The sequence below is a fragment of the Girardinichthys multiradiatus genome, chromosome 19 (genome assembly GCF_021462225.1).
Source record: "Girardinichthys multiradiatus isolate DD_20200921_A chromosome 19, DD_fGirMul_XY1, whole genome shotgun sequence".
Taxonomy (NCBI): domain Eukaryota; kingdom Metazoa; phylum Chordata; class Actinopteri; order Cyprinodontiformes; family Goodeidae; genus Girardinichthys; species Girardinichthys multiradiatus.
The window spans coordinates 38,438,818-38,560,713 of record NC_061811.1 but is presented as its reverse complement, the minus strand read 5'-3'; the positions used below and the strand labels follow the sequence as shown (position 1 = coordinate 38,560,713).

The window sequence follows — 121,896 nt, the reverse complement described above, 5'->3', positions numbered from 1 at the left end:
GCAGACACATCTCTAGAACAACTGTTAAGAGGAGACTGTGTGAATCAGGCCTTCATGGTAAAATAGCTGCTAGGAAACCACTGCTGAGGACAGGCAACAAGCAGAAGAGACTTGTTTGGACTAAAGAACACAAGGAATGGACATTAGACCAGTGGAAATCTGTGCTTTGGTCTGATGAGTCCAAGTTTGAGATCTTTGGTTCCAACCACCGTGTCTTTGTGCAGCGCAGAAGAGGTGAACGGATGGACTCTACATGCCTGGTTCCCACCGTGAAGCATGGAGGAGGAGGTGTGATGGTGTGGGGGTGCTTTGCTGGTGACACTGTTGGGGATTTATTCAAAATTGAAGGCATACTGAACCAGCATGGCTACCACAGCATCTTGGAGCGGCATGCTATTCCATCCGGTTTACGTTTAGTTGGACCATCATTTATTTTTCAACAGGACAATGACCCCAAACACACCTCCAGGCTGTGTAAGGGCTATTTGACCAAGAAGGAGAGTGATGGGGTGCTGCGCCAGATGACCTGGCCTCCACAGTCACCGGACCTGAACCCAATTGAGATGGTTTGCGGTGAGCTGGACTGCAGAGTGAAGGTAAAAGGGCTAACAAGTGCTAAGCATCTCTGGGAACTCCTTCAAGACAGTTGGAAAACCATTTCAGGTGACTACCTCTTGAAGCTCATCAATAGAATGCCAAGAGTGTGCGGAGCAGTAATCAAAGCAAAAGGTGGCTACTTTGAAGAAACTAAAATATAAGACATATTTTCAGTTGTTTCAAACTTTTTTGTTCAGTATATAATTCCACATGTGTTAATTCATAGTTTTGATGCATTCAGTGTGAAGCTACAATATTCATAGTCATGAAGGGAAAAGTCTACAGTTAGAATATAACTACTGTAAAGACTATTATTGGGTGCCAATTAAACCCTGTTCTTGTGTAAACACAAACCAGTAAGAAAAGATGACCGGATAAAGGTCCGGATGCAGAGTTATGTGACACATTGCTGTGATGGCATGATGTTGGCCAGTAGGTGTCAGTACAAATCAGTCTAGAAGTGCATGAAGCGACATTTGCGTCCATTAGGGGCAGTGTAGCACTTGGTAGTTTGCAGAGTGCTGGAAACTCAGTAGACAAAGAAAATGTGGGCAAAAAGGCGGAAGCTAAAACTAGCGTTTCCGTGACAACAACAGATGCATTGACTACAGAGTTGTTCCACTTTATACACTTCAGCTGTTTTGGTAGAACATTTTCATATTCTGTCGTTCTCTGAATTTAAGTTCAGTCCACTGACTTGTTTCTGTCCAGCAGCTTCTCGAAGCAGAAGGTTCCGAAGCGGGAAATTTGAAATGTGGTCGCTGAGACCAAACTTGCTTTGACAGTAAAACTAATTCATTAAGGCGAAATAGCTGAGGTGCTGCCTGCATGTTGTCTCCGACTCCTTCAGACCCAACTGCTCTCAGTCCGGGTCGGTCATCCTGCTCCTCGGACACCGGGGATATTTTAATCCGCTCCACCCGCATCGTTCTCCCGGACGGCAGGCAGGAAGCTGCTGAGATAATCCAACCCGTTCAAATAACAGTCCAAAAGCTGCGGGACCCTCAGCCCGTCCAGCCCAATCGGATCAAGGAAAAACAGAGGCTACAGAAAGCCAGGCATAAACCGGAGGTTGTTGACCCAAAGCGGACAGCAGCGGATTCCCAAATCGGTAAGAAATCAACAGACTCGGAACCAGTCTGGCTCTGATCTCATTTTTAACTTTATGATGTCAATAATTTTATTGGAAACATTTCAATCTTGCATTCCCTGGTGGAAACAGAGGCTGGGGACTCGGGGTTAGACTCTTTCATCACCCAGGATGGTCACCGAGGTGGTTAAAAAGCTCTGTGGTGGCAAGGCTTCGGGGGTGGATGAGATCCGCCCTTAGTACTGTCCGGGCCACCGAGCCCTGCTGGCGGTCAGACGCCTCGGAGCCCCTCCGGTCCTTTGGAACCCCGGAAACAGTCACCTCTCTATCTAAAGACTCTTAAAGGAACGACTCTCAACCAGTTTCTAACGTTTAGCTCTTTTTAATGTAAGTTAAGGCAGAGGAATGATTACAGAGATCAGCGCTGAGGCTCCCGTCTCAGATCGTCGCCGTCTGTTAGAGGATGACGAAGAGCCTCGATAGAAAGTCACATGTAGTTTTATATCTGGTTCTCCAATGCAATGGATGTTCCCTCCCTCAGTGCTTATCAGTAGACTGTGTCACCATTGTGGTGTCTATCTGGTAGGTTGTGTAGTAGCGGGTGTCCATCCTTAATCTAAGTGTGCTGCTGTTTTCTAATCAACCCAGTTATACCAGCTGCTCCACTATCAAACCCAGTGCCCCAGCTTCATGTCATTTATGACAAACCCTGGGCGATTTATCCTTGTACTGTATGTCTATGAGCTTCTTATTCTATTGTAACAGAAGGGAAACATTAGAACTTATACTTTACTTCACTATGGAAAAACAGCTATAAGCATATTAATAAAGGTTATTCCTAACAGTACCTCTAGTCTCTGGATATTGTGGGGCTGTCATGGTTGACACGCGTGGCGGTTGGGGACAGTGCCTCTGGACTGGCATACTGGAGTGGTGGTCCCCCTACATAAGAAGGGTGACTGGAGGGTGTGTTCCAACTACAGGGGGATCACACTCCTCAGCCTCCCTGGTAAGGCCTACGCCAGGGTATTGGAGAGGAGAATTCGGCCGATAGTCGAACCTCAGCTTCAGGAGGAGCAGTGTGGTTTTCGTCCCGGCCGTGGAACACTGGACCAGCTCTATACCCTCTACAGGGTACTCGCCGGTTCACATGTGTTTTGTGGACCTGGAGAAAGCATTCGACTGTGTCCCTCGTGATGCTCTGTGGGGGTTGCTCCAGGAGTATGGAATCGGGGGCCCTTTATTAGGGGCCATCCGGTCTCTGTACGAGCGGAGCAGGAGTTTGGTCCGCATTGCCGGCACTAAGTCAGACCTGTTCCCGGTGCATGTTGGACTCCGGCAGGGCTGCCCTTTGTCACCGGTCCTGTTCATAACTTTTATGGACAGGATTTCTAGACGCAGCCAAGGGCCGGAGGGGGTCTGGTATGGGGACCAGTGGATTTCGTCTCTTCTTTTTGCAGATGACGTGGTCCTGCTGGCCCCCTCTAGCCAAAACCTACAGCATGCACTCTGGCGGTTCGCAGCCGAGTGTGAAGTGGCCGGGATGAAGATCAGCTCCTTCAAGTCCGAGGCCATGGTTCTCGACTGGGAAAGGGTGGCTTGTCCTCTTCAGGTTGGAGGAGAGTTCCTGCCTCGAGTGGAGAAGTTCAAGTATCTTGGGGTATTGTTCACGAGTGAGGGAAGAATGGAGCGGGAGATCGACAACTGGATCGGTGCGCGTGCCGCAGTAATGGAGGCGCTGTGCCAGCAGTCAAAGCAGATGTTTCAGAAAGTTGTTGCTGACACCAGACTGGACCAGCTTTTTTAATACAGTCTTGTTGAGATGAAAATAAGGCTTTTTTCCAGGTTTCTGGGTACAATACTCCTTATTTGGGGTCTATGTGTGATGTAAACTTTAAGCAGAAAGACAAACATATTTTTTGATCATTTGTATATTTATGGCAACTCATCATTAACGCAACATTGGACAAAAACATCTTGATTGTCCCCAAGACCTTTGTTTGTATTTTGTGACAAGACAAAAGTGTACCTTTTTTAAGGTGTGTGTCCCATTAAATCTGGTCTAAACCAAACACAGCATTTCAGTTTAGCTCCTTTGGGTCCAGGAAGCTTGCTATATTTGACCAACCACAAGTTCTGCTCTGTAGGAGAAAATCCTGAAAGAGAATCAGTTTATGACCTCAAGCTCCTGCAGCAGCCATAACAATTGATCCAGAACAGACAAAGTAGGGAGGTAAAGCAAAGCTAAAATAAATCAGTAAAGGGTGAATACAAATCACAACACTGTAAATTATTACTTCTTGACATTGAAAGAGAAGCCTAATGGACATTGTTTTCAAAAGACCTTTGGAATGTTGTAAAGACACTGGTCAAATGCCCACAGGAAGTGTCTCTGAGAAAATGGTGACATGTTACTTACAGGACCCCTGCTTCCATCATCCTCCTCAGGTCAGGAGCTTCAGACGTCATGCTACAAGGGTGGAGGACGGGGAGTTGTGCTGGGAGCTCTGAGACAACGGTAAGAAGACGACTCATGCTGAAAATCAGTTTATATACTGAGCTTTGCAAAACCCCATCAAAGAAACTTTAGAACTCTCTTTTGCTTTATTTGTGAGGGTTTTTCCTTTGTGATAAATGCATTGTAGTGACAGCCCAATGTTACAGTTTGGTCATTTTTATGATGTAAGGCTGGTGATCGCAGATTTATCTCCCATCTGTCCCTCTGCTCAGTTGTCAGATCACCCACCACAAGAGGGAGGTCAGCGTACAGCTGCTGGAACCAAGGCTGCCTCCAAACACCTCAAACCATCAGAACACCCCTGATCTGAGAGCTGATGCTGCAGCGGGTGTCTCGGAGGGTCAGACAGAAGTGTCATCTGGTTGTCTGGGAGACATCAGCAAAACAGCAGCTGCTGCTGCAGCTGCTGCTGTTGCTGCAACTGCCCCTCTCATCAAGGTAGTTACCTGGGCTGCATGGAAAACATGAAAACTACTTTTTATCACTGATCACTATAATTATTTCGATCATCCCACATTTTTCCAAATCTTGTCTTTCTATTTGGTCACTAAGGTCTCTATCAGGTGTATGCATAAAATACAGTGACAATCCAACTGACCAAGTATATTATTGGTGAGCAGAGTTTGAATGCAAGGCGTCTGGAATAATATAGTCTACTAAATATTGCACCGAAGCAATCCTTTGTATTTGGGATTTTACAAACACTGAAATTGATGGCTATGGTGATGGAATATAGTATGCAGCTCTGGTAGTTAATGTTAAATTGACTCCAGTTGACAAAAAGAACATCTCAATATGATACTGATTATTCAATGTATTTTAGAATCTTCTCACTTAAATAATGAAATAAAAATGAAAGCAACAAAAGCAAAATTAAACCCTAAAACACAAACATTGATTTAACATGCTCTGTTTTAGCTTCTCTCTTAACCATTGATATAAGAGCGCAGACTAAACCACTTTTCTTCCCTGTTTTCCAGGGATGTAGGACTTTTATTTCCATGCCAACAGTCCTAGGGTAACTAGGGTAGAAGCCAAACACATAAACACATCATACAGATAAAGCTTGACTGGTCATTTCCATCTCATTTGACAACTTTTCCCTCCTCTTAAATTTGACTCCTAATAGTTTGCACTGATGAGGTGAGATTTGAAGTTCTCCTCTGTATACGTCCAGCTTAGTCACATCACATTAGATAGACTCTATTACCATTATCTGTTTTAAACTTTGTGGTTTTCAGAGAGGAGAAGATTTCTGAAAGGATAAGAACTGACCGGAAGCAGAGGTCCATGTCTGAGACAAACTAAAATATTAAAAGCATGTACTGAGAAGTGTTGATTAATTTCAAAGGTTTGCTGAGTTCTAGTAGAAAACGAAAAGCAACAAGATAAAAGGGAAGATAGTTTCATACAAGGTTTCATTAAAATCCAATTAAAATGACCATAACTCCTTATATGATCATGAATCATTTTTTAGACCCTGCCATCCTTATATAGTGGGAAGAACAAGTATTTGATACACTGGTGATTGTGCAGGTTTTCCCACTTGCAAAGCACGTAGAAGTCTTTCATTTTTATCATAGGTTCTCTTCAACTGTGAGTGATGGAATGGCTCACAAGTTGCTTTGTACAACTGTTTGGGCCTTTCTTAATCAGAGTTTGGATGCTGTGTGACAGATTGACCAGATCTTCATGTATTGCTGTTCAGTATTTCCAAAAATGTCTACTTTGGTCAGTCTAAACAACATAGTTCCAGTGTCAAACTGCTTGTCATTTGACATAGACAGAAGAGGCTTTCTCTTGGTAACACTTTCATACAAATTCCACTTGTTCAGACTGTTTCTAATTGTCCTGTCAGGAATGTTAACCCCTAACCTGCTAACTGAGGTCTGTAGAGTCTGAGATGGAGCTCTTGGGTGTTTTGTCATTCTTGGAGCTCTGACATTTAGCTGGGTTGTCCACACCTGGGAAGACTGGCAGCTGTCTGAAATGTTTTCCATTTCTTAATCATTTTTAACCCTTCAGAGAGATGGACTGAAAATAGTTAAGAGTTGGTCTTAAAATCTTTCCCAGATTGATGGTCAGCAACATATTATTGAAGGCTGCTGATGTGTTTCCTCCTTGGAACTGTATTTACACATTCACTATATTACCAAAAGTGTTTTTCTGTCTACTTTTACATGTACATAAACTTTATTGACTTCCTATTCCTAATCTTTAAGGTCCAATTTGTTGATAGACCCGTGGGTCTATCCGTGTGTAAACCTGTTGTAGGAGTGTGTTCATAATTAGATGAGAATACCAGAACTGCAGCCTCCACTAATTCATCCCAGAGGTGTTCAGGAAGGTTGAGGTCAGGACTGTGCAGGCCAGTCTAGTTCCACAACAAACTTTATACACCTGCAGCCATGGCAGTGATTGGAACACTGAAATTCCTTGATTTGGGAATATAGTGTCCCTGTATGTTTGAGTTCAGTAAAGTGCCAAAATTCCTGCTTTCCTACAGATGATCACCTCCGATCAGTTAAACAGCACACTTAATTGGCAGCGCCTGGTCTTTATCTCTATATACAACCATGTAAAAAAAAAATCAGGTCATCCCATTAAATTTTCAGTTCTTTATTAAGGAGTATTTACTTATGGAAGTCTAGTCTTTATTTATCTTTGTAAAGAAAGTGAATACATTTTACTTAAAGAACGAAATAATCTTTGGTTTGCTTATTAAAAAGAAGATATAAACAAATTATGTTTTCTACGTGAGGAAAAAGTTAGGACACCCTACCCCTTAATATTTAGTTCCACCCCCTTTGACTGAAATACCTACAGTGAGAGATTTTTTTTGTTGCCGTCTCTCAGCTCTGACATCAGTCTGAGTAACTAACTCCTCACTTTGAGATGTGAGATGTCTGAGGGATTTCCTGCATGTTCAGCCGTTTAAAGTCCCTTTACAGCATCTCATTGGGATGAGCCAGACTGAGCATGTTGCTAGTTCTTCTGAACCCCCTCCTCTCATGTCCCATACAGTGTAACGGCTGATTTCAGATTCTTTAGAGAACCTCCTTAAATCCATTTCCAGACTCAGAAGCTGCTACAATCTTCTTTCTAAAGGCCTCAGACAGATCTTTGGATCTCACCATGGTGTTCACACTCCCTTCAACAGTCAGGAGTATTAAGCTAAATGTCTGAAGATCAAACAGGACAAACCTTCTTCAGAATGCTGAATAATACGTCTTTGTGTAATGTTAGCCAGTTTAATTAGAAAAAAACCTAATTTATTCCTCAACAAAAAATGTATTTTATAGTTTTTTTTCCTTCAGTCTTTATTGTTTGTTTATATTAATTCAATCTTTTAGTATTGGTAAAATTTACATTTAATATCCACATGTTCAGATATGTTATAAAAGCATACAGGCTGTTGCAGTTTCTTTGAATGTTTTTTTTTTTTGTCTGATTTTTTTTGGGGGTTATTGGGTGTGGACTCTGGGGATGGGTAATGTCACATTATTTATGGAATACCTGGAAATAATACCTCATAATAATTCATTTTTCTTTGATAATAATAATTAATTCATGTTTGCAAACCCCAAAAACTGATGGTGTAGTGGGAACAGTTGCTCTTAAAAGTTGTACACCAACTATCTGTTCTTTACAAGCATGAATAAAGGATTTGTTCATGTTTTGAAACATGATTGGAATGTTATGTTCTGTTCTGGAGCACCATTCTCCTGCTATTGGTGGAGTAATTAGCCTATTTAAGGATGGCTACGTTTTATTTTAGAGTAATATACTGGTGTTTGTGAGACACTAGGCTGTGCTGGAATATAGCCTAGAACTGTGGTGAATTGCAGTGTCTTTCATTGTTACTTCATCTACACCACTCACAAAACGTTAGGGATATTCGGCTTTCGGGTGAAATTTCACGATGAACCTATAATACACAATAACCTTTACAGGTGATCTTAATGTGACCTTCTATAAGCCTTTGAATGTACATGTCCAACTGTTCAATGTTTCAGTACTTTTTGTACAACTTCCTGTTCTCCAACAAGGAGCTTAATGTCAAAGTTCACAGCAAGTGTTTGATCCATGAAATCGACCAATAAACATCCTGGTTCAGAGGTGATATTTAAACAGTCCTCCTCATCATGATGTTCACTTCCTGACTTCATGAGACCAAGACATGCTTCAAACAGGATGTTCTCAGACAGAAATGGCCACTGAGCTTAGAGGGTCACATAGTGTCATCAACAGGTTGGCAGAGAGACTGGAAGAGTCACAGAAAGGGATGGAAGTAGAAATCCTTTAGCCACATCATACACTTAAGACCGCTTCATTGTGAACATTTCCCTGTGGAATCAAATGATGAACGGCACTCGACTACAGGCACATTTAAGGGAGGTGAGAGACACCTAAGTGTCATTTCAGACCATTAGAAATAATTTACATGAGAGTGGTCTGCGTACTCGACAACCTGCAAGGGTCATCATGCTGCACGGACCAGGGAGCATTTACGCTGGACGAGGGACCAGAGGGCCTCAGCTCTGTTGTCTGATGAAAGCTGATTCACGTTGAGCGGAAATGGTGGCTGCCAACGATGTTGGAGACATCAAAGAGAGCTCTATGCATCTGCCACTGTTACCACCCGGCCAGCCTTTGGTGGTGGTGGTGTTACAGTGTGGGCAGGTGTGTCTAGTCAATACAGAACAGCCCTACACTGAGTGACTGGTACAGTGACAAGCCCATTAATCCAGTCACTGTGGCCCTGCATAAACAACACCGGCCTCATTTCTTCATGGACAACAATACTCCAGCTCTTCAAGGTAGCATCATTAGGAAACAGCTGCTGGAGACTGGGGTTCCTGGAATGGAGTGACCTGCTCTTTCTCCAGACCTGAACCCCATAGAAAACCTATGAGATCAGCTGAGTCTCCGTCTAGAGGCTCGTAACTCTGTATCTCAGAACCTCAATGACTTGACGGGCCGTCCTTCAAGAACAGTGAGATACCATGACTCAGCAGACAATAAGTCGACTTGTGAACAGCATGATACGTTATTGTCAAGCTGGCATTGATACTCAAGTTCACATGACACGTTATTGAGACATTGACATTTTTTGTAGTGGTCTACCCACCATTGTTGTTGGGTTTTGTTTCAATATATAGTTTGAGATGAGGAAATTACCAATGAAAGCTTCTACTTAAATGTCTTGCTTCTATTATATATCACTGTAGCGTGAACTTTTTATGTCTTTCATAAATTTCGCCCATTAGCCAAATATATTATTATAAATACCAGAGAATATAGGGAAAAATTATGAAGTCTGCACATCTCCAAGGGGTTTTAACATTTTGTTAAACCAATAAAGACGCAGGCTTAAAGGGGTCATATGCTTTAAAATCCCTCCATTTCACACTTAAATCATTAGGATGTGGTCTATATAAAGTAGAGCTGCAATGCTTTGGTCTGAACTCCTTGTTATTCTCTTTTCCCTGTCCTGAGGTGCGTCTGGGAGCAACTTGTTTTGGTGCCGTCTCTTTAAATGTTACTGAGGCACTTCACAGCCCACCCCTCTTCAGGTCAAAGAGAATTACACTTTAACCGTTAGGATATTTTTGTAGTTTGATAACAATTACCTAGCTGCACAGAAACAAGACCAAAATGGCAGAAAACAATAAAATAATGATGTAATAATAATGTTCAAAACACTCAATCTGGCTCTGTCCTTAAGGAGCTAAAAGTAGTACACAGCACTAAGCAGAAGGGACCATGCTACTGCTATCAGTAGAATGGTCAACAATGGCCAGGACGTCATATTAACACACAATAAATTCATGTCTAAAATAAAATTTGCTGTCATTTTATTTATTTGCTATTTGTTTCCATAGACAGAAGGAAGTGACCCCTTAATCAGCTGTAGTCGTTCAGCAAAACCTTCTTGATACTGGTGGAAGTTGCTGAAGAACTCATCCTTGAAGTTGTGGAATAGGAATTTCTCCACTGATGTGGGAACATTTACATGAAAAATAAAATTTAATCAGGTATTTTGAGGTTCTGATTCTGGGGGACGGTGCAATGAACTTTGTGGGTTAAGACACCCGACAACCGAACCGAACGTATCCTCTTTTAGCGTAGGTATACTTGAGCTTGGACTACAAAATCATAGCGAGAAATAAATATGGCAATACGCGACATTGTTCAGCCAGAAGTCCAGGACCTTATTTAGCTGTTCCGGAGCAAATTCTGTGACGTAACAGTTGGAAAAACTTAACAGATGATAGAGAAGACTGAACGGACTGAAAGATATGACCCAAACAGAATATAAAGATATCTGCATCACCTGGAGAGACTAAAATTTACTTTTCTGCTCTCCTACAGACTCCGGGTTACACAACAAAATCTAGTAAAAGGCTACAAAAGTGGATTTTGAATATGTGGATATGTCCCCTTTAATTGTCATGTTGTTCATCTGAAGTTATTTCTATCTTATTCTACTAGGACTAGATAATCACATTATTTTGTGATATGTTAAACCTTAGAATTGAAAGAGGCTTGATTATATTTTATCACAACTCTCCGTCCTGAAGAACACGTGTTCATACCTGTTTTTGTTTCTTTGTGTGTTTCTGTGTTAAGGCCCAATCAGACATAGAAGCTCGAATGTCTCAGTTATCTGACGGCATCCAGAAGATGCTGCATACCAACAGGTACACAAACTGTACAACCTCAAATTTCAGTGTGGGATTATATTTGATAAACTAACACAAAGAAGGGCATAATTGTGATGTAGAAGGAGAATGATACATGGTTTTAAAGGAAGACATCTACTCTGACCAGCTTCCCTTTCCCAGATTTGGAAAAGCATCCCCAGAGCAAGATGCTTTCACCATGTTTCACCATGAGGGTGCTATGCTCAGGGTGATGTGGTAAACTACAGAGGAGGCTTCTTATGGTATTTCAGCATAAGTTTACTTTTTGCAACTCTTCCATGAAGGCCATATTTGTGGAGGGCAAGTCTAATAGCTTCTATCTGAGCGGTGGATCTCTGCAGCTTCTCCAGAGTTTCCATGGGCCTTTGTCTGTCGGCTGATTAATGTTCTCCTTGCCCAGCCTGTCAGCTTAGGTGGACATCCATCGCTTGGTCAGTCTGCAGTTGGTCCATCCTCTCTCCATGTTCAGATGGTGGATTGAACAAGGCTCTGTGAGACGTTTAAAGCTTGTTATATTCTAACCTAACCCTGCTTTAAACTTCTCCACAACTTTCTCCTTGACCTGTCTGCTGTGTTCCTTGGTCTTCATGATGCTCTTTGTTCTCTAATGTTCTCTAACAAACCTCTAAGGCCAGAAAGAAAACAGTTGATATAAACTCAGATTAAATTACGCACAGGTGGACTCTGGTTACTAGTAGGTGACATTTAAAGGCAATTGGTTGCACTCTTATTTAGGGATATCAGAGAAAGGGGGTCTAAATAGATATGCTGATTTTTATTTTTATGAAAGCTTCAAAAATCATATCTCCTTTGCCTTCTATTTCACAGTCATTCCATACTCTGTGTTGGTTTATCACATAACATTCCAATAAAATATATTATTATAGAAGGTTTTAACCCAACAAAATGTGAAAAGTTAAAGGGTTTGAATACTTTTGCGATGCACTGTATGTGTGCTGATAAATCCTGTTAACTGTTTTGTGTTTAGCTACAAGTTGTAAGTAGGTGTAACAAGAACAGCTGAAAACCCCTGAATAAATACAGGTTAGGTAAAGCAGAAAAGGGAATGAGGGTTGTCATTATATTTTATTAACATTTAGTAACTGCGTTTTGCCTGAAGAGGGCAGTAAAATAGCTTAACACAAAAAAGATATTTCTGTTGTTGCCTGAACAACAATGAAGTCATTTTTTTACAGGTTTTAACATTTGTTTGAAAAATAATTGAATAGAAAAAGTAATAAATCACTCAAATGTTAAAGATAAATTCTTGTCTCTTGGATCATAAGTGGTGGATTGTTTTGTGAACAAGCTGCTATGTTTTCACTTTTACTGAAGCAAACTGGTTGTGACACTTTTGTGACCTGACTGTCTGCTTTGATATAAGGGAGGGTGACAGCAGGGGGCAGGGCCTGAGTCAACAAACACTGCATCACCTGGAGACACTGCAGAGTCAGCAGCTGCAGCTGCAGGTAAATTCACTCACCTGCTCAGATGCTGCTGCATCCTTCCTACAGCCTCTGACTGATTATTGTTTCTCCTCTCGTTCAATCAGAGCCAGCTGCTGGAGTCAGCTATCAAAATAGTGAGGGGTCATGATTCAGTAACTTCAGACTCAAAAGCTGCAGGTCAGTCAGCCCAACCACACATCTAATAGCAGAAAGCTACTGATACACACAATCACACCCAAAAACTTCATCTCATTCATATTTGTGTGTTGAACTTTCTCCAACCATAGCTAGGTTTATAGCTGTTTCTGGTTTCCATTTTCATGATGACAATAAGAAAGAGTGAATGAAAATAGGTAAAACTTGCACTCACAGTTTTATGTTAATTTGAAGTGTTTCTCTCACTTAGAAAGGTAGGATGTGCATTAAAAGCTTACAAAAGCTTCAAAAATGGTGCCTGAACTGGGAAAGATTTTAGATTTTAGAATAGTGTGTGTTATTAGGCTTTCTGGTCTGAACCTAAATTACTTCAATAGAGCATTGACAACCAGGAGGTCATAGAAAACCCCTAAAGCTCTGCAGACCTCACTCCCTCAGTTAAGGTCATAGTTCATGATTCAACAACAAGAAAGGGTGACTGGGCAGAAATAGCCTCCATGGGAGAGCTCCAAGGCTAAACCAATGTTGAGCGAAAAGAACGCAAAGTCCATCTCGCATTTACTAAAATCCATGTTGATGATCTCGTTGGACTTCTGGGAAAATATTCTGTAGAATATTCTTTTTGGCAGGTGTTAGTCCCATTACATCTAGCGTAAAACTAGCACAGCATTTCAGGAAGAGAGCGCTATACTGCCTGTCAAATGTGGTGGTGGTAGTGTGATGGTTTGGTGCTGTTTTGCAGTTTGAAAACCTTGCCGACTTGCTTTTATTAATGGATTGGTGAATTCTGATCTCTAGTGGAAAATCCTGACAAAGACCCTGCACCCATCAGTTTGTTACCTTCAGCTCAAGCACAATTAGGCTACGAAGCAGGGCAATGATCCATAGCATGCCAGCAAGTCCACTTCTGATTTGGTTAAGAGAAAAGGTTTTGGAGTGGCCTAGTCAAAGTCCAACTAAGATTCTGTAGTGGCCTCAAACAGTTTCTTCATACTCAAAAATCCTCCATTATGGCTGAATTAAAACATTTCTATAGATACTTAAGCAAGCCATGGAATGAATACTGGATATTGAATGAAACCATGGATATAGTTCAGGAGAGACAAACCATGCTCAACAGTGCATGAATCTTACAAATACATTTTTATTGTTTTAATTACCTTTACTCCAAATCTGACATATGTCTCTGAACATTAAAAGGACAAAAACAAAATCAAACCAAACAAAAAGCAAAAAACGTAATGTTATGCATATAACTTCTCTTCCCTGAAGGAGAGTAACAAAGTACAACAAATGAGTATGGGATATCATGCCCTGCGTGTCCTGGCTGAAGCCACCTCTAATCACGCCTCCTAGGCAAATGATGTGATGACGACAGGTGACAGGCCCTGCCTGCACTATATACCTGTCCTTCATTGCCATCATTATTCAGTTCGATAGCCGCTATTCACTGAGCCCAGCTGAGCAGCGGGGCAGCCATGTGTTGTACTTCGTTACTCTCCTTCAGGGAACAGAAGTTATATGCATAACTTTACGTTCCCTTTCAGTCGATTCACTCAGTACAATACGAGTATGGAACATATATAAACGCCCCGCAGAACAGCCATCAAACCTGGGTCATGCACTGCATACTAGTGCAGCACTTCAGACCCAGCAGAAAGAAATGAGTGAGCCACAGAAGGGGTTGTCACATCCAAACGATAAAACTTGTGTGCGGCGAAGACCAGCTGGCTGCACCACAAATGTCACTCATAGGTACCCCTCTAAATAGAGCCCAGGAGGTTGTTACGCCCCTGGTGGAGTGAGCCCTCACACCATGGGGCATTTGTAGACACCTGCTGCTGTAAGCTAGAGAAATAGCCTCCACAATCCAGTGGGAGAGCCTTTGTCTGGACATAGCTTTCCCCCTTGCTGGGTTAGCAATACACACAAACAGTTGATCAAACAACCTCACAGCCTGTGTACGGTCAATGTAACTGCGCAGTGGACGTAAAGGGCACAGGAAGCGTAACCTCCTTTGTTCCTCAGATGCAAAAGGAGGTTGACAAAAACTAGAAAGCTCCATAGTCATGGAGCTATCGTCCAAAGGTATAACCTTAGGAAGATAAGCTGCATTAAGTCGCAAGGTGACATTGGAACCATCAGGTGAAAAGTGTATGCAGGTGGGATTTACAGACAAAGCATGGAGGTCCCTAACCCGCTTTGCAGTTGTCAGAGCAAGGAGCAGAGCAACCTTATATGAAAGGAACTTCATATCCACTGACTCCAAAGGTTCAAATGGAGGGTCACAAAGAGCTTCTAGTACCAATGTGGAATCCCAGGAAGGAAAACTGGGTTTTAATCACAGGTCTGAGTCTACGAACCCCCTTTAAGAAGCGTACAGCCAGAGGATAAGCATCTGGTGTGACTCGATTAAAACCAATATGGCAGGCAGAAACCCTAACTTAAGTAGACCTTTATTGTGGAAAAGGAAAGACCGTCATCCAGCAGTTCCTGCAAAAACATTAAAACGTCTACCACTGAGTGCTGAAATGGAACAATGTGCTTGTCCTCACACAACTGCTCAAAAGCTTGCCATTTGTAAGGGTATAAGCCTCTAGTGGGGGATGCTCTTGCATTCTGGATTGTTGCCACCACAGCAGGGGGGAGGCCTTTGGCTAATAAGCTGGACCTCTCCGCAGGTAGGCATGCAGCTTCCACAGCTCCGGGTGTGGATAAAATTTCTCCCCCCCCCTGCCTGAGTGAGGAGATCACGGCACACAGGGAGTTCCCAGGGCTAGGCTGCCAGCAGGCTGATTATATCGGCCTACCAGTCGGGTGCTACCAAAATTAGGGACAGACCCTGTTTGCGGACCGTCTCCAGTACAAGTAGTTGCATTTAGTAGCTCCAGGAAGTTTATGTGTAGTTTGGATAGAACTGGTGTCCAAACCCCCCTCACCGCCATGCCATCGCACAGCCCGCTCAGGGAGTCATCCGTGGATACCACCTTGCAAAAGGTTACTCTCCCTATTGGCGAACCTCAGCACAACTGGTTCCTGCCAAGGGTGGAGAGCCAACATACATGCAGTGGTTGTCGTTAGCTTACTGCTGCGGTGACCCCATGCACCCAACCGGTGAGAGCGGGTCCACCGCTGGACCCGGCTCATCTTCAGTTGACCAGACAGTGCAGCTGTCGCCTGCTCTCTGGAACTGTCTATTAAAGCCCAGTCGTCCAGATAAGTTAAAATGCGGGCGCCTATTTCTCTCAGAGGTGCTAGCGCTGCCTCCGCACATTTTGTAAAGGTGCGATGCACTAGAGACAGACCAAAAGGCAGTACGAGGTAAGCCCTGCCCTCGAAGGGGAATCTCAGAAACTGCCTGTGGTCCGTCCGGGTGTATCGCTACGTGAAAGTAAGCGTCTGTCAGGTCGATCGTTGCGAACCAATCACCCGGGCTGATAGCACTCAGAAGCTGCATGAGTGTTAACATTTTGAACTTGTATGTTCAAAGGTATTTGTTCAGAACTCTCAAGTCCAGGATTGGACGAAGCCCTCCCTTTTTCGGAACAACGATATAACGGCTGTACCAACCTCTGTTCGTCTCCGTACGAATAGCTCCTTTTGCCAACAGCGTATTTATTTCCTCTCTCAGAACCTCTGCTGCTTTGGCCATTACTGCCGTGTTTACCACACCAATAAAACGGGGTGGTTTCTGGCGAAACTGTATCTGTAACCCATAGTAACGGGTCCTCTTCACCCAAGGTTGGAGTGCGCATGCGTGCCATCTGTGGAGACGTAGAAAAATATTCAATGCACCCAAACTGGGGGTTTTTAGTGCAAATGTGTTTGTGGGGAAATTGTGCTTGGGAGACTGTCGTGGGGAAATGGAAATGCAGCGCTTCTTGGGACTGGGATCCCAAACAACACCAGCAAAACATCTTTTGGACGGCAGCTGCCGAAAACTGGCAAACATGTCTCCCTTCTGCTGAGACCCCTGGATCTTGAGTCCCACAGCTACGAGACTGTCTTCTTCTTCCGGGACGTCGAGTCCCTCTGGAGCCCCGGAGGAGGACCTCTGCTCCAGGCCGTCTTTCGGAGAGCTTGGCTGTGGTTCTGTGGCTGTGCCGTCTCAGGGCTCAAGTTCACTAGATGCATCAGCCTCTGGGGGTGGTGGTACAGCCGGTTTGCGAGTGCCCGAGCTGAATTTGGGTCTCACATCACGTCTGGGGGTGATACAGTGCAGCCCTTCAATCTGCTTTTTTCTCAGCTCGAATTTTGTATGTATGGCGTCGAGAGTTGGCCCAAACAACCCGTCGGCAACCACCGGTTCATCCAGGTAGACTGCTCTGTCCCTACCCGGGACGTCAGAGAGCGTCAGCCACAGGTGCCTTTGTGCAACCACTGTTGACGCCATCCCTCTGCCCAGGGAGAGCGCTGCACAGCGGGATACACGGAGGATGTTGTCAGCGGTAATCCTCACCTCATTCAAGAATGGCATCAGAGGGCTCTCCAGCTGTGTTTGGATTCCAAGCTCCACCAAGTGCATAGCTTTGAATGTCTGCTGAATGGTAATGGATCTCAGGGAACGAGCAGTGGTCGCTTGAGCTCTGTTTTTTTCCAGTTGAGCAGCGGAGAACCTACAGTGCTTGGACAGAAGCGATGTTGGACCACCCACACTGTGATTTTGGGATGGGGCCAGATACACTGCCAAAGACGGTTCCATAGGCAGAATATTCACCATTCCGGCTTTTTCGGCGCCTTTCAAGTCCAGATACTGTCCATAACCCGACACCGTGACGTGGGTGGACAGTGACATTTTCCACGAAGACGTCAACTCCAAAACAAAGTCTGGGAACATTGATAGACAGTGCTTGACTGCGGCCGGCTCCGAGGGGAGATAAAACCTGGCGTATTGCGATGGCTTCTCCGCAGGAGGTGGGGAGGGCGATTCCACGTCCAGGGTATTAGTTGCACGACGGTAAAGGAAGAAAAAAGATGTGTCGCCTGGGTCTGCTAGCGCAGGAGCGGCAGCCTGACCCGGCGGCAGAGACTCTGCCATGAGGAGAGTCGGACAGGCCATGAACGTCCAAACTGATGTCCAGCACGTCCTCCCTAAAGGGGCTCTAGTTGAAGCTGAGACCGGGCACCTTCATTATCCCATAAAGATACTGCATATGATCTGCCCAGCTGGAAGCGGGGACTCCGACCGAAAAGCCGTCCTCGGACGAAACCAGGTTTCCCGACTCGAAGAGTAGTGGATCTCGCTGTGAGACAGCAACCTCTCCCAGCACCTTTTTCGAGGAATTTAACCTGTCTCTCCAGGGTCGAGCGACGAAGCTGGCGAGAGAACGCACATGCTTCGGGCTACACCAACACTCTGCGAGCCTGACCAATCAAGAGACAAACGTAACAAGCCTCATGCTGGTCCTTTTCATGAAGCCGCATCCCTGTAGACAGGGATGAATAGACGACTTCTGCTTTGCTTGTGTTGGCTTTGTGCTCATCCCGAACCACGAAAGCCAGACTGAACTGCTTGAAATTAGCGCTTCGCAGGCAGACACGCTTACCAGCAGGTAGCAGTGACTAACTCCAACAAAAGCAACTAATTCCAAGTAACCTTTCTGAAAAAAACACAGAGCTAACCGACAGCAGCTAGTTAGCCTGACTCAAAGAGGTGCTCTCAACAAGGTGAAGAGCGTAAGAACTGAGTAATGACAGCGATGGCAGACAGGTATATAGTGAAGGCGTGGCCTATCACCTGTCGTCATCACGTCATTTGCCTAGGAGGTGTGATTAGAGGTGGCTTCAGCCAGGACATGCAGAGCGTGATATCCCATACTCATGTGTTGTACTGAGTGAATCCACGGAAAGACAACTAATACTTTATGTGTATATAGTCATGTTTCTGGTCAGAAAGGCCTCTTCCTCCAGTGTCTTTTCTGTATCAGATGAATCTTTCCACGTAGTCCATACAAAACTATGCTTCGTCTGTGTGGTCTTAAAAGACGCAATCAGCAAGTGGCATAAGTGTTTCCCTTCCTTCAGCTGTGATGATATTTATGATGCAGCAAAATACAGAAGTTCATGTGTTTGTTGAGGCATTTTCAACAAATCCAGCAAAGGATAGAGATCGTGTTGCTTCAGGAGGTTGTTGGTAATATTGAGCTATTTAGAAATTGAATGCATACCCTGCACCAAGGCAAGGCCTAATTAAAAAAAATGTTTACTACGTTTATTTTACTGGATCTGTCTGGAAAAGCTGGGATATTGAAGACAAAAATGACAGAATGGGAGGAATGTCTTTTGCATTTACAGTTATCCACAAAAATGTTGTCTTCTGTCCTCCACCAGCCAAAGTGTGGGACCAGAAGCCAAGCTCATCAGGAACTGGAGGGACTGCTATAACACCTGCTGTCATCCAGAGGGATGCAGTCACCATGGAAACATGGCACCGTGACTTCAGGCCAGAGCAAACCAGGTAAAATTGGATGAGCTTGCAGGAGGGTATCTTGTTTCTTTTGCGGCAATGTAAAAAAATGTCTTCAGTTCAATTTCACGTGGATGACAGCAGATCATCTAGGAGTTATAGAGAGGCAGTTTCCTGCAGCTGGAAAACAGCCAGACTCGATGAAGAAAAAAACAAAGAAGCACTGGTGGATAGTTGGACATCCCCACCACCAAGACTAAAGGGATGGTTAACAGTTCCCAGAGCCAGTGTTGACTCTAAGCAAGCTTTGTATATGAAGTCTTCTTCTTTGTGGCTGCGTGGACTTTTTTTTTGGTGCCTCAAATGTTCCAAACATCCATGTTGGGTTCAATGGCCGTTCTGATATGACTATAGATGTCGTAATAAAGGAATTCTGGGTTCTTCATGTATTTGGATTTCTAAACTGTTGATGACGTTTCCTGCCCTCCATCCTCCTCCTCCTCTGCTTCATCTGTTTATGTAGATCGGATAGTCCTTCACTGCTGGTTTTACCTTCCATACATAGAATACATGTGGCTGCCTCTGTGCTGGCTATAAGGTTGGGATAGGCAATTATGGTATTGTTTACTATTATCTGCAAAAAGATGTTCGTGATAAGATTTTAGATTTATTGTGACTATGAAAAACTCTAACTAACAATGTTTGGACCCCCCAAAACATACAGCATGGTTGAAATAGTTACATTTGGTCTTTGAACTATTGTTTTTTATTGTTAGTTCAATGAGAGCAATAACTACAAATATACATATTAAAATATGATTGGTGCTGATTAACTGTATAAAACTGAAGTAATTTAAATGTTAATGCAGAACATTTATTTTTAGAACTGTATTGTGCTAATGAGGCTTTGACTGTATGTAGTGACATGTATTACCAAATACACTATAAAGATAGTTTATATAGGTTTCATCAATTTTATTGTTATAGGAATAAACATCACAAAATGTTGTGATAAGTGCAAAAGCTGTTTGGCCCATCTCTACTCAAAGGTATATTTAGTATATTCAACTGAAAAAGACTTTGTTAATCCCAAAGGGAAATTAAATGTTGTTGTTGCTCATATTATGCAGGTTTCTTCAAAGAGCCGTTGTAGATGCTGATGGCTGTGGGCAGAAAGGATCTCCTGTAACGGTCTGTCTTACAGCAGATCTGGAGAAGCCTCTGACTGAAGACACTCTGTTGTTGTAGGACAGCCTCGTGAAGAGGATGCTCAGGGTTTCCATAATGTTCTTCATTTTATGAAACATCCTCCTTTGCACAATGATCTCCAGAAGTTCTAGAGGAGTCCCGAAAACAGAGCCAACCTTCTTTATCAGCTTGTTGAGCTTTTTTAAGTCCCTTGCAGAAGAGATCACACTCTCCACAACAGACTTATAGAAGATATGCAGCATCTTGCTGCAAACACTGCATGACCTACGCTTCCTCAAGAAGTAGTCTGTCTGTCTTCTAGACGGCTTCACAGTTGCATCTCCACTCTAGTCTGTTGTCCAGGTGAACAACAAGATATTTCTACTCCTCCACCACCTCCACTTCTTCTCCCATGATAGAAATAGTTTTTGACTTATTCCTGTTTCTCTTTAAATCTACAATCATCTCCTTTGTTTTAGTCACGTTCAAAATGAGATGATTGTTTCCACACCATGCCACAAAATGGTCCACCACCTTCCTGTACTCAGCTTCTTGTCCATCTCTGATCCACCCCACGACTGCAGAATCATCCGAGTATTTCTGCAGATGACAGGAGTCTGTCTTGTACTGGAAGTCTGAGGTGCACAGAGTAAAAAGGAATGGTGAGAGTACAGTCCACTGTGGTTCTCCTGTGCTGCTGACTACCTGGTTAGACTCATAACCCTTCAGTCTCACAAACTGTGGTCTGTTTGTCAGGTAGTCTTTGATCCAGGAGATTGTTGAGGCCTCCACTTGAGTCTTCTGGAGTTTCTGGCAAAGCAAATCAGGTTGAATTGTGTTAAATGAACCGGAGAAATCAAAGAACATGATCCTCACAGTGCTGCTGGCTTTGTCCAGATGACAGTGGGTTTGTTGAAGCAGGTCTATAATGGCATCTTTACCTCCCAACTCCCCAGCGATAAGCAAACAGCGGGGGGTCCTGATAGTTGCTTGTTTTCTTACTCAGGTGGGCCAACAAGGACCAGGACCTTCATGATCTGGAATGTCCAGGCAACAGGTCTCTAGTCGTTAGGGACTGATGGGTGAGCTTTTTCGGTACCAGAACAGGACAGGAGGTCTTGTCAAGGTACCTCTGGTACATGGAACTTCCTCATGGGTCATGTTGAAATTTAAGAGGTGCTGAAGAATCCCAATCAGCTGTTCCACAAGACCTCTGGGCCTGAAAATGTTTCAGCTGCCTCTTCTTCTAACTTCCTAGAGACAGATAGGCAGGAGGGGGGTGATGGGAGCACCAGCATCCCATGATTTGGTTGAAGACAGTCATGGATGATGCTGCTGCCCAAACACTGAGATGGAACATAAAACATTTGAGATCAGTTTGTTGGCTGACAGTGTCTTTTGTTGAACAGTTGAACTTGTTGAACAGTTCCTTCGGGTCACTGTTGATCCAGGGTTTGTTTTTTGGGAGGCATCTTGCTGTTCTGGTGAAGATAGTGATGTCCACACAGACGTTTATACATTCAGTCAGACAATGGCATTGATGTCATCCCCATGAGGCTCTCAAGAGTACATTCCAGTGTGTGGCCCCAAAACAACCCCACACAGCTGCTTCAGCTTCCCGTGACCATCTTTTCATGGTTCTGTCACAGATTGTCTTTGAACAAGAAGTTTATACACTGAGCAGAGAAAAACTAGATTATGATCGGATTTGCCAGAAGGTCTTGAAACTGAGGTATGTGCATCCTTTGCATTTCCATCAAACAAATCCAACGTTGGAATTGTGGCATGTATGGTTAGAAAGCTGGACAGAGAGATGTTGGGGTCGGGAATATGATCCTCTAGTAATGTATCAGTGAAACGAATGATACTGGCTTATTTATACACTGGTTGGGACCCTGTCAGTGCTTGAAGTTCATCCATTTTATTTACCAGAATCTTTATGACCAGTGATAGAGATGGTTTAAATGTATTCCTCCTCTCTCTTTGCTTTGCTCCTGCTCTGCTTCCATGGTGCCTCCTCTTATACTCATCTGGGATTTGGGTCACAGTTACAGAAATATTATTTCCAGCTACACAGTATTCAATACCAGAAGCATTGTTTGAACCAGGAAAACTAAGAAGAAAACTGCAGGTGAGAAATTCCAACAATCTGCCACATTGTACAGTGCTATTCTAGAATTCTAATGCCAGTGCTGTAATTTGCAACCCCAGGGGGTATTAATGGGACATTACTGGAATATTTGGATTTGACAGAGCTCATTGTCTTTGAGATAATGTGTAAGCAGTTTCTGCAACAAATCGAAAGACACACTTAACAAGAAACGACACAAGAAACAAAACCCATCATTATCATCTGTTAATATATGGAAAGTGCATATTCAGGCATTGTAGACAGAACCATAAATAGTCATGCCTAGATATAAACCTGTTCATTTAAGGCTTTTAGTTTGACCCAACAATGATGTAGATTTAGGGGAGAGTATCTGCTTACAAAGCATCATGATGTATGAACTGAACCCAGTTCTGCTTGTATGTGTGTGTTAGTTGATTAGCATATTTATTTGTATAGAGTGAGAGTTGGGGTGAACCCAGGCTTCAGCCCATGATGTTCAGCAGATTCCTCCGTCTTTCTTTGTAGCCAGCAGGCTCGTTTCTAGGGCAACACGGAGGGTACCAATCACAGGGATGCCTGTTGTGTGTGTGTGCGTGCGTGCGTGTGTGTGGGGGAAGAGCTGGCAGAGAGGAAACACAACCTTCCTGTAGTTGTGATGTCCTCAGATTGCATCACCAATATTAACATCAGATCACAATCTGGTCTGCTGACAAAAAAGAAAACACATTTTATTCCTTAAACAGTGATTCAAAAATAGCTCATTAAAAGTGTTCAATTTATTACTTCCACACTGTGATTTCAGAAAATGCAAAGGACTCAAACAACACACTGTGTGAACTAAATATGATCAAATCTTGATAGTAACCCCTGTCACACATACATGGTGGAAGATGCTAAAATGCATGACTTGTTGCTGTAGCAGCATCACATCAGACTGATCAGCCGGAGGTATCAGAGCAACAGTGAGTGGACACGTTTTATGTCTAAATGCACTTTTTCTAGTGTCACACTTATGATGTGCTCCTGGCTGGACAAGAGGAGATAACTCACACTGCATGATCAAAACTGTGTTTTTTACAATTTACTACAGCGAATTAAAGGTTTTGTCTAAGAGGGCTGATAATTACACGGTGTGAACTCTGCTTAGGCCCTCAAAGAACAATACAAATCGGAAGTGGCCAGGAAAACCCAATTAGTCTGTTTTCCGTTCTGCAGATGGAGTGCAGTAAAACTGCCTAGCAACACTAAAACATCTGCAGCACCCCTGGTATAACCACCATCAACTTTAAAGTGCTGTCTAGTTATAAAACGGTCACAGTTTTAATATTGCTGCTGAACTGATTGATAGATTTAGAAGGTCTGTACAACATGTTCAGCTAATATTTAAATATTACAACATCTTCCCCTAACTAACCTTTTGTAGCTAGATATTGTGTCTTTTTTCTCCATGGCAGTTTTGTCTACATACACATACATGTGCAGTTTTGTTTTGTTTTTTTTCCTCGCCATCTTGTTTTATTGTAATTTGTTTGTCCCAACCCTCTGTGTTTTGATACCAGCTCTTGCAAAGAGGAATCCCGTCATCCAGGTGGCGTGGCTGGGAGGTTGCAGAGGGGCGGGGTGTTGCAAACCAAATTCCTAAGCCTCCCTGAGAGGATGCGGGAAGAAACGCACAACACCCCCACCTTCTCTGCTGCAACATCGCAAGGGAGGAACAATAACCTGAGAGGAGAGGAGACACCGCAGTCTGTCCTCATTCATTCTTTGTAGGTTTTTGCGGAGCAGCAGGAGGTGTAAGCAGCTCTGTGGAGAAGGCAGGGAGGGAGGCCGACAGAGGGAAGATGTCCTCCCCGCAGGTCTCCTCATCCCGCAGACAGTCGTGCTATTTGTGCGACCTGCCCCGCATGCCCTGGGCCATGATATGGGACTTCACCGAGCCCGTGTGTCGGGGCTGCGTCAACTACGAGGGCGCGGACCGGATCGAGTTCGTCATCGAGACGGCCCGCCATCTGAAGCGGGCTCAGGGCTTCCAGGACAGCCGGTCCTCTGCAGGCGGACTGCCGGCGCAGCAGCAGTCCGCTGCAGCGAAGAGCCAGTCGGTTTTACTGAGTGGGAAGGAACCTCTGGGACAGCTAAACCACTACACGGCGGACGGACAGGGAAAGTCTCAGCAGCCCGGTTTGGACCGATACACTCAGGTAGCGGATAGCCGGGCTCGGTTTGACTACTCAGTGCACAGCAGTAGCAGTAGGCCGCCCAATGGATTCGGTGGGCTGAACGGCTTTAAAGCAGACGACGGACCCCCTGAGCTGAACCGACAAAGTCCAAACTCCCGGAGCAAAAGCAACGGTGGCCTGGTCTCCGTACCGGCCCAGATGACTGTACCTCCAAACCTCATGCCTCAGACTGGAATGAACGGACCGACCTCGCATACCTTGGCGGGCAGACCCCCTACCAGCTCCATGGTGGTCGCCTCTTTGCCGGGCCAGGTGGGGCACTCCGAACTGAGTGGAAAGCGACCCGCCTCCGTGTCAAGCACAGACCAGGAGCGGGAGATGAAAGACAAGCAGCGGAACGCGGACGCTCTGGCTGAGCTAAGCGAGAGCCTCCGGAGCCGACAGGAAGAGTGGGCAAGTAAGCCCAAAGCTGTGCGGGAAACACTGGTCCTCCTCTCCGGGTGCACACCGTTTGATGTCCGCTTCAAAAAGGACCATGGTCTGGTCGGTAGAGTGTTCGCTTTCGACGCTGTTTCCAAAACCGGTATGGACTACGAGCTTAAGATCTTTATTGAGTACCCGTGTGGCTCCGGGAATGTGTTCTCCAGCGCCTCGGGGGTCGCTAAGCAGATGTATCAGGACTGCATGAAGGACTTCGGCAGAGGTCTGTCTTCTGGGTTTAAGTATCTGGAGTACGAGAAGAAGCATGGATCCGGGGACTGGCGCCTACTCGGGGACTTATTACCGGAATCCTTGCGGTTTTTTAAAGATGCTGTGGGCGAGGACATGCTACCACATCCTTACATTGACGGCAGCTACCCGCTGCTGCCAACATCACTTGTGCTTCCAGGTCGAGCTTCGGGTTCTGGCAGCGGGGGCAGCACTCCCAGGGCCGCGGCGAGGAAGAGGAAAGCCTCCCCGGAGCCGGACTCTGCTGAGGGCAGTGTGAAGTTGACAGAGGAGCAACAAAGGCAGCAGTGGATCAACAGCCAAGCTGAAGCTCTTAAACTCTCGATGGCTGTGGGCTCGTTTGCTGGGCCACCACCACCGCTGACCCCGGGACATCCCAGTGTCCCGTCCGGCCGCACCACACCCCCAGATGCTGCGGCACCTCAGAACAGGCAGTCCCCGATGGCCGCGCTCTTGTCAGTGGCCGACACGCTCGGGAACGCGTACTCACCCAGTAAGGACAGAGACTCGGTTCACTCAACCACTTCCTCATCTAGACACAATAGCAGCAGTCCAGTGTCTCCCCCCTCCGTATCCGGCCAGAGGCGCCTCTCGTCACGCAACGGAGAAACCGGGCTGTCCGCACCGTCGCAGTCCACCGGTGCCATGGACCAGGTGCCGTCTCAGAGCGTGCCCGATTCACCGATGGCCAACAGCGGACCTCTGTGCTGCACTATCTGCCACGAACGCTTAGAGGACACCCATTTTGTTCAATGTCCCTCCGTCCCCAACCACAAGTTCTGCTTCCCGTGCTCCAGAGAGAGCATTAAGGCCCAGGGGGCGTCTGGGGAGGTGTACTGTCCCAGCGGGGACAAATGTCCCTTGTTGGGCTCCAACGTGCCCTGGGCTTTCATGCAGGGGGAGATAGCTACCATCCTGGCTGGTGATGTGAAGGTTAAGAAGGAAAGGGACCCCTAAGGAGATTGAGGGGTCCCTTAATGTCAACCTTTTTGCGAGACAAAAACAAAGAAAAAAAAGAAACACATATCATGACCACACAGTGGTTCTGCTGCTGAGCCTCAAAACCCCTTTTCTATGTGATTGGTGGAAGATCGTATATAAAAAAAAATCAGATTGCCCCTAATTCTTAGATCAAAACATTTTAAGTTGTTTAATGCAGTTGCATCTCTGACAGTTTTATTAGATGGCATAATAATTAGTTTTGCTATCATAATTAAAATAACTTTGTAGGGTGGAATCGTTGTTTGAATGATACCTGTGTGTTATTGTGTTATTTATGTCACATTTTGTTCTACTGAATCTGATGAAAGGAAAGAAAATTCATCAGGTATTTAAACATAAATAAATAGTGGTTAAAACACTGCATACCAATGAATGAAAGTGCATTAATTATTTTTATCATGTCATATAGAACATTTGGAGAACACCTGATTTATTGGTCTTAAATACACTGAACAGATTTCCTGTTTTAAATGTGGTGTTTGTACTTTTTATGCAGTGAAGGACCTATAAAAGCTTCAACTACTTTGTATACTTGTTAATAACGTATATAAAGAGTGCTTGGATGTTTAGAATACAGTATTAAAAATAAAGGTGGAATTTGATAGTGAAGACAGCTGAGTTCCTGTTAGTATTTCTTTCCAGTTGGTGTTGCTGTTATCCTGCAGCACTTTTCTGGAGAAGAAAAGCTCTTATATATTCTTCTCTTGTCCTGAAATATGCAGAGCTGCTCCAACTTACTGGCTGATGATGTGTTGACTGTAACTGCGAGAGATTTTAAATTAATCGACCTCTGTTTACAGCCATCTGTGGTGGAAGAGGAAGTCAATTCTTCATTCAAAGGAATAATTTAGAGTTCTAAGCTGTTTAAGTTCTGTAGCGCAATTAAAGACCACCCCAACACCTGTGGATCAGAACCAGATTTTTTTTAAAACAGTTTGTTGCTGCTGTATGTGTGTGGTTTACTCTCCTTTGAGCCAGGTCTCTCAGGCTTTATTTGTTAAATATCTGTAAATGTTACAAACGTCCCCAGTACTTTGAAGGGATTATAATTATGATCACAGTGTAAATGCTGTGAAATGATCACAAGTTTATGGCTGAACGTCAAGATATAATCCCGAATGCAGCTATCTATCTTCTTCCTGTCTCCAAAGTCAACATCGACAAAATCCTTTTATGGTCTCCACAGCGTTTTTTGTGACTCTTCATAAGGTGTTAAGCGTAGTTGCTGTGAAAGAATTGGTTATAGTTTTATTTGCCAGAAATCATCCATTTTAAGTCAAGTTTATTTATATAGTGCTTTTCAGCACTCAAGGCGCTGTACATGAGGAAAAACATTACAATGATACAGAAAATCAAACACAGAAAAACAAATCAAATGACACTAATAATCCTTGGGAGTTTACTGGTAAGAGCTGGTTCTAATCCAATCTTTCTAATAGAGGTAATTAGCTCATTAAGTCCTCTGTGGTAAGGAATTCATCCGGTGCTAGAAGAAAAATGATAATATTAATCCTTGAGGTTGCTGGTATGAGGCAGTTGTGGTCCCATCATTCACATAAGCTGGGTCACTGGTATAAAACAGTTTTAGTCCAAACTTTTAAAATACTAATAATTGGCTGTCACTGGTATGATATAGTTGTAATACAATCCTTTTAAGAAATCTAAAATTTTAATTACCTGGTGGAGGACGCCCTATCCTACTTTTTCATGCAGAGCAAGAACTGGACTGACACTGCTACAGTGAGAGGGGATACAGTTGCTGTGGGAGGGGTTATTGCTGTCAATGACCATGTTTTGGACCCATCAGTGGGAAAAAATAATTCTGGAAAAAATGTTCTGGGTCTTATAATGCAAATACACCTTAAAATCCTTAAAGCTCTATGAAGATTTTTCTTTTTGACATTAAGTTTACTAGCTGCAGCTTTATTGTAGAAGAATTAAGGAAAGCATTTTTATATTCAAGGATTAAAAACCACTAATTAAATCAAAATGCAAATGGTTACTCTCCATCTAGTATTAATGTAAAAAAGGAGTTGAGAGCATATTTAAAACATCTTGTGCTGAATTTCTAAATGAAGCTAGTTTATTTTAATATGACAACTTTTGATTTATTTTGTCTATTCACCAGATCTGGATCTTCAAGACCAGAGATTAATTAGCCTACAAAACACGTATTGTCATACTTTGTGACCTTAAATAAAAGCTAAAACATTTTGTTGGTTAATTTTATGATACATGAAGTAAAACCCCAGGTAATTTTTAAAGACTGTGTGTGAAGATTAAGGAGGAGGGGACCTTCTTAACTTAAAAATATAAGTTCAAGTAAAACTTACATTTTTTACAAATGTAAGTTTTACTTACACTTTTATCCAAAACAGCTATTCAAAGTAAGGATTATTTAGTAACAAATATGAAAGGAGGTTATCGCAGATTCAGAATGTCATTTAAAAAATCAAGCGTGTATTTTGTACTTCATCTAACTACAGTCCAGTATGTAACTAAAAAGGTTAGTGTATAAATGATGGAAACATGAACGAGAGGTGCTGTCTATAAACGTTATGATTTCATTGAACTTTATTCCTGCTGTTTGATCATTTTTAGTGTGGTTTCAGTTCTAAAGCACCTTTGTACATTTGGGAATCTATTCTGTATTATTGACTGTGTTTTTTGTTCTGCCCTTAACTGTAGTGACACATGATGAAACTAACACATTTGATATTGTAATGTGCCTTGGGGCTGAGTGAGTTCTAATAAATTCCATTAGAGTAAACTTTTCATTGAAATGCAGCTTTTCTGTTTGATGTAGCATTCTTCAGAAATGAGATCATTCCTTCTGCATGCCATCAGTTAGTATTTAGGTTTAGGAACTAGGTATGGACTGGTAGATTCTCACTGTGATGACCTTTAGTTAAAATGCCGCGGTTTTATGATATCGATTAAATAAAAATATCTTATTGCTCTTTTTAAAACATGAAAAACAAGTTATTCCTACCGCTGCTAAAATAATTTGACATACTTATTACTGCAGTTAATGTTATTATAACTTTGTTTTGATTTGTATATTTAGACTTGAGCAAAACTGCAGCATAGACAACAGTTTTCATGTGCTTAGGCTACTGTGCAGAACATTCACGCTCCTCTGCTCTTTATAAATGAACACCAGTACAACAAACTGATAGCTTGGTAATTAGTCTGGCTGCTGTGAAGGCCAGCATGCAGTCAGCTTTATAAGAGACAAAACACTTGTTGCTTTAAAACTGAAGTTCATCAATAGAGTGTGTCACTTCTTTTATATGGAATACTTTTTTTAGCCAGCTGACTGGCAGTGTAGAGCCACAGGTAATGGACTACTACAGGGCTGGGACTTTGATTTATCGTGTTTTCCAATATCAAAAAGATAATAGTCGCTGTATCTGTGTTTGAATAGTGCACATTAAGGTGTGTTTGTGTTGTCTGTTCATTGAGCAGATAGTAGCCACGGCAGACTCCGTTCTTCCTCTGCCCCAAAACAACTGAATAAAAAGATAATTATATAACTTGAATTAAATGAGGTGTTTAACAATAACGTTACATTTCATCTTGCATGTAAAGTTTCCATCTGCCTCAGAAGCAGGAAGTCAGTTCTCAGAATGGCATCACATCCAACTTGGCAGTGTTCCATTTGCAAGCTGGAAAACCAGTGGGATTTAAGAATGGATGTGTTCAGTGACCATTCTGTTCACAATTATCAATTCAAGATTCATTATTTTATGTATTAAAATCCTAAAGGACAATTTTTGTATGTAGGTGTTAAATCATATTATTATTTCACCACACTGTTCCGTCATAAAGCCACAAAAATAAGCCCCTGTCTGTGTCTCTGGTTGTTCATAAATCACCATTCAAGCTGATAATCTCCCACACCCATATGAGCTTTTATAAATCGAGGAACCAAAGCAGGATGGGAGCAGAACTCAACCGGGTCAGTATAATGCATTATGCCTCAAATTTATATTGGACACCTACAGTTTTAATGGACTGAACACACCGGTGGCCTTTAAAGTTTTGTTCTATTTTCAGTCAACACAGCTATTGAAGAAAGTACCGTTTGCTAAAGTCCAGAGATCTGTTCTCTCTTGGCATATTTACGAGTTGACCTCCACCCCCCTAGGAAAACACACAGAGATGGTGAGAAGGAATCCACAGTGCCATGAAAAAGTATTTGACCCTAACTGATTTCTGTCTGTTTTTGCTTCTTTCGTCACACTTGTTGTGATGAATGTTTCAGATGAAAAAAAGACTACCTGACAAAGATAACCTGGGTAAATACAATCTGCATTTCTTGCATGATGATCTTATGTATTAGGGGTACAAAGAATAAAAACCATACTTGGCTCTATGTGAAAAGTAATTGCTCCCTCTACCTAATAATTGGGTAGGCCACCTTTGGCAACTACAACCATCAAAGGTTTTGGATAGCAGGCAGAAAGTCTTTTGACCCACTGTTCCTTGCAGAATTGTTTTAATTCAGGCACACTGGAGGGTGTTCAAGCAATAAAGGGCTGTTTAAGGTCAGGAAACCGCATCTCATATGGATTTTAGTCCAGCCTTTGACTAGGTCACCCTTTCTGTTGTTTTTGTGGGCTTTCAGAGGTGGACCTGCTGGTTTTCTTTGGATCATTCTTTTCCTTTATAAACTGATGGCTGGACATAGCACTTCAGGATTTCCTTGGGTGGAGAGTTGAATTCATGATTTCATAAATTACGGCAAGTCAACCAGGTCCTGAAGACCACCAGACTACCACTAGCATTAAATCAAGATGATTTTTGAATGTTCTTTTGTGTCATAGGTCTGTGTTATTTTTGTTCCGTTGGGGGTTTTGGCCTTCACTTTATGTCTTAGAGATCTTTTAGCCTACTTCATGTTCTCAGGTTGTATTTAGGTAATTTTCTTTATGTTACTGGTCTAGCATTAAGCAGAACAGGGTGTATGATTAACCAAAAATCAGGTGAATCACAGTTAATTCAATATCATATAACAAAGGGGACGATTCTTTTTTATATAAGGCCAAGTTGGTCTGGATATGTTCCTTTCCCTTAAAAAAATAAAAGCATCATTTTTCAAACTGTGTTTCATGTTTACTCTGGTTATCTTTGTCTGATACTATAATTTGTATAATTTATAACACTGGTTTAAAAAAAAGCAAAATCAGCAAAAAAATAAGAGAGCTAATACTTTTTCATGCATATCAGGGCTATTGATTTAATGAAGTAGAAGTATAATTAACTTGTTTATTATTGGAACCCTCACTACATTCACTTCATGTCACAGCAACACTGGATTCTGAGTTGGGTTTGTTAAAGAAGGTGGGGTCCAGTTGAGCCTCCTGACCCCAATTAATAAGGTCAGAAGGTTAATAATTTCTGTTAATATAAAAATGTCCTGAGTGCTATTAAAGAGAGCCCGATTACCACCAGTGGTACACCTACCACAGTTAGAGAACCGTGGTTCTATGATCATTTTGTTAGAAGGGATCTAACATGGCAGAAAAATCAGTGTTATGAAAAATCTTTTGTATGAAATGAGATCAAAAAGCTGCAGACAAGCTATGCAATGGTCTCTGTTAAATGGCATTTATCTGGTATTCTATATTTAACAAAAATGTTTTATCCTGCTTGTGTTGTAAGGATGTATAAGGTAATGTAAAAAATATTATTTGTTCCTGCAACACAGAACAGAAGTATCCATACAGACAGGCTTTAGAAGGATTCTTCCCCAGAATATGAAAGCATTTTGCACACAACTCAGTGTGCTGCACATTTGCATGCATGCTATGAGCTAAAGCACTGAGCCAAGGGCACCTTAACTATCAGTTGCTACACACAGTTCAGGTGAATTGTTGTTCAGAAAGAAAGATCCGCAATGCAGCTTGAAGCAGCACAGCCTGGACTGCTGCTGTTATTCTTACAGGATTACTTCTATACTGTATTACAGTATTACTGATCCTATTGCAGTTCTCTGCTATCAAACATCCAGCCTCCTCAGGACTGTGGTAGTCATGATGCATAGAAGACAGAATATCAAAATCTCGCTTCATTTCTGCTGCCATGTGATTGGTTGATGAGGTGTCTAATGTGTTGGTTTTCAGTTTGCTGGCTCAGCTGTTCTGTAGCACAAAGACTCCACACTGCACTTTCTTTCTGTCTGGATTTATATTTAGCCTCTTTGAGACCTGCTGACATCCTGTAGCCTGATATCAGTTGAACACGTTTGCTTTGTAAGCCTTCTCAATTTAGTGAAGATAGTTGGACCTATGAACAAAGTCTGAGGAAACCTAGACACATGATTGCAATGTATTGAAACAGCAAATTCAAATGGTATGGTTTTCTGATGCAAATTGATAGTGCACTTAAATTGGCCTTATTCAACCAGGAGAGAATGGCAGGATAGTGTTTTAACATATGATAGAAACTTTGACATTTTGAAGTTTATTTATCGCTAATGGAAATGGTTGGGAGTTGATTACAGGAGAACTCAATTCAAAGATAGTTTCTTACTTCCAATAAGAGATTAAATGTTGTTGTAACTCAAACTATTAAAGTTCCTTTTTCATGTGCAGATAGGAGCAGAAACAAGGAAGTGGAGACAGAGCTTTAGGATATAGTGCTACTATAATCTGTCTCTTTTCCTGACTGTACATCACTGCAGTTTTCACCCCTCCTCCTCCTCTGTTGCGGTGGAGGAAGATGTGGTTGCCATGGTTACAACTTCCTGACTGCAAATGTAATTTATTCAGGAATGTGCTGCAGAAAAAGGGAGGCAGAAAGTGTGTTGTGCATAATGTGAGCTGAACTGAATTATTGCTCTTAAAGCAGTGAAGTTGGCAGTCATTGGTGCCAGTAGGGCTACTTAATTCCTGGATGAGTCTAAGGCGTTGGGGTGATTCTACCTCTTAGACTCGTCTTTTTGCACCATTTACCGAGCATTCCCCCCCCCCACTGGGTGTCTTTACCTAGAGATAGAGACTTAACTGTGTCCCCTCCCCCACTCACATTGTGAACACATTCCCCTGAATGTTTATAACTAACAAATGAGGCATTTGTGAAATTGACCTTTTGTCCTTCATGTGCATCGCTCCAGTATACAAGAGTTTTGCCTGTTCTGCTGGTTGTTTTTTCCTCCTATATGCACACACTATGTAGACAAACAAAAGTAGGAACATATATCATGCATTTTAAATAAAGATATCCCCCCCCTGAAAAAAAGTTACTTGAAAACTAGCTTTTTATTTTCAAGTTGTATTTTCAAGACTGGGGAGGAAATTGTAGTTGTTTGCATTTTGTGCTTGTGCATCATAACCAGTCACTCTCATGACCCCTGATGGCAAAGGCAAAAATGCTTTCAGTTTTTAACATGGCAGGATAAAAGATCCTGAGGGTTATTTTACAAAAAGGTCAAGTGGTGGATTCAAAAAATTGTAATGTGTGACATAAAACGTGTTACATAATTATCTCTAAAACTGTTAGCTGCAGAGACTGACTCTCCTCTCCTGGATGTTCTTTGAGTCATTCTAAATTATGTGAGTTTTGAAAAAAATCACCAACTTATACTTATTAGCAACAGTGTTGCATAAAATGCAAAACCTATTTTCGTTAACTCCTCCTTAGGGTCAAGGCCAATCAAAGCGAAACTGGGCCTGATGAGACTGTGGACATAATCGATAAAATGATATAGAATGGATTTCAAAATTATTTTTAATGATAAATATAATGATGAATGATATATGATAAATATATATGAGGTAATTTTATGACAAACTATGTATTTTTAAGCTATTTTTCAAATCGTCCAGGTACTGTAAAATGATGATTGACCATTTTTTGTGGACGAAGCACTAAATCCAGGCACTAGAAAAAACACCCATATTGTTCCTTCTACAGTCATGGTCATCTGAAAATAGTTTGGACATTTTATAATGAAATATAGATTTTTAAGTATTTTTTGTTAAATCAAGTCATAATTGGCTATTCTGATAAGAAAGAGACTTGTCAAAAATGTTGTCCATGGGAAAATTGCAAGGCCAAGCCATTGTTTACCAAAAGAACACAACAGCTCATGTCACATCTGCCTAAAAAAGTCAACTCGATAAACCCCAAAAAGGTTTGCATTGTATCCTGTTACATCTGGCATAAAATGACACAACCTTTCAGAAAAAGAACCTTCCCACAAATGCTACCTTGAGAGGATAGCTGGACAACATTCTATCTCCGATCTTCCCATTGACTTCACATGACTTGGGTTGTCCAATGGTTAAGAGCTTTGCCTGTGGTTCTAGTGGTTGGTGGCTCAAATCTCACAATTGACTGTTTTTTTTTTATTATTATTTTGTGATTTTCTCACACAAATGTTGACTTATAAGACTATACTGTGTATTAAATTTTAAAGGTTGCATCAGCATTAATCCACTCGCATTTAAAAAAAGCTGTTTTTATTTGTGTTTTTTTCTCACACAAGTGTTGTGGTTTGCTTCACATTACATATGATCAATCACAGAGTAGTAGAACTGCAGCAGAACACAGCTGTCAGTGTTTTGTCTGAAGCTTGCAATGTAAATGGGGAAGAAGAAAGGGGCCAGGACAGGGTCCCTGAGGATCACCCATGCTACTTTTTCACAAACTATGGCAGGTCAGTGAGGTAGTTCAGGATCTATTCTGACAGCTGATGGTCCATTCCAGAGCTCTTTAGGACAGTGGTGGCTTTGTGCTAGGGGATTGCATGAGTTCAAATGGATTTCAGATGGTTGGGATTGGAGATTAATCCAAGGTGTGAAGGACTATACATGAGATGATTTTCTAGGTGTCAGAGGGTTGGGGTGCAGTTGCATGGAGGGATGATTGGGTGCTTGTACAATCCCATTGAAAGGCAGATTTAGGTCCACTTCAGCTCCCCGACAGCCTGAGTGTGAGTTGTTTTAAAGCCAGAGATGGTGTTTAGGCTGGTTCACACCCCACTGGTGTTCTGCTCCTGCACCTGGTGTTCCATCCTCCTCCTCTAGCTGGCTTTCCTTTGCCCTGATTGTCCTTAGCTCTTTCTGAACCATCCTCAGGTCCACCTTATTTCCCTAATCTAAAGCCTCTCTTCTTCTTCTGCAGGAGAGATTTAGTATCAGGGGAAATCCATGGTTTGTTGTGTCGTAGAATCATGGTTTTTTGGCCCTCTTTCCGTCTTGTGCACCACCGGGTCCATTTCTCTCCAGTTCCGAGACCCAACCAGTAAAACCAGCAAAGTATTTACCTTGTGAAATAATGAGAAATGGTTAAGTATAATATCAAGATTTAATGCCAAATGATCAGTGTACAGAGTATACAATTGAACAGATACAGAGTGACATTCACCTTCGGTACCGGGCCCCACTCAGCCCATCTTAGGGATGAACCGAGAGGAGCAAAGAATGGAGCGTGAGTCCTGCTTTTATCTATGCCTGTTCTTAACCCTCCTAAAGGGTGTCATCCTCTTGTATTAGTTTATCTTTGACTATGTGTTGTGTCTTATGTGATATCAACAGTTAAGTTGTGTAAACTGTAGTAGTGAGCGGTGCGGCAGATAAGCAACAAGGGCAGATATATTTAATTAGGGCTGCAAAGAGATGATTAGAAACGGCCACAGAATCATACATCCATAACAGTTGTTTGAGAAGCACCATATGTACCTGGAGGGAACAGTTTTCTCAAAGCAGAAGTTTATGAAATCTGTTATTCAGTTTATGATTCCGTTGATCTAGTCCCCATGTGAGTCACAAAGCTCTAACCATGCTGTTGAAGCAGTCCCTGAGAGCTTCCTCGCTTTTTGCCGTCCACCTAAGGCACACGTGACACCATAGATTGCCTGTGTGCATCTGGTTTGCACACAGTCTGAAGATGGATAAAGTTGTGGTTAGCTTTTCCAATGTGAGGGAGGGGAATGCATAATATGCTTCCTTGTTGTTGTCACAAAAAGTTTCAGTATTTTATTGTCTCTGGTCGGGCAGTTGACATTTTGGGTTTATGTGAGCATAGCAGATGAGGGAGACACGTGGTTGAAATCTCCAAAGATGAGTAACAGCAAGTTGTAACATGACCCTATGGAAAAATGCATTTATATTAAATGGTCATTGCTGGGCTTCCTAGCAAGCCCAGCAACGGGCTTGCTGGGCTTGTTATGAACGGGCGTGGAACCCGTTCATGACTGCTTGCAGTTCCAGTTTAGTTTTAATTTTGGTAAGTGAGTCAACTTATTGAATGAACAATGGATCTAGACCACGTTCTGGAATTTGGAAGCCAATTCCAGCGTTGTATTTTCAGATTTGTGAAACCTACTGATAATACAGTTCAAGATTAATAGTTTTTACTCAAAATTTTTAAAATAATTGTTTTAGGCAGGATTTGTTAAAGTAGCAGGAACTTTATGTAATATTAAACTGTCCTGGCCATAATTACATAGTTAGATGTATTGATAAACATGTAATGTTTTATTTATTTTTTTAGCTGGAGCAGGGTTTTCTTTGTCCACGTGGATAGTGCTGGAAATCTACAAGCCTTGTTTCCTCAAGAAGGAAACTGTTACACAGTCTTGTTTTAGATTTGATGGAGCTTTGTTTCTTGCCCACGTCAGGAGATTATACTACATATCCTCAACCTTTTAATGCAACACAATCTTGCCAAAACAACTTTTTGTGAAGCTTCTTCAAATCAGTCTCAGGAAGGTTAATGCAGAAATGGGCAGAGGGGTAACATGAAGGGAGGGAGCATGAGATGTCAGGATTTCCCTTTGTGAACAGTGACCGCTGTCCTCCACCAGTTGTGTTGCTTAGCAACAGCAGAAGCAGACTGTCTTCAGCAGCTGTTTGGGATCATTTTGAGCAGCTCTGTGACAAAGTAGAAGGTTGGAGCGGCAGCCATTTTATCCCCACTCATCTTACAGATGCAAGCACACATTCAACTGTTCCCGTTTGGGCACACTACACTCACACAATGCATTCAGACTCTTACCTGAAACTATTACTAATATGTAACATCGTCTGCGTATGGACGAAAACCGCATTGAGAGGTTTGTTAATAGATGAATATGACAAATGTTTTAGCTTAGCATTTTGTGGAGAAGCTCTTGTCCATAAAATGTGACACTCAACCCATAGGTGTCAGCCAGCTGCAATTTGAATCATAACTCTTCTGACACAACCCTCACACCCCCTGTTGTCATTGTGACATCTGTCTGACTTATTCAGAAATACAACATAATCCTGTGCCTCAAACCAAGTCCTTACCCAAAACATCCCAAAGAAACATTGCTCTGGACTGCAAGAAATCTAGCGGATGCAGACTTGAGTATCATATCTTTTTAACAAGTATTTCAGGCTTAAAGTCACCAATTTATGCTAATATTTAAACTTTGATATTTGACAGCAGAAAATGGTAGCTTGATAATTTAAAATATAAATAGTCACTTTGAACAATCTGGTACTATGTTAAACATAAATGATTGTATTTTTTCCAACTTTCTCCCTGTCATCACAATATGAAGGGTGGCGGTCAAGGTCTGTCAAAGGCTGAAAACAGGAATTTTTAATAACTATTGTACATTCACTTTAATACAGTTTTATTTAAATAGCACCAATTCACAACACGTCATCTCAAGGCACTTTACAAAGTCAATTCGATCGAATCATACAGATTTCAAGACAGGTACACAGATTCCAATTAATCCTAACTATCAAACAGTGCAGTCAGATTTAGTTTATTATTCAAATTGATTAAAAAAATTTTCTATCTAAGGAAACCCAGCAGATTGCATCGCGTCAGTGACTTGCAGCATTCACTCCTCCTGGATGAGCATGTCAATGTTATTCTCTGTAAATAATGGAACCATAATCTTAAAGTGAAAAGAACATAATTTCACCATAAAGCAGCCAGAACCTGGTGTCTGAGAGAGAAGGCAAAATAATAATAAAAAGAGTTTTCCAAGAGCCAAGGAGCTTCGGAAAGGCCTGGAAATGGCAGGTATGTTTAGGGAGGATGAATATAGAAATGTTCTGGGACATTCTTGATGAGAATCTGAGTGTGGATTTCCAGGCAAGACAATAGTTCAAAACGCACAGCTAAGAATTGGTTTCAGAGAAAGAAAGTAAAACTGCCACCATGGTCCAGTCAGTTACCTGTGTTGTGTCTAACTGAACATCTGCAAAAATAACTGAAGATCACAGTGCATCAGAAGGACCCCCAGAACCTTCAAGATTTAACAAACGTTTGTGTGGATGAATGGGTCAAAATCAAACCTGAGCAATGCATTTGGTTAGTTTCTCAATACATAAGATGTCTTGAAGTTACCAATTACCAAAAAAGGCTATTCCACAAACGATTTAATACATTTCTGTTTATTCAATTCGTATTCTGTGTCATTTTATTTTTTACATATAACTTCATTTGTGGACTAATGTGCTTTTTATTCTATCAATGTGTAAATTAATTAGTTGTTTTCAACATCTGGTGTATATTTTATGTCACTGACCCCATTTAAACCTAGAAATATTCAAGCCTAGAAAAACACTGACGTGTCCAAAACTTATTTTACCAGCGGTATATCCTTTGTATGCAGAATGTCAATTCATGTTGCTTGAAACATTACAGCCTTCAAACTGTTCCATCCAAACAGCCTTTTGGGATTGTGGTATTGCACTTATTAATATTTTGATGAAGACCATAATTAAATATGTGTGCAGCTCTGCTAACTAGAAATGCTAACTTCCTTTTTTCCTTAGGTTCCTTGGGATGAATCTGTTTTGAATTGGCAACATTTTAATTAATCTACTAATGAATTTGTTGGGTTTCTTTAAGAAAACAGTTTTACCTTCAGTCTGTGCTGTGACGAAAGTATGACTTAAGGGGCTCCCTAAATGTACAATATAGGATTAGTGTGTGTAGCAGTTTCTCTTACTTGTGCTTATTTTGTGGGTCATTTCTTTGCTCCAGGGACAACCTGTATCTCCAGGACCCCGTGACTGATCCTAGGAGTCACACCTTCCACCTTCAGTCTTTGGCAAACCAAACTCAGGAAGCGGCGAGGAGAGCCAGTGATATGCTAAAGCAGATGGAGTGTCTGAAGACAGACATAAAGATGCTGCTGACTGTGAGTAGTCGATATAACTCTACTTGCAAGATTGTAGAAATAGGTAAAATCCAACAGTGCCAGTCAGCTGATGTAAATGAATCTGTGAAATTACATTCAGAATTCATGAAATCTTTGAGAATTGGCAGATTTATAAGACTCAGTTCAGGTAAAGGGACACATTTTGCCAGTGTTAAGTGTATGAACTGCTTTCTTTCATTTGGCAGCAAAAAGATGCTCCAGAATTCACCTTGCCTGCTCCAGACTGCCTCCAGATCCAACAAAACCAGCCTGAGAGCCAATCCAAGCCAAAGCAAGATCAGGTTCAGTTCCATGAAAAGCAGCTGCTCCTGTCAAACTCTGATCAAAGTCCAAACAATCTTCAACAAACTGATTCCCAAAACACCAACCCCCAATTTCAGTCTTTCCACGTTCAACGCGAAGAGTCACATAAGAACATGGGTCGACACCTGCAGTCCCAACATAATCAGCCTCATTCCCAGAATCTGAGGCCCATTCAAACACCATCCCAAACTGGGCCCTTATTAATCCAAGACAGCCTCTGTCAGGAAGTCCATAGTCAATCTAGTCAGAGGCATCAAGTCTATTCCCATCAATCTCTTTCTTCACTGTTCCAAAAGAAGCCTGATGGTCCCTCTATGCTGGAAGAGGCGGGTCAAGTTCTCCGTCAGGCTCGGAGACGGAAAAAAGTTCTGGAGGACAACCTGGAAGCTCTGCTAAAAGCCAAGACTGGAGAAATACTACACTGCCAGCTGGAAGCCCTGGCTGCTAACAGGTGATGCAGGTTAATGCTAAACATGGCCAAACAGCAGCTCGGTTGTAAATGTAAGCACACACACATTCCCACTAGGGAAATCGGCTGTTTTGTATAGGTAGACTTTATAATTCTGAACAGATCCATACCTGCTAAATTCATGCTGGTGGTGTTAGTCACTGGTGCTTATCTCTAGGTGTCAATAGATGAGAGTACATCAGACAGGCCATCACTCCATGGCAGGGCCAGAAGACAAACTGGACCAACAACCCCAGTCTTTCCTAAGTGCAGCATAAAGAAGCTAAATAACCTAAAGTATAGGCTGATGATAGTTAAGGTTATGGAAAAAATCCTGCTTGTTTTTACTATAGGAATGATGTTATAAACTGCGTTATGATAGTAAGACATGACAAAGATAGTTTTTAAAAAGAGAGGATTGTTGCTTGTTGCTCTTTTTCCACATTTTATTTTGCAGCTACGTTTGACCAGCTCTGTGATTCTGATCCTAAAGTTAGTAGCAGGAAGGTGGCGGCAGTGAGAAATGTCCCTGAGGGTCTGCAGAAGTTTATGTTCACATGCATACATTTTCTTTTCTTAAGCGGAAACCCATTAAAGAAACTTGTAACACAGTTGTTCAGTTTTGGGTATAATCCTCTTTAACAAATACAGCTCTTTACAATGATTTTATTTCAACCTAATCATTAAAAAATCTAAAACTATTAAGTTTTAGATTCCTGTTTTTGGGGTTGGTTCATTGTTGCCTCTTTAGTTCACCTGTTGTTAATTTCATTACATTAAAACCATCGACACTGATTAACAACCCCCTGCTACTACTGAACTGACCACATCAATATTCCACTAGTTTAACTGACTTGAAAATATACTTTAATTAAACAGTTTTCTTTTATTTATTTTTTCAGCATTGTTGTTTCTGTTGTTCAAATAGTAGGGACGGACAATATTAGCTTAAAATTTTGGCATGTTATCTTTTGGTATTTTTTGTGATAAATTCAATCATATTTTTAAATATATATATATATATATATATATATATATATATATATATATATATATTATTGTTCTCATTGAATCTGTAGTAAAAAACAAAAGTTTAAACAACAAATGTAACTATTGACTGTTTCTTCAATTAATTCATCTTTTCACCATAAATCAAAACTGTTTTGATCATTTTTTTGCCGATAGCAATGAACAATATGATAATGACCCATCCCTGTCAAGTAGATCTGTAATCAGTCTTAATAAAATGATGCAGCTAAGGTCAAGTAACTTAACATGTATGTAGGTTCAGGCTTGTGTGTTTGTACAAGAAATAAACTGCATCTGAACTGTGATGTGTCAGAGAATCCAACATACCTGCTGCAAGCTCCTTTAAGGGTTGACATTTCAAGGTTTGCTTCTGTCCTCTGCAGAGAGGTAACTGAAGGTGTGCGGATAAAGAAGACGGTTGATGCCTGGATCAGTGCTTTAACCAGAGATGTTCAGGTTAGTGCCGAGCATGTCTTAAAACATTTGGAAAACTGGGATCAATCCTGATCTGTATAATTTATGTCTTGTTGTGTTTCTCTTTTTCTTCTTAAATGTTTTGGTTTACAGAGCCTCATAAAAGTATTCACACCACTTGAAATTTTGCTACATTTTTCACCGTGCAACCACAAATGTCATTTTATTGGGTGTTTACATGTGAAAATGTGAAAACCATGCATAATTTTTTTTTTCAGGATCATCCTCGCCCTCTTCATGGTGAGATGCCTCCAGTAGATGCCATTCAGTGCAAAGCAGCAAATGCAATGAAGTCACAAGCAAGGGCTTCAGGTAGAGGGAAGCCAATGACCCTGCCCAAAGGAATCAGTAATAAGCCAGGAATGGGAAGAGGAAGCAGAGGCCAAATTGCTGGACACAGAGCGGTCATACCTGATTCTGCTAACAGTGATTCATTTGTTTTGTCTGTGAAATACAATTGTTTAATTCATCGTTGATTTGTGTATGTCTGCAGCAGGCAGAGCCTGTTGGAGTGTCAGGTAACCTGATGGGCAGCCAGCAGGATGACGTGGATGGAGAACTTTATCTGACTCGTCTGTACGGCAAACTCCCTTATGAAGGTCTGAGACGAACCCTGAAGAAGAGTCCATATCCTCGTTTCAGCTCTCCTGCATCCCCTCTTGGCAGGAAGCCATGCCCGCGACTAGTAGAAAGCATCAGAGGTCAGGAAAAAAGATTCAATCACTAATGTTCAGCTGTGGAGCCTGTTACCTTTTCTGGTTGACCTTTGATCTGTGTCTCCCGTCAGGTGTGAAGCTGAAATCCTGTAAGACTCAGACCAGTTTGACTCCTTTCCTCAATTTGTCAGCTGGACAACCTTCCAAACGAAACGTCTTTGACTCCTCCCACCTAGACTTACATGAGTCTGATCAGTTTACTGTGACTTGTGCAGAGAGCTCCACTGGTGCCACAGCCATCCCACTGCGTCAGTAAACTAATGAACATCTTCACTCTGACTACAGTTATTATTCACGATCTTCATGATCTTCATCAGGATTTTATTTTTTGTACAAACACAAATTTTATTGTTAAAGGATCCTATAAATCCTGAAGCTGAGCAGAAGAGAGTTGAGGGGCATAAGTGCTGATATATTTAAAAACTTAATGCTTTCAAGCTTCCTACACAGTCAGAAGATTATGGAGTTTGATCTGAGTATTTTTCTCATCTGGATAAGAACGAACAAAGAAAATAGAAAAATGTTTTATTGGCTGTCAATCAATCCATTCAAATCAGCTACCTTAAGATGAGGGACATCCAGCCAGCCAAGTGTTGTATTTAAAGCCTGACTTTAGTAGAAATATCTGCATAAATTGATATTGAACGTTTATCATTAAAATTTGAAATGAATTAACTTTGGCAGACCTCTGCTAATTAGAGTCTAAAAAAATATGTCATATGGTCATGAGAAATGTGTAAGAAGGTTTTAGAATATGTCCAACAATAGTTGTCAATTGGCAGCTCCGCTTTTTTCTCTTCAGTAACCTCTAGTAGCATTTTATGCATGCAATCAGCAGCAGCTTCTTAATTGCTGTCCACGTCACTGTTTTGTCTTCCATCATCAGATCTGCACTTTCAGGAAGACATGTTTTGTCCTCTGTAGCAGTTAAATCAGCTGAGGGAGGATGCTGTTTTTGGTCATTTTTTTCAAATCTTTATTTGAGGTGCAGGAAGAGTGGATCACTCTCATCTGTTTCCTCCTTTGCCAGGATTTTCTGCTGCATTAGTCTCATGCTCTGATAGTGGCTCGGTAGCTACAGCCATAGAGATTCCGTCACATAGATTGTACAACACAGACAAGAATCTCAGCATGTCTCAGCGATAAGTTAGCAGATCTGCTCTATTGGGAAGAGGAATTATGCAAGCAAGTTTTTTTGTCTCTAGGAACTTAGACCTTTCCTTCATGTTTTATGGAGTGTGGTAACTAGCTTTACGGGACAGTAAAGCCTCCAAGTGTGTAAAAAAAAGATTGGCTGCTACGAAATTATTTGAAGTACTCCTAATGCAAAGATGACCAGAACCGAAGTGTGTTATTGAATACTGGTACACAGCGTTTAAACAACTGTTGCTCCACCTGGAGACTCATAAGCATGATATATTGACCAATATACTACATATAAGGCGCTCTCACAATGGATTTTCACACTCTGGCTTAAAGCAAAACTAGAACATCAGAATATCTACAGGTCCTTCTCAAAATATTAGCATATTGTGATAAAGTTCATTATTTTCCATAATGTCATGATGAAAATTTAACATTCATATATTTTAGATTCATTGCACACTAACTGAAATATTTCAGGTCTTTTATTGTCTTAATACGGATGATTTTGGCATACAGCTCATGAAAACCCAAAATTTCTATCTCACAAAATTAGCATATTTCATCCGACCAATAAAAGAAAAGTGTTTTTAATACAAAAAACGTCAACCTTCTAATAATCATGTACAGTTATGCACTCAATACTTGGTCGGGAATCCTTTGGCAGAAATGACTGCTTCAATGCAGCGTGGCATGGAGGCAATCAGCCTGTGGCACTGCTGAGGTCTTATGGAGGCCCAGGATGCTTCGATAGCGGCCTTTAGCTCATCCAGAGTGTTGGGTCTTGAGTCTCTCAACGTTCTCTTCACAATATCCCACAGATTCTCTATGGGGTTCAGGTCAGGAGAGTTGGCAGGCCAATTGAGCACAGTGATACCATGGTCAGTAAACCATTTACCATTGGTTTTGGCACTGTGAGCAGGTGCCAGGTTGTGCTGAAAAATGAAATCTTCATCTCCATAAAGCTTTTCAGCAGATGGAAGCATGAAGTGCTCCAAAATCTCCTGATAGCTAGCTGCATTGACCCTGCCCTTGAAATAAAACACAGTGGACCAACACCAGCAACTGACACGGCACCCCAGACCATCACTGACTGTGGGTACTTGACACTGGACTTCTGGCATTTTGGCATTTCCTTCTCCCCAGTCTTCCTCCAGACTCTGGCACCTTGATTTCCGAATGACATGCAGAATTTGCTTTCATCCGAAAAAAGTACTTTGGACCACTGAGCAACAGTCCAGTGCTGCTTCTCTGTAGCCCAGGTCAGGCGCTTCTGCTGCTGTTTCTGGTTCAAAAGTGGCTTGACCTGGGGAATGCGGCACCTGTAGCCCATTTCCTGCACACGCCTGTGCACGGTGGCTCTGGATGTTTCTACTCCAGACTCAGTCCACTGCTTCTGCAGGTCCCCCAAGGTCTGGAATCAGCCCTTCTCCACAATCTTCCTCAGGGTCCGGTCACCTCTTCTCGTTGTGCAGCGTTTTCTGCCACACGCTCAGTTGTTGTTTTCTCTTGGTTTCTCACATTGTTTCCAGCGTTGCTTCAGTTCATTGAGGTAAGCAGATATTTAATCTACTAACTGAGGCTTGGAAAGTCTGAGATGGAGCTCCAGTTCTCAAAAACATCACTTTAGGGTGAATTAGCTGTGACATTTAGTCTCCGGCCATTTGGATGGGTGTGAAATCTGATATATTCTGCAGTCATTTTATAAAAGAGACATTTCATACTGCTAATATTAATGAGATGTAATAAATAGATAGAAATAATGAAAATAGTTTTTAAAATTGAATCAACGTTTAACTCGGACGAGAACATAAGAAATGATGAAAGATCGAAGTGTGTACATATAAAATGAATAACCTATGTTTGTTTGCTTTTGCAGGTCTTCCCAGGATGGACTGCCCCTCCAGGCGTGAGCATGCTCAGGAAAGGCCATCAGCACTTCCTACTCCTCTCTCAGTGAGCGAGGGGAATATGACCGACAGAGCCGACAATCAACAGGTGAACTGCATTGCAATTGTGCTCATATTGCTCACGTTGACTTCTGTAAGCAACATAAATTTATCCAGGTTTAAACGTTCACTTCAGTGCTGGCTGAAGATCTGTGTAAAATATTAAAAATCATTCCTTATATTCACAAGCCAAGATTTTAAAAGCTAAAGTGTTGTGGCAGAGGCTTTTATCTGACCCATTCTGTAAATAACAACTGACTGAAGAGATTCTTACTCTTTGCTCATTATTTTTATTGTCATGGTTTACATTAACTAAATTGAACATGTGTTTGGTGTGTATATATATATATTTATATATATATATATATATATATATATATATATATATATATATATATATATATATATATATATATATATATATATATATATATATATATATATATATATATATATATATATGGCCTTTCCTTAAATATACAATCACACACACATATTCTAGTGGGTCTATTTCGAGTAGGAATGCCATTTTTGTAGGTCATATTACAGGATCTTAATTGGATTTAGGTCTACACTTAAGCTAGGCCACTCTGAAACTACATTTAGTCTTTTTTTTTGGGAGTCATGGGATCCAGACCAGTGAAGTTCTTCCACACAAAACTCACATATTAATGTTTTCATGGATGAGTGAGCACTGGTGCACAGTCATGATGAAACAGGAAGTGACCATCCCCAAATTGTTTGCACGGTTGGGAGCATAAAATTTTCCAAAATGTTTTGGTCTGCCTTAAGTTAAAGGTCTCTTTAACTGGAACTAAGGGGCCAAGCCCAACTCCTTGAAAACAGCCCAATACCATAATTGCCTTCGTACCAAACATCGCGCTTGACACGATTTACTCTGCAGACGGTTGTGACCTTCGCTCACCTCACACAGGTTTTCACTGAGCTCCTGAAAATGACCTGTTCTTTTAACGAAGTTTGTAGAACCGGTCTGCACGCCTACATGGTGTTAATTGATTGTTTTTGACCTTTAAAACAGGCTTCCTTCCATTATTAAGCAGATATTTTATAGTTGAAATGTGCACACCCTGCATGCCTGTTATCACGCCTATAAGTAGTGGTTTATTGCTGGCTGTTCCAGATGGTGGGCAGTGGTTTCTCTGCTTTTGAAATAAAGCTTCTAATCTGAAGATGTTATGAAAAATGCTTAGTTATTTGTGTTTTTTTGTTTTTACAGTGTTTGTGTCTGGGTTTATCAGCCGTTCTGGGACATACATCAGTAATTCATCAATAACTCTATTTAATCCTGCTTGAGCAATAGTTATCCTTGACCATTTCTTGATTATTTCTGATCAAAAATGTCTGTTGGTAATTTTAGGATCAGACTCTTTTTTTTAGCTGTGGGGGGTCGCAGGGGTGTTTTTTGTTGTTAGCTGTGGTGGGTCACAGGGGTGTTTTTTGTTGTTTACAGAAGCAGCAGCTGGTTACAGAAAAACCTCCATCTTCTTCATCATGCATCATCAAGATCATAGCAGCAGAGTCCCCAAGAGAGAAAGAGGACGAAGAAAACACCTTCCCTGGAAATAACTTTCTTTCTGTCACTGATGTTCACCAGGTAACCACCTCTCCTTCCTGACAGTTTTAGTGAATCAGCAGCACCTCCTGCTGGACACATACAGATTAGCACTGAGGAGCATATGTTGGAGAATTTTGGTTGCGGTTTAATCACTGTGAGAAAGCTTTTCCTCTGTTCTGTACTGATAACTTGTTAGGAGGATAAAAGTGATGTGGGAGAGGAGGCCGTGGTGTTAGAGGGAGGCCCGTCACCAGCTCCAGTGCAGTACCACAGTCCAGCCTTTCCACCCAAAGCCCCCTCCTCCCGCTGTGTTGAAACTGTGACTCCTGTGGTGACCCGCAGCCAGCCGCAAGACATCCTGGAGAACCGGCTGGTGGAATGGTGAGACCAAGTCTGGAGTTTACTCAAACAAGTGCTGATCTGTCTGATTCTGTTCCTGTTGGTTCTGTTTAGGGTGGAGCAGCAGCTGATGTCCAGGATAATTGCGGATATGTATCGCCCACTCACGTCTGACCCTGCCCAGAATGACACCACTGACCAATCAGAGCTTGAGGAACGGAGCCTTTCTTCAGATGATGGTAGGTTGGACAGACTCCTTTTATACTGTCTTCTTTTCTTTCTGTCTCCTCCCTAACTTCTGATGAACTTCTTATCTTCATCTTGTCTCCGTCTTGTGTCTGCAGTGGAAGCAGTAGGAAGCGGAGGTCTGCAGCTCTTTGTTGACTCCAGCGTCTCTGTGGACTCAGCATTAATTAGGCAGCTGGTTAACGAGGTTCTGATCGAAACTGTGGCCCAGATTCTTTGCCGGACGAATGCATTAAATACAGCTCCAGAACCAGGACTGGACGAACCAAAATCAGAACCCACTGAAGATGAGGAGGTACAAATAAACTCCTCAGCTCTCTGTCGCACTGTAAGCTTCTGTTTTACTTCCCTATGTTTTGTAATTCTGCACCAGGAAAATATGGCATCATTGGTTCCCACACCAGTCCCAACACCACTGGCCAGTGTGCCCCAGCTCAGCAGAGAGACCACACCAGCCGCCACTCCACCTCCATCTAAACCATCCAGCCCAGTTACCCGGGAATGTCCTCAGCCAATCACAGCACCAGGTCTACCAGCAGGAGACTTTAAGAGTAGTTTTGAACTGAAATAAAACCAAATGTAGTTGACAATTGTTTAGATACATACAAGGAGACATGTTTGTTGGTCCCCTAGTGAAAATGTCTAAAAAGCCTTAAAAACCATTAAACGTATATTGCTGTAGCAAAATCTCACACTAAAAGATCCAATATTTAATTCCAGTGAACATGTTCAGGGTAATAAAAAAAAATCTCACAATAACAAATTCCTGATTTTAACAAAATAAGCAATGGAACAATTAATGGTACCCCAACTGTTTTGTACAACAACAGGACAGCGCTTAGTCTGTTGGAGCAAACAGAGAAAGATCTTTGACCATTTTTGCAGAATGTCTCTAGGTTAGAGAGATGATAGTGTCCTGGGTGCTCTCTGATGCTTTTTTCTCTTCAGCTCAGGTTTTCTACAGAGTTTAGATCTGGTCACTGAGATGGCCATCGAAGAAGTTCATTTAGTGTCCAGTGAATCCTTTTTGTGTTCATTTGGCCTCATCTCTTAGATTATTATTTTGCCATCTCACAAAATGACATCCCGTTTTCCCTTTATTGCTAGAGGCCACCTGATTTTCCTTAAATGTCCTGGTAGGTAAGAGTTCATGATGCCTTGCACTCTATGAAGGTTCCCGGGGCCATTAGAAGAGAAACAGGCCCACGGCTTCACAGATCCTCCACCAACCATCACAGTGGGCCTGAGATGTTTTTCCACAAATTTATTCTTTGTTTTACAGCAGACCCACCTGGACTGTTTGTTGATGAAAATCTTAATCTCAGTCTCATTTGACAAAAGTTCGGTTCCAGTTCAAGTCCTTGAAGAGTTTAACAGACTCTACATATTTATGTTTATTTATGCAGATGGCATCTAATGGTTGTTAGGGAGTCCTGGTGAGAACTTTGGAGAAATAGATTCTAAAGGATACCAATAACTTTTTCTACCGGTAATTTTGTTACAGATAAATTTAATTTTAACATGCCTTTTCCCCAATGAGTTAATGTGCTCAATTTAATGGTTGAATTTTTAGTCTATAAAGTAGTTTTAAAGCTTTTTACATCTTCACCTGCGTTTTGTCGGAGTTGATGTTTCATCAAATCTTGACTTCTGCTGTGTTTTAAATTATAATCAGATTTCAATCCAAGTTACATATAAAAGTTATAATGAAACCTGATTACAAATTTGTTGTAATCTCTTTAAGATCTCTTTATTATCCAATACAGTCTGATCATGCCCTGATAACAGCATTTTTATCTCTTTATAATCCATTTATACTTGCATTATAATAGGATTCTGGTCTGGGTTGATTACAACCATGTCTGATATCAATATTATAATGTCTCTTTATCTAATAATATATTTTCTTCCCCCTGCAACCCCAGAACTTGTTGCTACACCGACCACCACACCAGAACCCCATCTTCCTGAAGAAAGCCCCTCTGCTGCTCATCAAACCCCACCCCCACCCATATGTGGGAACCCTGAACTTCCACTGGATGAGGAAAGATCAGTGGAACAGCTGGAGTCACAGAAACAGCATCTGTATGCACACAGGAGTCTAGATGGAAGTGTTTCAGATCACACGGCTCATTAAACTCATTAAACACTAACTACTTTTCTCTATCAGGGTGGTGTCTGTACAAGAGGAGGAGCTTCCTGTCTGCCGCCCAGTCCCTGCTCCGGCTCAATCTCAGCCTTCTCTGACTGATCCCAGTCCTGCTCTATCTCCCAGACTTTCAGAAACCTGTAGCTCCAGCAGCAGCAAAAGCTCCAGCAGCAGCACTGTAACAGCAGAGACTGAAGCTGCGCTGAAACACATCTCAGAGGGAGAGCTGCTCATCAGTATCAACCAGCTGGCCCCTCTGACAGGTATGATCAGCTGCATCACTCTTTCTTTTCTGCAACTTATTCCAGAACCTCATCTCACAATCCAGGTCTATCATCATTTTTCCAAAAACAAACAGCAAATATTTACACTTTTTGTAACCATCAACAATGCTTCTGGCATGGTTCTGGCTGGATATTTGACCACTCTTCATAGATTGTAGTTGGTTTTCTGGCACAGATCCAGCCTTTAAACATAGTCCTTTACATTTTTTATCAGGCTTGGTAAAGGCCATTCACGAAGGCTTCCAGCACCAGTTTTTATGTTTCTTTAAGATCATTGTCCTGCTGGACAATTGTGTCACCAAGTAGCAACAACCTGACCCACACTGTTACTGTCACAATGAGCAACCCAGAAACCACCAAGGCCCCAACCGATCATTAGCTGGAAGCTGTTGGGACACTGGAACAGAGAAGTTTTGCTCAAATATCAACATGCTCATGTATGCCTGAAGCTAGCAGTTGTCCACATGGACAAACCAAATTCCTTCTGGAGACAATAACATGAAGAATATATGGAGGAGTCACTGTAAGGCTTCCAAAAAACCTAAGAACACTGGTCCAACTGTCCAACATGGTCAGTTGGACCAGTGGACAGTCTGTTTTACTGCCAGTAGCTAATGGTGCATTGCACATAATCTGTGGAATGATGAAGGATAGGGATAGCCTTCTTCAACTATATATACAGGTCCTTCTCAAAATATTAGCATATTGTGATAAAGTTCATTATTTTCCATAATGTCATGATGAAAATGTTACATTCATATATTTTAGATTCATTGCACACTAACTGAAATATTTCAGGTCTTTTATTGTCTTAATACGGATGATTTTGGCATACAGCTCATGAAAACCCAAAATTCCTATCTCACAAAATTAGCATATTTCATCCGACCAATAAAAGAAAAGTGTTTTTAATACAAAAAACGTCAACCTTCAAATAATCATGTACAATTATGCACTCAATACTTGGTCGGGAATCCTTTTGCAGAAATGACTGCTTCAATGCGGCGTGGCATGGAGGCAATCAGCCTGTGGCACTGCTGAGGTCTTATGGAGGCCCAGGATGCTTCGATAGCGGCCTTTAGCTCATCCAGAGTGTTGGGTCTTGAGTCTCTCAATGTTCTCTTCACAATATCCCACAGATTCTCTATGGGGTTCAGGTCAGGAAAGTTGGCAGGCCAATTGAGCACAGTGTTACCATGATCAGTAAACCATTTACCAGTGGTTTTGGCACTGTGAGCAGGTGCCAGGTCGTGCTGAAAAATGAAATCTTCATCTCCTTAAAGCTTTTCAGCAGATGGAAGCATGAAGTGCTCCAAAATCTCCTGATAGCTAGCTGCATTGACCCTGCCCTTGATAAAACACAATGGACCAACACCAGCAGATGACACAGCACCCCAGACCATCACTGACTGTGGGTACTTGACACTGGACTTCTGGCAATTTGGCATTTCCTTCTCCCCAGTCTTCCTCCAGACTCTGGCACCTTGATTTCTGAATGACATGCAGAATTTGCTTTCATCCGAAAAAAGTACTTTGGACCACTGAGCAACAGTCCAGTGCTGCTTCTCTGTAGCCCAGGTCAGGCGCTTCTGCTGCTGTTTCTGGTTCAAAAGTGGCTTGACCTGGGGAATGCGGCACCTGTAGCCCATTTCCTGCACACGCCTGTGCACGGTGGCTCTGGATGTTTCTACTCCAGACTCAGTCCACTGCTTCCGCAGGTCCCCCAAGGTCTGGAATCGGCCCTTCTCCACAATCTTCCTCAGGGTCCGGTCACCTCTTCTCGTTGTGCAGCGTTTTCTGCAACACTTTTTCCTTCCCACAAACTTCCCACTGAGGTGCCTTGATACAGCACTCTGGGAACAGCCTATTCGTTCAGAAATTTCTTTCTGTGTCTTACCCTCTTGCTTGAGGGTGTCAATAGTGGCCTTCTGGACAGCAGTCAAGTCGGCAGTCTTACCCATGATTGGGGTTTTGAGTGATGAACCAGGCTGTGAGTTTTAAAGGCCTCAGGAATCTTTTGCAGGTGTTTAGAGTTAACTCGTTGATTCAGATGATTAGGTTCATAGCTCGTTTAGAGACCCTTTTAATGATATGCTAATTTTGTGAGATAGGAATTTTGGGTTTTCATGAGCTGTATGCCAAAATCATCCATATTAAGACAATAAAAGACCTGAAATATTTCAGTTAGTGTGCAATGAATCTAAAATATATGAATGTTAAATTTTCATCATTACATTATGGAAAATAATGAACTTTATCACAATATGCTAATATTTTGAGAAGGACCTGTATATGGGGCTATGTTTAAAGGTTGGCTATTAAGCTCTGCCTCTTCTGATCTGCAAATGGGTCAACTATCCAGCCAGATTTAGGCCAAACATTTGTTGAAGGCTACAGCAGGTGTTTAGTCTCTCTGCAACTTGCTGAGGGATATTTAACCAAATATTACTTGTGTATAAACTAGAGTAAATGTTAAATGTGTTTCATAAAGCCAGTATGGGGGACTGTTAGATGAAGTGAGTTCTTCATCTAACACTGGAGTTGTGTTTCCTCAGTGGTGTAATTGTGATGTGTCTGTTTATGTTTCAGAAGAGGAGGGTGTGTGTAGCTTCTCCAGCTCTCTACAAGAGGTGGAAGACATGGTAAGTAATCAATGCTAGGACTGTGGGATCCCTTCCTACTCTGCACTCTCACTGAACAACATGTTTATTTTCTTCCGTTTACCTCTGTCCTCCATGAGTTGCTGGGTTTTCACTATCAGCACTAAGACAACAAAGGGAATGCTTTTTATATTTAGCAAATGTATTAAGGATGCCTTTTTGACGCTCAAATTGCGTTCGGTCTGAACGCACCGGTGCACTTCTGCATTCATTTACAGTAACAGTGTATGTGATCCATGTAACTGGGGCATGGCGTAGCTGTAGAGCGTGTGATACGTATAAGGAGGCTTCAGTCCTTGACTCAGAGGTCCCAGGTTCGAGTCCTGACCCTGGAGACCTGTACTGCATGTTTCCTCCTCTCTCTACCCTGCTTTTTGTCTATTTACTTTCTAAAAAATAACAAAAATAAAGGCCACTAATACCTTGGGGGGAAAAAAAAACTGGGTCCATCCCACCATCCAGCCATTAGTAGAACCACCTTTTGCAGCAGTAACTCTCTGCAGCCATTTTCTGTCTGACTTTATCAATCTCTTACCCTATTGGAGAAATTTTGGCCCACTCCCCTTTCCAACGTGGCTTCAGCTTATTGAGATCTGCAGACCTCTAGTTATGCACAACTTTCTTAAGGTCCCCTCACAATGTTCCCATTCTTTCCTTTTTCAGCTATTCTTTTGTAGATTTCTGTTGATGGCTCAGTTGGATCCATCTTCAGACAGCTGGCCTCACATTTGACCTTAGAATACTTATACAGAGGAGTTCATGGTCGGGTCAATGTCCTCAAGGTGTCTATGGGTGCAGAACAGGCTCAAATCACCAGCCTTCCACCACCGTGATGAAGAAGTTGTTATGAAGTATCTGTGCTGATACGCTGTTTGGTTTTCCCCAAACATGACGCTATGCATGATTAAAAATCTCTGACATTGTCTCATCTGTCTGATGGACAGTAGGGCTGCAGGTATGTAATTGCCATACTACTGCTTAATGTTCCTATGATGATATCGATAATGATTAACACATATTTTACAATACAATTTTCTTTTTTTCTGTATCATAATTTATCCACTATTTGTTGTGGCTTAAGTATCTCAGTCGCTGCAAATCTGCATAAAGTGTGGGCATAGAGGGTCTTAAAGGTCAGCCAAAAAGATTATTTACATGCATGACACCTGAAAATTATATCCTACTAAACATTTTAACCAAGCAGTCTTTTAGCCATTGTGATATAGCACACATTAATACAGCGTTAACAATTGTGATTCAACATATTATACAGTACAGCTCTAATGGACAGTGTTCTTTGCGTTCATTCAGATGTAACATTGCAAACATTTGTCATGCTGCTGTATTCTTTTTAGAGAGACACGTCTTTGAGACTTTTCCAAACAAGCTATACTTGTTTGGTTTTTTCTAGCTGTTCTGTTATGAACCTTAACATTTAACCTGTAGAGTCTGACGTGGATCTCCTGGGTTTTATGGTAATTTCTCTGAGCTTCATGCTCTGACCTTGCTGCGACGCTCTGAATTAGCTTCGACGTCCACTTCTAAGAAGACTAACAGCTGTCTGAGATGTTTCCCGCTTGGGAATAATATTTCTAATGGACTCATTTGGTAGTGGATTTAACCAGATAACAGTGTGGAATCGATTCTCAACTCAACCATTTTCACTCAGATGTGTTCTAAACAATTTCCTGATTCAGTGTTTTTGAACCGGACCGGAAAAGGGTGGCTTGTCCTCTTCAGGTTGGAGCGGAGTTCCTGCCTCGAGTGGAGAAGTTCAAGTATCTTGGGGTCTTGTTCATGAGTGAGGGAAGAATGGAGCGGGAGATCGACAGACAGCTCGTTGCGGCTGCCGCAGTAATGGGGGTGCTGTGCCGGCCCGTTGTGGTGAAGAGAGAGCCTAGCCGAAAAGCGAAGCTCTTGATTTACTGGTCGGTCTACGTTCCTACCCTCACCTATGGCCATGAACTTTGGGTCATGACCGAAAGAACGAGATCCCGGATACAAGCGGCTGAAATGAGCTTCCTCCGTAGGGTGGCTGGGCACTCCCTTAGAGATAGGGTGAGGAGCAGAGCCGCTGCTCCTCCACATCGAGAGGAGCCAGTTGAGGTGGCTCGGGCATCTATACCGGATGCCTCCTGGACGCCTTCCTCGGGAGGAGGCCCAGGGTACGGCCCAGGACACGCTGGAGGGACTATGTCTCTCGGCTGGCCTGGGAACGCCTTGGGCTCCCCTCGGAGGAGCTGGAGGAGGTGTCTGGGGAGAGGAACGTCTGGGCGTCTCTGCTGAGTCTGCTGCCCCTGTGACCCAGTCCTGGATAAAGCGGAAGTCGACGAGTACGAGTATGAGCAGTTTTTTTGAAAGCACAGTGGTCTGGAATAGTTGCTGTTGACTTTTTCCTGGCTTGGTAGCTATTATTAACTATTATTATTATTATTAACAGGTCATGCAAAACGTTTGAGCACACCAGATATGTGTTGTAGGAGCCTCTGTTTTTACTTGTGCAGACCTATATGTTGTGTTTCAGTGGGTCAGTACTATTCTACAGATGTTTGGAATTCTGGATGTGCTACATTTAGGGGCTCATTTAAAAAATGTTTCAGACTCTATAGCCCCTTTTCCATTACCTGTAGAAAGCCCAGGGCGCGTTTGATACAAATTTACTCAGATAATTTCACTTTCTTGGGGCTTTACTTTCACGGGTAAATGGTCCTACTCTGGACATGGTCTTTTCAGCTTTACCCAGGATTTGTTAAAGTGGCAGGGTTATGTACAGCGAGGCTTGGAACCAGCAGCTGCTGTAATGGCAGAGGTTACTATACAAATGAATTGTTTTTATAACTTTGATTTGTCGCAAAAAGTGGTTTTAATATGTTTTTAAGCAAGAAAGTAGGCTATGAAAACATAATCTGTGCAGTCAGTTCATCCAGAATGAGCCTACTTTGAAATGGTTTTTCGGGGCAGCGGAGCGCCACTTACGAGCTGGTCTGGCTGCCCCGAAGCTAAGCTAAACTAAACTAAGCTAAGTGGACAGTTCGACCGGAACTTCCCCACTATCCACTGCCTTATCTGGCACTCTGGGATTTCCCGCTACCTGTTATCTGTTGTGGCGACTGAAAAGTGAATATAAAGCGTTTAGTAGGTATGAGGTGAATAACTGTAAGTACTAGAAAATAAAATGTATTGTTCGCCAGAAATTTGTGACATTTTAAGTTATTGTAGACATTAAGTGTAAACTATTTCTCCTCAGCTTTGTAAGACAAATATTTTAATGCAGTGCTGATGATCAGAGCAATTTAACTTTTTCATGTACATAAAACATACACATTTCCCTAAGACTGTCTTTTCATGTATACCTAACTTAGTGGTGTATGAAATCTTTAATATTTTAAATTTTTCATAGTTTTATGTGGACAGCTTGGCAGTAGGAGAGACCATAGTTCCAGGTTTAGGTGCAGAAGCTGAGTGATCCTCCCATCATCTGCTCTACTCTCTATGCATCTTCTACTTAAAATAACTATTTCCCTATGATTAGACAGTCAAGGTATCAATTCCCTGTAATTCTGAACTGATTATGAGTTTTTTTAATCATAATAAGTAATTTTGTTTTTACTACAAACAGGTTCTGTAGTTATTGGATATCATTTTACCTGATAATCAAAGAAAAATAAGTGTGTTAAACAGTGTTTAGTAGTTAATGTAAATGAATAATGCTGTTGTAAATCAGCAACTCTGATCGATTCTGGCCAGATGCAGGTTGGTAAAGAATTAAATGTAAAGTAATAATTTGAAGGGGACATATCATGCAAAATCCAATTTTATAGCCCTTACATACATTTTGTTGTGTATTTGGAGTCTGTAAGAGAACAGAAAAGTTGAAATTTAGTCTCTCCAGGTGCTGCAGATATCTTCATATTCTGTTTGGGTCATATCTTTCAGTCTGTTCAGTTTTCTCTATCATCTGTTACATTTTTTCAACTGTTACGTCACAGTATTTGCTGCAGAACAGCTAAATAAGGTCACGGACTTCCTGCTGATTAATTTTGCGTAATCGCCATATTTATTTATCGCTGCGATTTTGTAGTCTAAGCTAAAGTTAGGTAGATTGTTGGGTGTTTTAACCCACACAATTCATTACACTCTCCCAGCATCAGAACCTCTTCAAAGTGTATGGTTACATTTTATTTTTCATGTAAATGTTCCCACATCAGTGGGGAAATTCCTATTCCACAACTTCAAGGATGAGTTCTTCAGCAACCTCCACCAGTATCAAGATGGATTTGCTGAACAACTTCAGCTGATTAAGGGGTCACTTCCTTCTGTCTCTTGAAGCAACGAACACAACAAGGCGGTATGCATAAAAAATGCTAAAATGACAACAAACTTTATTTTAGACATAAATTTATTGTGTGTTGATATGACGTCCTGACCATTGTTGACCATTCTACTGATAGCAGTAGCATGGTCCCTTCTGCTTAGTGCCATGTGCTGCTTCAGGCACATTAGGAATATTATTATTACATGAACAATTTTGAATTGTTTTTGCCATTTTTGTCTTGTTTCAGCAGAGCTAGATAATTCTTATCAAACCACAAAAATGGCCGAATGGGTCAAAGTGGAGCGTTCTATGACCTGAAGAGGGGTGAGGTGTGAAGTGCCTACGTAACATTTAAAGAGATGGCACCAAAACAAGTTGCTCTCAGACGCACCTCAGGACAGGTAAAAGAGGAGCCTGTGGAGCTACAATAACAAGGAGTTCAGACCAAAGCATTGCAGCTCTACTTTATATAGACCACATCCTAATGATTTAAGTGTGAAAAGGAGGGATTTAAATGCATGATATGACCCCTTTAAACTGTTCCTGCTTATGCATCCAGTGCAAATTAAGAATAATGAAAGGAATTATTAAACTGTATAACTCTAAAGCTGCTCATCATCTGTTATTTATGAGTTGACACAAAAAATGATTTATTAACTGTTAAACGGAGTAAAGGAGGGATGTCATCTGCTGGAATGAAGGGGTATTGCAGTCTTCTTCACAACTTCCCTGTACGTCAAATGGTCCGTGGCAATGGAAACAGAACGTATGAGATTCCCCAGGAATGCTATTACCCGGGTAAAACAAATCCTCGGGCTTCCGGTGGAAAAGGGGCTTATGTGTAAACCAGATAGAATAGTGTGTTCAAAGTTCTGGTGATAAGTTGCTTCAGTTCTAGACCAAGACGGTCTGACCTTTTCCAAAGTTCAAATATCTTCCAAATAAAGCCCTAATAAATGTGGACAGCATACTTAAACCTATCTATGAGTGCTTCTGTAGAGTTAGGAAGATTGGTTTCATTTAAGATAATTTACTTTTCTTAAGCTGTTCAGATTAAAGTAATTAAAAACCAGTTTGATTGTGCATATTTTGTCCCACCATGTCCCTCCTGCAGGCCTTTGACTCCTCTGCTGTGGAACACGTTGGAGGTCGTAACCTTCTGCTGACCCTGTTGACCAAGATGGAGCTAGGAGCTACTCACGGAGGACAGAGGCCACAGCCTGAGGTGTGTTGATTACTTCCCTCTAGTGACATTGGCTTTAAAACTAAGGTCAAAGAGATGTAGACTGACTATAAAGTATGATGCTCAACTTAAATAAATTGTCATGAAACATTTATTACAACACCTTGAACTTTGTCCTTTGGTACCCCTGCATAACCTGAGCTGCTGCCCTCGGTTCTCACACACCAACAGACTAAGAGACAGTTTTTACACCAGTGCAGTTACTCTAATCAGTGCCTCGGTTCCTTGAATTGGGCCATGTGCTATATATAAAGTGCAATTTGTTGCTGTTTTACGGCTGCACCAATTATGTAATATTTATTTTATTCGGTACGTAGTTTTTGATGCAGCATTTCTCTATACACATTACATGGGCCAGTCGAAAAATTTCATTGTACTAATGCATATTGTATGTTGCTACGATGACAGAAATTATTTATTTTATTTTGTATTGTTTGATATTCTAAAACTAAAAAGAAAATCAAACCATATTACATTTTTTTATCTGTTGCTAGCTACTAAAAATAGAAAAATTAATTAATTAATTAGTGATTATGCTGCATTTTATGGCTGTGACCAGGAAGTAAGTGAAGGCTGTTAAACAGAAACACTCTAACCTTTGACCCGCTGTGAATTTAGGGCTCCTGGGGGAGGGAGGAGATGGAGGACGAGGTGAGCGTGGGGGAAGTGAGAGACTATGGGCATACAAAACCTCAAAACCAGACCACAAATCCAGGTCAATGGGACCAAACCTCCGCCTGTGGACAGATCAGCCAGCCTGCAGGTACAAGTGTCTGTATAGTATGTATGGGCTGTTAAGGGAATAATTGAGATGAAATGCATGATATACATAGAGCTGCAGATGAGATGTGTTTTTGTCATCCAACATATAACAGGTGAAAATATGAGGAGACATAACAGCAATGTGATTATTTTACTAACATATATGAACATTTGGATATTTAATATTAATTTTTAAAATACTGAGAAAATAAAGTAAAATGAGTAAATAATTGAAACTGAGGAAAATATATTTTATTTTTTCTATAAAATGTAATAGAAAAACATCTTCTGGTGAGAAATAAATTAGGACACCCCCACTTAAAATGGCCAAAATTGCACACCGTTATGTCACGTTGGGTAAACATGATGAGAACATAATTACTCTGCATTTAGAAGGAAGTTTGTTCTGTTTAAACCTCAGACATGTAGTTTGATGCTTCTGACTGTTGAAGTGAGAGTGAACACCATGGTGTGATCCAAAGATCTCTCTGAAGCCTTCAGGTTTGTAGATTGTAGCAGCTTCTGAGTCTGGAAAAGGATTTCAGGAGGTCCCTAAAGAACCTGAAATTAGCTGGTCCACTGTATGGTAAATAGTCTACAAGTGGAGTACATTCAGAACAACTGGCAACATGCCCATGTCTGTCTGACCTAGCAAGTTCACCATGAAAGCAGACTGCAAGATGTTAAAAGAAGTCTCCAAAAGCCCTAAAATGTCATGGGACTTACAGTAGGCTCAGGTGTCTTAAATTAAATTATTTGGACACCAGAGCAGAGGACAGGTATGACATAACCAAACACAGCATTCCAGGAAAAAAACGTGACACCACCTGTGAAGCATGGAGGTGGAAGTTTCATGGTTTGGAATGCTTTGCTGCAGCAGGACCTGACCAACTCACCATCATAGAATCTGCCATGAATTCTACTGGGTATCAGTGGGAGCTTGAGAAAAATGTGAGATCATCTTTAAAAAAATAAAAACTGAAGCAGATCTGGACCTTGCAACACGGATTGAGATGCTGTGAGGGGACCTGAAACAAACTGAACACACAAGAAACCCCTCAAACTTCTCACAGCTGAAAGTGAGGAGTGGGACAAACTGTTCTCAAACGGATGTCAGAGATGGTAAATGAAGATAAGAAGCATCTCACTGAATGCATTTTAGCCAAAGGGGATAACACTTTTGTTGCCATGTTTTTTTAATGAGTAAACTAAGTTAATACCTAATTTACCAGCAATTAAATCACTGCCTACTTCAGAGAGGAGAAAACAGATGAGATGCAAATATGTGAAATTTTTTTGAAAGACAGATATTATTATTATTATTATTATTATTATTATTATTATTATACAGGGGTTGGACAATGAAACTGAAACACCTGTCATTTTAGTGTGGGAGGTTTCATGGCTAAATTGGACCAGCCTGGTAGCCAGTCCTCATTGATTGCTCATTGCACCAGTAAGAGCCGAGTGTGAAGGTTCAATTAGCAGGGTAAGAGCACAGTTTTGCTCAAAATATTGAAATGCACACAACATTATGGGTGACATACCAGAGTTCAAAAGAGGACAAATTGTTGGTGCACGTCTTGCTGGCGCATCTGTGACCAAGACAGCAAGTCTTTGTGATGTATCAAGAGCCACAGTATCCAGGGTAATGTCAGCATACCACCAAGATGGACGAACCACATCCAACAGGATTAACTGTGGACGCAAGAGGAAGCTGTCTGAAAGGGATGTTCGGGTGCTAACCCAGATTGTATCCAAAAAACATAAAACCAGGGCTGCCCAAATCACGGCAGAATTAAATGTGCACCTCAACTCTCCTGTTTCCACCAGAACTGTCCGTCGGAAGCTCCACAGGGTCAATATACTATGCTATAGCCAAACCTTTGGTCACTCATGCCAATGCCAAACGTCGGTTTCAACGGTGCAAGGCGCGCAAATCTTGGGCTGTGGACAATGGGAAACATGTATTGTTCTCTGATGAGTCCACCTTTACTGTTTTCCACACATCCGGGAGAGTTACGGTGCGGAGAAACCCCAAAGAAGCGTTCCACCCAGACTGTTGCATGCCCAGAGTGAAGCATGGGGGTGGATCAGTGATGGTTTGGGCTGCCATATCATGGCATTCCCTTGGCCCAATACTTGTGCTAGATGGGGGGTCACTGCCAAGGACTACCGAACCATTCTTGAGGACCATGTGCATCCAATGGTTCAAACATTGTATCCTGAAGGCGGTGCCGTGTATCAGGATGACAATGCACCAATACACACAGCAAGACTGGTGAAAGATTGGTTTGATGAACATGAAAGTGAAGTTGAACATCTCCCATGGCCTGCACAGTCACCAGATCTAAATATTATTGAGCCACTTTGGGGTGTTTTGGAGGAGCGAATCAGGAAACGTTTTCCTCCACCAGTATCACGTAGTGACCTGGCCACTATCCTGCAAGAAGAATGGCTTAAAATCCCTCTGACCACTGTGCAGGACTTGTATATGTCATTCCCAAGACGAATTGACGCTGTATTGGCCGCAAAAGGAGGCCCTACACCATACTAATAAATTATTGTGGTCTAAAACCAGGGGTTTCAGTTTCATTGTCCAACCCCTGTATGTGTTATATATATGATAATATATACATTATTATCTGGACTGGCAGACTGGGGTGGTGGTCCCCCTTCATCTGAAGGGTGACCAGAGGTGTGTTCCAACTACAGGGGTATCACACTCCTCAGCCTCCCTGGTAAGGCCTACGCCAGGGTATTGGAGAGGAGAGTCCGGCCGATAGTCGAACCTTGGCTTCAGGAGGAGCAGTGTGGTTTTTGTCCCAGCCAAAGAACACTGGACCAGCTCTATACCCTCTACAGGGTGCTCGAGGGTTCATGGGAGTTTGGCCAAGCGGTCCACATGTGTTTTGTGGACCTGGAGAAGGCATTCGACTGTGTCCCTCGTGATGCCCTGTGGGGTGTGCTCCAGGAGTATGGAGTTGGGGGCCCTTTATTAGGGACCATCCGGTCTCTGTACAAGCGGAGCAGGAGTTTGGTCCGCATTGCCGGCACTAAGTCGGACCTGTTCCCGGTGCATGTTGGACTCTGGCAGGACTGCCCTTTGTCAACGGTCCTGTTCATAACTTTTATGGACATGATTTCTAGGCGCAGCCAAGGGCCGGAGGGGGTCTGTTTTGGGGACCAGTGGATTTCGTCTCTTCTTTTACAGATGACGTGGTCCTGCTGGCCCCCTCTAGCCAAGACCTACAGCATGCACTGGGGCGGTTTGCAGCCGAGTGTGAAACGGCTGGGATGAAGATCAGCTCCTCCAAGTCCGAGGCCATGGTTCTCGACCGGGAAAGGGTGGCTTGTCCTCTTCAGGTTGGAGGGGAGTTCCTGCCTCGAGTGGAGAAGTTCAAGTATCTTGGGGTATTGTTCACGAGTGAGGGAACAATGGAGCAGGAGAAACTTGCAAGTCAGCCCTACTTGTGCTAAATCTTATTTAACTTTAGTAAAACCATAACATGGCAGCCCTGAGTTTCTCTTTAAGAACTGAATTTTGTTCTGACCTGTAACATCTGTACCAGAGTTCAGCATCCTATTGCATAGTAAGTATAGTAAGTAATAAAGACAGCACTACAGAGAGAGTGGTCAGAGTTACGCACCTCTATTTCACTTTGACTAAGAACAATCCTAAGAAAAGTGTCACTACAACTGATGCCTTTGTAGCCTGAAACCGAAGCTGAATACTTTAATGTTTGGTCCAGTTATGAGTTAAAGGTTACAAGCTAATACTAATTGCTACTCACTATTACAGGCTTACTGTTGTGTAGGAGAAATGTGGAGAATAAGCTTTTAGTTGTTTCAGATGTGACTCTTTAGGAGTCACTGAAAATGTTGCACATCGGCATAGGTCTCCAAAAAAATCCATGTTTTCTGCAGGAAGATAAGAATGAAAGAAGAGCTGTCTGAAAAATAAATTTTGTTGTGTCTGAGCTGCATCTTTAGCCTTTCTGGTTGTCATGGAAGCATGTCTGATCCCACACCTACCAGCTTAGCACTTCTGCCGTTTTCTACCAGCATTATTCTGTAGGTAGTCAGAAAGCTGTGTGTGTGTGTGTGTGTGTGTGTGTGTGAGTGTGTGTGTGTGTGTGTGTGTGTGTGTGTGTGTGTGTGTGTGTGTGTGTGTGTGTGTGTGTGTTTTCTCAGAGAGGTTATTTTATCCACGTGTTGGCCCTTCATGTTGTGAGGACTCCAAGCTGCTAGTTGTGAAGCAGTTTTTGAAACATTCTGTGCAACCTGCATATCTGTTGCATACAGGTTATGCAGAAATAAATACTAACCATATTAGTATCTATATGAAATAAAGGTAAAAAGACACCCGGATTTTAAAGAATCTGTGCAGATGTGTGTGGTTCTGTCAGCGGCTGTGCTGTGCAGCGCACACTGAGCTCTGTGTTTTAGAAGTTTGACCTTCACTGTCTGCACACTGTATCCTTTCACAGCCCAACTCAGAGAGTTTTCATTCAGCCATGGAGCCTGTGAAAGGCCTGTCTTCATTTTCTAGGTTCCCACTACTGCTTCCAACTCAAAACATGCATTCCCTGTCCCCAAATACAGAGCCCACCCAGCTAGCCCTTCAGAATCATAATTCCATACAGCGGTTTGTTAAAAACCGCTAGGTAAACTCTTCTCCATCCTTTGGCTGGAAGGATTTAACCGAACCTCTGCTGCTTCTCCCACTGCTCACCAGCCAGAAAAGGAACAGGACTGCTGCTCTCATCTTTTCAGATGAGAGCAGCTGAGCTTTTCAGTGCTAACAAAGACGGATCACGTTCTGACACAAGTTGTCTGGAGACTTCTCTTGAGTAACAAATGTTTTTGTGGAGTCCGCCAGTAAGACCACAACTCAGTGTTGTGATTATGAATCTGAGAATATTATTTAATATTTTATCAAATAATATTTTGGTTTCGTCAAGGGTTGTCCTGTGAATACCAGCCCAGTAAGGCGATGGTATTAGGACAAAATAGAAAGGTGTGAGACGAGCTCTGACATTATTGAACAGCATAAACTCTGCACATATATGGAATGAATTCGCACAATTTCTTAAAATACAAGAATTTATTAACAAAAATAAGTCAACTCATAGTCAAACATATTTCAATCAACAAACTCTTTACTATGCTAAAATAATCCAACCAAACTACCAAGCAGAATTAAAGAATAGGGAAGACTAATGGGCTATGTACAATATAAACAAGTTGATTAAAGATGATTGAAAATCATGACCAAAAAGAGTGATGCAATATTACCATGCAATGTTTATGTTTGAGAACCAAGGATTATCTTGAATCTGGAAGTTAAGTTAGTCTTCGAACCAACTTGGGTAATAATCAGCAAACGTTTAGACAACCACTCACAATGCAAGATCAGATAAAATATGATTTTAATAAAGCAATGTTTTAAGAATGATCTGCTGAATAAAACCAACCTTCTGGATGACCATTTCTCAACGGTGTCTCATTAGCTGCCTTTATTTATTAAAATAATATTTAAAGAAATATTATTAAGGAAATGGTAAAATATTTAAGGGAATATTTTGGAAAAGAGCCAAATCTTTCTGGAGAAATGGGGCTTAATGGTGTTTACTTAGTTATCAAATTTAGTAAAATGATGTTTAGGGACTATTATTTACTAGCTTGAAAACTAACAACCTTTCTGTTAAATATTATTTGGCAGCAAGCACATGTTCTTACCGGTTAGCGTTGAGCTAACAAAAGAAGCTGATAGCTTAGCACCAGATTCAAACACACACCTTTAAAATACCATCAATAAAAGGGTTAAAATGCATAAGCGCGGACGACACGTTATGGCCAATCTTCTTTGTTTAAAATCACCCTTTGAATAAAGTTTGTCTTAACTTTAAAAACACACACATGATCGTATGACACTCTCGGATCCAGTTGAAGAGTTATGTCTGTTTGCCAGCAAAGAGACATTAGCGTGCTGTGCCTCCCCTATCCTGATGATCACCGGTGTGGAAGAGATCGGACCATTGGAAATGGGATGCATTTATACAGCCAGTGGCATCATGGGAAGTCCGCTGCAAGTCATATCACAGCATGTTAACCAGATTTGAGTCCATACTTTAACTAGACCACTTCAAAACCTTAATATCTTTTCTTTTAAGCCATTCAGAGGTGGACTTGCTAATGGGTTCTGATTCAGAACCCTTGTGAGCTTAGGCTTAAAGTAACAAACTGCTGACCAGGCATTCATCTTCAGTTTTCTGCTAGAGAGCAGAATTAATGGTTCCATCAACTGCACCAAGTTGTCCAGGTTGTGAAGCAGCAGAGCAACCCCCAACCATCACAATACCACCACCAATTAATTAACATAATTGCTTTTGGGCTACCACCTTGACAACTCTCCACCTTTAGTGAAAGTGCTCAGTTTGTAGTCAGTAAAGATGCTTTTTTTTCTCAGACGTTGGACAACGGGACAAACAGAATACGCAGGGTGGAGCCAGGAAGACAGATGTTTATCTGCCCACCTTCAGAACCCAGGAGGACAGAAGCAAGGAGGACAACGAGGAGATCGGGGGGTCAGTGAATGCAGACACAGACTCGTCCACCAATGATGTCTTCTGACCAAAGATTCTGATGATTCCGTTTTTTTAACTTCATGTTAGTTGGATGTATTCCCGGCGACCTTTGAACTTTGTAAATTTCAGTGGTTAACTGTTTGACTGTTCCTTAAAATGTCCTCCACATGTTTATTCAGATTAAAATTGACAAATTTTACTTCTAATACACATCTTGTTGTCTTTCCCTTTATTTACAAAGTGGTCATTAAGTAAAAATATGGTTTCAGTTTAAAGAAACTCCTGCACAAAGAGCAACAGCTGACATTTGTTCTCAGAGTGAATCAAATCTAAAGCTTGGATTGTCCCAGAGAGAAGCTCTTAGCTTCATCCACAGCTTATGTCAAAGGAACCATTTTAAAACCTGCTTATTGATAAAAGAATCAATAAAACCAAGCATCACATTATGGTCATGTTTCATGGCTGTGCTGTGTATCTCAAAATGCTTAAAGGAGAAAAATACAACAAAACCATGTACATAATTATAATACTAGGATTTGGACAAGAAGCTGATGAGCAGGGAGCGAATAATGTTTTTTTGGGGTTTTTTTTATTCTTTTTGCGGCACTAGAGGGCTTTCTTTTTAATTTTTTCGACAGTAGGTAGACAGGAAAGTGGGCAAACAGAGGGGGAGAACTTGGGCAAAGGTTGCTGGGTCTGGGACTCAAACCCGGGACAGCTGCATCGTGTACTATAGCCTCTGCACATGGTCACGTGCTCATTGTTAAGCATCAGGTGACAGAGCGATATCCTGATCATCCTGAGGAGAAATCATTTAATCCAAGAATACACAGTATGAGATAGCTATTGATCACACAGTTGATTGGTTCCCTGAGGTCTTGTGTGTCTGTGCAGAGATCGATGTTCTCAGAAACGGGGATTAAACTGCAGCTTAAATGAAGCCATAGAGGATGAACTGATCTCAGGCCTGAGGACAACATACAAAGCTCTGCACATGTTCAGAGAAACTGAAAACGGAAGCTCAGACACAGGCATGAGTCAGTTCTGACGGTAAGTGCAGAGAACAAAAAAGTCTCAGAAGCTAACTGAAGATATATTTTGTCAGGGTGTTTTTCTAACACACTGAGCTAGGACTCCAAAGGTGTGGGTGGAAAAACTAAACTTATAATCACAGCTTCCATATTAGCAGCCAGGTGTAACCTTTTCTCAGATTAACTGATCGTCTGCAAATGCAAGAATTTTCATAAAAGCAAGGATTATGAGGGTTTGTTTGGAGCATATCATGTACTTTTTATGAAACTACAGCTTAATGTTCAAGCTGCTCTTCCTACCAGATGTTCTGGAGAAAGTAATTACTGCTATTGCATAAAAAAGAAAAAATGTTTTGATTATTCCACACTTAAATTACGGCACATTGTAATTTGCTTGTCAAAGTGAGAAACACCTTAAATATAGTTATTGTAGACTTAGTAGGTCCCTTCAGTATTGTCAGCAACTGTATCTTCTTTCATTGCTCAGAGGCATGGATTGGTGTTACAGACGCCACTCACAATTTCTTGTAGTCAACCTGCTAAACTTTTCTTATTTCTTATCACTTGTGATAAACCTCAGGGATAAGACCTTGGTCACTATTAATTCTCTATGCATTCCCTTTGCTGTCGGTATCATACTGGCATGGTGGGAAAACAATCATCTAATTTTGAATGTGACTAAAACTAAGGAGATGATTGTAGATTTTAAGAAACATGGGAATAGGTCAAAAACTATTTCCATCATGGGAGAAGAGGTGGAGGTGGTGGAGGAGTAGAAATACCTCGATGTTCACCTGGACAACTGACTGGAGAGGAGATGCAACTGTGAAGCCGTCTACAAGAAGGGACAGAGCAGACTGTACTTCTTGAGGAAGCTTAGGTCCTTCAGTGTTTGCAGCAAGATGCTGCATATCTTCTATAAGTCTGTTGTGGAGACTGATCTCTTTCTTCTCCATCATCTGCTGGGGAAGCTGCATCAGAGCCAGGGACTTAAAAAAGCTCAACAAGCTGATAAAGAAGGCTGGCTCTGTTCTGGGAATTCCTCTGGAACCTCTGGAGATCATTGTGGAAAGACCGATTCTTCATAAAATGAAGAACATTATGGAGAACCCTGAGCATCCTCTTCATGAGACTGTCCTACAACAACAGAGTGTCTTCAGTCAGAGGCTTCTACAGATCTGCCGTAAGACAGACCGCTACAGGATATCCTTCCTGCCCACAGCCATCAGTATCTACAATGGCTCTTTGAAGAAACCTTCATAATGAGCTACAACATTTAATTTCCCTTTGGGATTAATAAAGTATTTTTCAATTGAATTGAATTCAATAGTGTGCTTTACAATTGTTAGGCCTGAACATACTCAAAATTAAATGGACATAAAATTTCAGATCACAGCAGCTTGCCTAATCTAAACAGAGCTTGATTTCTGCCAAAGTAGAAACCCCAGAGATTCAAGGAAACTGCAAGACATGGTGGAGAAATGTAAGAGAAATAACTGAATGAACAAAGCACATCAGAACACACAAGGAAGCTAAACACAAAAGAATGAACTAATATGCAAAACGCCAAACAATGAGCAGAGATAAATTAACTGAAAAGGCAAGACCTTAAGAACATAATTAAAAAAAAACTACACACACAAAAGAAAATCAAAACCCAAACACTTCTAGATCATGACAGCGTAGAAACACAGGAGAGACTTAGAGCAGAGGGGACTTGATGCATAGGCAAGCCAGGAACAAACTAACCAAGGAGATCAGGGCAGCTAGAAGAACCTACAGCAAGTAGCTAAAAAAACAGCTTCTCAGCTAATGATCCAGCAGCAGTTTGGAATGGTCTGAAAAACATCACTGTCTACAGGAGCCCACCCCACTACCCAGAGCAGAATTCTTATCTGACAGACTAACTTACCAGCTTTTACTGCAAGTTTGAAAAGCAGCTCTTCACACCTTCCACCAATAAACGCCAGCACCATGCACTTACCACCTATCTCTCCTCAGACCCTCTACCTGGACTCGTGATCTCAGAGGAAGATGTAAATAGGCTCTTCAGTGTCAGAAGACCAGGAAAGATCCAGCATCTGACAATGCCCCCCCTTCATGCCTGTGAAACTACGCTGACCACATGGCTCCCATCTTCACTTAGATCTTCAACAAGTCTCTGGGGCTGTGTGAGCTTCCCTCCTGCTTCAAGCATTCCACCATCGTCCTGTTCCCCAAGAAAGGCTCCATCACGGGGTTAAATGACTACAGACCCTGTTGCCCTGACCTCTGTGGTCCTGAAATACAACTGGTATACGACTGCAGGTTCCTTACAGGTTGGCAGATGATGCAGTTGATTCAGGACTACACTTCATTCTGCACCACATTGACCACCCAAGGATGTATGCCAGGATCCTGTTTGTGGACTTCAGCTACTCTAACATTACCCCCAACATCCTCCACCAGACGCTCACCCAGCTCACAGAGCTGGCCACCACCTGTCAGTGGTTTACCAGCTTTCTGACTGACCAGTGGCAGCAGGTGAGACTTGGGAATATTATCTCCCACACAGGAGGTCAGGAGACAGGATGTGGATTGGCTGGTCCACTGGTGCAGTTAGAACTACTCAGAGCTTAACCCACTCAAATCAGTGGAGATGATGATGGACTTCCGGAGAACTTCACACTCCCTCCCTCACCATCCTTAACAACACAGTATTTACTGTGGATCACTTCCGGTTCCTATGAAACACCTTTTTCAGGATCTTAGATGGTCCTCACACTTAGATACTGCTCAGAGGAAGGCCCAGCAGAGACTGTTCTTCCTGTGGCAACTCAAGAAGTACAACCTTCCACAGGAGCTGATGGTCATCTTCTACATTGCCATCATTCAGTCTGTCCTGTGCTCATTCATCACTGTGTGGTTTGACTCATCAACAAAGCAGAACACGTCCACACTATAACAAACAATCAGGTCTGCAGAGAGGATCATCAGGGCTGACCTTGTCTCCATCCAGGACTTGTACAGGTCAAGGGTCAGGAAAAGGGCAGCGAACACCTCTGCAGACCCCACACATCCTGGACACAAACCGTTTAGACTTTTACCCTCTGGTGGCGCTACAGAGCGCTAATGGCCAAAACCAGCCGCCACAGCGACAGTTTCTTCCCCCAGGCCGTCTCTGTAATGAACACTTGACGGTCAGAGTGCCCAGATGAATACCAAGCATATTTGTACTAAATCGACCATATCTTTCACTTTTGTAAAAACACTGTACATATACATGGTTAAATTGTTTTTATTTTATTTCCCTTTGTAAATATTTAAAATGTTCTTATTGAGGGCAAAATGGAACCAACGTCAAATAGCTTGATTGTGTGCACAAACTTGGCAAATAAAGTTGATTCTGATTTTGAAAATGTTTTAGGTGACTTATTGAGGTTTTATGTTTTACAGGGAACAAATTGTGTTTTAACAGGTAGACTTTGGAGAGCAGTGGAAGATAATGCACTTTTAAACATGGACAAATACATTATTTCGTTCTTTTTTAACAAACCTTTATTGAGATTTAGAAGAACCGAACATGGCATACATCAACTGCGGCCAAGGAGCCGATCCTGGCAACAGTTGAGAAAATAAGAGGAAAACAGAAAAGTAACCTACAGAACATTTATATTAATTACATTTTTACAACTTTCACATGCATGTTTTATATAAAAGAATAAATATTTTATATTTTACTGTACAGTTTTGGAGAAATACACAACTTAAAGTACCTCAAAATGCTCATCTAATAAATGCTTCTCTCCCACTTGCAGGAATTTATTTCTCCAAAATCATGAGAGGTGACAACACACTCTCTTCAGATTATATCAGAGGGTCATCTATACTGTAACCAGAATAAATATTTCATAATTTTACTGTACAGTTTTGAAGAAATACCTTGTCAAAGTACCTCAAAATGCTCAACCATTATATGCATTTGTCCCACTTTCAGGAATCTATTTTTCCAAAACCATGAGAGGTGACAACACAATCTGTTTAGATTATGTTAGAGGGTCATCTACACTATGACCAGAATTAGTATTTCATTATTTTACTGTAGATTTCTAGAGAAATACACAACTACCCCAACAAAGTACCACAAATGCTTCTTTTTGGTGAGGTCGATGAGGTCCAACATCTGACGAAATTAATTCCTGAAAGTGGGACAAATGCATTTAATGGTTGAGCATTTTGAGGTACTTTGACAAGGTATTTCTCCAAAACTGTACAGTAAAATTATGAAATATTTATTCTGGTTATAGTGTAGATGATCCTCTAATATAATCTAAAGAGAGTGTATTGTCACCTCTCATGGTTTTGGATAAATAAATTCCTCAAAGCAAGGCAAAAGCATATACTGGTTGAGCATTCGAGTTGTGTATATCTCCAAAACTGTACAGTAAAATTATGAAATATTTATTCTGGTTATAGTATAGGTGACTCTTTAATATAATCTGAAGAGATTGTGTTGTCGTCTCTCATGGTTTTGGAGAAATAAATTCCTGAAAGTGGGAACAAAAGCATATCCTGAATAGGCGTTTTGAGGTGGTTTGATCCGTTAATTCTCCAAAACTGTACAGTAAAATATTAAATATTTATTCTTTTACATAAAACATGTATGTGAAGGTTGTAAAAATGTAATTAATATAAATGTTCTGTAGGTTACTTTTCTGTTTTCCTCTTATTTTCTCAACCATTGCCAGGATCTGGTCCTTTCTGCTCCATTACCGTAATGCACCTTGTATGCACGAAGCTAATTTTTAAGAGAGAGCTGGTGTCGGCTGACGTCACCGCGTATTTCTGACTGTGCTCACTTGACCGCAGTCAAGTCAGGCTGAGACACGAAAGAGAACAAAAAAAGATAGCATAATAATGCAACTTGAGTATACCATGCCTTAAAAATGCCAGGGGTTTATAACAAAAGCAAAATAAAATACATCAGGTTTAGAAGAAAAAAAATTAACTTTTTAAAGAGATGAACTGGAAGCTACAACTGAAAGCCAACTTCAGCTTCGCCGCTTCCTTCTGGGACAAAAGAGAGCGAACTGGTGAGTCACGTGGTGCAGAAGCGAACTGTCAAATGAGCGCAATTTGATTGGCTAAAAGCCGCTCGACTCTTCTTGAATTTTATTGGCAGGTGGCATGGCATCCAATGTAAAGGTACATTATCAGCCGCCGAGTCTAGTGCTGATTGCTTTGGCTTGAGTCACCACAGCCTCAACACATTTGCGGGTGAATTTCTGCATTTGAATTTTTTCAGGCGATTTCTTGTAGGTTAAATTTTTAATGGCAAATTTTAAGTACAAAAAAAACACATACATAATTGAACAGCATAAAAATTCAGCATGATAAATACAATGTCTAAAAATGTCTAATTCTAATGAGACAATTTTTACTTCCATAGACTACGTCCAATGACTGGGCAGCATAAACTAATCTTGATATTCCCTCAGCCTTTGAAAGCACATTATTTCGTTCAGAGAAAAGCAGTTTTATGCTGCTGACGTCAGTCTTCTGGGCGTGTCAGAGTGTGAAGGGGCGAGGTTGGGTGGCTTCCATCAGACATCAGGGGTCACTGTGTGCAGAGCTGCAGGAGAAGCCTCTGCAGGCGGGATGTGATCCTTCCCTCTGTGGTTTATCCAGATTTTTCCACCCAAGGGTAAAAGGATCCACTAGGACAGCAGTCTGATCCCGCTGTCCTGTTAAATCACTAGATGGTCCGGGCTGTCTCTTGGTCTGATTGGATTTATGCATCGAGTTCACCCAGCCAGGTGAGTGTCAGTGGGTATTCCCACACACCACCGATGCTACGGAGAGCAGACAGAGCTACAGCCGGAGGACATGCCGTTGTTCGCAGCCTCTAGGCGGGACGGAGACGGCCGGTGCGGCCGACACAGAGCACCGTTGGATGGGGAACGGCTGCGCTCCGTTCGGGAGCGGCTGGAACTCATCGTGTCGGTGCTCGCAGAGCTGGAGTACCTGCGGCGTCGACAGGAACTGCTGGTCCTGAGCGCACTGAAGGAGGAGGCGAGGGAGATGCGGAGCGCTGCTCAACTGAACTGTGAGGAGAACATCCTGGTGCTGAGGAAACAACTGGTAAGTAACCATGATCTGCTGAGCCCCATCAGGACAGCCCTGTATGGAGATGGACTGCTTTTCATCTGCACTTTAACTGTAATAATCAGATTAATAATAAATAACTAATATTCAATTGTAACAGAAAATCACCTTGTGGTTTGTGCTCTAAACTTTTCAGTGTTGATTTCCGATATTTCAGGACTCCAGAGGGTATATTTGTGTCTTATTAAAGCATGCTTGACTTCTTTTTTTCTAATTACTGAACTGATATTTTTCATTGGTTCTGTGTTTGCATGTAAGATTTTGAATCTTGTGTTTTTTTACATTGTTCCAGACTTAAACCGCTTCTCTTTGCACTAGTGCATTTTTCTAATGATTAAAGGTCAAAAGGAAGAACGGTTTCGGAGATCATTGTTCACATTCAGTCATGTTGACTTAGGACATAAGGTGAGGCCTTGCTCTGCAGCAAGAAGGTCCTTGGTTCAAATCCCAGTTGGGGCTTCTTTGCATGGAGTTTGCAAGTTTTCCTTGTGTTTAGTTGGTTACTCTAAACTGACCATAGGTGTGTGTGTGTGTGTATGTGTATGGTCCTCTGTCCTGTATGTCTTTATATTGCCCTGATTGCCAACCTGTCCATGTGTACCCTGCCTATCACCCAGTGATCACTGGAGATAGGCACAGTACTCCCCACCCATTATCATGTAATGGTAATTGGTTAAAAAGAAAGTTTATCTTCCCAAACATATAGGGGTTGGACAATGAAACTGAAACACCTGGTTTTAGACCACAATAATTTATTAGTATGGTTTAGGGCCTCCTTTTGCGGCCAATACAGCGTCAATTCGTCTTGAGAATGACATATACAAGTCCTGCACAGTGGTCAGAGGGATTTTAAGCCATTCTTCTTGCAGGATAGTGGCCAGGTCACTACATGATACTGGTGGAGGAAAACGTTTCCTGACTCGCTCCTCCAAAACACCCCAAAGTGGCTCAATAATATTTAGATGTGGTGACTGTGCAGGCCATGGGAGATGTTCAACTTCACTTTCATGTTCATCAAACAAATATTTCACCAGTCTTGCTGTGTGTATTGGTGCATTGTCATCCTGATACACGGCACCACCTTCAGGATACAATGTTTGAACCATTGGATGCACATGGTCCTCAAGAATGGTTCAGTAGTCCTTGGCAGTGACGCGCCCATCTAGCGCAAGTATTGGGCCAAGGGAATGCCATGATATGGCAGCCCAAACCATCACTGATCCACCCCCATGCATCACTCTGGGCATGCAACAGTCTGGGTGGTACGCCTCTTTGGGGCTTCTCCACAGCGTAACTCTCCCGGATGTGTGGAAAACAGTAAAGGTGGACTCCACAGAGAACAATACATGTTTCCCATTGTCCACAGCCCAAGATTTGCGCGCCTTGCACCGTTGAAACCGACGTTTGGCATTGGCATGAGTGACCAAAGGTTTGGCTATAACAGCCCGCCGTGTATATTGACCCTGTGGAGCTTCCGACGGACAGTTCTGGTGGAAACAGGAGAGTTGAGGTGCACATTTAATTCTGCCGTGATTTGGGCAGCCCTGGTTTTATGTTTTTTGGATACAATCTGGGTAAGCACCCGAACATCCCTTTCAGACAGCTTCCTCTTGCGTCCACAGTTAATCCTGTTGGATGTGGTTCGTCCTTCTTGGTGGTATGCTGACATTACCCTGGATACCGTGGCTCTTGATACATCACAAAGACTTGCTGTCTTGGTCACAGATGCGCCAGCAAGATGTGCACCAACAATTTGTCCTCTTTTGAACTCTGGTATGTCACCCATAATGTTGTGTGCATTTCAATATTTTGAGCAAAACTGTGCTCTTACCCTGCTAATTGAACCTTCACACTCTGCTCTTACTGGTGCAATGTGTAATCAATGAAGACGGGCTACCAGGCTGGTCCAATTTAGCCATGAAACCTCCCACACTAAAATGACAGGTGTTTCAGTTTCATTGTCCAACCCCTGTAAGTAAAGAAAGTAAAAGTTTATTTATATAGCACCTTTCACAGACATTAAAGGTCACAAGGTGCTTTACGGAAGTGCACAATCATACATTAAGATAAAACAATAAAAGCACAAAAAATTTAATAAAAACCATCACTAAGAGGGTAGTGGTAAATATAATAGTCACATGCCTATAGTAGCATAACTACAGCCGACGCATTGGAACTGTTTAAAAGATTTGCAAAAGAGATAGGTTTTAAGTTTGCTCTTAAAAACGTCCACAGAATCAAGAGAACGTAACGAGAGTGGGAGATCGTTCCAAAGCTTTGGCCCAACGGCCTGGAAGGAACGATCTCCTCTAGTCTTAAAACGGGTGTAAGGGACCTTAAGAAGATTCTGATCCAATGACCTTATCCTTCGAGAATTATATACGGACACAACAGGGCTCTAATGTATAGGGGAGCCTGACCATGGAGAGCTTTAAAAATTAGAACCAGGATTTTGAAGTTAAAGCGAAAAACCACTGGAAGCCAATGGAGAGATTTTAAAATTGGGGTAATATGAGTCCTTCTGTTGTGCGAGTCAGCACCCTAGCCGCCGCATTTTGGACCTGCTGCAGACGAGACAGCTCCTTTTTGTTAAGACAAGAAAAAAGGCTATTACAATAGTCTAAACGAGAAAACACAAAAGCATGAATGATCAGCTCAAGATCATCTTTGGAAACAAATCTTAGTTTCGAAATATTCCTGAGCTAGAAAAAACAGTTCCTAGTGAGCTGCTTTGAATGATGCTCAAGTGACATCTCTCTATCAAAAATCACGCCCAGATTTCTTAGGCTTCTTAGTCAAACGTAACACTCTGATTAGATGTTTCAACAAACTGTCATCTGTCTCCTAACGATCACAAAATGAATGTTTCCATGGTCTAGAGCAACAGACACACTTCACAGCAGAGTTTTGTAATGATGGCATTTTAAGGTATATTTGATAGTACTACACTACTCATCATGAACTGTAACATTTATCGCACTATATGAGGTGTGTCGAGTCTGAGATTGACCTGTTGGGTTTTCTGTAATTTCTTCGAGCATTGCACAGTCTGACCTTGGATGATTTCACTGGGTCATCCACTCTTGGAGAGATTGGCAACCATCTAATATGTGAAAGGATGAACTTCAGAAATGGCCTTAAAATTCTACCCAGGTTGATGGATGGGAACAGCGGCTACTCTGAGATAATTACTGATGTATTTCTTCCTGCCGTTGTGTTGCTTCATCCCCAAATGCCCCCAGAATAACAAACAAAAACCCGTCCTTTTGCAAATGTACTCCCAGCTGCTGATGACCAGTTAATCATTGTTCTACCTCAATGCTAAATTTTTGTCCAGCCTTATTATGAAATCAGAATCCTTAATATTTTATCTTTCCTGCACTTTTCATCATATTGTGTCCTACAGATCCAACTTTATTAGATACCATTTAGGATGCTTGCATGTACAGACCTATTCAGTAAATTACAATGTTATTTGATGTTGTTTATGTGTTTATGTTTATTTATTTTAGTAACGCCATCATTAGCAAAACCCACTATATAGGCTAATTCCACACAGACTGTTGTTTTCAAGCCTTTTTTCTGGTAATTATGATGATTTTCTGCTTCCAGCTAACGAAAACATGACATTTAAGATTATAATATTACATCAGATCCAATTAAAGCATTTTTATTACTGAAATGTGGGCTTAATGAAAGGTATGTTTTAATACCTGCTTAAAGGGTTGTTATATTTAAATGTTGAGCCTCATTGGAATGCAGATTCAAATTTTTCAGTAATATTGTACATTGGCTCTGAACGGTCTTTATAGCATTTGACAGACGTTGGGACGATTTGACTTGATGCTGCACTTCATTAATAACTTGACTGCATAATTGACCATCGGCCGGGTGTTCGTTAAGACGTGCACAACACAACAACATGCCCACTCTGCAGTGTTAGAGTTTATGAGCTATTTTGCTAGAAAGTCAGAGAGAGGATCTTCACTGATTAGAATAGGGTTTAAAACTTTATCTTGTCTGATCTTTACCTCATCACCCATGTTGTTTCTGCCATCAGGGTCTTAGTTCATTCCACTGATGACTTGGTTTATCTCTCTGAGCGTGTCAGCTGTGTTTGTTTCTTTACAGCAGCTGTTTGCTGTTTTCAGAACTGAATGTCTCAGAATCTAACAGGACAAGTGTTGTTAGAGCATGTCTGGTATCTTGTCTCATCTGTCTTATTAATGTCATATTTCAGAACAGATCAGTTTGTTTACAATATTCTACTGGATCTATTATGTTTATTAGACACGCCTTTCCTGTCATATCTGCTCTACACTGGAATCTGGAGCAGATCAACAGCACCCCAAAGTCACCCACCCAACCCTAAGTCACCTGTATCTTAGATTCTTTAGTAAGATTCTTTTCAAAATGGTAGTGTAACAAACACCATTGAATTGTATTGTATTTGTATTTAGTTTTATAGAATGATATTTTGCCTTTTTTAATTGGATTAGAGTGGTTTGAATTAGGCTTTGTGTAATTGAGTTTGAACTAGAATCTGACTGGATCAAATTGAATTCTATTAGGATGAAATCGGACAGTATGTAGTAGTTAACTGAAACATGCTTTCACATAATGGTAGACCTGACGCTTTTAAAATACATGTTCTAACAGTGTTCTCCGTTTTTAAAGTATGCAGGCCTTCCCTTCACCCACACCCAGCAGCTGTGTTCTAGTGCTTGGATTTCAAGTTTAACACCCCAGCCTGCACAGCTCAAGACGGTAATAGCTAGGGATTCACCTATGCCTCCATACACTAAAATCATAGCATTAAAATCATGTTCAGTGTTATTATAGAAAAACAACATATATTATGCTAAGAATGAACAGTTAAGTGACTGGCATCGGAATAGGATTAAGCTATTGCTGTTATCAAGCAGGTTTTGTGTAATAACAAAATACTACAGGGAGTAATGTTACCCATATATCTTGGATTAGGGTCATAGTTTGGTTTAGCAGCAAACAAATGCCAAATACTCGGTTTCTTCTCTCATTTCAAACTGAAAATGAACTTCAGAAAACAGACAGAACAAAATAATAAGCCCCTCTTGGTAGTGAGAAGGTACACTGACACGGCAGGATGTGTTTTCTGGTAACTTTGAGGAAAACAAAGTTTCACAAAATGTCACCCAGAACTTTAGATATTGTCCTTATCCACTCATTTTCTTTCATGGCTTTTAAAACTCATTAAGAGTCCTGATTGTTTGAGACTAAAGCCACAATTTTCTATTTCGTTGTATAAGTTGGTGTATTAAAAATATGTTACTGCAGTGTCTAAACGTAAAGAAATGATGGAACGATTAATGTGGAACATCAAGTCCAGGTATGTGGTTTAAATGTGTTTGTTGCCTTTTGTATAGTGCATGTGTATTGGGATGAAGGTTGTAGAATACACATTGTTAGAGGTCTATGCTGCACAATTTGCAGCTGATTTTCCCTTTATTGCTCTGTTGGTTCAGCCATCTGTTCATGACTGTTATGTGTTCACCATAAAATGTTCTGGTGCTGCATTTACTTGCTTCTAGTTCCACTTTTTGTGTTCCTCAAAAATAGACTATCAATCAACAGTTAGATATCGAGTTTTGACATTTGTACATTAATTACGAATTGTCCATGTCCCCATCCAACTAGAACACTTGTATCCCCTACTTCTAGTGTTCACATAAACTGCTTAGACATTTCTGAGATTGGAGGTATTTTGAGATGACAGTCCACTTTTGTCAAAGTCCCTCTCTCCTAGCAGTTTGCTTCAGACTCCAGAACCAGCTAATATGGATTCATACTAAATGAAACAACCAAAAGAGTTATCTACTGCAGGTAATCTATGACCTGCTTCTAGCCATTGAACAGAGCCTTTAGCAAATCTTGTTTTGAGTTAGGAGGTTATCTGTCTTGAGTGAAGTAACAGCCAGGCACAAATCCTGTAACTTCTCCTCTTGGTTTGCTCCAACAGATAACATGTTGTTTTTTCTCTATGAGTCCTGTTGGAGTCATGAGTGCAGCAGCGCAGCAAAATCATGCAGACTTGCCATTTTCTTTCACAATAACAAATCAAGTCTGTCCCTCATGATGTCGACGGTGTGTCCTGTTGTCAGAGCACAACTTGTACAGCTCAGTGTTCCCAGGTTCATGGGAGATTAGATGTAACTACATATATGTTTTTTTCAGCTGTCAGGACAATACAGAGATGAAGGTATATCTTCATATGTCCCATTGTTCTCCCTGAAACCACATCAAATCCACATTTTTTGACATTTTAATATTAGAATCAGAACATAAATGGCTGGCTTTTACAACTATAAACTGGGAATAAAGTACAGTTACTTGCAAAACTATTCATACCTCTTGCACCTTTGTGTATTTTAGCAGGACTACAAGCTTCAATATATTTTGGGAGGATTTTATTTCATAGATCAAGACGTAGTGCAGAATTATGAGTGACAGGAAATTATAAATTTTGTTTACAAATAAAAATCTGTGTGACAGTGTGCTGTGCATTTATATTCAAAGAGATTAAGGTAATACTGCGTAGAGCAACTTTCTCTGCAGTTAAAGCTGAAACATGTTTGGTGTATGTATTATCTAGATTTGAACATTTACATTTTTCTTTGCAAAATAGTTTAAACTTAGTCAGATTTTATCGAGAACTTCTGTAAACAGAAATTTTCAAGTTATGCCACAAATGTACTTACTTGATTTTGGTCTGGGCTATTCTAAAATATGAATATAGTTTGATCTAAAACAGCTCTGGCTGGATGTTAAGGGTGGTTGTCCTGCTGGAAGGTGAACTTCCACCCCAGGTCTTCTGAAGCCTCGAACAGCTTTTTTTCAAGTCTGCCACCACCACCTTTCATTGTACCCTGTGTGTTCCTTGGTCTTCATGACGCTGTGTGTTCTCTAATGTTCTCTAACAAACCTCTGAGGCCAGAAAAAGAAAAAGTTGCAGTAAAGTCTGACTACTAATAATGGGACTTCTTAAGGCAATACCTTGCTCTAGGTTTTATGTTGGAGAATCAGAGTAAAGGGCGCTGAATACAAATACACACCACAATTTTGAAAGTTTCATTTAAAAAAAACTCTTGAAAACCATTGATGTTTTTTCTTTCCACTTCAGATTTTAGCAATACTTTGTGTTGCTCTATTATATAAAATCCCAACAAAACATACTAAAGTTTTGTCTGTACTGGGACTGTATGTGAAAAAGGTTTAACTGCCGTGCATTTAGTTTCAGTTTGAGTTTTATTAAACTGTTGCTTCATTTATGCTCTTTGATCATTTGTTTTTGTAGAATATGTACAGTGGCTTGTAAAAGCATTTATCCCCCATGCACGTTTCCACATATTGTCACATTACAAACACAAACATAAATATATTTTATTGGAATTTTATGTGGGTGACCAACACAAAGTGGTATACAGTTGTGAAGTGGAAAGAAAATTTTACATGATTTAAAACATTCTTTACAAATAAAAAACTGAAAAGTGTGGTGTGCAAAAATATTCAGCCCCCTTTACTCTGAGTGCAACCAATTGCCTTCAGAAGTTGCCTGATGATTGCTAATGACTAAATAGAGTCCACCTGTGTGTAATCTAATCTCAGTACAATACAGCTGCTACAGATGTTGGTTAAGAGAATATTGGGGAGCAAACAGCATCATGAAGTCCAAGGAACACACCAGACATGTCAGGGATGAAGTTGTGGAGACGTTTAAAGCAGGCTTAGACTATAAAAAGATTTCCCAAGCTTTGAACATCCCACGGAGCTCTGTTCAATCCATCATCTGGAAATGGAAACATTACGGCACAGATGTAAACCTACCAAGACAAGGCCGTCCACCTAAACTTACAGGCCGAACAAGGAAAGCACTGATCAGAGATGCAACCAAGAGGCCCATGGTGACTCTGGATGAACTGCAGAGATCCACAGCTCAGGTGGAGGAATCTAAACTATTACTCGTGCTTTGCACAAATGTGGTCTTTATGGAAGAAAGTAGAAGAAAGCCATTGTTAAAAGAAAACCATAAAAAGTCCCATTTGCAGTTTACCAGAAGCCATGTTGGAGACACAGCAAACATGAGGAAGAAGGTGCTTTGGTCAAACGAGACCAAAGTTGAACTTTTTGGCCAAAATGCAAAACGCTATATGTGAAGGAGAGCTAACACTGCACATCACTCTGAACACACCATCCCCACTGTCAAATATGGTGGTGGCAGCATCATGCTCAGGGAGTGCTTCTCTTGAGCAGGGACAGGGAAGGTGGTCAGAGTTGATGGGAAGATGGATGGAGCCAAATACAGGGCAAACTCTGAAGAAAACCTGTTGTATTCTGCAAAAGACTGAGGGGGGAGTTTCACCTTCCAGCAGAACAACAATTCTATACATAAAGCCAGGACTACAATGGAATGGTTTAAAACAAAACTTATTAATGTGTTAGAATGGCCCAGCCAAAGTCCAGACCTAAACCCAATCGAGAATCTGCAAGATCTGAAAGCTGCTGTTCACAAACGCTCTACATCTAATCTGACTGAGCTTAAGCTGTTTTGCAAAGAATGGGCAAAAATTTCAGTCACTAGATGTGCTGGTAGAGACATACCCTAAAAGACTTGCAGCTGTAATTGGAGCAAAAGGTGGTTCCACAAAGTATTGACTCAGGGGGGCTGAATACTTTTGCACAATGCCCTTTTCAGTTTTTTATTTGTGAAAAAAAACGAAATCATGTATAATTTTCGTTCGACTTCACAACTGTATACCACTTCGTGTTGGTCTTTCACATACAATTCTAATAAAATATATTTGTTTGTGGTTGTAATGTGACAATATGTGGAAAAGTTCAAGGGGGATGAATACTTTTACAAGCCACTGTAAATGAAGTTATAAGAGCTAAAATGCTTGGTATACATTTTGTCTGAGCTTACAGAAATTTATTCAGGTCCAAATGAGAACTAGATGGAGTCTTAACAAGTCACATCTAAATTATGCTACCTATAGATGTGACATTAAAATTATCAACAGGTTGCTTCTGACAGTTCTTTCAACAACAAAAGTTAATTTATATTGTCCAAACTTTCCAGCTGGGAGACAATGGAAAAAGGGAGTAAGGGATCTGGTTTCCTTGTAGTGATCTAAAACTGGTAGAGCACAATATTGGGCTGTATGTCGAAAAGCAAGATCAAGAGAATTTTGCAAAAATAAGTTGAGTGTAAAACAAAGCAGATTTTGGTTGAACTGGTTGTAATGCTATGCTGCTTAAAAGTTCTCGTTGATGCTAAAAAAATGAGTCTTGAAAGCTCAGGAATCATATATCTGTTGAGCCTACAACCTGAAGAGAACAGTGTGAAGGAACCTTTGCAGAGATTGAACTCTAAATGCTGGTGTGTCACATTGAACAAGTTCTCAGACACATCCTGGAAGTCATACGTTCAGAGTCAAACAAAGAACCGTTGCATTCACTCTGTTAATAAAGGCTGATACTGAAGCCTGTTCTGTGTAAGGAGAGAAGATGTTTCGGAGCGGTTCTGGATTTGGATAATTTTGGCTTGGGTCTACTCTTTGTTTTGTGATCCTTAACCCCTTCTTGTGTTCTGTTCTTTGTGTGTTTTGTTGAGGTTCTTATTTAGTGTTAATCTTTTGTTTTTGGTTTAGTGACATTCCTTCTGTGTGCTGTTAGATCTCTGCAGATTAGTTTTAATGTTAATTTGTCACTTTTTCTTGGCTGTTCTGTTCGGGTTCTCACCCAGCTGCACTGAATTCCACTGATTAGTCTCTCCATGTTATATGATCATTCTACTGTCCATGTCCTTCCATGTCATCACATCAGTTTGCAGCTGGTGTCCTGTTCTCTTTGTGTCTTTGAGACTTTTTGAATTGCAAGAGTAGGATCAGCAGAGCTAAATTATGCATTCCACTCAGGGAAAGTTGCTTTCTTGAGCATGTTCAACAGAACAAGAAGCATGCTGAATGGACATTCTACTGATGATCCCAACAGTAGACTCTGAAAGATTTGGATTTATCCCTGATACATCAGCTGACTGAACCAGGTCAGTCTGCCAGCTTCACAGATGATGTGATAGTGGATGTGGTCCCTGACTCATGTTGTGTATGAGAATTCTCACCAACTTAATGCATTCACATCCTGAACCCATAAACCTTTAACTCAACCTGGGTATCTCAAAGTATTATGAGTGTACACATACTCTCACACACAATCGTTGAGATTTAAGGTAGTTTCCAATGAGGCCTGGTGCTATTAATGATGGTGAGTCCTGTTCAACCAGCAGCTGTGTGCTTCAGTTTCTCTGCAGCAGCTCAGTTGTAGGAATTTGGCACATGACCTGCAAGCAGAGCTGCATAGCCCACATGTTTTCCATCCCACAGGGGCAGGGCTGGTCCAGACTGTGTGTCTGAGTCTATGTGCGTCGACAAGTCTTATTGCAGAATGTAGGGCAGATTTAGTAGGACATTATCGTCAGCCTTTGTCTTTGCATTTTTCCCAGAATAAACCATTCAGGAATGCAACAGAGCCAATTAAAACAACTTTCATTTCCTGACTGAGTTGGCAAGACATTCACATATGAAATATGTTCCATCTGCACCTACAGTGTTTATCCACATCTAATTTGTTTATCTAGCCATCATTTTACTCATCCACTCTACTGAACCCTCTCTGTCCTGTTTGGGGGTGTCCAAATAGACTAAAATTAACGTTATTAAAGTTCTAAATGTGTGCATTTGTGGAAATGTGCCTTGTAATTAGCATTCTAATATGGAATGTAAATATCTGCAAAGGAACTTTCCAACTCAAACAATACAAAGTCCTAAAGATTTTCACCTTTAACCTCCTGTGTTTACAAACCTAAATATTTTTGCATGATCAGGTTACTTTTGCAAACAAATTAGCAACCATGTGCCTGTGATGATTTGAGACCATTTTAATGCCCTGACCTCCTTACAGAGGGAAACATAAAACAATGTACTTTTATATTTTTTTAAGGTTCTCGCAGACAACAGACAACAAACATGTTCTGCGTTTAGGTGTTGGTAGAAAGGTGGGACATCATTAGATACATGATTTATTTTCTCTCTGATTGTTTTAGAAAGGGAAATACATCTTTGTAGAAAAACTCATTTATCGATCTATCCATCCATCATCTATACCCGCTGATCCATGCAGGGTTGCGGGGGGGCTGGTACATACCTTCACCATTGGGCGAGAGGCAGGATACACTGTGAACAGGTCAACAGTCTAACAAAGGGCAACACAGAGACACATAGGATAGACAACCATGCACTTATTCCTAAGGGCAATTTAGAGAGACCAGTTAACTTAACAGTCGGGTTTTTGGATTGTGGGAAGAAGCCGGAGTACCTGGAGAGAACCCACCACACATGCATGGAGAGAACATGCAAGCTCCATGCAGACATCTTCAAATATACTTTACTTAAAAAAATATCAGATTATGTTTCTAAGGAGAGAATGATTGTAAGAAAGGCCAACTGAAGGAAAAGCAGGAATATAATTCAGTATAAAATCAGTTAGTGTGCTTGCCTACTGGTGCATTTTCTAGCCTCTAGACACGGAAATGGTCTGAATATGCTCTATCAAACCTGGTTTCTGTTTATGGTTGCTTAAAAAGAAGAGATTAAAGAAAGTGGCATTTGTGTTTGTATCACAGAGCTGTCTGAGAAGGGATGCTGGTGTCTTCGGCGAGTTACATGACTTGGACCAACAGATTAATGACCTCCGATTGGACACCGAGGTGTCACAAGACCAGCTGGAGACAGACAGCCGAGCAAGCTCAGGTAGGACCTCAGAGAACTTTCATCATTACAGTACAAAAACATTTGCTTTTCAGAGGTAAACAGGAAAAAACCCTAGTATAATTTATGTTTGTTTCTCTGCATTCAAGAAGTGAATTAGACAGTAGTTTCAATAAGACATTTCTGAAGGTAATGGCATGCTGAAGAAACATAATATAAGACACATATAATAATATGTGTCTTAGAATTATAGGGCTAAACTGAATTTATCCAGCAGAAAATTAAGGTCTTGCCTTAACCATGACCAGCTGAAATGTTAAAACATCTCTGGGTTGCCGTACAGGATGATGACAGGATCAAGGCTGTGTCCAACTGTGTGTAGGGTGGTCATAATCAGTTAGTTTGTAACCTCTTCTCTCCACCAGGTTTCTATGAGCTAAGTGACGGGACCTCTGGCTCACTCTCCAACTCGTCTCACTCAGTCTTCAGTGAGTGCTTCTGTTCAACAACTGAGGCTGAAGGGTACTTCCTGTCCACAGGTACTTCCAGCACTTTGACTCAGTTTGAACATATTCAACAGGAATGCTACTTCAGTCACTGAGAAACAGGACAAACCCATGATATAGCCGGTAAATGTTTTCAATCAGCTGAAAACCTTACATTAACCCCCCTCTTCCCCCATGATTAACAGGAAGAGGGGGGTTTTGCACTAATCCGTGCTGGTCTAACACATGAAACTCCAATAAAATACACTGAAGTTTGATTGTTGAAATGTGACAAAATATCTACTTAGGAACTCTACATGTGATTCCATACACACAATATCCTTGGTGTGATGAAAGAGGTCAGGTTTTGTCACCTTTTATTTGAAATCAAAAGTAATATTTACAATAATATGTACATTTTTTCATGTGTTCTTCTGTGGATTTGTACCTGCTGTTTAGTGACAGTTAACTTCCTCCTGAACCCCTATCAGACTGAACATGGGAAACAAGATTCAGATGATGTGTCTCTATGACATACTGTAGGAGGAGCTATGATTATCTTCATGTGCTCAGCACCTCTGACCCTGGATGACACCTGCAGTTTAGACAACTGTGCTTATAAGTGATTGTGATTGTTTAAACAGTGGTCTGCTGTCAGGGTGCTGGCAGTATCTTCAATCTCAAAATGTCATAGCAGTTCTTTCAGGTACAGCATTATTAGCCTTTATATTGCCATCACACTGGCACTGGACACTTATTTATGTAGAAAAATCAATCAGAGTGAGATATTCCGAGGGCTTGAGAACTTCACTCAATTAATGACTTAAAGAGAAAATTTGTGGCACCAGAAATGAAAGACTTGAGTGTGTGAACGCATATACAGAACTAGTAGTTAATGCCACAATTACTTTGTGCTACACATAAAAAGTCTGATTAAGAAACATATTTATGATACAGGCTGTAATGGTACAGAAAATGAATAATTTGCAGGGAGGAGAATTAATTCTGCAAATAACTACTATAGATAACACCAAAATTGTAATGAAATAATATGTGATCACTATTTTGCCTTAACTGTCTCAGTTCTGTTGTACTTGTGACACTGACAGATATTCTGATTTTGATATTTACTATTTACATCTAAACAAAATAATTTGGAAATAAAACATATACCAAACAGTGAGCTGCTTCTGTTCAATCAGCATGAAAAACAGCAGAAAATGAATCAAAATGTATTTTTCTGTGCTAATGGGACAATTTCCCAGATGTAAAAAATCCAAATTTTCAGGAGTCCACCTGCATCTGCTGCTGTTTTTTTAGTGCAAGGCAACTCTGCTAAGCAAATGGTTTTATCAGTGATGTTCACAAGTCAAGTCCTTATTTAACACATGAACATTTGACAATTATGGTTTAATCTTTTAACATTTATCAACAGTTTCTTTTCATATTGTAATTATCAATATAACATGCAAGAAACTGTTAGGAGCCCTTTTAAATTATTTTGATGACTAGTAAAGCATAATATTTTACAGTTAGAAATGCAACTACGCATGGATATCCTCTTAAACTCTGACATGCATGAAGGGAATGAAGTGCACACAGACGGTTAATATTCCCAGTACTCTGTCCCCTCTGAAAGGAATTTTCCACTAACTAATGCCTCAGTGTTCAATCTGCAGCCTAACCAAACAGAGTCAAAACCTCACTCAGCCGACCATTGGAGCCTACTTCCTGCAGCAAAAATAAACTCACAATAATTTAGACTGGTTTTGTTTGACACCTTGTTCAATAGTCAAGCAGTTGGTGTATGTGTTGTGTCACCATGGTACACAGTTATGCTGTGACAGTGAATAACTTGCAGCTGTGTATGAGTCTGCTTCTTGATGTTCAGGAAGTTTAACGTCAAAATCTTTTGATTTTCAGATGAGCTGGTCGGCTGTTTGGAGTATGACGTACTGGCTGGAGGACTTTGTGATGATTCAGGTTCCTTTGGTGCTGTTTGCCACTCACTTTCAGTTCCTTACCAGGCTTCTCTGGAGGCTACATCTTTGGTTCCCACTGAGTGCCCATCTAAAAATTTCTGCCATCTTTTTACCCGAAATGTCAGTGACATTTACTGCCACCGAAGCCCATTACACGCTGCAGCCACTAAAGGCTCTGGTTTTCTGCAGATGTCTGTTGATGGAGGTCATTGCAGAGATGAAGCTGGTGCTGAATATCTCAAAACACAAACCTCCTCTACACCCAGTTCTTTTTCAGGGTCTCTTGGAGCTCAAAGCTCCACCTTCCAACCTCATTCCAGTAAGCACCCAGAGAAGTACATTTTTGGTCTGCTGCAGCGAAGGGTACTGCCCATGAGGGCCAACAGGCCCAGGACGAGCATCAGCACGGATCCTCTAAAGAGCATTGTGCGCCAGCCGAGTCTCTTTTTGAGACAAGTATTTGGTCCCAGTTCTGGTGTAGGAACATTAAAAGGGTCTGAAGTAAAATCTCTGTTCCCTGCTGAAGAAACATCGGCAGAATTTTTATCTTCTCAGAGACAATGTTCTATAGAAAGCAAAAATAAGGAAGAGATAAGCAATTGGAGAGTTTTGTCTGATGATACTGATACCATGCAATTTAGCTCTAAGATCAACAAGGGTGACTCCAACTCTCCTGCTGGTCATAACATGCAGAACATTTGTTCTCTTACCAGTAGGGTCAAGAACACCAGCACTAAGAGAGTCATTAGTGAGACAAGCAACAGGTCTCTTTCTCTCCCAGGTGCCTCTGTCCCAATTCTTCTCAAAGACATCATAGATCAGAGAAGTCCTGAAGTTAATTATTCACACAAAGAGACATGTCAGCTCTTGATCAGTGGGGCCACTGATCAAGAGCAGATCCTCAAATCAGCTCTAACTGCTAAAACTCAGACTGGTGCTTCCAAGAAGATCTCCAAGCCTTGTCAGAGTTGCCCATCAGAGAATAATAACTGGGAGCTGGCACACTCCAGGTCAAAGCCCTTTGCTCAGAATTTGAAGGAAGGAGAAGGAGTAGAAGGACAGAGTCATGTGGGTAATGGCATCCCTGCCAAGCAACACAACCGTAAACATCGCAAAGGTAACAGCAGGCATGTTAAAATTACCAAAGTGAAGAGCACCATTAGGACAAGCACAATGTTGGATTCTGAACATAATGAAGTGCCTTCAGAAAAAAGAGCTGATAAGTTCTACAATAACTCTAGCTCTGACAGGTTTCTTGAAGTAGAACATGGAAGCTCCATCCAGGTCAAGGTCTCTAACAAAAGTACTTTATCAGGCATGAAAAGCATCTCTGCATCCACTTTGATTACTGGAGTCCCAGGCAAGCATCGAAGGTCTACACCAATCAGTGTGAGATCAGGAGTATTAAAGCCCAATCAATATGGAAACTACCATTCTCATCACCATCATGGACGTGAACAGGTCGTTGTGGTTACCAAGCCAAAGTACAAACAGAAAGATTACCGGCCCCTGTGTGCCATCATGGAGGTGCCATATGGCGGTGCTAACCAGCTCATCCGACGCCGGCAGAGAAAGAAGGTACTTAGAAACTTTTCAACCAAAATGTACCCCACATCTGGGAGGCAGCAAAGTAGCCCATACTCCAATGTTGCAGGAAGTGACTCAGAATATTCAGCCGAGTGTGTCTCACTTTTTCACTCCACAATTTTGGACACCAGCGAGGATGACAGGTCCAACTACACCACAAATTGCTTTGGGGATAGTGAGTCTAGTGAGGAGGAATATGTAGAGGAGAACACCACCACCACTGACACTGAGGAGAGTGTGGGAGGTTTACCTGGGGGAGGTGGGGCAGGCAGGTGTAAGGGGCAGCTGAGAACAGCTCAGGTCACAGTGGGGAAGCTGGAAATAGATCCAGCTCAGACTAAGGCCTTCGTCAAGATTAAGGCATCTTACAACCTGAAGAAGAAGATCCTCAGGTTCAGGTCGGGTTCACTCAAACTCATGACCACAGTATGATCTCCCAGACTGATACAGAACCATATATGTTTGTTGCTTTAAGCAGTTACTTGTGCCTGAAACAAACCAAGTAATTGAACAAATTGTGGCAGGATGGGAGCTGTAATATACGGCACATGCTAAGGTTTGGAAAGCAGAGTTTCTACAACTGACATGTTTATCACCTCAAGCCTTTTCAGACTAATGGAAACCAATCCTCCATCTTTGTGTAGGTGGTCTGATGAAAGAAAAACTGTTCGGATGAAACCTTCTTTCTGGACTTCTTCATAAACAACTCAACTGGCAGACCTAAATAATAAATTTAAGATTCTGAATTTACATTGTTTCACAGTCAACATTTTACCAGATGGTAAGTACCTGAAAGAAGGCATTTAAGCCTCTTTGTAAGTAAATTGGCAGCATGCTTAGTCTTGTCAATTTGGAAGAGCCAATTTTTCCCAAGCTTTAAGATATTTGCTGCCCTGAGATCTTCCTCAATTATTTCCACATAATCTTCTTTCCTTGTGATGCCATCTATATTGAGAAGTACAGCAATCCCTTCTGCAGCACCACACCACCACAATATGATGCTCCCACTCCCATACATCACAGTTGGGCTGGTGTTTTCAGGCTTGCAAGCTTCCACCTTTTCCTCTAAATGTTACAATTTTCTTTGTGGCCGAACACTATAGTTTTAGTTTCATCAGACTAAAGGACATCTCACCACAAATCAAGGTCTTTGTCTCTGAGTGCATTTACAACCTGTAATCTGTTTTTCATGTTGCTTTTGGAGTAATGGCCTCTTCTTCTCTGAGTGGCCTTTCACTCCATGTTGGTACAGGACTCGTTTCATTGTGGATAATGACACCCTCAGCAGCATGATCAGCTTCAGCAGCATCTTGACAAGGTCTTCTGGGGATGATACACTCATTGCACACAAACAAAGTTCTCTCTGGGACACAAAACCCATGTCGTTCATTAAAGGCGTGGTAGTTGGGACATCTCCATGCTGTTTATATTTGCAAATATTTATTTCAACAGTGATACCTTCAGCCATCTGAAAATTTGACTCAAGAATAAACCAGACTAGCGGAGATCCACAATTCTCTTCCTGATATTTGGCTGAGTTCTTTTTGATTTTTCCATGATGTAAGTCAAGCAGTATGTTAGAGGTGTTGGCTTAGAATGCCTGCACTTAACCTAATTCAACAGAAGCTCACAAAGGCATATCATCATCTAGGCTAGGTAGTAATTTTAGTCTTTGTAAGCTTCGAAATATGAAGAAAGTTTACATATTCTTTAACACTTCTCTTTTTTCTGACATTTAGCAAACAGAAGTAATTTAGTTAATCCCAACAGACCTTTAATGTCTTTTCATACAGTGTGAATATCCGGTTTCAACTTGGGTATTCAGATATGTTTAGGATAAGACAAACTGTATGAAATAGGTTTTTTTCATGTGGATCAAATGTTATGACTGAAGAGGAATTTGGTTTAGAAAGTTCACAAGGTTTGGGATCAGTTGTTTGTGAAAATGATTATTATTTTCTCTAGAATCATTCATCTTCAGAACAAAGCTATTGGATCCTGACCATCCTACCTAACACTGGGCCTGTTAAACCTCTGAGGGATCCTGGAGCACAAAATGTAGAAATCTTTGCAATAAAAAACATGCTGGATAACAGAACATGCTATGATAGACAGCAGTGGCTGCACAGATAGATGATTTCCAATGCATGGAAACAGTTTGTAAATGAACTGAATTTATGTAGCAGTTCTCTAATCATAGTGAACACTCAAAGTGCTTCACACTCGAGCTCCATTCAACTAGTTGCACTCATGTTCATACATACGCAGTTCAGTAGGCAAATTGGGGTAAGTCCCTTGCCCAGGGGCACATTGATGTGTGGCAGGAGGAAGCTGGGTTTAAACCAACAACTGATTGCAAGAAAACTATCAACTGGTCAACATTTGCTTGCTTGATATGGAACTTGAGGTCTGCTAAGAAGAAACCTTTGAATCCTAACAGTGGATAGATGTTCTTCTAGTGAGAACAAGGATGAATATGTAAGAAAATAACATTATGATCAACAGGCATATTTGTCAAATTGTTGAGATGATAGTAATGGCAATTAATCATTTCCTGACAAATAGTCATACTGTTCAGAAAGAAAGGATCAAATACCATATATTTTATTCCTTAGTAGCTAAAATTTGGCTTATAAGGGATTTGTGTGCACATGTCTAAAAGATGTCCTCCTATCTGACAGCATCCGCTCAAAGTGTTCTGCTGCTGTTGTTGTCTAATCTCCCATAGCAACCTACTGCAATGTAAGATGAGCTGGAAAATGGTGATACATGCCTTTAAAGGCATTGGCAAAAGAAGGTGGAATCACTGCTCTTGGAGAATGTTCAAACAGTATTTTTACATTGTAACAAAAAGGAAAAACTCACAAAACCACATCAAACCTGGACATCTGTTTTCAGGACAAGTAGAAGAAAAATAAATTCAATTATTTTATGTTGAGGTAGAAAATGGTCCCAAAGTGGTCCTAAAAAAAGATCTGTGAGCTGAAAAATGAAGAGAATTCAAAAACTTCTTCAAGAATGTCAATCAGCATGTAGTGTGGCAACAGATCTGGGTTGTTCCAAGTCAGCTGAGTCCAACGTGTGGAGGAAGTACAAACAGAAAGCTGAAGTAAAAAAAAAAAAACATTGGTCGTTAAAGGAAGAAATTGAGATATCAGGAAGGGAAGCTCTACTTAATATGTCTTGGAAATGGAAAACGGCCAGCTAAAGAAATATCAGACCAATGGGCTGAAATGGGACTGGCATCCAGAATCAGCATCACCATTAACAGTTAAACAGAAGAAAACAAGGTTCTAGTCATGGATGGATGAAGATAATTGCAGATGACTAGATGGAAGTGGGATTCATTAAACATATCAAATGACTACCTGGGGTGCGGCTCGTGGCACAGCAGTAGAGCATGCAACCCACGTATGGAGGCCTTAGTCCTTGATGTGGTTGTCCTGGGTTTGAAACCCACCCTAGTGATGTTTGCCACATGTCTTCTGCCTCCCTTCACTCCATTTGCTGTCTGCCTACCTTCAGAAAAAAATAAAAGCCAATAGTGCTACGAAAAAAAATATTTTAAAAAAGATGACATTCTGTCAGTCCAAACAAGGTTTTCTGATCAAGGCATGTGTCAGGATGATAATGGATTTTCCTCTGAGCAAAGAGTGCTCAAATTTTTCTTCAGTCAAGACAGATCAATTCACTGACGTTGCCAGCAACCAGACCCGATCTCAGTCCAACTGTAAATGTATGTTAGAAAAAGAACAGAATGGTGCAGGGCAAGGTCCCTTCCTCGCAGCTGGTCTTTCAGCTGCTAAAGAGAGGGTGGAACCAGACAGAGAATGTTGGATTTAATTTGAGAAGTCCAAGGCTGCCATGCTTTCTACATGGAGTTTGTATGTTCTCCCCGTGCATACCCGGCTTCTTTCCAGATCCTCCGGCTTCTATCCACAGTTCAAAAACAGACTGTTTGATTAATTGGGCTTTCTTAATTATCCTTAGGTCATGGATGGATGTATTGATGTAGGGATTCCATATTTTCTTCCTCCAGTTGATCTGAAAAAAAAAAAAGATGTGCAATTAACCTTATTTAGATGTGTTTTCCAGAAGTAGAATATCAGCTTTTAATATTTTTGTCATTGTCAATAAAACTAATTGACTTAAAATCCTCCTAGACTGATTCCAGATGTTTGCGAGGTGTTGTGGAATGTTGACTAGGTGGCAGTACGCCTAATGGGTTGTGTTTCTGAGATGGTGCATTACAGGAGCACTGCAAGAAACATTTCCTCTGTGCAGCTCATACTTTCGGCCAAGCCAGATAACTAAATGTTTGCTGTATCTGTGGGGTGGTGGACAGAAGCTGACATATTGTAACTAAAACAGTAACCTTATTTTGACCTTCAACAGGTAGATCATTTTTGGCTTCAGGAGTAGTGAGATCCATTTAAACACAATTTCTTCAGTTTTTGTGTTTTCTTGTCTCAAAGCTTTGTGATATAAAATGAAAATGTTCTGCAGTGTTACAAGCTCTCCTTAAAGATTATTGGGCTTTTTGAAAGCCACACAGTTTGGGAGAAAAGAAATGTCTTAGTTTCATTTTGATAGCATTTTATTTCCTTAAAAAGTTACCTCTGCACATGCATTAGTTGCATTTGGCTCGAGGTGTGAGGCCTAGTTGTGTAAAAGCAATGTTTTTATATCTTGCACTTTGAAACAAGCCATCAGTGGACAGGACATGCTGTTAACATGTTTGCTTATAGCCTTTTTTATGTTCTTTAGTCTCTGAATGTTTCTGTTCAGCTCATGTTTATTCTGTAAATTAATTATTTTTAAGTGATGCTGTTCTAAGATGTTTTTAAAGCTATTTACACCTAATATATTAACTGTACAAAAGACAGTGTTGACTGAAAGCCATTAAAATGTAAAGACCAGATGGACATTTGTTTCACCGTTTTTTACTGCAACTTACGCTGAAATGACAAACGATGTGAATGTCTCAGGAGAGTTTCCACTTATTGTGATGACTGAGGTCAGTTCTTACTCTTATGAGTAAGGTACCACGTCTTTGCCTTCAGAACAGCTCTAGTTTTGGACGTTAGATGTGAAATGGCGCTACATACAACCCCAGCTCCAATGAGCTGGGACGTTGTGTAAAACGTAAATAAAAACAGAATGCAATGATTTGCTAACCCTGCAAATTTTTGGAACGTGTTACAAGCATCAAATTTAAAATGAGTGAATATTTGCACAAAAAAAAACAAAAAAGTTTATCAGTTGAAACATTAAAAATCTTGTCTTTGTAGCGAATTCAATTACATATTGGTTGAACAAGATTTTCAAATTATTGTATTCTGTTTTTATGATTTACACGTCCCAACTTCATTAGAAATGGGGTTGTAGACAGTGGGATTATGGCAAAAAGGGAAGTGCAGTGAATGCAGTTGTTTGATATCACCAAATTCTTTTGAAAATTCCTTAAATATTGAAAGATTTAAAACTGGCAAGTGCAAAAAATATTTCTAGTTTGATGGTGGATGAAGGGCTTAACAGGAATAGTATCAGGCCTCATACAACCTTGGGCCGGCCCTGAACAAGATTTAGATTGATCATCTGGGTTTACATGCCTTTTTTAAAAAGCCAGGACTGCTTTACTGATGTCACACGCTGCCTTTCTGTATAAAGTTTTCTTTGCTATTTGTTCTGGTGTTCATTTAATAACCAAACTTGATTGTACTGATGATTCTCCACCAACTTCATGCCTCTGATGTACCAGATTTCCTCTGCTAAGCATAACAGCTGGAGAAATGAATGACTGTTATCAATAGATGTGTGTATTTAATGTACATGTATACCAGTAATGGTGCTTGATCCTTTAACTCTTAATTAAATGTGGATTTCACGTGTGTGTGGCACTCTTTGATGTCCTCTGAGTTCCTGTTCAGGAGAGTCCTATATATGTTGAGGCCGCTCCTTCTTCATCACACCAATAGCACGCCTGTAACCTGGTTGTGAGTTTCCTACGGTTTTTGTTCAAATCTGAATTCATGCCATGAGTTCAGTGTTTCCCATTCCAGCTGCAGAAAGCGCTGAGGTTTTCTAATAGTTGCTGTCTGGCAGTTTTCCAAAACCTGACTGATGGCTGTAATTACTGAGACCACAAATCATAATGCAGATGTTTTGTTCAGTTCAATGAGAGTTCAGCTTATCCCTCTCTTCCACATGGCCACAGAGCACATTTAGTTTGGAAGGTTAGTTTAAGAGGTGGGTAGAAGGCTGTGGTGATAAAATGAATTTGTTTGCTGCCATGGGAAGATTGTTAATAGATATGTAACCACCTTAATTTCCATCCATCCATCTTCTATCCCAGTGGTTAGTAAGTGAGCGGTTCACCCTGGACAGGTCACCAGTCCATCACAGGGCAACACAGAGGCAAACGACCATGCACACACACACACACTCTCTCTCTTTCTTTCTCTTTGCTGAGGGCAATATAAAGTGACCAATTAATCTAACATGCAGTACGTGGAGATAGCCATATATCCATGGGGGAGAACATACCAACTTTCCATTCATCCAGGACCTGTGCAGGATTTGAACCCAGGAGCAACAGTGCTAACTACACCACTGTGCAGTCCTTTCTCTTACATATTATGGAGCTTAAGTTGAATGAAAGATATGAGAAGAGTATATTATAAAGATATACTCCTCTCATAAAAATATAAATATTTCTTTGTCTCAGACTTGCAATATTAACATTTGAATTGTAAATTCAAATGAAATGTATTTCAAAATACTTTATTTATTAAATGTTGAAATTAAATGTTGTAACTTATATTATCCAAGTGATTATAGATGGTGATGCTGTGGACAGGAAGAATGTCCCATAGTAGTCTGTATTACAGCTGATCTGAAGAAGCCTCTGACTGAAGACACACTTTTGTTGTATAAAGTCTCATGAAGAGGATTCTCAGGGTCCTCCTTAATATTCTTCGTTTATGAAGAATGCTTCTTTGCACAAGCATCTAAATGTACAGTTTGCTCTGTCCTGTCTTGTAGACGCCTTCACTGTTGCACTGTTACAGTCCATGGTATTTAAACACTTCCACCACCTCTGCTTCTTCTCCCAGTATGGAAATAGTGTTTGACATATTTCTCTTTCTCTTGAAAACTAAAATCATCTCCTTTGTGTTGTTACCATTCAAGATCAGACTGATTCCACACAATACCACAAAGTAGACCACGAGCCCTGTATACTCAGCTTCTTGTCCATCTCTGATACACCCGACGATTGCAGATGCTGAGCTTGTGTCTGAACTGAAACTATTGAAGAATGTGTTCAGTTCATTGGCTCTGTCCAGACCTCCATCGGTCGGATCTTCCTTCTGCTTGAAGCCTGTGATCTTCCTCATCCCTGACCACCCATCTCTAATATTGTTTTGCTGGAGCTTGATCTCCAGCTTCCTCTTGTACACCTCCTTTCTGTCTCTATCTTGACTTGAAGTTGCTTCTGTAAACTCCTCAATAATTCCCTGTCTCACTCTCTGAAGGCTCTTTTTTTCTTGTTAAGCAGGTCCTTCAGGTCACTGGTGATCCAAGGTTTGTTATTGGGGAAGCATCTCACGGTTCTGGTGGGGATGATGTTATCCACACAGAAGTTTATATAGTCGGTGACACACTCAGTCATGGCATTGATCTTCTCTCCATGTGGCTGGCACAGTGCGTCCCAGTCTGTAGCCTCAAAGTAACCTCGCAGGGCTTCTTCAGTTTCCTTTTAACATCTTCTCACAGTTCTCTTTATTACAGGTTGTCTCTGAACAAGAGGCTTTCGAGCAGAGAAAAACAAGACTGTGATCTGATTTGCCTAGAGGAGGTCTTGCTTTAGAAATGTATGAGTCCTTGACATTTGCATAAAACAAATCCAATGTTTTGTTTTCTCTGGTAGAGCAGCTGACAAATTGTTAAAACGTTGGAAGTGTAGCAGAGAGTGAAGCATGGTTAAAATCACCAGATATTGCCACAAACGTACTGGGGTGTTGTGTCTGAACTGATGAGCTGATGACATCACATGCAGTCTCAGCACCACCTGTTGGTATTATTTATTCATTTTATTTAACCAGGTAAAAACCTCAATGAGAATAAAATGCAGTTTTAAGAAGGACCTGAGAAGAGAGCATCTCTATAGTTACAGCACTGATAAACTTTCTTGGTAAATAAATGGACAAAACCTTACTGCTAACAGTTCAATATCAGGGCTACACCATCTGTTGCTCACGAGCACTGCTAACAACACTTTTTCTCTTGCCACTCCTCTTTAAATCCCTATTTGCTTGTATGGTCAGAAAGCCTGGCAGAGAAATATCCGGCTGGGTTCCTGTTAGCACTCCAGTTTGTTTGCCAAAAATCTCACATCGCCCTTTGTGAACGATTGAAGAGATGGTTGAACTTCCTCCTATCTTTCCCTTTACTCCTGCTCTGCATCCACAGCGCCTTCAACTCATCTGGCATTTGGAGCTGTAGTTTATGATTTTCAGATGTTGATCAGGCTGTTCTGTTGTAAAAAATAAACCAAACACCTTGTTGCTATGGTTGCGCATCATAACAAATGTCCAAAAGTAAAACAATTTCAGCAAAAATCCTTCCAGCTGTACAGCATCCAATAATAATAGGGACTGATCGTCCAAAAAATATTATGTTTCAGCCAGAAAAGGAGGAATAAAGTTTTTTAAAAGAATAAACCAGAATGGAAGTAATAAAGTTACTTCAATATATTGCTGATGGAGTAGCTGGAACTGTGTCCTGTCCAGCAGAGTAGCATTCAGAATTGTCTGAGTGCTAAGAAAAAGCCCAACAGATTTACTTTCACAAGTGGAGCATTACATCTAACGCTTTAAAGCTCTGCTTGATATTTATAAAAAAAACTTTATTAGAAACTGCTTTGGGAATTTTTCAATACGGACACGGAGACAGAAACGAAAAGGAAAAAATAAGAAGCACGAAAGAGAGAAAGTGGGACAAAAGGAAAAAGGGGAGAGGAGAAAAGAATGGAGGAAAGAAAGAAGGATGAAGAAAATACAAGACAACACCCTGCTTGCTTCTACACCTGCAGAAACTTACATAATAACAGCTTTTTTACCAAAAAGTGCACAGTACTTATGAATGCCAGATGTACTTGTACTCGTACTCGTCGTCTTCCGCTTATCCGGGACCGGGTCGCGGGGGCAGCAGACTCAGCAGAGACGCCCAGACGTCCCTCTCCCCAGACACCTCCTCCAGTTCCTCCAGGTGGAGCCCAAGGCGTTCCCAGGCCAGCCGAGAGACATAGTCCGTCCAACGTGTCCTGGGCTGTCCCCTGGGCCTCCTCCCAGTGGGACGTGCCTGGAACACCTCCCGAGGAAGGCGTCCAGGAGGCATCCGGTATAGATGCCCGAGCTACCTCTCGATGTGGAGGAGCAGAGGCTCTACTCCAAGCCCCTCCCGGATGGCCGAGCTCCTCACCCTCACTGAAAAAAGAAATGCATTGGATCTACTCAATTCAATAGTGGACATTGGTTGCACACAAAGTTTTTACTTTGGCAGCAATCCACACTGTTGTGTTCATTTAACACAAAGTTGTTATATTCAGTAAACACAAGTATTTTATGTTGCTACAAAATGATTGAAATGTGTTTGAATAAATTAAGTTCTGCAATCATTTCACTTTTGTCATTTGACTTCAATACAACTCAATCATTTTATTCTAACACAATTTGAAAACTTAAATTTAACATTAATTTTATTAGCTAATGACACCTTGATAATGTTAATACTTTAATAGCATTATATATTTCAAAATAAATGTTACTCCAAAAATATACATTATTCTACATTAAAAACTAATTTTAAATGTAAATAAAGTTCTATTCTACAATCTATTTTCAACATCCTGTTACCCACTTTCCCCCCACCAAATAAGTTGACATTTAGAAAATGTTTTGACACAATAAAAGCTTTTATTCAATGACTTGGAAAAAGTTAAAATGGCACATTTTACAGTGATTATAAACGGTGTATTGATGAAAAAAATTGCACAAAACGTACAACAAAACTGGTATCTGGACCCCCACACACATGAAATGTTAGTTTGTTTTTAAATGCAAACGTTCATTAACAATTATTGCATTGGCTCATTGGTGCAGTCATTTTATTCCATGACCTGGGAGAACAGTCAAAATGGCACATTTTACATCCGTTGCATTACAGGTCCTTCTCAAAATATTAGCATATTGTGATAAAGTTCATTAATTTCTTTCTGTGTCTTACCCTCTTGCTTGAGGGTGTCAATAGTGGCCTTCTGGACAGCAGTCAGGTCGGCAGTCTTACCCATGATTGGGGTTTTGAGTGATGAACCAGGCTGGGAGTTTTAAAGGCCTCAGGAATCTTTTGCAGGTGTTTAGAGTTAACTCGTTGATTCAGATGATTAGGTTCATAGCTCGTTTAGAGACCCTTTTAATGATATGCTAATTTTGTGAGATAGGAATTTTGGGTTTTCATGAGCTGTATGCCAAAATCATCCGTATTAAGACAATAAAAGACCTGAAATATTTCAGTTAGTGTGCAATGAATCTAAAATATATGAATGTTAAATTTTCATCATTACATTATGGAAAATAATGAACTTTATCACAATATGCTAATATTTTGAGAAGGACCTGTAGTAACAAAATGTGCAAAAGTCTAAGGGGTGTGAATATTTTTGTAAGCCACTGTAAAACCTTCACTCTGCATTATATTTCTAAAGCATGGGTATATTTTATATTTGATCATCTAAAAACTTATTTACAAGAAACTGATGATACCAAATAAGGAGCTGAATGGATGATAGCAGCAGAGTCTTTTTGCCCTGCCTCCTACATGCTTTAACATGACATCACCCTCTATCCAAACACAAAGAACTAACATTGAGAATCTGACATGGACACCATCTACTTCAGACCTTTTTCAAAGAGCCTGTGTCAAAATGGTTAAGATAAAAAAAACTAGATATAGGATTTATTTTTTATTGTTGCTAAATGAGTTGAGAAAATATTTGTGAGAATAAATTAAAATGAGGTTTTGGCATTATGTGACTCATGTGACTTAGGGTGGTATTTTCAAATTGGTACTTTTCATTTATAAGGTGAAGAAATAGATCCCAGTAAACAGAGAAAACTGCAGCTCTGCTCCGTTTTATTTTCTTTATTTCTCAGTGCTGTTGAAGAAAGGAAAAACTGAATCTGCAAGCACACACACACACACACACACACACACACACACACACACACAGGCTGTCAACTCTGGAGGGGAAGAGGAATAAATCATAGCTGTGTTACAGGAAACACTGAAAATCCTTGAGAGTGCCCTTCAACACCTGACACACACACTGACCCACACACACACATAGGAAAATATTCTAAATATACTTTTATCTCCTTCAACACCTTCAGAAATAGAACCCCCTTTTTCCAAGTGTTTATGTGGGTACTTCAGACCAGAATTACACTTTGGATGTCTCATGTTTTCAATAACATAACAGGAGTCTTTATATTTTAGAGAGAAATAAAACAATCGGTTAAAGGAAATCAACCTTATATGCGTCTATAATTCAACAATAGGAAGTTTCCTGTTCTTTTCTAAGTCTTTCCTGTGTTTAGAACTAAATTGGCCAATTGACTTCCTGTATAAAACCAGCTCCTGCTGTGACTTCAGGTTCCAGCCTGCAGCATGTCTACTAATTCATTTCACCCCCTTTGCAGGCCAAAACAATGTGGGACAATTTGAAAAAAAAAAAAAAGAATTTAGATTATGTTCAAAAGTTCTCATGTCACACACAAATAAAAAAATATTTCTAAAAGTCTTGTTGGTTTCTCTGTTTAGTCAACTCTTTTTTTTTTTTTCTTCCGTCTAACTTTAGGATTGTAAGTATCCAGGGTCAGGAGAGGGAGTCAGTGAAAAGCCCACTGCTGCTACTTGGCCCTGGTTTGTCCTTATGGATGAGGTGTTGGGACAGAGGCCTTCCACAACACCTCCTGTCCTAATTGCCTCCATCCCTGAGGACACTCCAGGGCCAAGCAGAGCGGTGGGCAACCAGATGGAGAAGGAAGACAGTGAGCCAGCAGGAAGGGGTCAGAAAAGAAAGAGGGACAGAGATGAGATGATGGAGTTGATCAGGGAGGACATGAGGGCACAGAGAATGGACATTCATTTCACCTATTGCACTAAATAAAAACTCATGGTCAGTCAGTATGTTTTGGAGAAAGGGAAAAAAACTAAAAGTGAAATGAAGTCTAGTAAGTACTGTTCACTTTAGCCTCTTTAATCCAGTTTGTCAACAATCTGATATTGTTGGTTGCTGGTAAGGTGAGTCAGCAACACATTCTTCTGAAGCTGTGGTGAAGAAAAGCATTTACTATTGATAATGTATAAAGTAATGCAATAATGCTAAGTAAATGCAAAGTGGAGTGTAGAGTATAAAACAGAAGGGGTGCTCAAGGCATGTACAAATCAGAATCAACAAACTCAGCTCATCCTTGTCAGTACTCAAAAAGTATGTTTAGAAAATTTGTTCAATTTATTTTCCATTCCTAAAGATAATTACTTGTCATTTGGTGTGACTCTAATTCACGCATAAATGGGCCAAACATGATTAAGGTTTACAAGAAGTACTTTTAATTTTCTCACAGTTCTTAGCAAAGAGGATTTTTGATTTTAAAAAGGAAGCTGTGAACATTTCTTATCACCATCCCCACTATCCTTGTAACCATAGTTACTTTGTGTCTCACTGCCGCCTACACAAAGCACAAGGGAGACAACGCTGGAAGATTCCTGCTGACCAGACTGCTGCAAGCAACATTTATTGATATAAATTACACAGAAACATTGTTGTTCACATGTTTTGGTTTCTGTCTGACTGTCCGAGGAACACATGGCTGTTTTCTCTGCAGGTTCACCATCAGTCTCCACTTTTGTGCCACAAAAATATTCTTCAATGCTTAATAAAATTACAGTAGATTTTTGTCCCTTTACGGCTGCTGGAAGGTTTGGCAGAGTGAGCAGTCCATATAATTCCCAAATCCAGAGCAAAGACAGATTGAAAGTAGAGCAAGGGAGGCTTTTGAGAGACCAAGGGCAGTGTTAACTGAGCAAGTTGGCAAAAATGGAAAAACCCAACCTCACCATCTCTGACATTTAAATCACCATCTGTCATGGTTTTGTTCAGATGACTGACCCACATGCAAAAATGCTCTCAGATGACAGGAGAACGTTTTAAAAGGTTTATTGAACATAAAATTAATATGAATGTACAGATATTTTCCAAGGGCTCTCTGTAACAACTGTTCAGCAGAACCACTAGGAGAAGAGAGCCAGATGTGAACAGGAGGAATAGTAGTTGTGAAGTTGTATATTGGAGGAAAGTGGGACTTACTGGGTGGAGGATGAAAGGGGACGCCAGGGAGAGTGAATGGCATCCAGGGTGACTAGTCAGTGTGGTGGTTTGTTAGGTTGGATGGCTGGAGATGGTAGAGAGGGCAGCTAGGGTGGAAAAGTGAGTGTCGGAGGGCGGATATGTTTTCATTAGGAGCCTGCTTAGGAGGAGCCTCGGGGTGGAACCGTGGAACAAAAGCCAGAGGTTTGAGTCTTTACTGTAAGAGTGTGTAGAGGACTGAGATCCAGGAGCACTCGAGGAGAGGGTTCAATGTCAGAAATGGTGGTCACCTTAAATAAAGAAGCAGAAAAGCTTGGTCTTCTGGAACTACACAAAGAGTTTACACTGGAGCACAGGGGACTTGAGTTACCACGTAGGTTAAAACTCGAGCGATAAAGGACTTTGCCAGCTTCTCTCATACACCAGCTGATGAAGACAGGAAACAGGTGTTCAGAGGCACAGCAGCTCACATCCACCTAGCAGCAAAGTAGGTCAGCTGCGCCCTCCAGTGGCCACCTGAGGAAAAACACAAACCAACCACAAACACCCCAGATTCCTGATACAATCAGACACAGAAGTACGGTGGCCGGGGGGTGCAAAACACTTTTACAAGTACCGAAACAAATTTACATTTCAGAAAACAAATTTACATTTCAGAAAACAATTTAACAAGATGCGAAACAAATTTACATTTCAGAAAACAAATTTACATTTCAGAAAATAAATTTACATTTCAGAAAACACTTTTACATTTCAGAAAACAAATTTACATTTCAGAAAACACTTTTACATTTCAGAAAACAAATTTACATTTCAGAAAACACTTTTACATTTCAGAAAACAAATTTACATTTCAGAAAACACTTTTATATTTCAGAAAACACTTTTACATTTCAGAAAACCAATTTACATTTCAGAAAACAAATTTACATTTCAGAAAACAATTTAACAAGATGCGAAACAAATTTACATTTCAGAAAACAAATTTACATTTCAGAAAACAAACAAATTTACATTTCAGAAAACACTTTTACATTTCAGAAAACAATTTTACATTTCAGAAAACAATTTAACAAGATGCGAAACAAATTTACATTTCAGAAAACAAATTTACATTTCAGAAAACATTTCAGAAAACAAATTTACATTCCAGAAAACACTTTTACATTTCAGAAAACAAATTTACATTTCAGAAAACACTTTTACATGTCAGAAAACACTTTTACATTTCAGAAAACCAATTTACATTTCAGAAAACAAATTTACTTTTCAGAAAACACTTTTACATTTCAGAAAACACTTTTACATTTCAGAAAACAAATTTACATTTCAGAAAACACTTTTACATTTCAGAAAACAAATTTACATTTCAGAAAACAATTTAACAAGATGCGAAACAAATTTACATTTCAGAAAACAAATTTACATTTCAGAAAACAAATTTACATTTCAGAAAACAAATTTACATTTCAGAAAACAAATTTACATTTCAGAAAACACTTTTACATTTCAGAAAACAATTTTACATTTCAGAAAACAATTTAACAAGATGCGAAACAAATTTACATTTCAGAAAACAAATTTACATTTCAGAAAACAAATTTACATTTCAGAAAACACTTTTACATTTCAGAAAACAAATTTACATTCCAGAAAACACTTTTACATTTCAGAAAACAAATTTACATTTCAGAAAACACTTTTACATTTCAGAAAACACTTTTACATTTCAGAAAACCAATTTACATTTCAGAAAACAAATTTACTTTTCAGAAAACACTTTTACATTTCAGAAAACACTTTTACATTTCAGAAAACAAATTTACATTTCAGAAAACACTTTTACATTTCAGAAAATCAACCGGAAAGGGAATGTACCAACGCCGAGGCTGACCCGGAAGTCAGCCTCAGGGCTGCATCCTTCGAAGGCCGTATTTGTAGGCCAATTACGTTACAGCGCGGCGACGAAGGCTGTCCCAATTCATGAATCATTCCGAGCAAATGCTGCCGACAAATGTGTCCTTATTTTGCCCGATTTGAAGGATGGGTTGTGAGTATCCTTCACGGTCCATTATTTCCCATCATTCATTGCGGGTCGAAACGGATTGGTCAAGCAGGGGAAGCCATGGCGGACCATAGCAACAAAAGCTGTGAGTAAATTGTGGAAAATTACACTTTCTGTGACACAAATTAACTTCTACAATGTTTTTAGTGCGGGAATATAACTATGTAGACGTGAAATAGCTGCTTGATTTATCTAGACATCGCTTAATTTCAAATGTGCTCCGACGTGTTCGGAGTTTTCCGTTCCCGGCGTAGTAACCGGTTCGCCTCGCCAGCCCTACCGGCGGTGAGGTGAGCTAGCCCGGTAGAGATCTGACCGGACTATCGGCACTAAGCTCCCGCTGGCAGTCATCACAGTGAACGTTTAACACAAGTGATTTCTAACAGTTTATGTTATTATTTTAATTGTTACTGAAAATCGATTTAATATTTCAGGTGATATTAAGGTTAACCAGAATAAATGGTCAGTTTTATGTAATCCAACTGTATGAATTTTTAATGAAGAAATGTGCTATATGTTTTTAAAGTTTATTTATAATTCAGTTAGCATTATAATTTCTGATTCCAGGTAAACCCCACGAGGAATACACCTCCAAATGTAAGTGAATCTCAGTAAAGAAGTGAAAAGTTTGAAAGAGCTTGTTTTAGACATTTGCATAGAAATATTTTCTTCAAATTAAGACAAATGTGAAATTAAAAAAGGCTTTATTTTTGCTCAGATATTAAGCAAGATGTTTTTTTTTTTGGTATTTTCCTTTTTCTTTTTTTTTAGGTACAAAGCAGCAGACGGGCCAGTTTATTAAGCTCAGGGGTGAGAACCACCACCTTTTTACTGGAGCTAAAAACTCAGCCACCGTGGCTTGGAGGTACAATAACAACATTCTTTGCAGTCAGTTTCTGTCCAGTTTCAATAACTCCTATCTTTCTAACTTTCATAAATATCCATCCAGTGATTAACATACTTCTTTTGGTTTAGGACAATTCTGGAGAAGATGGACCAACAGGGGAAGGTCACCCCCTTTGCAGGCCAAAACAATGTGGGACAATTTGAAAAAAAAAAAAAAGAATTTAGATTACGTTCAAAAGTTCTCATGTCACACACAAATAAAAAAATATTTCTAAAAGTCTTGTTGGTTTCTCTGTTTAGTCAACTCTTTTTTTTTTTTTTTCTTCTGTCTAACTTTAGGATTGTAAGTATCCAGGGTCAGGAGAGGGAGTCAGTGAAAAGCCCACTGCTGCTACTTCCTTATGGATGAGGTGTTGGGACAGAGGCCTTCCACAACACCTCCTGTCCTAATTGCCTCCATCCCTGAGGACACTCCAGGGCCAAGCGGAGCGGTGGGCAACCAGATGGAGAAGGAAGACAGTGAGCCAGCAGGAAGGTGTCAGAAAAGAAAGAGGGACAGAGATGAGATGATGGAGTTGATCAGGGAGGACATGAGGGCACAGAGAATGGACAGACTGTTTTCCAAAGAATGGCACCAAAATAAGGTGCTATAAAAGAAATAAATAAATGTGTTTTGTTCAGATTGTTTCTTAAAGTTTTAAGGTGTTCTAATAAATTTCAAATTTTTTTTTGTCACTAGTTATTTCCATTTGATCTAACAATACATCAACTTCATTTAAAGTTATAAACATAATTTATTATGAAAAATACAAACAGCACTTTAAACAGAATGGGGGAAGAAAACATTCAAACAGATCAAGATTACAAGACAAAAGGCATAAAATAAAACTATGTACAAGTATTTACAATGGAGACAGCAGGATCAACCTGAGTGACCAGTTCCTGGAAAAACCTCTTCAACAGAACAAAGAGGCAGATTTCTTTCTGAACAGAAAGTCTCTGGTGGTGTGGCTAAATTTCTCACAAGGTCAGAGACTTGGATGGGACGCTGCAACTGAGATCTGTGGTTTGTCTTTCTGGATGGTGAGCGAAGCATCACACAGGTGGTCTGCAGATGTTTGTGATGCCTCTCTCCACTGTCCACGACATCGTCCATCAAGTGGGTTTAAAGGGCTGGCTGAATTGACGGCTGCCACATCACTAAGAGGTAATCGGAAAAATGCAGAATTAGAAGATGGTGCTCACAAAATATTACAATTAGTTATACCCCTCAAACATTAATCACATCTATAATATTATACTTGGCTGACACAGTAGTCATGTTCTGGTGGTACTTCCTCCAGGGCGGACACCTCAGCTGAAAGCTGGTCCCGCCAGAGAGCAACACTGACTGCCTCAGTCCAAACCTCACCCTCATCCTCTTCTACAGCCTCCTCTGGGTCATCCTCTGGGGCCATGACATCCCCAGCACCAAGGCAGATGTTGTGGAGGATGGCGCATGCTGTTATGACCTGAAAACAATTTAAAAGAGGGTGCATATATGTGTATATATTATGTATAATGTATATATAAAATGGATCTAGGTCAAGACTTACGTGAGGTACAAAGGTGTCATGCACCTCCAACGCTTGCGGGAAGATGGCCCTGAATCTGGTTTTCATCATTCCAAAAACACGCTCTATTATAGAGCGTGTTTTTGGAATGATGGCTGTTAAAGCGCTGGGCTCCCACACCTTGTCTTGTCCTCTTGTAGGGAGTGATGAGGGGGAGTGGATATTGGAGGCATGGGTACCCTCCATCAACAAGGATAAAATGCCCTGGAGGAGGATAAACTGTACAGTGGGCTGTGGCGGAGCACCCTAGAGTCATGCACTGACCCAGGCCAGCCCACATACGTGTCAATAAAATGGCTCTCAGAAACTGCCAGCAGGATTATGGAAGGGAAGAGTTTCCTGTTCCTGTAGCACTGACCATCAAGGCTGCTTGGACACCTGAAGTGGATATGGCAGCCGTCAATTGCACCCACAGCTTTAAGAAAAACTCTGTGGCGTGCCAGCCCTGCAAACTCACGGGACACTGCCTTAAGTCCTCAGGGGTCTTTAGAAGGTAGATGACCTGGTGACGAATAGCCACCATCTCCTCTGTAACTCTGTGGACGATGCGATGGACAGTAGAGCGAGGCATCCCAAACACTCTGCAGACCACTCTGTAGGATGTGCCAGAAAAGAAAAACTAAGGTCTCAATAGTAGATTCATCCATGTTGCCTATCCTGGTGCAAAAGATTAAGCCAGAAAATCAGGCCTGGTGTCCTCCTGGTTGAAGAAGCGTTTCAGGACTGGGACACTCAGGTTGATCCTGCAGTAAAGGGGTCTGGTCTAGAAAAGGGAAGAATGGAGATGGAAAAACACATTATTTTTAAGGCATGCTTCTGGATATTTTAAGTGATCAAAGCAAGAAGATACCAATACACCAAAAACACTGCATTATTATATAATTATCTAAGAACAGCCAGAGGGGATCAAATACTTTATAATTTCCATCTATCTTAAAATTTAAAGTTGTTGTTTATAATATATATATATATATATAATATATATATATATATATATATATATAAAATATGTCAACATACATTAGCCATAAAGTTGGTATCTCTTTGTTTATTGGCTAGTTAAATCAAACATCTTTTTTACCTGAACATGATTGTCTCTGGATTGTACCTGGAATCAGAAATTATAATGCTAACTGAATTATAAATAAGCTTTTAAAACATATAGCACATTTCTTCATTAAAAATTCATACAGTTGGATTACATAAAACTGACCATTTATTCTGGTTAACCTTAATATCACCTGAAATATTAAATCGATTTTCAGTAACAATTAAAATAATAACATAAACTGTTAGAAATCACTTGTGTTAAACGTTCACTGTGATGACTGCCAGCGGGAGCTTAGTGCCGATAGTCCGGTCAGATCTCTACCGGGCTAGCTCACCTCACCGCCGGTAGGGCTGGCGAGGCGAACCGGTTACTACGCCGGGAACGGAAAACTCCGAACACGTCGGAGCACATTTGAAATTAAGCGATGTCTAGATAAATCAAGCAGATATTTCACGTCTACATAGTTATATTCCTGCACTAAAAACATTGTAGAACTTAATTTGTGTCACAGAAAGTGTAATTTTCCACAATTTACTCACAGCTTTTGTTGCTATGGTCCGCCATGGCTTCCCCTGCTTGACCAATCCGTTTCGACCCGCAATGAATGATGGGAAATGATGGGCCGTGAAGGATACTCACAACCCATCCTTCAAATCGGGCAAAATAAGGACACATTTGTCGGCAGCATTTGCTCGGAATGATTCATGAATTGGGACAGCCTTCGCCGCCGCGCTGTAACGTAATTGGCCTACAAATACGGCCTTCGAAGGATGCAGCCCTGAGGCTGACTTCCGGGTCAGCCTCGGCGTTGGTACATTCCCTTTCCGGTTGATTTTCTGAAATGTAAAAGTGTTTTCTGAAATGTAAATTTGTTTTCAGAATCAGAATCAGAAAAGCTTTATTGCCAGGTACGTTTTTGGACATACAAGGAATTTGTTTTGGCGTAGTCGGTGCAATACAGTACAAATTAAACAGTATAAACATATCTACAATATAATATAAATATATGTGCACAGTTTTAAATGAGTGAGAGTAAATATAGAGCAGTATAAGATGCAAGAGCAATACAACAGTGCAGGTGATCATTGTGCAAGTAAAGCAGGAGTCCAAGCTGAGCGTTAATGTAACGCATAGAGTTACAGGTTACAGGTGTCCTGTCAGCAAAAAAGGGGGGGTGTGGGGGAAAGGGAGAGTGTCAGGGTGGTTTCCGGGCTTTGTTAACAAGGCTGGTGGCAGATGGGAAAAAACTGTTCTTGTGGCGTGAGGTTTTGGTCCGGATGGACCGCAGCCTCCTGCCAGAGGGGAGAGTCTCAAAGAGTCTGTGACCGGGGTGGGAGGGATCAGCCAGAATCTTCCCTGCCCGCTTCAGGGTCCTGGAGGTGTACAGTTCCTGGAGTAGACTGCAGCCAATCACCTTCTCAGCAGACCGAATGACACGCAGCCTGCCCTTATCCTTGGCTGTAGCAGCGGCGTACCAGATGGTGATGGAGGAGGTGAGGATGGACTCAATGATGGCTGTGTAGAAGTGCACCATCATAGTTTTTGGCAGGTTGAATTTCTTCAGCTGCCGCAGGAAGAACATCCTCTGCTGGGCTTTCTTGATGAGGGAGCTGATGTTTGGCTCCCACTTGAGATCCTGGGAGATGATGGTTCTGCCTGAAGTCCACAACCATCTCTACTGTCTTTAGAGCGTTGAGCTCAAGGTTGTTCTGGCTGCACCAGTCCAACAGATGGTCCACCTCCCATCTGTACGCGGACTCGTCACCATCAGAGATGAGTCCGATCAGGGTGGTGTCGTCCGCAAACTTCAGAAGCTTGACAGACTGGTGACTGGAGGTGCAGCTGTTGGTGTACAGGGAGAAGAGCAGAGGAGAGAGAACACAGCCTTGGGGGGAACCGGTGCTTATGGTCAGGGAGTCAGAGACGTGCTTCCCCAGCCTCACGCGCTGCTTCCTGTCAGCCAGGAAGTCAGTGATCCACCTGCAGGTGGAGTCGGGCACACTCAGCTGGGAGAGCTTCTCCTGTAGCAGAACTGGGACGATGGTGTTGAAGGCAGAGCTGAAATCCACAAACAGGATCCTGGCATAGGTTCCTGTGGAGTCCAGGTGCCGGAGGATGAAGTGAAGGGCTAGGTTGACTGCATCATCTACAGACCTTTTGGCTCTGTAGGCAAACTGCAGGGGGTCCAGGAGGGGGTCGGTGATGTCTTTTAGGTGTGAGAGCACAAGGCGCTCAAAGGACTTCATCACCACAGAGGTCAGGGCGACGGGTCTGAAGTCATTAAGCCCTGTGGTCCTTGGCTTCTTGGGAACAGGGACGATGGTGGAGGACTTGAAGCAGGCTGGCACATGACATGTCTCCAGTGAGGTGTTAAAAATGTCTGTGAAGACTGGAGACAGCTGATCAGCGCAGTGCTTCAGGCTGGCTGGTGAGACAGAATCCGGACCAGCAGCTTTCCGGGGGTTCTGTCTCCTGAAGAGTTTGTTGACGTCCCTCTCCTGGATGGAAAGAGCCGTCCTCGGCGTGAGTAGGGGGCTGGTGGGGGGGAACTTCAGGGTGGGGGTTGGAGGTGCCAAGGCCCCTCTTGAGGTTGGGGAGGTGGGGGTGGTGGATTGTGGCTGCAGCTGTTGGGGGGCGTCGTGGGGGATGGTTGCAGGACTGTCCCTTTGTCTTTCAAAGCGGCAGTAGAACTCGTTCAGGTCGTTGGCGAGGCGTCGGTCGTTGATGGAGTGGGGGCTTTCGGCTTGTAGTTGGTGATTTGCTTGAGCCCTTTCCAGACAGACGCAGAGTCGTTGGCTGAGAACTGGTTTTGGAGCTTCTCAGAGTACAGTCGTTTGGCCTCTTTCACTGCCTTGCCAAACTTGTACTTAGCCTCTCTGTATATGTCTTTGTCCCCACTCCTGAAGGCCTCTTCCTTATCCAGTCTTAACCTTCTGAGTTTAGCTGTGAACCAGGGTTTGTCATTGTTGTAACTCACCCTGGTGCATGATGGTACACAGCTGTCCTCACAGAAGCTGATGTAGGAAGTCACAGCCTCTGTGTACTCGTCCAGACTGTTGGTAGTAGTCCTGAACACATCCCAGTCTGTACAGCCTAAACACGCCTGGAGATTCTCCACAACCTCCCTGCTCCACTTCCTTGTCGTCCTCACAACAGGTTTGCAGAGCTTTAGTTTCTGCCTGTATGCAGGAATCAGGTGGACCATGATGTGGTCGGATTGGCCCAGTGCAGCACGTGGGACGGCGTGATAAGCGTCTCTGATGGTGGTGTAACAGTGATCCAGAACGTTGTCCTCTCTGGTCGGACATTTTATAAACTGTCTGTATTTGGGGAGTTCGTGGGTGAGATTACCTTTGTTAAAGTCGCCAATGACGATTACTAAGGAGTCCGGGTTGGTCCGCTCCACACTCAGTATCTGGTCGCCGAGCATGCGCTGTGCGACCCGCACGTTAGCTTGCGGCGGGATGTAAACACCGACCAGGATGAACGAAGCGAATAGAAAGGCTTACAGTTTATGATGAAGGCTTCCAGGTCTGGAGAACAGTGCTGCTGAATCACTGTCACGTCGTTGCACCAACCACTGTTGAGGTAAAAACAGATTCCTCCACCTTTCGCTTTGCCGGAGAGTTCCGTGTCTCTGTCTGCTCTGTAGAGCTGGAATCCTGCCAGCTGCAGCGCAGAGTCCGGTATTAATCCACACAGCCACGTCTCCGTGAAGCACAAAACTGCCGATGAATAAAAGTCCCTGTTTTTCCCCAACAGCAGTTGTAGTTCCTCAATTTTGTTGGGAAGTGAGCGCACGTTAGAGAGAAATATTCCAGGTAACGGTGTTCGTAGTCCACGCTGGCGAAGACGTACCAGCACCCCAGCCGGTTTCCCTCTCTTCCGGCGTTTCACCGCGTGAACAAAGGTGAGCGGAACCTTTGACCAGAATGTCCAAAAATTCCAGAGCAGTAGGCAGAAAAGTGGGAAATAACTCCTCTGGTGTAGTAGCCCTGATGTTCATGAGTTCTTCTCTGGTGAGAGAGCTCCGGGTACCATCACAGAAGACCGTTTTAAAGCAAAAAACAAAACTGAAATGTAAAAGTGTTTTCTGAAATGTAAAAGTGTTTTCTGAAATGTAAATTTGTTTTCCGAAATGTAAATTTGTTTTCTGAAATGTAAAAGTGTTTTCTGGAATGTAAATTTGTTTTCTGAAATGTAAATTTGTTTCGCATCTTGTTAAATTGTTTTCTGAAATGTAAATTTGTTTTCTGAAATGTAAAAGTGTTTTCTGAAATGTAAAAGTGTTTTCTGAAATGTAAATTTGTTTCGCATCTTGTTAAATTGTTTTCTGAAATGTAAATTTGTTTTTTGAAATGTAAATTTGTTTTTTGAAATGTAAATTTGTTTTCTGAAATGTAAATTTGTTTTCCGAAATGTAAATTTGTTTTCTGAAATGTAAAAGTGTTTTCTGAAATGTAAATGTGTTTTCTGAAATGTAAATTTGTTTCGCATCTTGTTAAATTGTTTTCTGAAATGTAAATTTGTTTTCTGAAATGTAAAAGTGTTTCCTGAAATGTAAAAGTGTTTTCTGAAATGTAAATTTGTTTTCTGAAATGTAAATTTGTTTTCTGAAATGTAAATTTGTTTCGCATCTTGTTAAATTGTTTTCTGAAATGTAAAAGTGTTTTCTGAAATGTAAATTTGTTTCGCATCTTGTTAAATTGTTTTCTGAAATGTAAATTTGTTTTCTGAAATGTAAATTTGTTTTATGAAATGTAAAAGTGTTTTCTGAAATGTAAATTTGTTTCGCATCTTGTTAAATTGTTTTCTGAAATGTAAATTTGTTTTTTGAAATGTAAATTTGTTTTTTGAAATGTAAATTTGTTTTTTGAAATGTAAATTTGTTTTCTGAAATGTAAATGTGTTTTCCGAAATGTAAATTTGTTTTCTGAAATGTAAATGTGTTTTCTGAAATGTAAATTTGTTTTTTGAAATGTAAATTTGTTTTTTGAAATGTAAATTTGTTTTCTGAAATGTAAATGTGTTTTCCGAAATGTAAATTTGTTTTCTGAAATGTAAATGTGTTTTCTGAAATGTAAATTTGTTTCGCATCTTGTTAAATTGTTTTCTGAAATGTAAATTTGTTTTCTGAAATGTAAATTTGTTTTCTGAAATGTAAAAGTGTTTTCTGAAATGTAAAAGTGTTTTCTGAAAGGTAAATTTGTTTTCTGAAATGTAAATTTGTTTCGGTACTTGTAAAAGTGTTTTGCACCCCACGGCCACCGTACAGAAGCCTTCTTGGTTAACATTTCAGATTCCTGTTGACATTATGTATTCAAATCAAGAACAGTCAATTAAACTCCTGATCAAAATCTTAAGACTGGGTGACCAGTCAAGTATTTCACTTAATCTAAATCCAGATAATAAGAAACTGTGGTGTGAGGTAAAATGAGGTATAATATACAAAAAATACAATTATTTCTTTCAGGGCCCTGATGGATACTGATAAGTCCAGGGTTTTCTCTAACACGACGGGGAGCAGAGTAAATGAAGGTCCATGTAAGTATGAACAGAATGATTGGCCTTACTTGTTCCTGGTTACCTTCAGAAGGTAGAGGTGCTAAATAATCCAGGATGGCTGCCGCGAATGCTGACAGGGGTGATGGTAGTCATGTATCTCCAGGTTTGTATTATGGTGGTCTGGGAGTAGTGTTGAAGGGAAGAAGGTAGAGATGCAGATTGCTGACTGATCAGAGGTGAGGACCAGTGTCAGACACCCTTGAAGGGAAACTAGATAAGTACTGCAAGACTGTCTTGAAGATTCACAAAGAAGTAAAGAGTGTTCTTGGAGAAGACTCAAAATGGAGCTCAGGAGCACTAATCTAAAACACAGGGAGCAAAATGGAAATTATGTTTACTGTAAACAGAGGTGACCATCAGGCAAGAAGTGATTTATGCCATATCCTCCAAAGCAACCAGCCTGATTAGTAGATGGGAAAAAGGTTTGCAGGAAGATGGCTTCATGACCAGCATCCACAGTCTGGAACTGATGTCCTTTTTTGAAAACCTTCCTCACTATCCATCTCTAAATGTTTTCAGTGGGATTTAGGTCAGAGGAACATGCAGGATGGTCCAAAAGAAGGCTGTTGTTCTCTTGGAAGAAGCCCTTTGTCAGATAGGTTTGCACATTCTTGCTGAAAGAACCACTCATCAGTACACTCTCAGTCAAGATAAATGCCCTCCTCGACATCTACAATAACATAGCCAGCAATGATTTGACACTCCTGCACAACCTGAAGTTCTTTTGTTCAATTAAAGGAAAAAGCTCATCATGATGGAGCCTCCACTGTGCCAGATAAAATTTTGTCCTTCTTTCCATATTACATTTGTTTTCTTTTTTATTACTTTTCAGTGTCCCATGTTTGGTGCAAATGGGCAGGTTTGTTGCACGGGAGGATAAGTGGTTTTTGAAGATTTTTTTTTCTTCAGGCCCCTCTCTCACAGATGCTGTGCTATGCTAATTGGGCTGAAGCCAACATCTGCAAGGGCAGTGATTTGGGTGAAGGACCTGCCTTTGTGTTCAAGGACACCCTGTCTAATCGTGCATCATGGCACAACTAACATTTATTTTTGTCTTCCTCTTTACATTTTTGTTTCAACCTCCTCAGGATCTTTTGAAAAATCTAAAATATCTTTCTTACTGCATCCCAGCTTGGCAGTGATGGTGCCTTCCAAGATGCCTTATCTACTCAACCTTGCCACCTTCAAAGACTGAATGTCTTTTTGTCTTTGCCACTGGCAGCATGAATGCCTCTTAGAAAAGCACATGAATGTCATAATCCACACCTGTTTGTGTTTCTGTTAATTACACTCATCTGATTTCTATGTAGCTCTTCAGGTTTTGTTGTGTTTCTGTTTCCTTTTTACTGGATTCTTCTGTTCCTTTGTTGCCTGCTCCCTGAGTTTGTAAGTTCATCATCTCCTTCCTTAAATATACATCCTCATTATGCGTCTTCTGTGGTCCTGTTGCCACTTTGGTCCTCAACAAACCTCAATCATGTCAATGAAAACCAGAGTTATGCACAGAGTTTTTAGGGCTGCTTTAGTAATCTGGAGAACAGCATGTTTGAGTTTAAATGCCACTTTCAAGAATTTGCCCACTTGATTTATTTTGCTGCTTACTTCTGTTTCTTCTTTTGCATTATGGATCTCTACCTACAGCCTGATTATGATCCAGCAGGATGAAATATGAATACTTGAGAGTTTCTTCCCAGATCTTGATTAGTGTATAGGAAAACATGTGAGCTCTTAACAGATATTGTTATTTTGTATTTATTTATTTCTAAGTAAGTATTAAGAAGCAGCTGCTTGTGCTGCTAATCAAACACACCTAAATATCTTAGGGACAGCAAAGTTGAAGCACCTTAATAAAATCTTCTACGTTCTTATCTGTCCCACGTCCATTATGTGGTTTACTAATTAAATTTAAATCATGTTGAGGTTGAATCATATTGAGAGGTTGGTGAGGTACGGCAGGGGGGTCATGAGATTTCTGGTTAATTAGACCTTTTTATATACTTTTTTTAAACTCAGGTAAGTCTTTAAACACACATTAACATTAATCCATCTTGTAACAAATTGAAAGTTATAAAAAATGTATTTTAGTCAGAAATGCTTACATTCAGTGAGCACATCAGCTGAACTCATCACTCTCAGCCTCACTATCCATGCACTCTGCACAGAAATGGAGGCAACCTGCCTATATCCATACTAGGCAGGTCATGAGGCTATTGGGCACCGAATGTAAAAATTAAGCAAAACAAATTTCACTGTCACATTTCTGTTATTTAGTGCAATTTCTTCACATTTAGTGAATTTTTCTCACATTTATTGGGAAATGCTAAATATGAATCTTAAATCTATATCTAAATCTTAAAGCTACGGTGGCACAGAGGTGTCAAGTCAAATACAAGAGCCACAACACAAACACAAGAGCCACAACGGAAATATAAAACCCCAACGGAAGTCATTCAACAGCAGTATTATTTAGTGTCCTTATCTTCTTGTTATTGACTGTGTACTCTGCTATTTTATCGTAAGCAGAAAGTGGGATGAGGGAAACTTTGTAAATCTTAAGCATAAGATTAGGGAAACTCAAAAACCTGGTTTCAAAAACCGAGAACTGATAGCGTTAACCTATAGATATGTTACTGCACTGCGGTGAAGTGAGCCTACAGTAGGAAATACGCGGTCCCGCCAGCTGACACCAGCTCTCTCTTAAAGATTAGCTTCGCGCATACAAGGTGTATTACGGTAATGGAGCAGAAAGGACCAGATCCTGGTGACAGTTGAGAATATAAGAGGAAAACAGGAAAGTAACCTTCAGAACATTTATATTAAGTACATTTTTACAACCTACACATAAATGTTTTATGGAAAAAAATAAATATTTAATAATTGTACTGTACAGTTTTGGAGAAATAACGGGTCAAAGTATCTACTAATGCTCAACCAGTATATGCTTTTGTCCCCCTTGCAGAATTTTATTTCTCCAAAACCATGAGAGGTGACAACACAATCTCTTCAGATTATTGTAAAGGGTCATCTATACTATAACCACAATTAAAAGCAACAAAAGCATATATACAAAAGCACAACTCCTCTCTGTTGTTCCATTTGTAGATCACTCAAATAGTGTTCTTCCTAGTCAAAATTACATTTCTACTAGTCAGAATTGTAATTATAGATGTCAGACATCTAAAATAACATTCTTCCTATCTAAAATTAACATTCCAGATAAAGTGCACTAAATAACAGAAATGTGACAGTGACATTTTTTTTGCTGAATTTTTACATTTGGCACCCCGTATAAGGCCCTGGCGTGTTCGCTCTTGTCAGGTTCACAGCAATTGGCTGGCAGCCTTGTAGTGCTGTGGTGTCTATAAATACATTAATTCATCTTCTATACCGCTTATTCCAAAGTGGGTGACGGGGGAGCCGGTGCCTATCTCCAGCAGTCTACGGGCAAGAGGCAGGGTACATCCTGGACAGGTCGCCAATCCATCGCAGGGCATCACAGAGACATACAGGACAAACAAACACACCCACACTCATTAATTTAGAGAGACCAATTTACCTAACAGTCATGTTTTTGGACTGTGGGAGAAACCTGGAGTACCCGGTGAGAACCCATCTCCTCCATGTCTGTCTCAGGTCCAGGGGGGCAGGTCCGTGGCTTGTCACACTCGTAATTGCATATTTTTATGGAGAAACTTTATACACACAAGCGTGCTAACACTTAAACCAACAGGTGTTTGGATTTAAGTGTTAACAGATACACAGATGTTCTATATTGAGCAGCAGTCATCACTAAATACATTTGCACTCACTAGTACCGTGCACATTTTGGTAACAATGCTGTAATTATACAGTACAGACCAAAAGTTTGGACACACCTTCTCATTCAAAGAGTTGTCTTTATTTTCATGACTATGAATATTGTAGCTTCACACTGAAGGCATCAAAACTATGAATTGTAGGATTATATACTGAACACAAAAGTGTGAAACAACTGAAAATACGTCTTATAATCTAGGTTCTTCAACGTAGCCACCTTTTGCTTCGATTACTGCTCCACACACTCTTGGCATTCTGTTGATGAGCTTCAAGAGGTAGTCACCTGAAATGGTTTTCACTTCACAGGAGTGCCCTGTCAGGTTTAATAAGTGAGATTTCAAACCTTATAAATGGGGTTGTGACCATCAGTTGTGTTGTGCAGGAGGTGGATACAGTACACAGCTGATAGTCCTACTGAATAGACTGTTAGAATTTGTATTATGGCAAGAAAAAAGCAGCTAAGTAAAGAAAATCGAGTGGCCATCATTACTTTAAGAAATGAAGGTCAGTCAGTCCGAACAATTGGGAAAACTTTGAAAGTGTCCCCGAGTGGAGTCGCAAAAACCATCAAGGGCTACAAAGAAACTGGCTCACATGAGGACCTCCCCAGGAAAGGAAGACCAAAAGTCACCTCTGCTGCGGACGATAAGTTCATCTGAGTCACCAGCCTCAGAAATCGCAGGTGAACAGCAGCTCAGATTAGAGAACAGGTCAATGCCACACAGAGTTCTAGCAGCAGACACATCTCTAGAACAACTGTTAAGAGGAGACTGTGTGAATCAGGCCTTCATGGTAAAATAGCTGCTAGGAAACCACTGCTGAGGACAGGCAACAAGCAGAAGAGACTTGTTTGGGCTAAAGAACACAAGGAATGGACATTAGACCAGTGGAAATCTGTGCTTTGGTCTGATGAGTCCAAGTTTGAGATCTTTAGTTCCAACCTCCGTGTCTTTGTGCGGCGCAGAAGAGGTGAACGCATGGACTCTACATGCCTGGTTCCCACCGTGAAGCATGGAGGAGGAGGTGTGATGGTGTGGGGGTGCTTTGCTGGTAACACTGTTGTAGATTTATTCAAAATTGAAGGCATGCTGAACCAGCATGGCTACCACAGCATCTTGCAGCAGCATGCTATTCCATCCGGTTTGCGTTTAGTTGGACCATCATTTATTTTTCAACAGGACAATGACCCCGAACACACCTCCAGGCTGTGTAAGGGCTATTTGACCAAGAAGGAGAGTGATGGGGTGCTGCGCCAGATGACCTGGCCTCCATAGTCACCGGACCTGAACCCAATCGAGATGGTTAGGGGTGAGCTGGACCGCAGAGTGAAGGCAAAAGGGCCAACAAGTGCTAAGCATCTCTGGGAACTCCTTCAAGACTGTTGGAAAACCATTTCAGGTGACTACCTCTTGAAGCTCATTAACAGAATGCCAAGAGTGTGTGGAGCAGTAATCAAAGCAAAAGGTGGCTACTTTGAAGAACCTAGAATATAAGACATATTTTCAGTTGTTTCACACTTTTTTGTTCAGTATATAATTCCACATGTGTTAATTCATAGTTTTGATGCCTTCAGTGTGAATCTACAATATTCATAGTCATGAAAATAAAGAAAACTCTTTGAATGAGAAGGTGTGTCCAAACTTTTGGTCTGTACTATAGATGTTTCTGCAGTACTATTCTTTTCTCCTTCTCTCCCTTTTTTCCTTTTTGCCCCACTTCTCTCTCTTTCTCGCTTCTTATTTTTTCCTTTTCGTTTATGTCTGCATAATGTCTCACTGCCACTTACACTGTCTTTCATGTCCGTTGCAATTTAAATAATCCCAAAACAGTTTCTAATAAAGTTTCTTTTATAAATATCAAACGGAGCATTATAGCGCATTGGGCGTAATGCTCCACTTGTAAAAGTAAATCTGTTGGGCTTCTTCTTGGCCCTCAGATACGAATTCTGAATGCTCCTCTGCTGGACAAGACCAGTAAAAAATAATAATAAAAAAATATATATATATTTTACTCACCATGTGGCGCTTGAACTCTTGTCTGCACTTTGGTCCAGCAAAACCCACATGAATTATGACAAAAATGTGGAAAAAGATTTATAATCTTGCCGATAATTAATGAAAAAATCTTTATTAGCATTACAGCAATCACACCCCTTGGAATTGTTGAGGAGCTTTTTGCATGTTTGAACTGGTATTTATCATGGTGATATTTTGCAATGAGTGAGCCATCACCCTAATCTTTAGCTCCCTCCACAGATTCTCTATTAGAGTCAAGTCAGGACTTTGACTGGGTCATGCCAAAACATTAGTATTACTTCTTGTCAAAAAAACCTTGTTGGTAAAATTACAATAAATCTGCCAGGGGTATGAATAATTTGGGGTTTAAATGTAATATTTAAAAACATAGGTTGATGTAAATATAGCTTGTCTGAGATGATTCATTATTTTATTATAGAATTGAAGACAAAGGACTGAAAAGAATCATTAATTTTAGGGTGATTCTATTAGGAGGATGGATCCTAAGAGACACAAGCCTGCCTTAAATGTATTTATTTAAAAATGATTAAACCACTGTCTGTAAATGTCATGAACTTGTAAACTTGATAAATCCATACCAATTTTTATTTTTGTATTGATTAAATATTTTGAAAGGCAAAAATGATCTCATTTTGTATTTGCCATCTGTGTTACCTTTAAATCTGAAGAATTCCTTTTATATACAGCCTGAATTGTCTGATAAAGTAAATGCATTATTTTTTTAAATGCATTTTTTATTAGATATCATCAATTACATCATTTTGGGTAAAAATATTTATTCAGAATCAAAAGAGCCATGTATTTTTTCAAATAAAATTGCAATATACTATTGTGTATAGTGTTAAAGGGGGAGGTAAATGAGCAAAACACAACTAAAAACATATAAACTCTGATCTTGCAATAAAATATAAGGCATGAAAAACAGACTATATATTCAGCAATTGAACTGCTCTTTTATTGCTTTTTTTAAAGGGCACTTTCTTCATTTTTTTTAACCTACTTTTTCCTTCCACTCATCTTTCCATTATTAACCTTGCATACAGCAGTCTGTGAACAGTTAGCTTCTTTAGTAATTACCTTTTGTGGCTTACCCTTGATGTGGAGGGTGTCAATGACTGTCTGCTGTAAACTATTCTTTCTCTGTTGGTTATTTACGGCAGTTAGCAAGTGACGAGTTGGTACATTACCAACACCAACTGGTATGGAGTATGAAACGTTAAGTTGTTTATTTGAGCTTGGGTTACTTTCCGAGTGAAACCCCTTGATAATCTCCCAGCTTCCCACAATAAAGCAAAACAAGTAGTTTGTTTTTTCCACGACCCCGTTTCCCGGTTATCACGCCCACCCGAGTTGACTGCAGACCCCAAACACACAAACGCCGGAGCTTAGAATGACAGCGATATAATGAGTTGCAGTAGTGGGGAAAACAGCAATAATGTAATGTAGTCCAGGTAAATGCCGTTTTTACATCTTTTTTCATCTGTGCCAGACTTTATGTTCATTTTTACATATGTGATTTCTGACCAGGAAATAAGATGGTTTTGCACAGAGCCTGTTTGAATAGCCCCAAGTGTGGCTTTTCTTTAAAAGAATTTAAAGAAACATTTTTATTGACTGTTTACTGTCATTTTGCTGTTACATACTCTTTTATTTTGATCAGAATTTAAAAATACATGTCATTCAAAGAATTTAAGTTATTCAAATTTTTTATGGTTTAAGTGTTTAACATAATTTTGCTGTAGCTTATGTATAATGCCACAATAATTGTATACATTTATACTTTTTACTAACTGAGCTAGTTGCTTGTTTTTCTCGCGAGATCTGTCGCATATTCCGTACAGGGTCGTGGGCAAGCTGGTGCCTATCTCCAGCAGTCTACAGGTGAGAGGCCGGGTTCATCCTGGACAGGTCGAAAAGTTGATTGCAGGGCAACACAAAGACACAAAGGACAAACAACCATGCACACACTCATTCATTCCTAAGGAGAATTTAGAGACATCAATTAACCTAACAGTCGTGTTTTTGGACTGGGGCCAGAGGGACAGGGATAACTGTGGAACGTCAAAGTGTTCAAAATTAAATGAAACATGAAATAAGTATCTACATCAATAAATAATAGGTAATGATTTAATGTGACAATGAAATTGTGAAATAATTAAATGCATATTAAATTCTCAGCTCATTATTAATTTTCCACAAAAAATCACCTTTATAATAACATACATGTTTATGTAAAAAATAAATATTTAATCATTTTTAATTAATTCTGGTTATAGTATAAATAAGCCTCTGACATAATCTGAAGAGATTGTGTTGTCACCTCATCATTCAGGAGAAATAAATTGCTGAAGGTGACACAAAAGTATATAACAAATAAGAATTGGTAGGTACTTTGACCCGTTATTTCTCCAAAAATCTACAGTAAAATTATTAAATATTTATTTTTTACATAAACATGTATGTAAAAGTTTCAAATATGTCATTAATATAGATGTTCTTAGGGTTACTTTTCTGTTTTCCTCTTAATTTCTCAACCATTGCCTGGATGGGCATCTGGTCTACTCTATTACTGTAATGTTCCCTGTATCAGGAAGCTAATCTTTAACAGAGAGCTAATGTCGGCTGGCATGACTGGCGGCTCACTTGACCGCAGTGAACTGTGCTGGGTGACACAAAAAACATAACAGCAATAACCCTGATGGTTATGCCAGACAGCACTAAAGTCTTGACTGCTGTGCTCTGCATTTTCCATGCGAACATGTTGCTCAATGGCCTTTAGGGTATCCACAATGATGTCGTCGAGGCTAACATTCTGGAGAGCAATTATCATCCCGATCATTTGAAAGATGTCATCCGAACAACTCAAAATGACATCATATGATAAATTATTCCCTTCAATTTGATATGCTAACGTAACCAGAGCTGA

At 40.9% G+C, this 121,896-nt stretch overlaps 3 protein-coding genes across 5 annotated transcripts; all 3 read left to right on the top strand.

The window, feature by feature from the left end:
- The first annotated feature begins 1,144 nt into the window (after positions 1-1,144).
- Positions 1,145-65,729, top strand: kiaa0586 (KIAA0586 ortholog). Of its 2 annotated transcripts, none has more exons than XM_047345003.1 (25): positions 1,145-1,708; positions 4,136-4,205; positions 4,418-4,643; positions 10,839-10,909; positions 12,297-12,381; positions 12,465-12,537; positions 18,847-18,973; positions 39,116-39,272; positions 39,479-40,047; positions 41,457-41,529; positions 41,766-41,951; positions 42,041-42,248; positions 42,335-42,511; positions 45,286-45,404; positions 46,827-46,970; positions 47,128-47,312; positions 47,385-47,509; positions 47,615-47,811; positions 47,890-48,043; positions 49,442-49,601; positions 49,687-49,928; positions 52,539-52,591; positions 58,039-58,149; positions 58,786-58,930; positions 65,402-65,729. In XM_047345003.1, exons 1-25 carry the CDS (start codon positions 1,426-1,428, stop codon positions 65,563-65,565), a joined length of 4,104 nt encoding a protein of 1,367 aa, XP_047200959.1. In that variant the 5' UTR covers positions 1,145-1,425; the 3' UTR covers positions 65,566-65,729. The 2 variants fall into 2 exon arrangements, with proteins under 2 accessions (XP_047200959.1, XP_047200958.1); XM_047345002.1 differs by having other exon boundaries at positions 4,109-4,205.
- On the top strand, positions 20,940-26,740 carry irf2bpl (interferon regulatory factor 2 binding protein-like). Its single transcript, XM_047345004.1, has one exon. It carries the CDS (start codon positions 24,065-24,067, stop codon positions 26,084-26,086), a length of 2,022 nt encoding a protein of 673 aa, XP_047200960.1. The 5' UTR covers positions 20,940-24,064; the 3' UTR covers positions 26,087-26,740.
- Positions 65,730-71,848: 6,119 nt separating the features above from the next.
- dact1 (dishevelled-binding antagonist of beta-catenin 1) lies at positions 71,849-94,436 on the top strand. 2 transcript variants are annotated; one of them, XM_047345871.1, is made up of 5 exons: positions 71,849-72,670; positions 84,411-84,537; positions 84,921-85,034; positions 86,904-88,540; positions 89,194-94,436. In XM_047345871.1, exons 1-5 carry the CDS (start codon positions 72,416-72,418, stop codon positions 89,200-89,202), a joined length of 2,142 nt encoding a protein of 713 aa, XP_047201827.1. In that variant the 5' UTR covers positions 71,849-72,415; the 3' UTR covers positions 89,203-94,436. The 2 variants fall into 2 exon arrangements, with proteins under 2 accessions (XP_047201827.1, XP_047201826.1); XM_047345870.1 differs by having other exon boundaries at positions 71,851-72,670; positions 86,904-94,436.
- Positions 94,437-121,896: the final 27,460 nt, after the last annotated feature.

What these genes read in the sequence shown, in the direction of transcription:
- irf2bpl (XM_047345004.1), top strand. Translation starts at nt 24,065, where the DNA reads ATGTCCTCCCCGCAGGTCTCCTCATCCCGCAGACAGTCGTGCTATTTG.
- dact1 (XM_047345870.1), top strand. Translation starts at nt 72,416, where the DNA reads ATGCCGTTGTTCGCAGCCTCTAGGCGGGACGGAGACGGCCGGTGCGGC. An exon ending in AGACAGCCGAGCAAGCTCAG is followed by an intron (nt 84,538 to 84,920) that starts GTAGGACCTCAG and finishes TCTCTCCACCAG; the next exon opens with GTTTCTATGAGCTAAGTGAC. An exon ending in AGGGTACTTCCTGTCCACAG is followed by an intron (nt 85,035 to 86,903) that starts GTACTTCCAGCA and finishes TTTGATTTTCAG; the next exon opens with ATGAGCTGGTCGGCTGTTTG.
- kiaa0586 (XM_047345002.1), top strand. Translation starts at nt 1,426, where the DNA reads ATGTTGTCTCCGACTCCTTCAGACCCAACTGCTCTCAGTCCGGGTCGG. An exon ending in AAGATGCTGCATACCAACAG is followed by an intron (nt 10,910 to 12,296) that starts GTACACAAACTG and finishes CTTTGATATAAG; the next exon opens with GGAGGGTGACAGCAGGGGGC. An exon ending in AACCCACTGAAGATGAGGAG is followed by an intron (nt 47,812 to 47,889) that starts GTACAAATAAAC and finishes ATTCTGCACCAG; the next exon opens with GAAAATATGGCATCATTGGT.